Raw genomic sequence first — 144,179 nt, forward strand, 5'->3', positions numbered from 1 at the left:
TCACTGTATTTTCTTTAGTGAGTTGTCTCTTCAGGTTTTTGCCCATTTTTAAACTGGGTTATTTGATTTCTTATTATCTTGATGTAAGAGTTCTTTGTATATTTTTGGATTACAATCCATTTTCAGATATGTCTTTTAAAGATATTTTCCTCTGGCTTTGAAGATTTTTTCTTCATCATTGTTTTTCCGAAATTTGAATATAGTATGCCCAGGTATACTGAGTTTTTTACATTCATCCTGATTGGTTATCTCTGAACTTCTGGGATCTGTGGTTTGGGATCTGATATAATTTCTCATTGTCAACAAAAGAGTCTGAAATGCAGAACTTGGGTGTAATCTCAGAAATGACAGAATGATCTTAGTTTGTTTCCAAGGCAACCATTCAATATCACATTACTCAAGTCTATGCCCCAACCACTAATACCAAAGGAGCTGAAGTTGTATGGTTCTATAAAGACTTCCAAGTCCTTATAGAACTAACACCAAAAAAAAAAAAAAAGTCCTTTTCATCATAGGCGACTAGAATGCAAAAGTAGGAAGTCAAGAGATACCTGGAGTAACAAGCAAGTTCAGCCTTCGAGTACAAAATGAAGCAGGGCAAAGGCTAATAGAGTTTTGCCAAGAAAACCCACTGGTCGTAGCAAACACACTCGTCCAAAAACACAAGAGGTAACTCTACACATGGACATCACTAGATGGTCAACACTGAAATGAGATTGATTATATTCTTTGCTGCCAAAGATGGAGAAGCTCTATACGGTCAGCAAAAACAAGACAGGGAGCTGACAGTGGCTCAGATCATGAACTCATTGTTGCAAAATTCAGGCTTAAATAGAAGAAAGTAGGGAAAACCACTAGGCCATTCAGATATGACCTAAATCAAATCCTTTATGATTATACAGTGGTGGTGACAAATAGATTCAAGGGATTAGATGTGATAGTGTGCCAGGAGAACTATGGATGGAGGTTTGTAACATTGTACAGGAGGCATTGATCAAAACCACCCCCAAGAAAAAAGAAATGCAAAAGGGCAAAATGGTTGTCTGAGGAGGCCTTACAAATAGCTGAGAAAAGAAGAGAAGCTAAAGGCAAAGGAGAAAAGGAAAGATTTACCCATCTGAACGCAGAATTCCAGAGAATACCAAGAACAGATAAGAAAATCTTCTTAAGTGAACAAAGCAAAGAAATAAAGAAAAAGAATAGAATAGGAAAGACTAGAGACCTCTCCAAGAAAATTAGATCTAGCAAGGGAATATTTCATGCAAAGATGGGCACAATAAAGGACAGAAACCATATGGCTCAAGCAGAAGATATTAAGAAGAGGTGGCAAGAATACACAGAAGAGCTATACAAAAATTCATAATGACCCAGATAACCACGATAGCATGATCACTCACCTAAAGGCAGAAATCCTGGAGTGTGAAATAAAGTGGACCTTAGGAAGCATTACTGTAAACAAAGCTAGTGGAGGTGATAGAACTGCAACTGAGCTATTTCAAATCCTAAAAGATGATGTTGTGAAAGTGCTGCACTCAATATGCCAGCAAATTTGGAAAACTCAGCAGTGGCCACAGGACTGGAAAAAGTCAGTTTTCATTCCAATCCCAAAGAAGGGAAATGCCAAAGGATGTTCAAACTACTGCAAAATTGCACTTGTTTCACTTGCTAGCAAGGTGATGCTCAAAATCCTTCAAGCTAGGCTTCAACAGTAAGTGAACCAAGAACTTCCACATGTACAAGCTGGATTTAGAAAAGGCAGAGGAACCAGAGATCAAATTGCCAACATCTCTTGGATCACAGAAAAAGCAAGGAAATTCCAGAAAAATATCTACCTCTGCTTCATTGAATATACTAAAACTTTTGACTGTATAGACAAAACTGTGGAAAATTCTGAAAGAGATGGGAATACCAGACCACCTTACCTGCCTCCTGAGAAACCTGTATGCAGGAAAAGGAGCAATAGTTAGAACTACACATGAAACAACAGACTGGTTCAAAATTGGGGAAGGAGTACAGCAAGGCTATATATTCTCGCCCTTCTTATTTAACTTATAATCACAGAACATCATGTGAAATGCTGGGCTGGATGAAACACAAGCTGGAATCAAAATTGCTGAGAGAAATGTCAATAATTTCAGATATTCAGATGACACTACTCTAATGGCAGAAAGCAAAGAGTAACTAAAGAACCTCTCTATGAAGATGAAAAAGGAGAGTGAAAAAGCTGGCTTAAAACTCAACATTCAAAAAATGAAGATCATAGCGTCTGGGCCCATCACTTCATGTCAAATAGATGGGGAAAAAATGGGAACAGTGACAGACTTGAGCTCCAAAATCACTGTGACTGCAGCCATGAAATGAAAAAATGCTTGCTCCTTGGAAGGAAAGCTATGACGAACCTAGACAGTGTATTAAAAAGCAGAGACATGAATTTGCTGACAAAGGTCTGTATAGTCAAAGCTATGGTTTTTCCAGTAGTCATTTACAGATGTGAGAGTTGGACCGTAAAGAAGACTGAGCATCATAGAATTGATGATTTCCAACTGTGGTGCTGGATAAAACTCTTGAGAGTCCCTTGGACAGCATGGAGATCAAACCAGTCAAACCTAAAGAAAAGCAACCCTGAATATTCATTGGAAGGACTGGTGCTGAAGCTCCAAGACTTTGGCACTGATACCTGATGCAAAGAGCTGACTCATTGGAAAAGACCCAGATGCTGGGAAAGATTGAGGTCAGGAGAAGGGGATGACAGAGGATGAGACTGTTGGATGGCATCACCAACTCAACACACACGAGTTTGAGCAAACTCCAGGAGACAGTGAAGAACAGAATGCCTGACTGCTGCAGTTCATGGGGTTGCAAAGTCAGACACGACTGACTGAACAACAACAGCAATTAATTTGGGGAGATTCTGAGTCTTTAGGGCTTCCCTGGTGGCTCAGTTGGTAAAGAATCCACCTGCAATGCGGAAGACCTGGGTTCTGCCCCTGGGTTGGGAAGATCCCCTGGAGAAGGGCAAGGCTTACCCACTCCAGTATTCTGGCCTGGAGAACTCCAGGAACTGTATAGTCCATGGGGTCGCAGAGTCGGACATGACTGAGCGACTTTCATACACTTAGTCTTTATTGATTCAGTATCTATTTCTTTCTCTCTTCTTCTCATATCTCCATTATGCATATATTACACCTTGTATTGTTGTCCCAAAGTTCTTGGATATTCCATCACATTTTATTCGGTCTTTTTTCTCTTTGTTTTTCAGTTTTGTACATTTCCACTGTCATATTTTCACGTTCAGAGATTCTTTCCTTAACAATATCCTGTCTACCAGTAAGCCCATCAAAGGCATTCTTCATTTCTGCTACAGTGTTTTTGACCTCTAGCATTTCTTTTTGACTCTTTCTTAGAAATTCCATCTCTGTGCTTACATTGTGAATCTATTCTTGTCTGTTGCCTATTTTTTAAATTAAGTTCTTAGCTTATTAATCATAACTTTAAAATTTTTTCTCATCTAATAATTTCAATAGTCCTGATATGTCTGGTTCTGGTGCTTATTCAGTCTCTCCAAACTACGTCGGTGTGTTTGTTTGATTGTTGTCTTTTAGTATACCTTGTAATTTTTGTTGAGTGGTAGACTGGGTAAAAGGAGCTATGGAAAAGAACCTTTAGTAATATAATCATAAGGTGTAAGGATTGGGAAGTGTTATAGACTTATGACTAGGTCTCAGTCTTTTGGTGATCCCGTGCCCCTGGACTGTGAATTTTTAAGTGCTGCTTGCTACACACACACACACACACACACACACACACACACACCTCTTAAGTGGGATAGGATGGCTTGAGGGGGCTGGAGTTTACTTCCTACTGGTAAGCTCAGTTCAGTTCAGTCACTCAGTAGTGTCCGACTCTTTGCGACCCCATGAATCACAGCACGCCAGGCCTCCCTGTCCATTACCAACTCCCGGAGTTCACTCAGACTCATGTCCATTGAGTCAGTGATGCCATCCAGCCATCTCATCCTCTGTCGTCCCCTTCTCCTCCTGCCCCCAATCCCTCTCAGCATGAGTCTTTTCCAATGAGTCAACTTTTCACATGAGGTGACCAAAGTACTGGAGTTTCAGCTTCAGCATCATTCCTTCCAAAGAAATCCCAGGGCTGATCTCCTTCAGAATGGACTAGCTGGATCTCCCTGCAGTCCAAGGGACTCTCAAGAGTCTTCTCCAACACCACAGTTCAAAAGCATCAATTCTTCAGTGCTCAGCCTTCTTCACAGTCCAACTCTCACATCCACACATGACCACAGGAAAAACCATAGCCTTGACTAGACGGACCTTAGTCAGCAAAGTAATGTCTCTGATTTGAATATGCTATCTAGGTTGGTCATAACTTTTCTTCCAAGAAGTAAGCGTCTTTTAATTTCATGGCTGCAGTCACCATCTGCAGTGATTTTAGAGCCCCCAAAATAAAGTCTGACATTGTTTCCACTGTTTCCCATCTATTTCCCATGAAGTGATGGGACCGGATGCCATGATCTTCGTTTTCTGAATGTTGAGCTTTAAGCCAACTTTTTCACTCTCCTCTTTCACTTTCATCAAGAAGCTTTTTAGTTCCTCTTCACTTTCTGCCATAAGGGTGGTGTCATCTGCATAGCATCTGCTAAAATAGATTCCCCTGAGGGAGGGCCTGGTTAAGATGAACACAGTGCTCTGATATATTTCAACATGTTTCCTTTTCCTATCCCTGACTGGGTCTTTTAAAGGAACAGGTATATAAAGCCTGCTGCTCTAAGCACATGATAAAGCTTAATAATTTCAGAGAAAGATATAATACCTTAAAATTGTAATATTTACTATCGTCATGGTTCATCTTCACCTCAGATCCCCATTCATTGATCTTAATGCCATGTCTAAGTCACTGTGCTATGACTTTTCTTACCCTCTCTCTTGTGCGTTTCTCTCATTCATACTATTTCCATACCCCACATGTTAATTACATTTTAAGTATTATTTTTCAGATTTTCTTTATGGGGTTAGTTTTAGTAATTGGATTTCTGTTTGTAGCCTATAGATTTTATTAATCTAGGAGTAAAAATTTTTCACTGTGTAAAAAGCACCTGATAAAGTTGGAGTTAGTGGAGTTTTTTCTTTTTAAATTTTATTGACCTTGCCTTTAGGCAAAAACCGGCCAGATTGTTTTGCTGCAAAGGTAAATTTGGGCTATGATTGAAATATTAGAATAGCTACTCAAACAGATTGCTAGTAGCTATTAGAAGTGTATACACAATTACCAAAAGGTTCTTTATTTTCTCTTACTATAGCTGGTGGCCCATTTCAAACAGATCTTTTTAAAACTCACACCAAGGATAATTACATTTGCTCTCTCCCTGTCTTTTATGGACATGAGAATAATGAGACTGTCATATTCAGACAAACACACACACACACCATTTGAGGTCACTGAAAATGAATAACATTAATACTAGATTTTCTTAAGCTTGAATTTAAGAGCTATGGTAAGACCACCAATTGGTATAAATACTTGAGGCTGTTAGAAGTACTCTGTAGATTTACATTTAACAGTCTCTGTTCCTGCTAACTAATGGCTGTGCAACTACCCCAAACTTGTTGGCTTAAGATGATTACCTCATTTATTTGACTCTAAAATCTGCAGTTTGGGCAAGGCTCAGTAGAGACAGTTAACCTTTGCTCCACTTGGTGTGAGCTTCACAGGCCCTTAGGCTGGAAGCTGGAAGCATGTCATGGCTCACTCACAAGTCTGGTGGTTGATTCTGACCACTGACTGGGAGTCTTGGTTCCTTTCCATATGGGTTTCTCCATGTGATCTCTTAGTATGAGCTAGTTTGGACTCCCTCACAGCACACTGGCTTGTTTGAAAGTTGAGCATCCAAAGAAAGGGAAAGCCAGACAGAAGCAACATTTCCCTTTGTGACTGGGCATCAGAAGTCATGCAGTGACACTTCTGCCACACATTGTTGATCAAGTCAGTTACAAAAGTTCACTTATTTCTCAGTGGAGAAGTATCAATGGTCAGTGAGTCATTATAGGAAGACCAAGTGAAATGGGGAAAAAAAAAAATTGGAAAACACAATCTGCTGCAGGATCCATACGGAAAAGTTCTTCTGTATCCAAACTTAGGATGTGTGCATGTGAGGACACCACTTCACAGCTATTACATATCAAGCATGGAAGCAATTATTCTCTCAGATTTTGATTGCCAGTCATTTAGTTCCTTGCCTTTAGGAATCAAATGGATTTCAGGAAAGGATGATGCATTCACTTCCTGGGGATGATGTATTTACTTTTCTTTTCTGATCCTAGAATAGCTGACCTGCTCTAAGCTTGGAGGAAGAATTACTACCTCTGCTCCACCAACCCCTGCCCAACCCCATGCTCTTTCTCTTTATCATAAAGAGTAATTCCCAGGCAAAAAGAGTGTCATGATACAGCTACTTCCCAGGTTATACCCCAAGGTAGGTCTCTTCTGATGTTAACACCTCCATAAGTATTGAAGAACATTTCAGCTCAAGAAGAGTCTTTCTTGAATTTAATAAAGCAAAAGGAATATTTGTCCCAAATAGGGATTTAAATTGAATCTGCTTTTTGAAACTTATTTCTATTTTTCTTGTAAGTTTCTAGGCCAGGCTGGTGAACTAAGATTCTAAAAATTTCTGCGGTTCATACAGACTTTTAAGGAAGCTCTAATTTTCCAACAACATCGTTAGTTCCAAGAAGTTCATACTGCCATGTTTTCAAACTAGTGATTTAGCTTAGTCATTGATCCTTTCATGTGAGGTTTCCTGTAAAAGCAAATTCTTACTGAATCTAGCGGCCTAAACCTACACCTATTTCTGAGGACCCAGCTCCAAATTGGGTCCAGTTCCAATACTCAAATTCCAAATAACTGTTCAAATGTGCTATGGGTTCAAAACCAACTTAATGTCAAGAGATCTTATTTATTTAAGACAAAATGGGATTCTCTGTATCTGAGAAAATAAGACTGCAAATAATACTCCAATGGTTCTTATATTTAACATATAAAGTTAATTATACATTAAGCATAAATATATGTTCTACATTCCCATGGCCCCCAAGTACTTTAAAGTAAACAATAGCTTAAAAATTAAGGAATGAATGTAGGAGAACTTTTTGCTGAGGATGCTTAGAGGCAACAAGACCAAAAGCCTCCACAAAAGACTGATATCCAACCATCTATCAAAAAGAGGGATCATCTTACTCTATTCTGTTTTCCCTACTAAGTGTATCCTAATTGAAAACAAAAATGGCAATGAACTCTCTCTCCCTTTGTGCTCTCCAGACTTGTAAGTCTTCATCTTTTAAAAAAAGGAGAGATGATCTGTATCAAGGGCTTCCAGGTGGCACCAGAGGTAAAGAACCCTCCAGACAGCAGGAGACATAAGAGACATGGGTTCAACCCCTGGGTTGGGAAGATCCCTGGAAGAGGGCATGGCAACCCACTCTAGTATTCTTTCCTGGAGAATCCAATGGACAGAGAAGACTGGTGGGCTACAGTCCAAAGAGTCACACAGAATCGGACACAACTGAACTGACTTAGCATGCAAGCACGCATGTTCTCTCAAGGGACATCCAAGATTCTGCCTTTGCCACTGAAAGTGAAAGTGAAGTCGCTCAGTCGTGTCCAACTTTTTGTGGACCCCATGGACTGTAGCCCACCAGGCTCCTCCATCCATGGGATTCTCAAAGCAAGAATACTGCCACTAATCAATGCCAATTTTCAGTTAAGATATAAATGAACTAGGAAGAAAATTGTCCCTTCCCCAGAGCAGAGCTAAACTGGATGAACTGGAGATTGTATTCCATGTATGGTACAACATCATAGAGTGGGCACCCAGTGGTATTAATTCTACCTCTTGAGCCCTTTGGGGTGTCACAAGTTTTAAAATCTCTCACACTATTTCCCACACTATTGGAACACTACCTCATAATAAAGAATAAGACATAGGAACTCAATATTCCTGATATGAACAGTAGCTATTTATGCAACTCAGTTGAGTTGAAACACATATGTAGTCATTTCCCCTCTCTAGTTCCATAATTATTCAATTTATATACCTCTGCAGAGAGATGTTTTAATGTGATTAAATACTGTTCAAATATTTTATATTAGGTCCAGGCATCAATTAGGAATGGTATTTTGTTACTAGGAAAACAGAGTGATATAAAGTGGCTTAAATAATGTAGAGGTCAATTTCTCTTTTCTGTAAAGTAAGTCTAGAAATGGGAAGTTCAAGCTAATAAGCATGGTTTCACTTGAGACCCGAGCTCCAGTATCTTTAGCTCATGTCTTCTGTCTCCATAATCCAAGAGGCTTGCTTATATATATCACTCTTAGTAATTTCTAATTTTCCCAAGGAAAAGGATCATTTCTTATTTCCTTTTGTAGCCATAGCACTTACCATATATTGGCTCTACACAGCATTTGTAGGACGAATAAGTGAATACACAAGTCTAGGGAGGGTAGATTAAGTGTATAATTACTGCCAAAGCAGCAGTACATTTATTGCTCAGCACTTCATTAATGGAAGTATGTATTATATACACCAAAGAAAATCTTATGTGGAAAGTGATACTTAAACTGGACATTGAGTGATGGGCAGGATTTGAGAAGAAAATAAAGTTGTTCCTTGGTGCTAGGAACATAGAATTTGGAGTCAGAAGACTGGCTTGTAGCCTTACCATTCACCAGTGGTGTAATTTTTATTAAAGTAGGAAAACTCTCTAAGTCATATTTCTTCATCTATAAAATGGAGGTAATGCTAATAAACTATATGTGCCTGACAAGGCCAACAGGTGTCCAGATAACATGCTATTTCTCAGTATGTCTTTAAGGATGTTTGTGGGTGAGATGAGCATTTTAATCAGTAGACTCAGTGAAGTAGATTGCCCTTCCCAGTATGAGCAGGTATCCTATGCAGGAGGGCTTGAATAGAACAAAAGTCATGAAACAGGAGGATTTGTCTTCCACCTGCCTGCCTATTTAGCTGAGACACTGATCTTTTCCTGCCCTCAAACTGCAGTCTATACCTTTGGATCCCCTAGTTCTCAAGCATTTAGACTTGAATTATACCACTGGCTTTCCTGTATTTCCAGCTTGCAGACAACATAATCAGATTCCATAACCACACCATATATTTATATATATATTTGTTTTTCAATATCCTATTGCTTCTACATTATATATATATATATATATAATATGTGAATTGCATTGAATATTTGCTCTGTTTCTTTGAAGAACCCTAATACACTTCTCATAAAAAATTTAATTTTCTTATCACCAGTTATATCAAAACATCTTTTAGTTCCAAGGTACTGCTCAGTGTCTGTTAAGTATTTTACTTTTTCACCTGTTCATTCAGTTCATCTATTTATTTCCAGGTAGTGTTCCAGCCTCTGAGCATTCCATACTAAACAAGCAGGTGATGTGAAGCTTTCAGACAGGGGAGTTATGGAACCCTATCTGAGGAACTGGGCTTCCCTAGTGGCTCAGTGGTAAAGAATCCACCTTTTGTGCAGGAGATCCAGGAGACATGGACTCTATCCCTGTGTCAAGGAGATTCCCTAGAGGAAGGCATGGCAACTCACTCTAGTATTCTTGCTTGGAGAATCCAATGGACAGAGGAGCCTGGTGGGCTACAATCCATGGGGTTGCAAAAAGTCAGACTCTACTGAAGCAACTGAGCACACATCTGAGTAATTAATATTTGACCCAAAATGTGAAGAAGCCATGACGCAGCCACATGTATGGCTAGAATTAGACCTGGGGAATAAATACTTCAAGCAGAGGGAATAGCAAGTGAATGACTGAGAAAGAGAGAAAGTGTATTAGTTAAGGTAATGCTAGCTGTTATAATCATTTAACTCCAAAATCTCAGTGGCTTAATGGAGTAAACAATTATTTTCCATTTGATGACTGAGGTTTTTATCCACAGCAACATCTAGCTAACCTATGAAGAAAGAAAAGATTGTGTCTGGGGATTCTTCACGGTCCAGGCTTAAAGTGATAACCTGTTACCTCTGCTCCCATTTCACTGGCAGGTCTCAATTAATGGCCACACTTAAGAGCAAGTAGTGATGAGATACATCATCTTAAGGTCTCATTGTAGCTGAAACTCCAATACTTTGGCCACCGGATGCAAAGAACGGACATTGGAAAAACCCTGATGCTGGGAAAGATTGAAGGTGGAAGGAGAAGAGGACGACAGAGGATGAGATAGTTGGATGGCATCACCGACTCAATGGACATGAGTTTGAGCAAGCTCTGGGAGTTGGCGATGGACAGGGGGCCTGGCGTGCTGCAGTCCATGGGGTCGCAAAGAGTCAGACTGAGTGACTGAATTGAACTGAAGGTCTCATTGTAACTGAGACCTCAGAGCAGTGGTTTGCTGAGGAACTAGTCATTCTTTGACACAGGAAGACACTGTGGATAGAGGTTAATTGGTAAGGGGGCAGGAGAGGAGGAGGAGAAGAATAAGGAGGAGGAGAAGGAAAAGGAGGGGAAGAAAAACAGGGAGAGAAGGAGGATGACAAAAGGTAATTTGACACAGATTTAATCAAAAGCAAAATCAGGCAAGGATTTTTAGGACTTTGAAAGAAGTTCTAATTTTAATCAAAGAGCCACGGAAATCCACTGAGAAGTTTTAAGCATGAAAGTGACGTGATCAGTTTTACCTTTTTGTAAGATATCTCTTCTATGGGAAGAATTAATTTGAGAGGGCAAGAGTACAAGTTTAAATAGCTACTGGAAAAGTTTAGCTGGAGAATTATTGTGATTTGCTGAAGGGTCCTGACAGTAGAGATGGAGAAGAGTGGTTGCATTTGAGATAGACTTTTGGAGGAAGAGTAAAGTATGTGTAGATGATGGTGACAATTTTGTGAATGAATAAATGATGATGCCTAACACTCACTGAGCACATCCAATGTCAGACCCTGTGCTAAGAGTTTTTACATGGATCGTGACATTTAGCCCTTATAGCAATCTTATCAAGTTGGCACTATTGTTATATCCATTTTTCAGATAAGGAAATTGAGACTCAGGAGGCTTAAATCACTTGTTCATGGTTATACAAACCAGGATCAGAACACAGGTATTCTGACTACTGACCCTAAACAACCCATAATTCTCTCCTTAAGGTATTTAAATGACCCCAACTCCAAGCGCAGCATTCTTCTTAGCCCCAAACATACAGAAAATTTCCAAAAGGCACAGTCAAGTTCTACAGGTAAATTCAAAGATGTTGGAGGTATTTATGGTGCCCCATCTTTTGGGGAGTTCACATCTTGTTCCTGAAATCCCTGCCTTTGGTAACTCCTGTTCAAGCCAATTGTAATGTCCTTGTAAGATCAGTTGCTCAGAGGAGAGTCTGTTCTGAATTATACAATTGTTGTTCCTAAGGAGTCCCTAGAGGATGAGGAGTTGGGGGTTGGGGGCGGGAACTGCACATGGGTTCAGCATGGCAGGCTCCTATGCGATAATGAATGAGGAAACGTGGCCAGTAAGGCCCACAGAAAGAAAAACACTTAAGCCTCTTGATGAAAGGCCCGATGAGAAGGTAAGTGTTATAATTCAACTGAAAATAAAAGCCGGCGGCAGGTTATCCCTCCTTCCAGGCAGACAGTTCCCGGGACTGCTCTCCTGCAGCTGCAGTGGCAGTGATGGATTATCTGGGAAGGTGAAGCAGCTGAGCTGATCCGCCCCCTCCCCTTCCACCCGCACATACACCCCTCAGGCTACAGGGTTTCAGAGTAGCTTTAATCCCTCTTAGCCTCCCCTCTCCCACAGATCCCAAGACAAGCCCCCGGATTTGCTGGGCCTGGAGAGCATCCTCCCAAGCTGTTTCCTGAAATCCAAGCCTGAAAGACAGGAGTTGGCCTTCAGGTGCTTGCCAGAAGCCCCCATTCATTACCCTGCTGGGAAGGACTGTTTGAGGAGTGTGGAGCTGAGAAGGATTCTCTGAATCTGGCCTCAGAGGGAGTGTTGATGGTTCAAGAGTGGCTTGTTCAAGGTATGTCTGGAGTGAGCTCTTCATTTCAGCAGGCCCTCAGCGAGCCCTCCTGGATGAAGGTGATGGGGGTAAGGAAGGAGGATGGATCCTCCTTCCCCGTCACTTTCTTTCTCCACTCTTAAGACTTTGCTCTCTACTTCTGCCCCTAATCCTGGTTCCTATACAATCAGCTTCAGTTGCCAGCCCTTTTAAAGCCATGTATTGTATTTATAGTAGGCACTCTTTGGGTCTCTCCAAATATTTTAAGAACTGTATATATGTCTCTAGATTTGAAATTCTAAGGTTCTTGGAGAAATATTTTTGGATAAAGAGGCCATCTTGGAGTTTCTGAAGTCTCTGTATCATACTTCTTCTTCAAAGCCTGGCCAGAATCTCTAGACTTATAGCAAATAGAAAATTAAGAACAGCAGACCAGAGTCATATGTCTTTCTCTATGCTTTGCTTTATCCCCCTGAAGATCTTGTGTTCTATACTTGATACAAGTAAAACAAAAAGTGTGGAAGAAAGCAGATGGAGCAAACCCTGGGACCAGTTTGTACAGTGATGGTGAACCTGTTTCTAAAGATCATTCTCTACCAAGAACCAATCTATCTTTTGGTCCCAGTCACATTTACTTTGCAGGGAATCCCTCTCAGACTATTCCATGAAAATTTATTGTTTTATACCACATTGACTTTATATGACTTGTTATAAGAAACCGTAGCCACACAATTATAACTATTATATACTCTAAGGAGCATGTGAGTCTGATAAAAAAAATTATATGGGTTTTACTGTAGGACAAACCTGGGTTCAAATAGACCCATTACAAATAGGGTCTTAAGCAATTTTTTTTTTTTCAGTTATAAAGTGAAGCTAATCCCTGAAAAATTACTGTAGGAGTTAAATGAGATATGTAAATCCCCTGACAATAATGAAATCATGTCCTTTTTCTACAGAAGCAAATTTGAATTACATTAGAAATAAAATTGAGATTTTCCTTTTTTTCTATCGTCCTCTGCAGTATACTTCCTGGAGAGCAAAAAATAAAGATGGTTGTTTTTCTTCCTAGTTACAATAGTAATATGATCTTTTATATGTAAATAACATGTACTGCTTTCCAAAGAATATTCACATTCACTTTGTATCACATTCATCTTTGGAGCCAGTCTATGGATACATACCACTTCAACCCTAGCTCAATAGCAGGATAACTATACTTTTAAGAGCAAAGAAGCACAGGTTTTAGGAGTGGTTATTTAGAAGTGATCATTGAAAGTGAGGGGAAACAAAGAAAAGGGGGTACAAATTCTATTCCTGATGATTAAGATCTTGTATTCCAGTTTGGGAGAGATGGCTGATCCATACAAGGACCAAGAAACAATGCTTGCCAGGGCATGGTTAAGAGCAAAATGAGTGCAACAAGTGCCCCAGTGGTTCAGAGAAGGGTGAGAGCAGTGTGAACTGGGGTAGCCTGAGAAGGTCATGTGGCATGTAAGCTAGGCTTTACAAGAAGAATCCAGCGGGGGAAAATGAATAAGAACAATGCACTTGCGGCAACAGCCAAAGCCAGAGGTTCTCAACCTTGTCTGGCTATTAGAATCACCTGGGAGAGCTTTCAAATTCGATACCAGGTCTCCAGCTCCAGAAATTCTATTTTAACTGGGCTGGGATGGGGGCCAGGCATCAGAGTTCTGTAGTTTTCCCTAGTGATTCTAATGTGCAGCAAAGATACTTTACTGTACTGCAGCTTTATCCCCTTCCACAGAATCAGATGCATAAATCTCTCAGGGTAAAATAAAATACTGTTTTTGTAAAGAGTTAGTTTAGGCATTCAAGTTTTCTTGGGTTTTCTGTAATACTTTCTGAACAAAGATGTGAATTATTTGTTATAAATTCCTGAAAATGTATCATCTAATCTCAATTTAGTTAACCCTGCTACATCATGTTCTTGTTATTTAAACATTTTGATGAGTGTGCCTTGTCACACTATCCAGCTGTTTGGCTTTAGTGCAAAGTCTGGGCTTCAGTTTCTTCATCTATAATACAGAGGAGATAGACTGACTCAGAGGCCTTCAAACTGTGCTCCACAGAGGACTCTAGACTTCCTGGGAGAACTCCATGGTCTACTTTGAGGAACAAAGGCCACACACTAGGTTTCAACCAGAGAAGCTCCATTTCTATCTATCTGTATCTATGAAGCTCCATTTTTATCTATTATACATTAGGCTGTGAATAATAGTTCATTTGAAACAAACAAACAACAAAAAAAAGGAATGAGGCTAGATGTCAGTAAAATGGCAGAATAGGCAGATCCAAACACCTGCCCCAAAGAGTCCTATTCACAATAGTCAAAAATCAGAAGAAGCCCCAATGCCCACTGATGGGAGAATGGATAAACAAATTGTAGTGTGTGCAGAAAATGGAATGTTACTCACCCATAAAAAGGAAATACTGATATATGCTACCCTGTGGACGAACCTCCAAAACATGATACTAATTGAAAGAAACCAGACACAAAAGGCCACTTGTTACATCATTCCATTTGTTTACAAGATCCAGAATAGATAAATCCATAGAGAGGGAATACGTGTTGGTAGTTTCCACAGGCAGATGGAGGGAGGAATAGGGAGAAAGGGCTTAATGTGCACAGGGTTTTACTCTAGAGTGATCAGACTCTTCTGGAACTAGCTAAATAGAAATGGTGGTGGCACAAAACTATAAATGTACTAAATGCCATCAAAATGTTCATTTAAAATGAGTTATTTCACCTTAACAGAACATTATCATGGTTTTCTTGGCCGCCGCCCTTCGGGCATGGGGTCCTCCTGGCTTCTACCCCTGACCTTGGACGTGGGGTAGTTCCTCTTGTCCGCGATTAGTGCACCGGTCGCAGCGGCCCACGCTTAGTGTGCTGGTCGCAGCCCATGCCAGAAAGGCGGTGGCCAAGAGGAGCCACCCCACGTCTGAGGTAAGGGGCGGTGGCCGGGAGGAGCCACCCCACGCCTGAGGCCAGGGGCGGCCGGGAGGAGCAACCCCACGTCCAAGGAACAGTGGCTGTGTGGACGCAGGAGGGCCTAGAGGAGCTATCCCACGTTAAAGGTCAGGAAGGGTGGCAGTGAGGAGATACCCTTTGTCCAAGGTAAGGAACAGCAGCTGCGCTTTGCTGGAACAGCCGTGAAGAGATACCCCATGCCCAAGGTAAGAAAAACCCAAGTAAGATGGTAGGTGTTGCAAGAGGGCATCAGAGGGCAGACACACTGAGACCATACTCACAGAAAATTAGTCAGTCTAATCACACTAGGACCACAGCCTTGTCTAACTCAATGAAACTAAGCCGTGCCCACAGGGCAACCCCAGATGGGCAGGTCATGGTGGAGAGGTCTGACAGAATGTGGTCCACTGGAGAAGGGAATGGCAAACCACTTCAGTATTCTTGCCTTGAGAACCCCATGAACAGTATGAAAAGGCAAAATGATAGGATACTGAAAGAGGAACTCCCCAGGTCAGTAGGTGCCCAACACGCTACTGGAGATCAGTGGAGAAATAACTCCAGAAAAAAATGAAGGGATGGAGCCAAAGTGAAAACAATATCCAGCTGTGGATGTGACTGGTGATAGAAGCAAAGTCCGATGCTGTAAAGAGCAATATTGCATAGGAACCTGGAATGTCAGGTCCATGAATCAAGGCAAATTGGAAGTGGTCAAATGAGATGGCAAGAGTGAACGTCTAGATTCTAGGAATCAGCGAACTAAAATGGACTGGAATGAGTGAATTTAACTCAGATGACCATTATATTGCGGGCAGGAATCCCTCAAGAAATGGAGTAGCCATCGTGGTCAAAAAAAGAGTCCGAAATGCAGTACTTGGATGCAAGCTCAAAAACGACAGAATGATCTCTGTTCGTTTCCAAGGCAAACCATTCAATATCACAGTAATCCAAGTCTATGCCCCAACCAGTAACGCTGAAGAAGCTGAAGTTGAATGGTTCTATGAAGATCTGCTGCTGCTGCTGCTGCTGCTAAGTTGCTTCAGTCGTGTCCGACTCTGTGCGACCCCATAGATGGCAGCCCACCAGCCTCCGCCATCCCTGGGATTCTCCAGCCAAGAACACTGGAATGGGTTGCCATTTCCTTCTCCAGTGCATGAAAGTGAAAAGTGAAAGCAAAGTCGCTCAGTCATATTCGACCCTCAGCGACCCCATGGACTACAGCCTACCAGGCTCCTCTGTCCATGGGATTTTCCAGGCAAGAGTACTGGAGTGGGGTGCCATTGCCTTCTCCCTATGAAGATCTACAAGACCTTTTAGAACTAACACGCAAAAAAAAGTTGTCTTTTTCATTATAGGGGACTGGAATGCAAAAGTAGGAAGTCAAGAAACACCTGGAGTAACAGGCAAATTTGGCCTTGGAATGTGGAATGAAGCAAGGCAAAGACTAATAGAGTTTTGCCAAGAAAATGCACTGGTCATAGCAAACACCCTCTTCCAACAACACAAGAGAAGACTCTACACATGGACTTCACCAGATGGTCAACACCGAAATCAGACTGATTATATTCTTTGCAGCCAAAGATGGAGAAGTCAACAAAAACAAGACCAGGAGCTGTCTGAATTACCAAATTCAGACTTAAATTGAAGAAAGTAGGGAAAACCACTAGACCATTCAGGTATGACCTAAGTCAAATCCCTTATGATTATACAGTGGAAGTGAGAAACAGATTTAAGGGACTAGATCTGATAGACAGAGTGCCTGATGAACTATGGATGGAGGTTCGTGACATTGTACAGGAGACAGGGACAAGACTATCCCCATGGAAAAGAAATGCAAAAAAGCAAAATGGCTGTCTGAGGAGGCCTTACAAATAGCTGTGAAAAGAAGAGAAGCAAAAAGCAAAGGAGAAAAGGAAAGATATAAGTGTCTGAATGCAGAGTTCCAAAGAATAGCAAGAAGAGATAAGAAAGCCTTCTTCAGTGATGAATGCAAAGAAATAGAGGAAAAGAACAGAATGGGAAAGACTAGAGATCTCTTTAAGAAAATTAGAGATACCAAGGGAACATTTCATGCAAAGATGGGCTTCATAAAGGACAAAAATGGTCTGGACCTAACAGAAGCAGAAGATATTAAGAAGAGATGCTAAGAATACACAGAAGAACTGTACCAAAAAGATCTTCACGACCCAGAAAATCATGAAGGTGTGATCACTCATCTAGAGCCAGAGATCCTGGAATGTGAAGTCAAGTGGGCCTTAGAAAGCATCACTACGAACAAAGATAGTGAAGGTGATAGAATTCCATTGGAGCTATTTCAAATCCTGAAAGATGATGCTGTGAAAGTGCTGCACTCAATATGCCAGCAAATTTGGAAAACTCAGCAGTGGCCACAGGACTGGAAAAGGTCAGTTTTCATTCCAGTCCCAAAGAAAGGCAATACCAAAGAATGCTACCACACAATACCAAAGAAACTACTACACAATTGCATTCATCTCACATGCTAGTAAAGTAATGCTCTAAATTCTTCAAGACAGGCTTCAGCAATAGGTGAACCGTGAACTTCCTGATGTTCAAGCTGGTTTTAGAAAAGACAGAGGAACCAGAGATCAAATTGCCAACATCCGCTGGATCATGGAAAAAAACAAGAGAGTTCCAGAAAAACATCGATTTCTGCTTTATTGACTATGCCAAAGCCTTTGACTGTGTGGATCACAATCAACTGTGGAAAATTCTGAAAGAGATGGGAATACCAGACCACCTGACCTGCCTCTTGAGAAATCTGTATGTAGGTCAGGAAGCAACAGTTAGAACTGGACACGGAACAACAGACTGGTTCCAAATAGGAAAAGGAGTTCGTCAAGGCTGTATATTGTCACCCTGCTTATTTAACTTCTATGCAGAGTACATCATGAGAAACACTGGACTGGAAGAAACACAAGCTGGAATCAAGATTGCTGGGAGAAATATCAATAACCTCAGATATGCAGATGACACCACCCTTATGGCAGAAAGTGAAGAGGAACTCAAAAGCCTCTTGATGAAAGTGAAAGAGAGGAAAGCAAAATGTTGGTTTAAAGCTCAACATTCAGAAAACGAAGATCATGGCATCCGGTCCCATCACTTCATGGGAAATAGATGGGGAAACAGTGGAAACAGTGTCAGATTTTATCTTTTTGGGCTCCCAAATCACTGCAGATGGTGACTGCAGCCATGAAATTAAAAGACGCTTACTCCTTGGAAGAAAAGTTATGACCAACCTAGATAGCATATTCAAAATCAGAGACATTTCTTTGCCGACTAAGGTCTGTCTAGTCAAGGCTATGGTTTTTCCAGTAGTCATGTATGGATGTGAGAGTTGGACTATAAAGAAGGCTGAGCGCCGAAGAATTGATGCTTTTGAACTGCGGTGTTGGAGAAGACTCTTGAGAGTCCCTTGGACTGCAAGGAGTTCCAACCAGTCCATTCTAAAGGAGATCAGCCCTGGGTGTTCTTTGGAAAGAATGATACTAAAGCTGAAACTCCAGTACTTTGGCCACCTCATGCAAAGAGTTGACTCATTGGAAAAGACTCTGGGTTTTCTTTGGAAGGAATGATGCTAAAGCTGAAACTCCAGTACTTTGGCCACCTCATGGGATTTCTTTGGAAGGAATAATGCTAAAACTGAAACTCTAGTACTTTGGCCACCTCATGCAAAGAGTTGACTCATTGGAAAAGTCTCTGATGCTGGGAGGGATTGGGGGCAGGAGGAGAAGGGGACGACAGAGGATGAGATGGCTGGATGGCATCACTGACTCGATGGATGTGAGTCTGAGTGAACTCCGGGAGTTGGTGATTGACAGCGAGGCCTGGCGTGCTGCGATTCATGGGGTCGCAAAGAGTCGGACACGACTGAGCGACTGAACCGAACTGATTATGTTTTTTTAAAGGGAATGAGAACTGTTGGGTTAGATGATAGTTAAGGTCCATCTCAGGTCTAAAATGTACTTCTACATGTATATGAAATAAATATATTTCTGAAAATTATAACAAGAACTGAAGCAAACATAGAAAGGAAGTATTCTAATAAGAGTTCAATTGAAGAGTTACAGGCATGAGAAAAGCTTCATGAAGGAGGCATGAGAGCCAGGTTCTGAAGGAGATGGGGAATTATACATGGAGAGGACAGGAGGGCATCCATGCAAAGACATGGACATGAGAACTGTGGACAAGGAGTTGGTAGAAGTGGGTTTCTACAGGGGATAGGGGTCTAAGGCTAGAAATGTGGGTCTGAACCATAGGGAGGAAGACAGTCAATGCCAGGGTTAAAAAGTTTAAAGTTCATTTGGACTCAAATAAGTTTTCTTTAAAAGTTTTGCAGTAAACAAAGCTATGTTTTTTTCTAGTAGTCATGTACTGATATGAGAGTTGGACCATAAAGAAGGCTGAGCACCAGTGCTGATGCCTTCAAACTGTGGTGCTGGAGGAGACTCTTGAGAGTCCCTTGGACTGCAGGAAGATCAAACCAGTCAATCCTAAAGAAAATCAACAACCCTGAATATTCATTTGAAGGACTGATGCTGAAGCTGAAACTCCAATACTTTGGCCAACTGATGTGGTGAGCTGACTCACTGGAAAAGACCCTGATGCTCGGAAAGATTGAGGGCAAGAGGAGAAGAGGACAACAGAGGATGAGACGGTTGGATGGCATCACTGACTCAATGGACATGAATATTGAACAAACTCCAGGAGATAGTGAAGGACAGGGAAGCCTGGTGTGCTGCAGTCCATGGGATTTCAAAGAGTCAGACACAACTGAACAGCTAAACGATAACAAAGCTATGCAACTGGAGTTCTGTTTTACTCTGGTGGCCCTGCCCTCAGCGTATAAAGGGAAGGCTGTACAGAGGCAACACACAGCATGGTAAGAGTAAGGACTCTAAGCCAGACTGATTAAATGGGAATTTTCACTCTATCACACTTCAGCAAGGTGAACATGGGCAAGTTACTTAACCTCTCCATGCTTCAGTGTCATCATCCATAACATGGAAATAATGCCCCCCTCACAAAATTACTGTGAGGATTAAATAAATTAATACAAGTGAAGTGCTTAGAATAATGCATGGAGCAGAGTAACTGCTCAATAAATGTTAGCTGCTGTTGTTAGTAGAATAAAGGATATATGTGCTCAGGAAATTATGGGGTTATTAGTGAGAACCAGACCTGCATGGTTATTGTTCTGTGTTGTGAGTGAAGTACTTTGAGTGATTTCAATGATATACTATACTTGGAAGACTGCAGTGTTTTATGTAATGTTTAAGCAGAGTAAACACTGGAACAAAAGTTTTGGAAACTTACTGGGGCATGAATTACAGATTATTAACTGGGAATGGGTGAGAGATGGATATGAGGATGATGACTTTTTGGAACATATTTTCGGATGAACTTGTGGGTTTTCACAAACCCAAATTCCTCAGGAGACTATGGCAATAAATTTGGCTACAGGAAAGCCATTTCTTTGGAATGGATGCGTTGGTGAAAAAAAATTGGAGGAAAACCACATGGGGTAGATCAAGGTCTGGCAAGAGGAGTTTGCATTGGTTGAGGACACCTGTTTCTATCAGCAAGACTGACACAGCGTTTGAGGAAGAAAAGAGGCTGAAGTTGAGGTCAACTTTTGAATTCACAGGAGAGGCAACTCCCAGGGCCACATCAGAAGAGACACTAGCTGCTAATTTTGACAGCACAAGGATCTTCAACAAATTCACTCCCAACGCAGGTATTCAAACCTTTTGTATCAATCAGTCAACAAATCTACTGCACATCTATAATGTACAGGTGATGTGGTAGTTTCCAGGCATATTCTGATGGAAAAGATAATCCCTGACTTTGTTATAGTCTAGCAGAAGGGAAAGAATTAAGTCAGTGAACAAAACCAAATTTCAGAACATCCCTCTGGGCTCTTTTTAGGTTTCTTTCTGTAGTAAATTCTGTAAGGTAAAATTCATCCTTAATAACTCTTTCTCATATTCCTACATTCAGCTCATCATCATATCTTATACATTTTGCCTCTTAAATAGCTTTTAAATCCAGTCACTGTTTTCCATCGGCAAGATCCCAGTCTGTTTTAAGTCACCATCTTCTGCGGCATGGCAGAAGCTTCCCAGCTGGCATCTCACAGCCACTTTGTCCTCCCTCCAGTCCAGTTTTGACTTAGAGGGCTGTTCAAGATAAAGTGAAAAATCCTTCATATGGCCTACAGATCCTTTTATGATCCACTTACCATGTATATCTCCACCCTTATTACTTTCTTGCACGCCAGCCTATCATTTCCTCAAGCTTAACATGTGCCCTCCTGCCCCAGGCTTTATTTATGCTGTCCCCACTTGACCCTCTCAGCTCTTAGTTAACTCCTATTCATTCTTAGGGTCTTAGCTCACACATCACTTCCTTGGAGAAATCTTCCTTCATTCATTGATCAGATCTCCTAAATAACTCCTTAGCACTATGCATCCTGTCTTCATACCACATATATAATTGGTAACTATAAATTTATTTATGTGATTATTTATTTATGTCTCCCCCAGCAGACTGAGCTCCATGAGGGCAATTTACTATCTGGTTTTGCTTATAATTGTTTCTCCAGTATCAAGCACAGTGCCTAACTGTGTTTTTATTGAATGGTTCAATGAAAGAATGAGTGAATTACCGATAAATTATTGCAAGTGCTCTATGCTCTTACAACGATCTAAACTATTGGGGAAGACGTCCATAAATTTATGATAATCCAACAGATACTGAGAGAATGAGTAGCAATTTGATAGGCGAAGAGAACAGAGAAGCACACTCCAAGCAGAAGTGAGAACATTGAGATGAGGGTGAGCACAAAACAGTCATAGATTTAGCCATGTCCATTGGGGCTGTGGAGGAGAACAAAGGCATGCCAGTGCTTGGTGGTAGTGGAGAGAGTAACAGTAGCCAAAGAGACATATAGAGTATTTTTCCTACTGGACTTTATTTATAGGGGCAGCGAAACGCCTTCAAAAATTTTATAAGTTGAATGTCATGCTTGGTGTACAAAATTCTCAGATTACTGCATAAGATTACTCAGGCTTAAATAAGAAGAATGTAAGTAAACATGAGAAAGGGAAACTTGGAGGCCATGGCTGTGGCTTGGATAAAAGGCTGTCGTAGCCTGGATTAGGATAAAGTAGAGCTGGAGAGTAGTGGATGGAAGAACATTTAGAAGGTAGGATAATGGTTTTTGAATAAGACAATGGCAGCCCACTCCAGTACTCTTGCCTGGGAAATCCCATGGACGGAGGAGCCTGGTAGGCTGCAGTCCATGGGGTCGCTAAGAGTCAGACACGACTGAGTGACTTCACTTTCACTCTTCACTTTCATGTATTGGAGAAGGAAATGGCAACCCACTCCAGTGTTCTTGCCTGGAGAATCCCAGGGACGGGAGAGCCTGATGGGCTGCCGTCTGTGGGGTCGCACAGAGTTGGACAAGACTGAAGCGACTTAGCAGCAGCAGCAGCAGCATGATAGTATAGAGAGTGGGGAGGAACTGAAATAATTTTTTTCTAAACTGTTAATAATAATCATTAGGAGATGCAAAGACAGTACCAAGGAGTGGCTTCGAGAAATCCTGGCCCCTGCTCCATGAGGTCTTTCACCTCAAATAACAACGAGGTAAACACAGTATGCTACCTACAAATATAATAACCTCAAGATAAGTCTTGCAGCCATTCCTTTCACCCCTAAGTTCTTCCTATACAAACGTGGCCCCAAGAATGTCTTACTATTACTTTTAAACCAACATTTTAAAATATTACTGAGTATTTTCATATTTCACTTCATTTAATAACCTCAACTTTGAAATGAAGTATAATAAAGAAAAGAAAAAAAAAAAAACCTGCCCTAAATTATAACATTCAAAACAACTCAGCCAGGGTTCAAACCCAGATGGGTCTGATTGCAAAGCCCAGACTTCTCAGAATAAACTCCCCTAGGTCCTTTCCTCCACCATGTGGCAAACTGACATGCTGAACAGCTTCTCCTTAAAGTGGTTTGGAGGCCAGGCCTTCACTCTAATGGGGCATTAGCAATTCTCTTTGCATTCACTCTCAGACATCCTTTCAGCTTGGCTTATACTGACACCATATTTCCTATAGCGAAAGAAACGCTGTGGAATATGGGAGCTTTCAGATGTGGACTTGATTGAAATGGGTGAAGTTTGTTTTCTTTTATGTTCTGTTTCTCTCATGCCTTCATAAGCTAGTGGATCCAGATGGCTGGAATCACCAATTAAAAACAAAGAGAACACTAGGGAAGGAGCTAGGGAGAGAGAGATACCAAGTGGTAATTAGGGATGAGACAGCTGAAATAGCTTCATGATGGTAAAGATTCTTTCATACCAGAAGAATGTGTGTGCAAATTAGAGTCTTTTTCTCCTTCTGCACTGTAAAGACAATTTAACATTAATAAATTACCACCAGAATTCTTTATTTCTGTAAGAAAATGTGTACTCCTGGATGTTTCCACAGTAATCAGTGTATGTCATTTAAATTACAGATTAGCTGATGTAAAAAGGTTGAAAAGGCAAGAGCAACAGAGCCTTCCTACAGGCTTCCAAACTCTCCAAACCTTTGGTCAAGCAGCATTGTATGGTTGTCCAAAGGCTGTATCTTAGAGGACAGACACTTTCATGGTGTACTAGTCTTACCCAGAGAAATTCACAGAGGAAGGCTTAGCATTTAGAAACATTTTGTTTACCCAGGTGCTTATTTGGTAGTGCATATCTCAGTTATAAACTTTTCTCAACTTCTGGTTAGAAACAGAGGTGAGAGAGGCAGAAAGTGAGAGGAGGGAAAGTCGACACCAAGGGCGGGGGGGTAGGATGAGCAGGGGAGGCAGGTGAAAAAGCAAGAAGATGAAGAAAACAGAGGGGAATAAGGAGATGAGCAGAAAAAGAGAAAGGGATGGAGAGAGAAAGAGCTCAGGAGACAGGGGGAATAAAGAAGAGAGAAGGGAAAAGGAGAGAGAGGCCTTCTAAAGGAAAAAATACAGAGAGAATTACAGGCCACATCAGAAAGAAGTGTAATTATATTCTTTTTTAGACACTGAAATATTGAAAAATAGGTTGTATAATTGTTCCTAAGTATTACTTTGACTAGTAGCAAATTTAGGGATAGCTCTAAAATGATTTGTAATTAGCTTTACACTTGCTAATATCTAATAGAGAACTTTAAATATGTTTGAAAGAAGATTTACTCACATCTGTAGAATCAATTTGTTTGAAAAAAATTATTTCATAGATGAACTTAAACTTCAATTAAGCCACTCTCCAAGTAATTACAAATTCCAATAATAAACCTGAAATTATTGAGATCTGGCTGTATTCTTTATTCTCAAAGTAAGTTCATTTCCCCATGTGGTTTTACTGAATGAGGGTGAAACAAAAATGTTAAAGAGTGATAGAAAATGAGCATAGCCTCTCCTTCCTTCAGGCTTGTCCTACATGTAATCTTGGGCTTTCCCCTCAATATGTCTTCACCAGAATTTAGCTGCCAGATAATCACCCCAGACTACTAATGGCTTTTGAGCTCCAAAATCACTGAAGATGGTGACTGCAGCCATGAAATTAAAAGACACTTGCTCCTTGGAAGAAAAGCTATGACCCACCTCAGTTCAGTTCAGTTCAGTCGCTCAGTCGTGTCTGACTCTTTGTGACCCCATGAATCGCAGCACACCAGGCCTCCCTGTCCATCACCAACTCCCAGAATTCACTCCATCTTATGTGCATCGAGTCGGTGATGCCATCCAGCCATCTCATCCTCTGTCATCCCTTTCTCCTCCTGCCCCCAATCCCTCCCAGCATCAGAGTCTTTTCCAATGAGTCAACTCTTCGCACGAGGTAGCCAAAGTACTAGAGTTTCAGCTTTAGCATCATTCCTTCCAAAGAAATCCCAGGGTTGATCTCCTTCAGAATGGACTGGTTGGATCTCCTTGCAGTCCAAGGGACTCTCAAGAGTCTTCTCCAACACCACAGTTCAAAAGCATGACCCACCTAAACAGCATATTAAAAAGCAGAGACGTTACTTTGCCAACAAAGGTCTGTCTAGTCAAAGCTATGTTTTTTCTAGTAGTCATGTATGGATGTGAGAGTTGGACTATAAAGAAAGCTGAGCACCGAAGAACTGATGCTTTTGAAATACGGTATTGGAGAAGACACTTGAGAGTCCCTTAGACTGCAAGGAGATCCAACCAGTCCATCCTAAAGGAAATCAGTCCTGAGTATTCACTGATGCTGAAGCTGAAACTCCAATACTTTGGTCACCTGATGTGAAGAACTGACTCATTGGAAAAGACCCTGATGCTGGGAAAGATCGAAGGCAGGAGGAGAAGGAAATGACAGAGGATGAGATGGTTGGATGGCATCACTGACACAATGGACATGAATTTGAGTAGGCTTCGGGAATTGGTGATGGAAGGGAAGCCTGGCATGCTGCAGTCCATGGAGTCACAAAGAGGTGGACACGACTGAGTGACTAAACTGAACTGAACTGAAGTTGCTTATACTCTCTCCCCCAGAAAGTGAGCTCTTGAAGGCAAGGATTCTGCCTGTCTAGATCACCCCAGGCCTAGTACATCTCAGGGCATGACTGCTATTTGTTGACAGTCATAGTTGACCTATCTACATCGTAGACTGACTTTTACCACAGCAGCAAATAATAGTCACTGCACACTCTTAACATCTAGATTCCTTGGGGTTGACATCCTTAAACTGATCCTGGAATTAACCATACAATGACAACCCACTCCAGTACTCTTGCCTGGGAAATCCCATGGATGGAGGAGCCTGGTAGGCTGCAGTCCACGGGGTCGCTAAGAGTCGGACACGACTGAGTGACTTCACTTTCACTTTTCACTTTCCTGCATTGGAGAAGGAAATGGCAACCCACTCCAGTGTTCTTGCCTGGAGAATCCCAGGGACAGGGAAGCCTGGTGGGCTGCCGTCTATGGGGTCGCACAGAGTCAAACACGACTGAAGCTACTTAGCAGCAGCAGCAGCAGGACTATAGCTATACTTAACTTCTCTGTTCTAATCTGGTTTGTGTCCTGGCACCTGCTACTCACTACACCTGTCCTGGTTTTTGCTCTGTTTCATGAAGCCACAGTTGTACATCCATTCAAGGTGTTTCTAAGTTCTTGATGATTGGTCATGACACATCCTCTAGTTGAGCTACCAGAGAAGGGGCCAAATATTAGAGGCAACTGGATATTATATAAACAGACCAGAACTTCATTCCTGATCTAAACTGCTGGTTCTCTCTCACTGTACATAAGAATCTCTTGGGTATTATGAACAATTATATACCAACAAATTAGAGCATATAGAAGAAATGGATAAATTCCTAGCAATATATAACCAACAAGATTGAATCATGAAGAAATAGAAAATCTAAACATTACTAATAATGAAATTCAATTTGTGACCAAAAAGAAAAGTTCAGGACCAGATGACTTCATCTGGTAAATTGTAACAAATATTTGAAGAAAAATTAATAGAATCCTTGTCAAATTTTCTGCAAAATAGAAGAGGAGGGAACACTTCCAAACTAATTTTATGAGGCCAGCATTATCCTGATGCTAAACACAGACAAGGATACTATAAGAAAAGAAAGTTACAGGCCAGTATCCTTCCTCCATATAGATGTAAAAATTCTCAGCAAAATACTAGTTAACTGAATTCAATAGCACACAGAATGTGCCAGACACCACAATCAAATGGAATTTATTCCTGGGATGTAAGAATGGTTGAACAACCACAAATCAATAAATACACCCACATTAAAAAATTGAAGGTTAAAAATCATATGATCATCTCAATATATGCAGAAAAGTATTTGGCATTCTTTTTTTTTAGTTTATTTTACCTTACAATTCTGTATTGGTTTTGCCATACATCAACATGAATCCGCCACAGGTGTACATGAGTTCCCAATCCTGAACCCCCCTCCCAACTCCCTCCCTATACCATCTATCTGGATCATCCCAGTGCACCAGCCCCAAGCATCCTGTATCCTGCATCAAACCTAGACTGGCGATTAATTTCTTACATGATATTATACATGTTTCAATGCCATTCTCCCAAATCATCCCACCCTCTCCCTCTCCCACAGAGTCCAAAAGTCTGTTCTATACATCTGTGTCTCTTTTGCTGTCTCACATACAAGGTTATCGTTACCATCTTTCTAAATTCCATATATATGTGTTATTATACTATATTGGTGTTTTTCTTTCTGGCTTACCTCACTCTGTATAATTGGCTCCAGTTTCATCCACCTCATTAGAATGGATTCAAACGTATTCTTTTTAATGGCTGAGTAATACCCCATTGTGTATATGTACCACAGCTTTCTTATCCATTCATCTGCTGATGGACATCTAGGTTGCTTCCATGTCCTGGCTATTATAAACAGTGCTGCGATGAACATTGGGGTACATGTGGCTCTTTCACTTCTGGTTTCCTCAGTGTGTATGCCCAGCAGTGGGATTGCTGGGTCGTATGGCAGTTCTATTTCCAGTTTTTTAAGGAATCTCCACACTGTTCTCCGTAGTGGCTGTACTAGTTTGCATTCCCACCAACAGTGTAAGAGGGTTCCCTTTTCTCCACACCTTCTCCAGCAATTATTGCTTGTAGACTTTTGGATCGCAGCCATTCTGACTGGTGTGAAATGATACCTCATTGTGGTCTTGATTTGCATTTCTCTGATAATGAGTGATGTTGAGCATCTTTTCATGGGTTTGTTAGCCATCTGTATATCTTCTTTGGAGAAATGTCTATTTCTTTCATAATAAAATTCTTAACAAATTAGGTAGAAATGGAATGTACTTCAAGAAAACAAAGGCCATACATGAAAAGCTCATAGCTAACTTTATATTCAATGATGAAATTCTTAAACTTTTCCTCTACGATCAAGAACAATATCCTAGTCAGAATTAGGAAAAATTTTTAAGAAATGAAAGACGTCAAAATCTTTGAGGAAGAAGTAAAATTTTCACTATCTGAAGATTATATTATGTATAGAAAACCCTAAAGACTATCAAAAATCTGTTGAATAAATGAATCCAGTAAAGTTGGAGGATATAAAATCAATATAAAATATCAGTTTTTATACACTGACATCAAACTATCAGAAAGAGAAATGAAGAAATTGATCTTATTTGCAGTAACATCAAAAAGAATACTTAGGAATAAATTTAATTAAGGAAATGAAAAGTTTGTACACTGAAAATTATAAAATATTGATGAAAGAAATTGAAGAAGTCACATACACACACAAAAGGAAGATACTTCTCTTTCATAGGTTGGAAGAACTAATGTTAAAATGTCCATGCTACCCAAAATTATCTACAGATTCAACATAATCCATATTTATTAAAATTCCAATGGCATTTTTACAGAGATGGAAGATAATCCTAAAATTAGTATGAAACCACAAAAGATCCCAAATAGCCAAATTAATCCTGAGAAAGAAGAACAAAGCTGGAGGCATCACACTTTCTGATTTCAAGTTATATTACAAAGCTATAGTAAGCAAAAAACTATCATATAAGCATAAAAACAGCCACAAAGATCAATGGAACAGAGTAGAGAGCCCAGAGGTAAACCCGTGGTTAATATAATACATTAATTTACAACAGAGGACCCAGAAACATACAATAGGAAAGGACAGCCTTTTCAGTAGTGCCTGTGAGAAAACTAGATATTCACAGGCAGAAAAAAAAAAAATGAAACTAGACCCTGAACTTACATCACTCATAAAAATCAAATCAAATAGATTAAAGACTTGAATGTAAGACCTGAAACCATTAAACTCCTAGAAGAAAACAGGTGATAAGTTCCTTAGCATTGGTCTTGGCAATGATTTTTTTTGGACTTGAAACCAAAACCAAAGGCAAGAAGAGTAGAAATAGCTAAATTGGACAATAGGAAACTAAAAAGCTTCTGTACATCTCAAGTAACAATGAGCAAAATGAAAAGGCAACTTATGGAAGAAGAGAAAATATTTTCAAATCATCTAACCCAGTAAGTTTAATATCCAAAATATACAAGAAACCCATACAACTCAATAGCAAAAAAGAAAACAACCTGATTTTTCAATGGGCAAAGGAACTGCATAGACATACAAATAGCCAACAGATACATGAAAAGATGTTCAGCATCAACCATCAGAGAAATGCAAGCCAGAACCACATTGCTATATCACCTCACATCTGTTATTTAAAAAAAAAAAATGACTGTTATAAAAAAGACAGGATATAAATACTAGTGAGGATATTGAGAAAAGAAAACCTGTACAGTGCTGGTGGGAATGTAAAATGGTACAGCCACTATAAATAAACAGTATGGAAGTTATTCAAGAAATAAAAAATATAACTATCGCATGATTCAGCAATCCCACTTCTGGGTATATATCCAAAAGAAATGAAACCATTTTTATCTCAAAGAGATATCTGCACTATGTACATTACAACATTATTTGCAATTGCTGAGATATAGAAACAACCAAAGTGTCTATCAGTGGATGGTTGAATGAAGAAAATGTGAAAGTGAAACATGTATAATATCATATATGAAACAAATCACCAGTCCAGGTTTGATGCATGATACAGGATGCTTGGGGCTGGTGCACTGGGATGACCCAGAGGGATGGTACAGGGAGGGAGGTGGGAGGGGGGTTCAGGATGGGGAACATGTGTATACCCATGGCGGACTCATGTTGATGTATGGCAAAACCAATACAATGTTGTAAAGTAATTAGCCTCCAATTAAAATAAATAAATTTATATTAAAAAAGAAAATGTGAAAGTGAAGTGAAAGTCACTCAGTCCTGTCCCAACTCTTTGTGACCCCCGTGGACTATAGCCTTTCAGGCTCCTAGGTCCATGGAATTCTCTAGAGTGGGTAGCCTTTCCCTTCTCCAAAGGATCTTCCCAACCCAGGGATTAAACCCAGGTCTCCTGCACTGAAAGCTGATTCTTTATTGTTAGAGCCACCAGGGGAAGCCCAAGAACACTGGAGTGGGTAGCCTGTCCCTTCTCCCAGGGGATCTTCCTGACCCACGAATTGATGGGAGTCTCCTGCATTTCAGGCAGATTCTTTACCAGCTGAGCTACCAGGGAAGCTGAAGAAAATGTAGTGTAGTTACACACACACATAATGGAATATTCAACCTAAAAAAAAAGAGAAGGAAATCCTGCCATTTGCAACACCATGGATGAACCTAGCATTGTCTTCAGTGAAATAAGCCAGACAGAGAAAGGCAAATATTGCATGGTATCACTTATATATGAAATCTTTTGAAAACAATTGAGCTCATAGAAGCAGAAAGTAGAATGGATGATGGTTGTCAGGGGCTGGAGGATGGGGGAAATAGGGAGAGGTTAGTGAAAGGCTATGAACTCTCAGTTATAAGATAAATAAAGTCTTAAGATCCAAAATGTAAAACTGTTACCATAGTTGATAATATTGTTTTAGACGACTGAAATTGGCTAAAAGAGCAACTTGTGTTCTCACACACACACAAAAGAAAACAGGATATATATATATATATACACACACACACACACACACACATACACACACATAAAAATATGTGTGTGTGAATACATATGTATCTTTATAACTTTTAAAAATATATTACAATTTTATTTGTCAATCATACCTGAATAAAACTGAAAAAAAATAAAAAAGATTCATCTCAGGACTAAATTCCTTGACTTCACTAAATGGAGCAGGGAGAAGGCAGAATCTGAGAATTTGCATTTTTATAAATGATGCTTATCAGGTGGTCTTAAACCAACTCTGAGAACCACTCAGACTTGAATTTTATAGCGTTTAGCTTCATTCTCTTCATTTCACTCCTAATTTTCTGCAGAAAGTCTATTTAAGCTGTTTACTGCATAAATTCCTCTGGGTTTCATTTTATTTAACTCGTCACATAGTTTAGAGTTAGGTCTGGCTAAAGTTGAGTTAGGGTAGAAGCAGGAGAAACTTTTAACCAGAAAAAAATCAGAAAACACAAGGTTACTTTTACCAAGGTTCTTCTTTGTATAATTTTTTCGTGATAAAAATTATTTTAATTTGAATATATGAAACCAAGAAACAAAAGAGATTCTTAGGATCCGGTTACTTTTTAACCTCCATTCATTCATGTGTTTTGAATTGAGAATACTGGAACTATAATAGTGGTGTCAGCAAAGCCACTAGACTGTTTAGTCATTGTCTGGATTTTTCTGATTTCAGGAGTCCCAGCCCTGCTTTAAAAATCATATGCATTTTCAATCATCCCCAGAAATGTCATGACATTTTTAAAACCAATTTAATGTCAGCTTAGCTTCATTTAAATAGAGCAATTTCTATTCTGCAAAAATAATAGTTGACGCATATGTTCAAATTTGTATTTGTTTACTTAGAAAACATGTAAAAGGATATTCACCAAAATGTCAACCATGCTTCCCTGCAAATAATATCTAGGTGAATTCAAGTTTTTCCTTTTTCCTACCCAGTGTTTATTTTCTGAATTTTATGAATTAACATATAACAATAAACATGAAATAGGGAAAAGGAAATATTTTCCTGAAATTAGTTCTCAGTTACAAATCTAAAATAGTTGGAAATCACTTGTCAATTCTTAGTTCATAATCACTCCCTCCATTTTCAAAAACATCTTTTCTCTTAAGTAGTTTTTCCCTGGGATTATTCCTCCTCGGAGTATTATAAAACATTATATCTGGTCCAACGCCTCTCCCTTTTGCATTCTCTTTTCCTCTGGTCACCAATCATTGGACATCTTTCCCCAGGAGAATTTTCTCCCTATTCACTTCCTGCCAATAACACCACATTGTTTATATAGAATCCGTGATTGTACTATTTTTTTCTAAGTGTCTTCCATCTGATTTAACTAATGCATACTAATTTATAGATAATTTGGAAAAAAGTAAATCCACCCATAATTACATTGTCCAAAGACACACTAATATGCTAATATGTGCTATTATTTATCCTAATATATATATATATAAATTTATACATTATATATATATATATGGATGTGTATGTAGGCCTGGTTGATGCAATTTACTTGGCCCACTGGAAGAAAATACTTGATCAAGGGTCAGAACAGGACTAGCTCAGTGTAGATCAATAAATTAAAGCAGGAAGGAAACGGTTGATCTTTACATATAAAAATGTTATTTTTTTTACAGTTTCACTTTGTTCTTTCTTTTTTAATTAATTAATTAATTTTAATTGGAGGGTAATTACTTTACAATATTGTGGTAGGTTTTGCCATACATCAACATGATTGAGCCATGGATGTACATGTGTCTCCCCATCCTAAACCTCCCTCCCACCTCCCTCCCCACCCCATCCCTCTGGGTTGCCGCAGACACCAGCTTTGAGTGCCTTGCTTCATGCATCAAACTTGCACTGGTCATCTATTTTACATATGGTAATATACATATTCAATGCTATTCTCTCAAATCATCCTAACCTTGCCTTCTCCCACAGAGTCCAAAAGTCTGTTCTTTGCATCTGTGTCTCTTTCACTGTCTTACATATAGGATGGTTGTCACCATCTTTCTAAACTCCATATATATGCATTAATATACTGTGTTGTGTTTCTCTTTCTGACTTACTTCATTCTGTATAATAGGCTCCAGTTTCACCCACCTCATTAGAACTAACTCAAATGCATTCTTTTTGATAGCTGAGTAATATCCCATTGTGTATATGTACCACAACTTATTTTTTATTTATTTAAATCTCTCAAATCACATTAAAGGGCAAGTAATAAATTGGAGGAAATATCTGTAACATACAAAATAGTGTTAGTTCTCTTTAATGTTCTTTTTTATCTGGAGTATTTAGACTCTAAAAATCACTTAGAAAAACATTAGGCCATCTGATAGAAATTAGGTGAGTTCTAGTGGTGTGCTGCGATTCATGGGGTTGCAAAGAGTCAGACACAACTGAGCGACTGAACTGAACTGAATTGAGTCTGCTGATACAAAAATAAAAACAATATCGTGATTTCGGTAAGATAGACTTGTATTTCTCCCTCTTGTTATTACAAGAGAGTATCAGGTCAGCTCTGCTTAAGGTAACACTGAGGTTTCTGCCATCTTCTTGGCCAGTTTCCTTTGGGGTATTGTCATTGTTTTCATCTGCTTAGTTTTAAAATTTCTTACTCTTTGATTTAGTAAGTAATTCTACCATTAGGAATCTATTCTAATGAAATCATAGATGAAGTTACAGAAAATAATATACAGAGAAATATTCAATACTAACAATTATCAGATAATTCATGCAGCAGCCATATAGTAGGATATTATGCAGCCACTAGAATATTTTGAAACTCATGAGGAAATTCATGGTGCAATGTTAACAGGAAGAAAAGAATGATTCAAATTTCTGAATTTAGGATGACCTCAACTTTGTTTAGAATAAATACATTACTAAAAGTTAAAACACCACAATGTATGACAGGCTTTTATTTTCTTTGGCAGACTTTTACTTTGTTATTTGTTTTCTATGAATAATATATTTTCTATAATTAAATGTATTTTATAGTTTTATAAAATAGTAAATGCTATTTAGAAATTATCAAGCAAAACACAGGAATGCCATCTCCTGAGAAAAAGTCTCTGAAGACTGAAGTGTGAGATCTCAATAATTTCAGAATTTCCTTCTTTATAATTTTATCTCTGGCACACTGTAACTACTGTAATACCATCCTCTCTATTTATTCATTAGAAGACTTTTGGTTGCCAATATCAGAAACCAATCTAAGCACAACCAATTAAACCCATAAAGAAGGAAGAGCTGTCTTATGGCCATCTTTATTTAAGGATAGGAATGTTCGGGAGTCTTGGAAAGGTAATTGAACCAAGGTCTAGAAGGTTAGAAAGACTCTTTGCTTTTTTCTCCCCATATATCTGCTTTCTTTTTCTCTCTCTGTGTAGACTGGCCTTCTCTTTTTCTCTGGTCCATATCACAAACCACAGATGGTTGCTGATTCTCCTACATCCCGCACTACAGTTCTAGTCTCAAAAGATATATGAATCTCCTTCCTGGACCCAATTTTAAACTCCCAGGGAAAAGACCTAAAAAGGTCCAACTGCCCATTTCTAATCTTATTAACTGTGGGCAGTGTGGCAAGGTTATAAACAAGGCCCCAGGAGCTGACCACTGGGAATGGAGTTCACAGTGAAAGGGATCCATTCAAATATGGCTAACTGCATCCATCATCAAAAACTGGTAGAAATACATATAAACAATGGAATATTCAGTTCAGTTCAGTTCAGTCACTCAGTCGTGTCCGACTCTTTGCAACCCCATGAATCGCAGCACGCCAGGCCTCCCTGTCCATCACCAACTCCTGGAGTTCACTCAGACTCACATCCATCGAGTCAGTGATGCCATCCAGCCATCTCAACCTCTGTCGTCCCCTTCTCCTCCTGCCCCCAATCCCTCCCAGCATCAAAGTCTTTTCCAATGAGTCAACTCTTTGCATGAGGTGGCCAAAGTACTGGAGTTTCAGCTTTCACATCATTCCCTCCAAAGAAATCCCAGGGTTGATCTCCTTCAGAATGGACTGGTTGGATCTCCTTGCAGTCCAAGGGACTCTCAAGAGTCTTCTCCAATGGAATATTACTAAGCTATAAAAACGAATGCATTAGAGTCAGTGCTAATGAAGTGGATGAGGCTAGAGCCTACTAGACAGAGTGAAGTAAGTCAGAAAGTGAAAGTTAGAAAGTTATATCGCTCAGTTGTGTCCAGCTCTTTGCAACCCCATGGACTGTAGCCTACTGGGATCTTCCATCTATGGGATTTTCCAAGCAAGAGTACTGGAGTGGGTTGCCATTTCCTTCTCCAGAGGATCCTCCCAACCCAGGAATTGAACCCAGATTCCCGCATTGTAGGCAGACACTTTACCATCTGAGCCACCAAGGAAGTCCAAGTCAGAAAGAGAAAGACAAATACTGTATATTAATACATATATATGGAATCTAGAAGGATAGTACCTATGATCCTATGTGCAGGGCAGCGAAGGAGACACAGACATAAAGAACAGACTTTTGAACACAGTGGGAGGAGGAGAGGGTGGGATGATTTGAGAGAATAGCATTGAAACATATAAATTACCATATGTAAAAGAGATAGTCAGTGCGCGATTGATGTATAATGTGGGGAGCCAAAAGTCGTGCTCCGTGACAACCTAGTGGGAGGAGGTGGGGAGGGAGTTGGAAGGGGGCTCAAAGGAGGGAGGGGGTCACATATACGCCTGTGAGCGATGTGTGGCAGAGGCCATTACAATATCATAAAGTAATCATCCTTTAATTAAAATGAATAATTTTTAAAAAAAAAACTGGCAGAAGACCTAGTGGGTAGACACTTAACTCTGTAAAGGAAAACTCAGGCTCCAACCATCAAAGAGATAACATTTTACAGTAACGGTGCGGTGTCTTTATATTTAGAGAGTTGCCTTTTATTATGGACAACTATTCATTAACCCACAGCTTCACAAGTTTCCACTGAGATAAATTTTGTCCACTTTCTCTGGAAAGCTCAGTTCTGTTTTGAAATATGGATTTTAAAGTTATAGTTGGAGGTATCATTTCAAATGTATGGTTTTAAGTTAGATAGATGACAGACAGATGACAGGAGGAGGGAAGGAAGAAAGGAAGGGAAGGAGGGAGAGGGAGACAGGGAGGATGTCTACACTGAAAAATAGAAACATGGCCCGTGACATCCAGAAACTGGCTGGCACTCATAATTAGGCCTGACGTTTTCCTTTAGAATATAAATAATCTCACAGAGCACCAGCATCGGACAGAGTTACTCTGTGACTGTCTTATGGTATCCAAAGCTCACACACACACACACACTTCTGTTTAAGCTTTAGAGAACAATAACAAGCATGCATTGTGACAAACTGCAAATTCAGATAGTACATGTTAGAATGTCATTCTCCCAAATCATCGAGTCCTATGTTGTCTTGCATTCTTGAAATTCCATAGTGTTAGTATGTATTGGTATTTTCTTTCTGGCTTACTTCACTCTGTATAATCGGTTTCATCCATCTCATCAGAACTGATTCAAATGAATTCTTTTAACGGCTGAGTAATACTCCATTGTGTATATGTACCACAGCTTTCTTATCTTGACTGATTCTTGAATTATAGTTTTAACCATCCTCTAGACTTCTGTCTTCTTAGATAACATTTACCAAGATTCCCAGAGAATACCCTACTCACTGACAATATCCATTCGAGAACAAAGTCCCACTTCCTCAAATCCTTCCCCAAAACACCTGGCCTGAGTCTAAATATTATAATAAGCTCGTTCTAACATCCTCTTATTAAAATGACTCGTGATTCACCATAATATGCCACCTCCCTCATTGCAGTAAGCAATAACAACTTGTTCAATTATAGGTGTATTCCTGATATTTCCTAAATTTAGGTATTTACTTTAGTCCTAAATCTCTCTTCTGAGGGGGGCAATGACACTCTAGGAGCCATGAACATCCCTAACACCCAGAAAGCAAAAGCGTTACTTGCTCAGTCATGTCAAATTCTTTGTGACCCCATGGATTGTAGCCATCCGGACTCCTCTGTCCATGGGATTCTCCAGGCAAGAATACTGGAGTGGGTTGCTATGGCCCCCCTCCAGGAGATTTTCACAAGCCAGCATTGACCCAGAGTTCCTGCATTGCAGGTGGATTCTTTACCATCTGAGCTACCAGGGAAATCTAACACCCAGATACTAGATTCAAATATCATTCTCCAATAAAAGGCAACAGGACTCCTCAGAAGAAAAGCTGATTTAAAGGCTGGGGCAAGGAAAGAAAAACGTGAGCCTAGTCAGTTATATCTCAATAAAACTGGAAGTAAAAATATTTTAATACAAATTAATAAATAAATAAAAGATAAGCCTAGAGCATTTTATGACCAAGAAGTAAGGAAGTACTGAAAAAAATGGTGAGAACTTCAAAGGGACCCAAATAGATGGGGCTTCTGATTACCAAACTTAAAATAATTTGAAAAGAAAAATAATAAAATTAGTAACAGATTATAGTTGGCAGAATAAGGTAGGAATCTATCTGTCCATGGTGATATAATTGAATAAATAAACAAGGGAGGAGGAATTTCTCTTCCTTACATTAAAATTCCAACTAAGCATGTAGAAAGAAATGAAGTTAAGTAGAAAAATATCATTTAGCAAACAAATTGCTTTAGAGAAAAATCACCAATAGATTTTTAAAAGTTAGTGGGTAAAAGTATAATGAAAAACAGGATAGTTTCATAGTCTCAAAATATCTTACCACAAGATGTTTACTAATTGCAAAAGGAAAAACAGTAACTCTGGAGACAAGAAAATTGGCAAACATGACCTTAATCAAGTCACTTAATCGAGTTAACATCACTAGTAATGGGAAAAGTCTTATTCATGTGCATCTTGATGCCACACTGAGAAAAACACATCATAACTTCTGAGGTAATCAGTAAGAAATGTCTGACACACACAAATTGAGGGATATTCTACAAAAAAAAAAAACAAAACTGGCCAGAAGAGCACTAATGTAAAAGCAAAGAAGGATGGGAGGACTTATCTAGATTAAATGACACATGGAAAGTAAAAATAATGCACCAGCCCTAAGCATCCAGTATCATGCTTCGATGGTACAGGGAGGGAGGAGAGAGGGGGCTTCAGGATGGGGAACACATGTATACCTGTGGCAGATTCATGTTGAGGTATGGCAAAACCAACACAATATTGTAAAGTAATCAACCTCCAATTAAATAAATAAATTTATATTAAAAAAAAGAAAAGTAAAAATAATGTATGATCCTGTACCAGAAAAAGGACATTAATTGGTAAAATATGAATAAAGTCTATAGATAATAATATTGTTTCAATGTCAATGTTCAGATATTGATAGCTGTACTATAGTTATGTAAGATGTTAACATTTACAGAATCAAGATTACTGTTATTTGAGAACTTTTACTGCTGTTTTTGAGCATTTCCATAAGTCTGAAATTATTTTTAAATGAAAAGCTCTTTTCATTTAAAAAATTAAAAAATAGGCCTTACTGCTATGCTTTTATGCTTGTCTTGCCCATGTATTAAATTAGCAGACAGTTAAATTTTAAGCCTTACAAAGTTATTTGTCATAAATGCCTAAGGAAATAGTTGACACACATGTTAGATGGGGAAAATTATCAAGAAATATATACTGTCTAAATATTGAAGTTCACTCATGTTCAGTCTCAAAAAACACTAGTGTTCATATTATATGGGATTGGAAAAGTTGCCCAGGCAATTCATTATACTGAAGCTTTTTCCTCTTTTAATCTGCTTTCTAATTTTTCTGAATTCCTTACTAGTATTGTATTTTAAGATTCTGTTCTATTTATTTTTCTTTCTTAGATGATTTTATGACTTTTTATAGTTCTCAAAAAATGTTTTTAACAAAATTAATCAACACTACTACACACAAAAATAAAAAATAAAAAAAATAAGAGGAGAGGTACAGAAAGCTTATTTGAAGAAATAGTGACTGAGAACTTACCAAATTTGCAGAGATATGGGCATATCAAGTTCAAGAAGCTAACAGGTCACCCAAAATTTCAACCCAAAACAATCTTCTCCAAATCACATTATAATTAAACTGTCTAACATCAAAAACAAAGAAAATTTTGATTTATTTGTAATTAAAAGATAATTGCTTCATGGTATTGTGTTGGTTTCTACCAAACATATGAGCTGTAGGTTTACCCATGTTTCCTTCCACTTGAACATCCCTCCCACCAACAAACAGAATTTTAAAAGCAGGAAGAGAAGAAAGTCCTCACTTACAATGGAACTCCCATAAAGTTATTAGTGGATTTTTCAACAGAAACCACACAATCCAGGAAAGATTGTAATGATATATACAAAGTGCTGAAATTTTTGATGAAAAAAAGAACAAAAAACAAACCTGTCAACCGAGAATACTTTATCTGGCAAAGTACTCCTTCAAAATGGAGGAGAAATAAAGACTTTCCTCCCCCCAAAAAATGCTGAGGGAATTCATCACCACTAGACCTGTCTTACAAGAAATGATGGAGTTTTTTTTAACTGAAATAAAATTATTCTAATTAGTAACATGAAAATATTTGAAAGTATAAAGCACACTTACAATAATAAGTATATCATCAAATTAAGACTACTCAGAGTGTAATTTGGTGTTATGTTAAGCTCTCAACTCTAATATAAAAGTTAAAGGACAAAAGTATTAAAAATAACTATAGACATGATAATTTATTAATGGATATGCAATATTAATATTAAAAGATGTCAGCTGTGATAACAAAACGTAAAACTTGGAGGGTTGGGGGAGAATAAAAAGGTAGAGTCTTTATATGTGATTTTAGTTGTTATCTATGTAAAATAGACTATTATATCTAATATGTTTTATGTTTGTCTCATGGTAACCGCAAAGCAAAAACCTACAGTAAACACACAAAAGATAAAGGGAAGGAAATCAAACAAAGCATACCACTGTAGAAAATCATCAATTCACAAAAGAAGACAGCAAAAGAGGAGGAAAGAAACAAGGGGACTACAGAGCACCATAAAAACAGTAAGACAGTATTAAGTTCTTATCTAGCAATAATTACTTTACTGTAAATATATTAAACTCTACTGTCTAAAGGCATATAGAGCCTGATTGAATTAAAAAAAGAAAAGAAAAAAGACACACACATCCATGGAACAGAAGAAAGAGCCCAGAGAAAACCTACGCATACATGGTCAACTAATATTTGACAGAAGTGCCAATGGGGAAAGGAGAAACCTGAGCAAAGAAGGGAGAAAACTAACTCTGGTCTCTTCAGTAAATGTTGCTGGGAAAACTGGATAACACATGCAAAAAAATAAAAATAGACCCCTATCTTATACCACTCACAGAAATTAACTTGAAATGGACTGCAGGCTTAAATGTGAGACTTGAAACTGTAAAACTCTTAGAAGGAAACACAAGGAGTAAGCCACTCTACACTGGTCTTGGCAATGGAGTTTTTGGTTACGACACCAAAAGTTCAAGCAGCAAAAGCAAAAAATTATTAAGTAGGACCTGCATCAAACTAAAAAGCTCTGCACAGCAAAAGAACAATCAACAAAATGAAAAATCAACCTTCACTTTCTAACACCACACACAAAATAAACTCAAAATGGATTAAAGATCTAAATGTAAGATCAGAAACTATAAAACTCCTAGAGGAGAACATAGGCAAAACACTCTCAGACATAAATCACAGCAGGATCCTCTATGATCCACCTCCCAGAATTCTGGAAATAAAGCAAAAATAAACAAATGGGATCTAATTAAAATTAAAAGCTTCTGCACAACAAAGGAAAATATAAGCAAGGTGAAAAGACAGCCTTCTGAATGGGAGAAAATAATAGCAAATGAAGCAACTGACAAACAACTAATCTCAAAAATATACAAGCAACTTCTGCAGCTCAACTCCAGAAAATAAACGACCCAATCAAAAATGGGCCAAAGAACTAAATAGACATTTCTCCAAAGAAGACATACGGATGGCTAACAAACACATGAAAAGATGCTCAACATCACTCATTATTAGAGAAATGCAAATCAAAACCACAATGAGGTACCACTTCACACCAGTCAGAATGGCTGCGATCCAAAAATCTGCAAGCAATAAATGCTGGTGGAGAAAGGAACCCTCCTACACTGCTGGTGGGAATGCAAACTAGTACAGCCACTATGGAAAACAGTGTGAGATTCCTTAAAAATTGCAAATAGAACTACCTTATGACACATGTACCCCAATGTTCATCGCAGCACTGTTTATAATAGCCAGGACATGGAAACAACCTAGATGTCCATCAGCAGATGAATGGATAAGCACATATACACAATGGAGTATTACTCAGCCGTTAAAAGAATTCATTTGAATCAGTTCTGATGAGATGGATGAAACTGGAGTGAAGTAAGCCAGAAAGAAAAACACCAATACAGTATACTAACACATATATATGGAATTTAGGAAGATGGCAATGACGACCCTGTATGCAAGACAGGGAAAGAGACACAGATGTGTATAACGGACTTTTGGACTCAGAGGGAGAGGGAGAGGGTGGGATGATTTGGGAGAATGACATTCTAACATGTATACTATCATGTGAATTGAATCACCAGTCTATGTCTGACGCAGGATGCAGCATGCTTGGGGGCTGGTGCAAAAAAATCAACCTTCAGAATGGCATAAGATATTTGCAGACATTTAACTGATAAGAGGTTAATATTTAATATATATAAGAAATTAATACAGCCCAAAAGAAAAAAAGATTAAATAATCCAATTAAAAATGGGTGGTGGACCTGAATAGACATTTTCTCAAAGAAGACAAATGGCCAACAGTTACACATAAATTATACCCAAGCAAAAATGTCAAAGTGTCATATCTGAAGCAACAATGTTGAAATATTGACATCCATGAATTCTAGTATTAGAATCACAGATCTTTGATTGCACTTCCAAATTTATTTCTTCTTCCACCAAAACCAAAACATTAAAACTTCACCTACCATTTTTATAAAACAAAGGAAAAGAAGGAAATAAGCTAGCAACTCTTAATCCTTTTCTCTTTCTTTCTACATTTACTGTCTACTGAGCTGTCACCAGTGTTTTACAATAAAGAAGACCATTCCATTGTTTTGCTATATCCTGTCATTCAGTATCCAACTCCTGACTGTGTTGTCATTCTTGAGTGCAAGAGGCCTGCAAACACTAGAACAGCTTTTCACAATAACCCGCTGGCTGAGAAACCTGAGCAAACAAAGAAGGGAGAAAATTAACTCTGGTCTCTGGCCAAAATAATTTGCTTATGATAAACAAAATAGACAATTTCCAGTTCCCACCCCATAGCAGATTAAGACCACCTGTTGTTAATTCTCTTCAAATATTTGATAGTTCTTACTCCTGTTTCTCAGTTATGTCATTATTCTTCATTTTTATTTTAACCCGTGAAGCACTATTTGCTTTTCCTTGGCTTTCTACTTTTATTAATAGAATAGCCACTTCTAATTGATTTCTGGCTCTCTCAACCCAAGATTTATTATCATACTAAGTGAAGTCAGACAGAGAAAAATAAGTATCATGTATACAGAATTTTATATATACATACACACACACACACAGAATCTTAAAAAAAATATATACAGTGAATTTATTTACAAAATAGAAACAGACTCACAGACTTATATGGTTACCAGGAAGGAATGGGGGAGGGGAGGGATAGATTGGGAGTTTGGGGTCAACATGCACACACTGCTGTACTTAAAATAGATAATCAACAAGGACCTACTGTATATAGCACAGGGAATGCTGCTGAATATTGTATCATAACCTAAATGGGAAAAGAATTTGAAAATGAATAGATACAAGCATATGTATAAGTGAATCATTTTGTCGTACACATGAAGTAACCACATTGTTAATCAGCTTTGCACCAATATTTAAAAAAAATAAATAAATAGGAATCTAAAACTCTGATCTTGTCACTCCTTAGCAAATGTTGTCCAACTTAGTGTGAAGTCTTTCTCTGAAGTTTCCTGAAACAGCTTATTGACCACGTCTCCTGCATACGTCTGAAGTGGAGGATGCTGGTTCTCCCACACTTCACATACTTTCAGCCATTAAATAACGCATAACTCCTGAGTGCCTCTTGTATCACTGAGGGGAGCAGCAGGCAAAAGAATGAAATTGTATCGACTAAATGACATGGCTGCTTAGAAATGGCAGGTTATGGAGTGAAATAAGGAACCTTAAGAGATCCAGAGATTAGCAAAAATGGAAAGGCATTACCATCCCTAGGCCTAAGGGAAAGAACATTTTTACAGAACCTAGTGAGAGTATAAGGTGTGGAGCTTTACTTTTAGAAGGACTTGGCTACTACTGGAAGTATGCTGAAATAAAGGAGTGAGCAGGGGAAAAAAAGAGGGCAACCTGTCTCTTTCCTTGCCCTCCAATTTCCTGCGAATGTCTCACCTTGGCGAAATTCATTTACAAGCCAGTCTGATATTATGGGGGAAGGAACAAACAAAAAATGACCAGCACAACACCGAAGACATAAATGTTTCCACCTCCATATAAAAACCTTTCCTCCTGTAAAGCTCCTGGTATCTGACTATGCCATCCTGTACCAGTTCTCATTCGCTTGTGTCACTTTTCCACTGTAGCTCCTGTCATCACTGGCAGTCTCACAATATATGTGGATGCCCCTTCTGATAATCTGACCTCAAAGTTTGTATAGCTCATCAACAACATCTGCCTATGCCCTAGTCCATCAATTCATGGGTAGCTACTGATCACAGCCCTGTATCTCACACTGGGTGGTACAGGTTACTGATTAGATATGGAGTCCAGCAGCTTCCCATTCCCAAATTTATCTGCATTCATTCTTCCTTTTCCTTTAGTTTCAAAGAATAGTTTCTTTCTTTCTCCTGTTCAGACCAATTTATCTACCTGTGTTCTTTATCTGATCCCTTCTTGTCTCTTTCAGGACTTTGCTCCAACGGTTGCATTCTCTTCCTTTCTGTGATCACCCTCCTCAAACACCATATACAGTCTCAATTACCTCTCATTTAATAAAAAAAAATAAGGAAAAAGAAACTGAATACTATTATTAATCCAAATCTCCTTATAGTCACTGCCTTGGTTCTCTTCTTAGCATGTTCCTCCAAACAGCCTACATTTCTATCTACTTTCTCATGCTCTCTTGTACTAGTTAACACTTGGCAGTATGTCTTAGCTGCACTCACTCACTCAACCAAACCCATTTCATAGAACAACTATATTTTTTGAAATGCTAAATCCAGTAAGCACTTTTCAGTGCCTTTGTGTGGCCTCTGACATTGTTGCCTATTCCTAGTTCCATCCTTTAATTTTATAACTTCTGACAACAATACTCTCTCCTTAGCTTTTTCCTTTCTCTGGCTTTTCCTTATTGGTTTCATTGACTGAATCTACTAGTAGTTGTAGCTACTCCTTAAATGTTAGCGTTCCTGAAGAATCTGTTCTTGGCCCATGACAGTCAGTTGACTTGATATTTCTGGTCGGTGTTACTCTTCATTATCTCACAGCTTCAGCTACCACCCTGTGCCAATGGCTTTCAAATTCCTGCCTCCAGTCCAGATCTCGATTCCAATTTCTAGACCCCATATATTTATTCAACAAATGCTTAAACAGTACTTTCTATGTTCGAGACACTGCATTTTACAAATATTACTTAGTTTAATCCAGTAACAACCCAAAAGGTCTATAGATGAAGAAAACTCAGACATTGACAGGCTATATACATTGCCCAAGGTCACATAACTGGTACTTGACAAAGCAAGAAATTGAACTCAAACAGCCAAGCTCCAGTGTCTATGTTGTTAACCATTATGCTGTCTTATAGTTATACTACATAATTTCTTGGTGTCTTCATTTTTATATTCCTTGAGTATCTTTAACTTGTCATGTCCAAAATCATTTATCTCCTCTCTCTAAAAACTGGCTTTTCCAATTCTAACCAACATCAGACAGGCCAATATTCAAAGACTCCTTTAATGTGATATTTTAAAGTTATTTGTTCAATATTTAATGGGATATGATGGGAGAAAGTAACTTAATAAACACTATATACTCATATCTTTATGATAAAGAGACTTCCTATATTACCTGACAAAATAAAATATTTTTATATTTTTGAAATTGTCTTTTATTTTATAGTTTTCATCACTTCAAAATAAATTACCTGTTAGTAAGGATGAAGTTTCACTTCTTCGGATGTAGTCTTTTAAAAATATATTTTATGGGTTTTTTAATTTATAGGTGAGCAAATATTTTATGACCACTTTTTGAATAGTAACATTTCATACAAATAGTGTCAAATAAAAGAGATGCTATTTGAATGGGTGTTTCTAGATCCAATAGGTCAGACTCCCTCTTCACACATGTGATAGAGTTTTAAAGTAAACAAAAATTACTCTGGAAATAAACTTTATTAACATGTCAGTGAATATTTTATCCACATAAAATCTCTACAACATTGTAGGTAAATCCATCTTAATGAGCTATTCTAAATGCTTCTAAAACCACATGCCAGATTTACAAATAAAATTCCTTAGCACTTTTTCTGTAATATTTGAAACAGAGAATGAGGTATAATTAGAATTGTGAGGACAAATAAACTCACTGTTCATTTTTGTAAATATTTCCTGCAATATAATTTGGCTTCATATTGTGAAATTTAGTGCAACAGGCCACCTAGCAAGATTATAGTAATGTCAGTAAGTAGTCAAATATTATCTTGCTGTGCATGCTTGCAGTGTCAGTTCTACCAAAAAAAAAGAAAAAGTCTTGCAATCAATCAACTTTTAGTAACAAAATATTTAAAGTAATATTCTGATATAGCAGAGGTTGACTGTTGCTCTATTTTATTTCTCACTTATATTCAAGAAAATGTATATGAAAATAGGACAAACAAATACATTCACTAATTCACTTTCACTCATCAAAGCAGAGTACATCTTCTGAAATTTAAAAAAAAAACTTACTAAGTTTTTCTCTCTTTAAGTTATTTTCAATCAATTGACCTCTTAATGAACACATTAAGATGTTTAAGTTTTAGGTAGTAAAATAAACACATTAAACACATCACATGTTCTAGGTAAACAGCACCTTGCCATACTTTAGTCAAGTTCAGAATTGTAGTTGACAGAAGGTATTGGCCTCAGGTGACTCATATCTGCTTTCAGGCTTGGGGACAAGATACCTGGTAGCTACACCTTGCAACTTGAATGCATGCTTCCCATCATTCCTCAAAGGAAGGAGGGTGACATCAGTGAAGGGCTGCTTTTGTTCCTCTTCCACATGCTATATCATTTACCAACATTGGGAGCAATTTACCTGGAAAACACCAATTCAAGGGGTTGTATGTGAAAACTTGAGTTATTAACTGGCCCCATAGCTAAAATTTATGACAGTGGTATTTTAGTATCTTTCATAGATTGATGCCTTGGGCAGCTGCTTACAGGCCTGACTCAGCACCTAACTCTGCATTCTCCTCATTTGTGGACTGTAAAAAACATCTAACCAATGAGATCTAAGACAGAAATCAGAATCATCAAAATTCTTCTCTATCTCTCAATCCTCTTTCCAAATTCAGCATATTAATAGTACCAAGCTTTTGGGCTATCCTGGTCTGTCATATACCAATCTATACACCGTATTAGGAATAGTTAGCATCACTCTTTCTTCTCCACTTTCCTCATTCTAAGCCCCTTGAAGGTAGAAAAGTTGCCTTAGTCTTTATCCCTAGTCCCTAAGGCAATGCCTGACCTATAGCTCATGATTTTTAAATAATTATTGAAGGAATGAAACTAGTACCTGTGGCAATACCTGGCCTATAGCTCATGATTTTTAAATAATTACTGAAGGAATGAATCAATGAATCCACCTCTGAGCCAGCACTAGGAAAATTGTCCAGAAGATAATGTAAAGCATGGGAGAGCATTATATAATTATTTGATTATTTAGATATAGAACACAAAAAAATTCATAGCCCCTCTTGCAAAGATCAGGATACCAAAAGTAAGTGACAAGTAGCACTCTGGGGATGACTCACTAACAACATGCAGAAAACAACCACCTTTCTTTATACTATGCTTGGATTGTCCATAAAATTTTGTTCTTACAGTTGAGGAAGCAGCCATCTCTCTCAAGAGATGGTGTTGTTTATGGTACAAAGAGGTCAGCCTCTTTTCTGATATGTGGTGAAGCTTTAAAGTTAGCCAAGATTATGTAATAAACATTGTAACATATATGTTTTATCCACATAGATTTGATAATAAATTCATAAGAAATGAGATTCAATTTCACAAATTTGAGAACAGAAAGACTTGGGCCCAAATTAGGGCCTCTGCTCTGCTTTTAAAACTCTTTGATCCCTTTTAACTAAATTTCTGAATATTCCCATGCTTCACTGAATTGTATATGCACTGTTTTCCTTCAGAGCCAAAGCCTCATAATTTGTACTCCAGGACTCAAGAGTTTCATTGCCTCAAAATCACATTTAGCTTTATTCACAGGTCTATAGCTATTTTGAGGCTTAAAGTCTTACAACGACTTTTACCAATGATTTTTTTAAGTTTTCTGAAAGAACTCCGACTATGTGTATAAGAAAAACAGCAAGCTTTAGTGAATCCACCGCAGACATCAGATATTTCAAAAGTTCCTTGCTACATTGGACCTGACTTCCTTTACGTGTGGGATTTGAAATATTCAAAGGAGAAGGGTCGCTCTATAAGCAGAATCTCTCTATTCTCTTGAGAAAGTCTTTACCTTAGATCTGGATCCAACTTTTGAAACATAACATGATGATTTCTACTCTTCTTTTTCCTTTGTTTATTTCTTTACCCCAATGCATTTTGTATCAGACTCATAATCTCATTTCTTATCCCACATGGCATTTACTCTCCTTTTTTTTAACCAACTTTTTTGTAGCTTCAGGTCTATTTTCTTTGATAGACTTTACTTTTAAACAACTTAAAATGTTATTCTTTCTCAATTAAAACTCAGAAATAATATTACTCTAACCTAGATAGCATATTGAAAAACAGAGACATTACTTTGTCAACAAAGGTCTGTCTAGTCAAGGCTATGGTTTTTCCAGTGGTCATGTACGGATGTGAGAGTTGGACTGTGAAGAAAGCTGAGCGCCGAAGAATTGATGCTTTTGAACTGTGGTGTTGGAGAAGACTCTTGAGAGTCCCTTGGACTGCAAGGACATCCAACCAGTCCATTCTGAAGGAGATCAACCCTGGGATTTCTTTGGAAGGACTGATGCTGAAGCTGAAACTCCAGTACTTTGGCCACCTCATGAGAAGAGTTGACTCATTGGAAAAGACTCTGATGCTGGGAGGGATTGGGGGCAAGAGGAGAAGGGGACGACAGAGGATAAGATGGCTGGATGTCATCACTGACTCGATGGACATGACTCTGAGTGAACTCCAGGAGTTGGTGATGGACAGGGAGGCCTGGCATGCTGCAATTCATGGGGTCGCAAAGAGTTGGACACGACTGAGTGAGTGAACTGAACTGATGTCTTCTTAGGAGCTTCTTACTTACTGTTTCATGAACGCTGAAAATAGTAACAGTAAAGTATTTGATTTAGTAATAAATAAAAGAAAAACTATTACAGATATGAGTTTGTTTGCAACAAGAAGTCTAGAGATAATCATGGGGGTTCCAGACTATTACCAAGGAACTAGAATTCAGCTTTCTGCTTTGTCAACCTTTGAATATTAATTAGAGTATGCTAGGCTCTGCTGCTGTGACAAATAAGCAGCATGTCTTAGAAGTTTCAGTTAGTCAGATCAGTCGCTCAGTTGTGTCCAACTCTTTGCTACCACACTGACTGCAGCACACCAGGCTTCCCAGTCCATCACCAACTCCCAGAGCTTGCTCAAACTCATGTCTATCAAGTCCATGATGCCATCCAACCATCCATGCATTCTCTGTCATCCCCTTCTCCTTAGAAGTTTAACACACAAAAAAATGTGGCTAGTGGGGATGAGGTAGTTATTCAGAAAATAAGTTTCCTATCTTACCCTCAACATGTAGTCAAGGTCATTGTAGAGGGAAAAAGAGTGTGCAGAAGATCATGCATGGGTGGGTGGGTGCGGGGGTTGTGATGAGGGGAAGAAGCATGGTACAACACTTGAATTAATATTCCTTTAGCCAGAACCCAATCATGTGACCTTCTTGTATATCTCATTGGTTACATGATTACCTCTAGCTGCACAGGAGTCCAGAAAGCATTATTTCAGTAAGGAATAGTAGGGAAAAGATATGTGGTGGGTACCTAGCAATGTCTACCACAGGAATAGACTGTTGAACAATGTACAGGCTCAGCCTTTCATGTATTTATTTTATAATATGGGAGACAAGCTAGATCAAGAGTGCTACAGTAGAGATTTAAATGAAATAATCATAGGAACTCATAACACAAAGAAGCTAACTCCTTTTAGAGGACTTAAGAAAGACTTCACAGAGCATATAACATTTGAATTAGCTATTAATGAAAGATTGGAACTCTATTAAGTAAGAAGTACAGATGGAAGAGTGGATGATGTAATATTATAATTGGATTTATGTTCTTTGCAAAAAATTACTTAGTCATTGGAGTGATACCAGAAAATTTTCAACAGGGGAGTAATAGGACTGGCTTTAGCATTGAGTAATTGGTGCAAAGGTGCACTATGTAACCTTACAGCTTAAAAATTGCCAAGATCCAGGAGACTCACATATTTTTCAATTATGGGAAAGGAGTGATATAGGAAAAGGAAGAAAGGGTATAAGCCAGGGATCCTGAGCTCTATCTCACCTCTAAGGCCTCTGATAGTGAGACTCCATTCAGGTGACCCTCCAACCCCCAAAATGTGTTCTTTTAGCATAAAAATAAACAGTTCTTGAGATACAGCTTCCAATTTTCCCAAGAGGACCCACTGAATTCTGATCATTAAAGTCTAAGAATAATTCCTTTCCTATAAGCCAAAGTGGAACTCCCTGAAACTTTCATGCACTTGGTTTAATTTTTCAATGATTAAGGTAATGGTATTCTTTGGAAATATAAAGAATGGCTATGCAAATTTACCCCAGAAAAGTATATGTATATGCAAAACTCACAAAAAAACTAGATGAACTTTTTGGCCAACCCAATACTTTGTTGGGTTTGGAGGGCTACTTGAAATTTTTCCACACATGCCCAAATTAAGAACCCTTAACCTATAGCAACTCAAATAAAAGCCTACTTACACTTCTGTATTACAGTTTCTTGAATATTTGAAAACAGTTTCCATATTTTTCCTTTGCTTGTCAAACACTGATAAAGCCTTATTATGTTCAAATACTTTTCAAACATTTTATTATTATTTCATTTGATTCTCTAGCAACATTATATATTAGGCACTATTATTTTTCCCCCTTTTACAAATGAAGAAGCTGAAAGTACAGAAGAAGTAAATAACTTCCTCAAAGTCACAGGGCTACTAAGTAGAAGAATTAAGATTTGAAAATAGACAATCTGGCTTTTGAGTGTCCACTTAGTGCTGTGATACCTTATTGACGTTTAGTTCGGAAAAGAGAAGTCCAACTTCTTTGACTATGTTTATATTTCATAAATTTTAGGTCCCTCATTCTTTTCTAGACAACGTATTCTGACAATATCCCTTTAAAATGTGTTGCCCATTTCCAAGCACTGTAAATGCATTGGTACAGCCCCACACTGAATCAGCTTGTTTTGAAAGCCACTAAGGGGTCATTCATGCTGGGGAAGAACAGGATAAAGGAGGAGGCCTATGGGTCTTCTTCAGCTTCACACTGTTTTGGGTCCTCTGGGCTAGGGTTAGGAATAGCTCTGGGATGGATATATCTGCAAGACTTTGTTACGTAATGTAACAAAACCTTTTCCAGGCTGCAAAGTATCATCCCTAAGAGAATTAAGTGGTCTCTAATTAAGAACAATACTACTAAATCCTCACCTGAACCGCAAAATAACCACACTTGAGGAGTCCACAGTCCTAAATGGAGAAGGACTGTTAATCTATGTTGATACTTTTAGTTCAATTTTATTTTATTAGATGGATTTTATAGTGGTTATTATCTCCTGGTTTACATAATCCTACACTTCCCTTAAGGCAATGTGAATTGAGATTCATTGGACTTTGAATTTACAATCCAGTGCAGCTGGCAGTGCTGGGATTCAAATTCAATGCCACAGAACACCACACTAGTAGATACATGTTTGGAGTGTTGGGGGTTGGTGGGGAGTTGCTGGGATGTGATCCATCAAATTGTCTGAGGTGAGGTGTTTGGGAATTTGTACTACAAGCGAATCTAAACTTCAACTAATTTGACTTAAAGGTTCCATGACCTCTCTTAAGTGGGAGACTCCCTTGCTCCAGAGTACTTACCCTCCATCTTTGTCTGTTGCTAATAATTTAGCCAGCGACAAGGCATGCTTAAAGATCAGCTTTTTTCTGCAACAAACATGACTTCAGTCCAAGTATTTAAGCACCTGAACTCAAGTGAGGATAATAAATGTCAAAAGGATATTTATAGCTTGGTATATGGAGACTTTCCAGGTCCCTGTTCTGCAATAACACAGATCCATCTGCTAAGGGCATTAGAGTTGTGTGTTGTTGCCTTTTTTTTTTTTTTTTTTTGATGATAGGTTCTGAAAATAGAAAACCTGCAATATGCAAAGACTGACATTGATTTTAACCCTTTCCTACTCAAATAATTATTGACTTAGTAGTTAATTACTGAGGGTAAAGTTTCTCTACAATTCCTGGCCTTTGGATGCAAGCCCAGAAGAAACCTTAGCTCAGTCTTATATAAGCCCCTGTCATCATTGTGCTGATAGATCTACCTGAGGATTTACTGTATACTTGTCAGACTTTAGGGACCTGGGGTTAGTCCACTCCCTAATCTATCGTTGGAATTATGATTGCTTTTACTGCTACACCATAAACATGGTTACCACTTGTACTATTATAAACTAATGTATTTCTGTCCTAAAGTCTGAGAAAGAGTACCTTTAAACACCTACAAAAGAGTTTATATGTATTTGTACCAGGAGGTCATTTAATTCACTTCTATGATTGGCAAGGGGAGGAATAACCTCTCTGATTCCTTTCCATCTGTGTGCCCCAACCTAGAGAATTTCCATAGAGCGAAATTAAAGTCAGTTAGCTTCAAAATGAGAAATTTAATACATTTGTTGAAATTAACACGAAAGTACAAGTCTAAACAACACAAGATATGGAAGAAAAATGATGCCTCTTCTGTCACTAATAACTGCATATTCTCTGCAGCACAAAAGAAGACAATACTTTTAATATGAGGAGTATGTCTCATTTTACAACTGTGTTTGTTCTGAAATAGTATAAAAATTACATTTTGCACAACATATTTTCCCTTATAGCAGTGTCAAGAATATATCATTTCTAGGTCAACAATTGTCATTTTCTTCTCTTTTTAAATCTAATTTCAGTTTTACAAAGATCCCAATTGGTCTGCACAAAGTACACCTCTTGTTCTATTTAATAATTTGTTTCATTTTCACTCCCATTCTGTAGTGCCATACCTTGCTGTCACTCTAAATCAACTCCCCACATATGCTTGATTTTAAATCTTTTCTTGATCTGCATTTCTCTAATAATGAGTCATGTTGGACATCTTTTCCTGTGCCTCTTGGCCATCTGTATGTCTTCTTTGGAGAAGTGTCTATTTAGATCTTCTACCCATTTTTCTATTGGGCTGTTTGTTTTTCTGACATTGAGCAGTATGAAATACTTATATGTTTTGGAGATTAATCCTTTGTCAGTTGCTGCTTTTGCAATTATTTCTTCCCATTCTGAGGGTTGTCTTTTTAATGAAAAGTGGTTATGGTTTCCTCTGCTGTGCAAAAGCTTTTAAATTTAATTAGGTCCCATGTGTTTATTTTGTTTTTAATTTCCATTACTCTAGGAGGTGGATCAAAGAAGATCTTGCTGTGATTTATGTCAAAGAGTGTACGCCTATGTTTTCTTCTAAGAACTTTATAGTTTCTGGCCTTACGTTTAAGTTTTTAATCCATTTTGAGTTTATTTTTACAGATAGTGTTAGGAAGTATTCTAATTTCATTCTTTCACACATAGTTGTACAGTTTTCCCAGCACCGCGTATTGAAGAGGCAATCTTTTCTCCATTGTATATTCTTGCCTCTTTTGTCAAAGATTATCTCACCATTGGTGCATGGGTTTATCTTTGGGATTTCTAGCTCATTTCATTGGTCTATATTTCTGTCTTTGTGCCAGTACCATGCTGTCTTGATTACTGTAGCTTTGTTGTATTGTCTGAAGCCAGGGAGCTTGATTCCTCCAGTTCCATTCTTCTTTCTCAAGACTGCTTTAGCTATCCAGGGTATTTTTTGCTTTTGTACAAATTGTGAAATTTTTTGTTATAGTTCTGTGAAAAATGCCACTGGTAGTTTGATAGGGATTGCACTGAATTGGTAGGTTGCTTTGGGTAGTACAGTCATTTTTCACAATATTGACTCTTCCAATCTGAGAACATGATATATCTCTCCATCTGTTTGTGTTGTCTTTGATTTCCTTCATCAGTATCTTAGTTTTCTGCATATAAATCTTTTATCTCCTTAGGTAGATTTATTCCTAGGTATTTTATTATTTTTGTTACAATGGTGAGTGGGATTATTTCCTTGATTTCTCTTTCTGACTTTTCATTGTTACTGTATAGGAATACAAGGAATTATTTTGCATTAATTTTATATTCTTTGACTTAAATTCATTGATTAGCTCTAGTAATCTTCTGGTGACATGTTTAGGGTTTTCTATGTGTAGTTATATCATCTGCAAACAGTAATAGTTTTACTTCTTCTCTTCCAATCTAGAGTCCCCTTATTTCATTTTCTTCACTGATTTCCATAACCAGGACTTCCAAAACTATGCTGAATAATAGTGGCAAAAGTGGACATCCTTGTCTTTTTCCTGATCTCAGAGAAAACGCTTTCAGTTTTTTACCACTGAGAATGATGTTTGCTGTAGGCTTGTCATACACGGCCTTTATTATGCTGAGGTTTGTGAAAATATTTTTTTAATCTATTGAGATGATCATATGGTTTTTATTCTTCAATTTTTTGATGTGGTGTCTCACACTGATTGATTTGCAGATACTGAAAAATCCTTGCATCCCTGTAATAAACCCACTTGACCATGGTGTGTGATCCTTTTAATGTGTTGTTGGATTTAATTTGCTAGTATTGGGTTGGTCAAAAAATAAAAATAAAAGACATTTTTACCAAAAACTTTATTAAACAATGTATTCACTATTTCATTCCTCGATATTCTGCCATTTTTCAGGCAACTTCACAATTCCACCTTCCCAAAACTTTTTATCTTGTTGAACAAAGAACTGTTTGAGGTGCCTTTTACAAGCTTCCAGAGAATTGAGGGTTTTTTTCCACTAAGAGAATAAAGACCAAAATAAATGGACATCCAAATGTGTAGTGTCTGGTGAATATGGCAGATGAATCAGAATTTTCCAGCCAAGCTGAAAGAGTTTTTACCAGGTCATCAAAGAAGCTTGCTGTCTTGTATTATCCTGATGGAAAATTATAAATTTTCTGTTGACTAACTCTGGGAGCTTTTCATTGAGTGCTGCTTTCAGCTAATCTAATTGGAAGTAGTACTTGTTGGAATTAATCATTTGGTTTTCTGGAAGGAGCTCATAATAGAGAACTCCCTTCCAATCCTACCATATACACAACATCACATTTGGATGAAGACTGGCATTTGGTGTGGATGGTGGTCACTCATTTCTTTCACCCTAGGATCTCTTCTGTTCCACATTCTTGTACAGTATCCACTTTTCATTGTCATAATTTGTTTTAAAAATAGAAATTTAAGTTTCAGTAGAGAATCTCATGCAGAAACACAGTCAAGAAGGTTTGTTTATTTGTCTGTTTGTTTAACTTATGTGGAAACAAAATATCAAAGAGATTAACATTACCTAGCTGGTACAAAAGATTTCCAATGCTTGATATGGATATTTTGAGTATGACAGCTATCTCCTGTGTGATATAACATTGATTGTTCTTAGTTAATGTCTCAATATGATAACTATCAACTTCAACTGCTCTACCTGACCAGGGAGTATCATTCTGCTAGAAATCTCCAGCACAAAACTTCACAAACCACTTTTGACAAATTAGTCACAGCATCTTTTCCATACAGTAGATAAATCTTTTTTGCTGTGTTTTATCATTTTTGCTTATTGAACTATTAAAGTAAAATGTGCTGAAAATGTTGCTTTTTATTCCATCATTAATATTAAAATGGCTACACAAAAATAACCAATTTTGATAAGTTTTTTTATAAATGCATACTGATAGGCAAGCTGTCGAATTATATTGTAACAAAATTGTTTCAAATGAAGTTAAACACAAATAAACACTACTAGAGTTCTGCTTTATTGACTATGCCACAGCCTTTGACTATGTGGATCACAATAAACTGTGGAAAATTCTGAAAGAGATAGGAATACCAGACCACCTTACCTACCTCTGGAGAAACCTATGTGCAGGTCAGGAAGCAACAGTTAGAACTGGACATGGAACAACAGACTGGTTCCAAATAGGAAAAGGAGTACGTCAAGGCTGTATATTGTCACCCTGCTTATTTAACTTATATGCAGAGTACATCGTGAGAAACGCTGGGCTGGAAGAAACACAAGCTGGAATCAAGATTGCCGGGAGAAATATCAATAACCTCAGATATGCAGATGACACCACCCTTATGGCAGAAAGTGAAGAGGAACTCAAAAGCCTCTTGATGAAAGTGAAAGTGGAGAGTGGAAAAGTTGGCTTAAAGCTCAACATTCAGAAAACAAAGATCATGGCATCTGGTCCCATTACTTCATGGCAAATAGATGGGGAGACAGTGGAAACAGTGTCAGATTTTATTTTGGGGGGCTCCAAAATCACTGCAGATGGTGATTACAGCCACAAAATTAAAAGACGCTTACTCTTTGGAAGGAAAGTTATGACCAACCTAGATAGCATATTCAAAAGCAGAGACATTACTTTGCCAACAAAGGTCCGTCTAGTCAAGGCTATGGTTTTCCAGTGGTCATGTATGGATGTGAGAGTTGGACTGTGAAGAAAGCTGAGTGCTGAAGAATTGATGCTTTTGAACTGTGATGTTGGAGAAGACTCTTGAGAGTCCCTTGGACTGCAAGGAGATCCAACCAGTCCATTCTAAAGGAGATCAGTCCTGGGTGTTCTTTGGAAGAAATGATGCTAAGTCTGAAATTCCAGTACTTTGGCCACCTCATGTGAAAAGTTAACTCATTGGAAAAGACTCTGATGCTGGGAGGGATTGGGGGCAAGAGGAGAAGGAGATGATGGAGGATAAGATGGCTGGATGACATCACTGACTCGATGGACGTGAGTTTGAGTGAACTCTGGGAGTTGGTGATGGACAGGAAGACCTGGTGTGCTGCAATTCATGGCGTCACAAAGAGTCAGACACAACTGAGCAACTGAACTGAACTGAACTGAACTGAGAGCCATCTATGGAAAAAAAGCTGAGCATACCTTTTGGTCACTCCAATATTTTGTTGAGGATGAATATCTATGTTCATCAGTGATAGTTGCTGAAAAAAAAAGGAAATGAAAGGCCATCATCAGTGATGTTGGTTTGTAATTTTCTCTTATGTATCTCTTTGTTATCTAGTTTTGGTATCAGAGTGATGGTAAGCTCATAAAATACATGTGGATGTGTTCCCCCCTCTGCAAATTTTTGGAAGAGTTTCAGAAGGGTAGATGTTAACTCCCCCCTGAATGTTTGATAGAATTCACCTGTGAAGCCACCTGATCCACCTCACACCAGTCAGAAAGGCCAACATCAAAAAAATCTATAAACAAATGGTGCAGAGAGTGTGGAGAAAAGGGATTTCTCCTACACTGTTGGTAGGAATGTAAACTGGTATAGCCACTATGGAGGTGATGGAATTCCAGCTGAACTATTTCAAATCCTAAAAGATGATGCTATTAAAGTGCTATACTCAATATGCCAGCAAATTTGGAAAACTTAGCAGCGGCCACAGGATTGAAAAAGGTCAGTTTTCATTCCAATTCCAAAGAAGGGCAATGCCACAGAAGGTTCAGACTCTCACACAATTGTACTCATTTCACATACTTGCAAGAATATGCTCAAAATCCTTCAAGATAGGCTTCAACAGTACATGTACTGAGAACTTCCAGGTGTAAAAACTGGATTTAGAAACGCCAAAAGAATCACAGATCAAATTCCCAATATCTGTTGGATCATAGAAAAAGCAAGAGAATTCATCTACTTCTGCTTCAGTGACTATGCTAAAGCCTTTGACTGAGTGGATCACAACAAACTGTAGAAAATTCTTAAAGAGATGGGAATACCAAACCACCTTACCTCCTCCTGTGAAACATATATCCAGGTCAAGAAGCAACAGTTAGAGCCGGACATGGAACAACAACTAGTTAAAAGTTGGGAAAGAGTATATCAAGGCTGTATATTGTCACCCTGCTTATTTATCTTATATTCAGAATACATCATGTGAAATGCTGGTCTGGATGACCCAGAAGCTGGCATCAAGATTGCCGGGAGATGTAAAAGATGACCAGTGCAAGTTCAGTGTATTAAGCAGGGTACTCAAAGCCAATGCTCAGGGACAACCCAGAGTGATGGAGTGGGAAGGGAGGTGGGAGGGGGTTTCAGGGTGAGGGGACACATTTACACCCGTGGCTGAGTCATGTTGATGTGTCACAAAAACCACCACAATACTGTAAAATAATTCAGTTCAGTCACTGAGTCGTGTCAGACTCTTTGCAACCCATGGACTGCAGCACGCCAAGCTTCCCTGTCCATTGCCAACTCCTGGAGCCTAATCAAACTCATGTCCATCACGTCAGTAAAATAATTAGCCTCCAATTAAAATTAATTAATTTAAAAAAAAAGATTGCTGGGAGAAATATCAATAACCTCAGGCATGCAGATGACACCACCCTTATGACAGAAAGTGAAGAGGAACTCAAAAGCCTCTTGATGAAAGTGAAAGAGGAGAGTGAAAAAGTTGGCTTAAAACTCAACATTCAAAAAACCAAAATCATGGCATCCAGTTCCATCACTTCACAGCAAGTACTTAGAAAAGTGATAGAAACAGTGAGACTTTATTTTTGTGGGCTCCAAAATCACCACAGACAGTGACTGCAGTCATGAAATTAAAAGAGGCTTGCTTCTTGGAAGAAGAGCCATGACAAAGCTAGACAGCATATTAAAAAGCAGGGACATTACTTTGCCAACAAAGGTCCATATAGTCAAAGCTATGGCTTTTCCAGTAGTCATGTATGGATGTGAGAGTAGGACCAGAGAGAAGGTTGAGTGATGAAGAACTGATGCTTTTGAACTGTGGTGTTGAAGAAGACTCTTGAGAGTCCCTTGGACTGCAAGGAGTTCAAACCAGTCAATCCTATAGAAAATCAACCCTGAATATTCATTGGAAGGACTGATGCTAAAGCTGAAACTCCAATACTTTGGCCACCTGATGCAAAGTGCAAACTCATTAGAAAAGACCCTGATGCTGGGAAAGATTGAAGGCAGGAGGAGAAGGGGACATGACAGAAGATGATATGGTTGGGTGGCATCACTGACTTAATGGACCTGAGTTTGACTAAACTCCAGGAAATTGTGAAGGACAGGGAAGTGTGGTGTGCTGCATTCCATGGGGTTGCAAAGAGTTGGACACGACTAAGCAACTAAACAGCAAAAACAGCCACTATGGAGAGAGTATGGAGGGTACCTTATTTTTGACAAAGGAGGAAAGGCATACAGTAGGGCAAAGATAGCCTCTTCAATAAGTGATACTGGGAAAACTGGTCAGCTACTTGTGAAAGAGTGCAATTAGAACACTTACTAACACCATACACAAAGATAAGTCAAAATGGATAAAAAAAACCTAAATGTAAGACCAGAAACTATTAAGAAAAAAACAACAAACAAACAAACAAACAAACAAAAACCTCTTAGAGGAAAACAGAGGCAGAACACCGACGACATGGATCAGCAAGATCTTCTATGACTCACCTCCTAGAGTAATGTAAATAAAAACAAAAATAAATAAGTGGGGCATAATTAAACATAAAAGCTTTTGCACAGCAATGGAATCTACAAACAAGGTGAAAAGACAGCCCTCAAAACGGGAGAAAATAATAGCAAAAGAAATAACTGACAAAGAATTAATTTCCAAAATATACAAGCTGCTCATACAATTTAATATCAGAAAAGCAAACAACCCATTCAAAAAGTGAGAGAAAGACCTAAAAAGACATTTCTCCAAAGAAGACATACAGATGACTAACAAACACATGAAAAGATGCTCAACTTCTCTCATTATTCAGGTCATTGCCCATTCATATCCGACTCTTTGCAACCCCATGGACTGCAGCACATCAGGCTTCCCTGTCCATCACCTACCCCCAGAGCTTGCTCAAACTCCTGTCCATTGAGCTGGTGATGCCATCCAACCATCTCACCCTCTGTTGCCCCCTTCTCCTCCTACCTCCAATTTTCCCAGCATCAGGGTCCTTTCCAGTGAGTCAGTTCTTCACATCAGGTGGCCAAATTATTGGGGTTTCAGCTTCCATATCAGTCCTGCCAATGAATATTCAGGACTGATTTCCTTTAGGATGATCTGGTTTTATCTCCTTGCAGTTCAAGGGATGCTGAAGAGGCATCTCCAACACCATAGTTCAAAAGCATCAATTCTTCGGCACTCAGCTTTCTTTATAGTCCAACTCTCACATCCATATATGACTACTGGAAAAACCATAGCTTTGACTAGATGGACCTTTGTCAGCAAGGTAATGTCTCTGCTTTTTAATCTGCTGTCTACTTTGGTCATAGCTTTTCTTCCAGGGCACAATTGTTTTTTAATTTCATGGCCGCAGTCACCATCTGCTGTGATTTTGGAGCCCCTCAAAATAAAGTCTCTCACTGTTTCCATTGTTTCCCCATCTATTTGCCATGATGAAACTGGATGCCATGATCTTAGTTTTTTGAATATTGAGTTTTAAGCCAGCTTTCTCATTCTCCTCTTTCACTTACATCAAGAGGCTCTTTAGTTCCTCTTCACTTTCTGCCATAAGGGTGGAGTCATCTGTGCATCTGAGGTTATTGATATTTCTACTGACTATCTTGATTCCAGCTTGTGCTTCATCCAGCCTGGCATTTGTCATGATGTACTCTGCATATAAGTTAAATAATCAGGGAGACAATATATGGCCTTGAGGTATTCCTTTCCTGATTTGGAACCAGTCTGTTGTTCCATGTCCAGTTTTAAATGTTCTTTCTTGACCTGCACACAGATTTCCCAGGGGGCAGGTAAGGTGGTCTGGTATTCCCATCTCTTGAAGAATTTTCCACAGTTTGTTGTGATCTACACAGTCAAAGGCTTTGGGGTAATCAATTAAGCAGAAGTAGATGTTTTTCTGGAATTCTCTTGCTTTTTAAATGATCCATCAGATGTTGGCTATTTGATCTCTTGTTCCTCTGCCTTTTCTAAATCCAGCTTGAACATCTGAATGTTCACAGTTCACATACTGTTGAAGTCTTATTTTTAGAGAAATGCAAATCAAAACTTCAATGAAATACCACCTCACAGCAGTCAAAATGGCCATCACCAAAAAGTCTACAAACAATAAATGCTCAAGAGGATGTGGAGAAAAGGGAACCCTCTTTCATTACTGGTTGGAATATAAATTGATACAGCCACTATGGAAGACATTATGGAGATTCCTTTAAAAACTAGGAATAAAACCACCATATGATCCAGCAATCCCACTACTAGGCATACACCCTGAGGAAATAAAAACTGAAAAATTCACATGTACCCCAATGTTCATTGCAGCACTATTTACCATAGCTAGAACATGGAAGCAACCTAGATGTCCATTGAAGATGAATGGATAAAGAAGCTGTGGTACATATACACAATGGAGTAGTGCTCAGCCATAAACAAGAACACATTTGAGTCAGTTCTAATGAGGTAGACAAACCTAGAGCTTATTATACAGAGTGAAGTAAGTCAGAAAGAGAAATATAAATATCGTATACTGACGCATATATATGGAACCTTGAAAGATGGTACTGATGAATTTATTTTGGGGACAGCAATGGAGAAACAGACAGAAAACAGACCTAAGGACATGGAGGGTGGGGAGGGAGAGGGTGAAATGTATGGAGAGAGAAACATGGAAATTTACAATACCGTATATAAAATAGATAGCCAATGGGAATTTACTGTATGACTCAGGGAATTCAGACAGGGGCTCTGTGACAATCTAGGAGGGAAGGATGGGGAGGGCAATGGAAGGGAGGTTTAGAAGGGAGTGGACATGGGTGTACCTATGGCTAATTCATGTTGATGTATGACAGAAAACCACAAAATTCTTTAAAGCAAATATTCTTCAATTAAAAAAACAAAGTGAAAAAAAAAGTGGAAGGACTGAAAAAAAAGTAAAAATAGAGCTACCATATGGACCAGCAATCCCACTCCTAGACATATATTCCAAGAAAATGATAATTCAGAAAGAAACATCACCCTAGTGTTAGCTGCAGCACTATCTATAGTAGTCAAGACACAGAAGCAGCCTAAATGTACATTGACAGAGAAATGGATAAAGAAGTATGGAACATAAATACAATGGAATATTACTCAACCATAAAGATAAAATAATGCCATTTGCAGCAATATGGATGGACCAAGAGACTGTCATACTGAGTGAAGTAAGTTAGACAAAAACAAATAACATATGTGGAATTGGAAAAAAAGGAGGTACAAAGGAACATACCTACAGAACAGAAACAGTTACGTATGTAGAAAATAAATTTATCACTATGGCAGGGCAGAGATGAATTGGAAGATTGCTATTAATATGTATACACTACTGCATAAAATAGATAACTAATAAGGACCTACTCTATAATAAGCACCTATAGGGAACTCTATCAATACTCTGTAATGGCCTACATGGGAAAAGAATCTAAAAGAATGGTTATATGCATAACAGATTCACTTTGCTGTATACCTGAAACTAACAGCATTGTAAACCAATTATACACCAATAAAAGGTTTTGGGGGAAAAAGCTACCTTTTCTTTAAAATTTAAAAAAAAAAAAAAGGATGGCATTGAATATTAAAAAAAAAAATCTTTGGGAAATGGTAGTGGTTATTTGTGAGCATGTCATTTAATTTACACTACCGCTGCTGTGCTATAGACACCAGCTATCTTCCTTTTTTTCACTTAACAATATAGTTTTAAGATATAATCATTTTTATGCACATATTCACCTTGTGGCTTCTGGTTTCTGCTAAGTACTACATCATCTGCATCCACCTTATGTTAATACTCCCTCAGGGTCAGGACCCAGACTGCTATCATCTCCCTGCTACCATAAACAACACTATAATAATGAGTGCTTTGAGCTCCTATTTCTTCTCTATCCAATAATAAAAAGCCTTTAAGGAAATATTCAAGTGCATTGATAGATTCCCTAACTAAGAAAACATGCAGAATCTTACTGAAAATTAAGTCATAAGGCAATTTTACTTACTATGCAAATAATTATCCTTAATATGTTTGTGGTATAAGTTTCACGTTTGGACTTATATACATTTGACTTCCATAAAGATAAAACATCCATATGACACAATTTGGACATTCTTCCAGCTCAGTGGGCTTAGTACTTTGCTCTCTTTCATTTAAACTGTCTCAAGTAATCAGCTTTCTTCTTTGAGATACTGTATCCCAGGCCAGTAGATATGACTTCTTGGAAGTCCTAACATTTGGCTTACATTTACCTTTTCTTAAATTGATCTCAAAAGAGTGATCTCTTCAGGCCAAATTCCTCCCTAAAGAAATTAGCAGTGTGTAAGGTTAGCTAAAATCACAGATTCATAATAAGAACTCTGTAACTATTTGGGTTCAAGAATAGACAATAGTAGATGAAGGTAAGACAGTTTTGCAGATGTCCCTACATCTATAACCAGGGGCTGATATTTTATGGTCGGTCCTTAGGAAAAAGTAATGTTGAGTCTATTCGTTTTTTTGTGCTAAAGATAATTGAAGTCTGGTAAGTAGACCAATTCAATTACCATGTGTTGGGGGAATATAATACCTTAATTAATCAATGTTTACTGAATATTTATTATATTTGAGGCATTATGATAAGCAATGGGATAGAAGAATGTGGAATGCAAACATTAATAAAATATTTATGCTTGTAAGATTATTAGTAGAGAGGAGGTTCTTGACATATGAATAACTAATAGAGGAAGGTAAGACTACAGAAACCCAATTCAACAAATATTGAGTTCCAACCAAATAGGGCTGTTGTTTTAAGTTCTCATCAACACAAATGACTTTGATCTCCCCCCTCACAATCTGCAAGAGGTGGAAAACAAGAAAATAAATGTGATTAAGTCTTATGGAAACTATGATGGAAAGAATGCAGAAGGAGACAAAAAAGTCAGGAGAGTGTATGATCCATAAAAAGAAAGTATGTGGAATTATATATAAGCTGGCCACCTAATGGAGCCCTGTGAAACATCAATACTTGGAGAAAGGCAAAGGAAAAATAGGAAGAAAAGTAAACTGAACAAGGAAAAGACACAAATGCAAATATTAATAATGCATACCCTTGGATATTTCAAAAGCCAAAGTAGGTAGCTTAAGGAAACTGGTGAAGAAGGATACATGGGAAGACATGGAATCCAGCAGTTTGAGACTGCTCCAAGGATGTGAATGAAAGTATCCATCAGGAGGGAGGGGCTAGCCTGGGAAGGAACACAAACAATTCTTGAATACTTATTATCCATTTTAAGAAATAAATGAAACCCATGGATCCAAAGACACTTTGAAAGCCCTCTTATTCCATTCTTCCAGAAAGGGAACCACTCTTTACCATTTTGTACTGATCGTTCCCCTACTCTTCTTTAAATCTTCATTGCTTGTGTATTTATACATAAATAATATGTTGTTTTATATATTTTTGAACTTTTTTGTATTCTGTCACTTCTTTTTTCTACTCAACATCTGCTTTGGGTTTTACCCATATTAAAATTAGCCATTTGTGCCTTAACATTTTTTCTTCCTGTTTTGCCAGAGATGTATGTATGTATTTCACATACATAATTATGTTATTGAGAAACTGTATTCTCAAATGTGCAGGAAAAGGTCCTATGTCTATTCCTTATATCAGAATTATTGTCTTTTTCAGATCTCCTAAATCATAGTTGTTTGCTGCCGGGAGCCAGCGTGAGGAACTCCACCTGTGGCAAGGGTCATGAGGAGGGAGGCTTCGGCATATGCAAAGGAGGGACTGAGCCTCAGGAAAACCCCTGTTCCCAAGCATCTACCCCCAAAACCAGAGTCTACCTACTTTACTGTTTCATGCTCTCACCTACAACCTCTGACTTTATGGGGGGCTGTTCCCCACCGGTTCTCTCGGAGGAGGAGTAAACATGCAGCTCCAGTCAATAAAAATTCCTGGGCGTGACAAGGTTGTCTCACGTCAAACCTCTCTGCTGGCAGACTAGCCTGTGTGACAGGATTATCCACACTCCTGCCACTATGCACATGATTGTTTACTACCTCTCAACCATAAACAGCACAGAGAGCTTGGAGTATTTTGAAAATATTGATTAGCATAGAGCTTTTCTCATTGTTGAGTCCATATCCTTAGGCACCTGGGAATATATTAATGTATTTGGAATATAGAAAAGGAAATATAGTAGTTTTTGATGTTAGCAATACTAGACTTTTCGAGTTAATGAATTTTCTCTTTTGTTATAGATCACTGTACTTTGTTATAAATCACTGTGTCCTTACTACTAAATAGATCTTAAGGGGAACATTGGTGAATGGTTTTCATTTGTTGGGCTGATGTTTGCTGCTAAATCTCCATATTCCCTGCCCTTGTAATGAATATAACTAGCATATAGGAGAAATAAGTATTAACCTTTAGGATTAATCATGTTAACCTTAGGTTAAATAAATTCCTTTCTTAGTTGTAAACCACTACACCCTCACCCTATAGGAATGCAACTTTATCTGGTACCTTCAGAGGGTGGCGCCTGGTTTAAGAAAAAACACCCTTGGAAAAAATAAGTTTTCTGGTTAACTGACTGTTACCAAAAAGAAAGGGTCGTAAAATGTCAGCAGGCCTCATGGCCAGAAGATGATGTAAAACCCCTAAGACCTTTTTTTTTATACATTTATGTGAAGCACCTGATTTTGATAAAGGTCAGGACTGCTGACCCCTGCGTGACTTTAAAATTTCCATTTGTCTCTATGTGTAACAAAGGGTATATAAGCAAACCTAAAAAATAAAGAAATGGGATCAGTTTCTGGAAAGACTGATTCCCCCGTGCCATTTCTTTCTCCTTGTTTTTCTGGCTGAATTCCCATCTGGAGCGTGGGTGCTCACCACATCTACTTACTTGCCCTGGTTTCTAAGATCCGTGAGAGAGGGAACCCAAGGTGGGGCACCCTCCGATATTCAAATGGGCGCTGGTGGCCCAACATAGATGGTGCAAATTCCTTGTCTTGGAATTTTATTGGTATCCCATGTAAACCAAGTTACTCAGCCTCTTTTTCTCCACCAATATTTCCTACTATGCTATTTCTTTCTAATCTCCCTCTATATCTTTAATTAAGCAATTAATTCCTAGGATGCTGACTCCATCCCCCCTTCAAATTACCCTGGATCCACCGGGGCTGGACCCCGGCAGTTTGCCTTTTTGTTGTTGTTGTCACTGAGAGGTGGAATGGATTTGCCCGTTACTCCTTTTCTTTCTTTTCCTATATTGATCTATTTTCAAGTTATGTATTTATATTTACCCAACGTTAGAATGAAAGTGAAAGTCGCTCAGTTGTGTCCAACTCTCTGTGACCCCATGGAATATACAGTCCATGGAATTCTCCAGGTCAGAATACTGGAGTGGGTAGCCTTTCCTTTCTCCAGGGGATCTTCCCAACCCAGGGGTCGAACACAGGTCTCCTGCACTGTAGGTGGATTCTTTACCAGCTGAGCTGCCAGGGAAGCCGAAGAATATTGGAGTGGGTAGCTTGTCCCTTCTCCAGAAGATCTTCCCAACCGAGGAACTGAACCAGGGACTCCTGCATTGCAGGGAGATTCTTTACCAGCTGAGCTACCAGGAAAGCCAAGTTTAGAATGGTTGTATCTATTTTAAAGTAAAAATATAATCAAAAATAAAGAGGGCCATTTCAAGATGATAAAATAGATACAAGTTTAGAGTGATTGATTTTATCATTTTGAAGTGACCCTCTTTATTCTTGATTATATTTTTGCTTTTAATATGTTTATTATTAATATAACTGTGATAGCTTATTTAACTTAGTATATATATTGTAGTTTTTATCTCATTTTCAACATCTTTTTGGTCCTTACACTTTACTGTTTATCTCTCTCTTAAAAAATATGTTTTAAACTTTGTGATTGAACTATAGTTGATATAAAATGTTGTGTCAGTTTCATATGCACAGCAAAATGATTTAATTTAATTTAATTTTTTTTTTTTTTTACTTTACAATACTGTATTGGTTTTGCCACACATCAACATGAATCTGCCACGGATGCACACGTGTTCCCAATCCTGAACCCCCCTCCCAACTCCCTCCCCATACCATCCCTCTGGGTCATCCCAGTGCACCAGCCCCAAGCATCCTGTATCCTGCATCAAACCTAGACTGGCGATTCATTTCTTATATGATATAATACATGTTTCAATGCCATTCTCCCAAATCATCCTACCCTCGCCCTCTCCCACAGAGTCCAAAAGTCCGTTCTATACATCTGTGTCTCTTCTGCTGTCTCGTATACAGGGTTATAATTACCATCTTTCTAAATTCCATTTATATGCATTAGTATACTGTATTGGTGATTTTCTTTTTGGCTTACTTCACTCTGTATAATCGGCTCCAGTTTCATCCATCTCATTAGAACTGATTCAAATGTATTCTTTTTAATGGCTGAGTAATACTCCATTGTTTATATGTACCAAAGCTTTCTTATCCATTCATCTGCTGATGGACATCTAGGTTGATTCCACGTCCTAAAACAGTGCTGCAATGAACATTGGGGTACACATATCTCTTTTACTTCTGGTTTCCTTGGTGTGTATGCTCAGCAGTGGGATTACTGGGTCATAAGGCAGTTCTATTTCCAGTTTTTAAAGGAATGTCCACACTGTTCTCCATAGTGGCTGTACTAGTTTGCAGTCCCACCAACAGTGTAGGAGGGTTCCCTTTTCTCCACACCCTCTCCAGCATTTATTGCTTGTAGACTCTTGGTCACAGCCATTCTGACTGGCATGAAATGGTACCTCACTGTGGTTTTGATTTGCATTTCTCTGATAATGAGTGATGTTGAGCATCTTTTCATGTGTTTGTTAGCCATCTGTATGTCTTCTTTGGAGAAATGTCTATTTAGTTCTTTGGCCCATTTTTTGATTGGGTCGTTTATTTTTCTGGAATTGAGCTGCAGGAGTTGCTTGTATATTTTTGAGATTAGTTGTTTGCCAGTTGCTCCATTTGCTATTATTTTCTCCCGTTCTGAAAGCTGTCTTTCACTTTGCTTATAGTTTCCTTTGTTGTGCAGAAGCTTTTAATTTTAATTAGGTCCCATTTGTTTATTTTTGCTTTTATTTCCAATATTCTTGGAGATGGGTCATAGAGGATCTGCTGTGATTTATGTTGGAGAGTGTTTTGCCTCTGTTCTCCTCTAGGAGTTTTATACTTTCTGGTCTTACATTTAGATCTTTAATCTATTTTGAGTTTATTTTTGTGTATGGTGTTAGAAATTGTTCTAGTTTCATTCTTTTACAAGTGGTTGACCAGTTTTCCCAGCACCACTTATTAAAGAGATTGTCTTTAATCCATTGTATATTCTTGCCTTCTTTGTCAAAGATAAGATGTCCATAGGTGCATGGGTTTATCTCTGAGCTCTCCAGAAAGCAGGAATAGAAGGAACATACCTCAACATAATAAAAGCTATATATGATAAACCCACAGCAAACATTATCCTCAATGGTAAAAAATTGAAAGCATTTCCCCTAAAGTCAGGAATAAGACAAGGGTGCCCACTTTAACCACTACTATTCAACATAGTTCTGGAAGTTTTGGCCACAGCAATCAGAGCAGAAAAAGAAATAAAAGGAATCCAAACTGGAAAAGAAGTAAAACTCTCACTGTTTGCAGATGGCATGATCCTCTACACAGAAAACCCTAAAGACTCCACCAGAAAATTACTAGAGCTAATCAATGAATACAGTAAAGTTGCAGGATATAAAATCAACACACAGAAATCCCTTGCAGATCAAATATGGAACAAAATAGAAAGCCCAGTGATTTAATATTTTTGAAGATTATATGTCATTATAGGTTACAACAAGATAGCAGATATAATTCCTTATTCTACACAGTATATCTTTTTTGCTTATCTATTTTATGTATAGTAGTTTGTATCAGTTAATCCATACTCCTAATTTGTCTTTCCCCCCTTCCATCTCCCTTTTTGTAACCACAAGTTGTTGTTTTCTATATCTGTGTATCTTTTTCTATTTTGCACATATATTCATTTGTATTAGTTTTTGGAGTGAAAGTGTTAGTCTCTCAGTCAGGTCCAACTCCTTGTGACCCCATGTACCATAGCCCACCAGGCTCCACTCTCCACAGAATTCTCCAGGCAAAAATACTGGACTGGGTTGCCATTATCTTCTCCAGCAGATCTTGCCAACCCAGGAATCGAACACAGGTCTCCTGCATTGCAGGCAAATATATTCATTTGTATTAGTTTTAGATTCCATAGATAAGTGACATCATATAGTATTTATCTTTCTCACTAAACATCATATTCTCTAGGCCCATCTGTGTTGCTGCAAATGGCAGTATTTCATTATTTTTTATTACTGAGTAATTTACCATTTTGTATGTGTGTATATATGTGTATACCATATCTTCTTAATCCAATCATTTATTGATGGACATTTGGGTTGTCTCCATGTCTAGTGTTTCTCTCTTAAATAGCATATAGATGGATTTTTGTTATTTTTATTTTAAATGAGTATGTTGATAACTAACCTTTATTGTGATATATTTGAAATATTTTACCAACTTATTCTGTATTTTACTTTTTTGGTTTTACATTTTTACTTCTTTCATGTATTCTTTTGAATTGATTGAGATTTCATTTGTTTCTTTATTCTAGCTTTCTACTCTTTTGGTTTGGACATTACTTTTTCTACTTTGTTAGAGGTTATCCTTGAAATTTTAACATATGGATTACACATGACAAAGTGAAGAATTAATTAATATGCTTATCCCCTCTCTAACCAATCTAAGCAGCCATAGCATACTTCAGGCACTGCCTGCTGTGTTAGCTTATCAATCCTTTCTTCTTCTTTTAGTTCTTAATATTATACTTTTAGTCCTTCACAGTTTTGTTCTTTACCTATATTTATGTATGTTAAGCAATTCCGTTTGTCATAGTTTATTTCTATAGCTCAGACATTCCTTGGAGATCATCATTGTTCTTCATGAATAACTTCTTTTAAAACTTTCATCAGCACACAGTGATCTCAGTTATTTTTTGTTTGAAATGGCTTTATTATGTGCTAGTTCTTCTGTAAAACTTTAAAAATGTTTGGCTGTGTGGGGTCTTAGCTATGGCACACAGGATCTTCACCTTTATTGTGCCATTCAGGATGTTTAGTTGTAGTATGTGAATTCTTAGTTGTGGCATGTAGGATCTAGTTCCCTGGCCAGGGACTGAACCCAGCCTCCTTGCATTAGGAGCATGGATTCTTAGCCACTGGACCACCAGGGAAGTCCCTATGTGCTAATTTTTGAAGGATGGTTCACTGTAAATAAAATTAGTATTCACCTGAACTGAACTGAAAATATTTCAGCATTTTCTGGATATTGCTCCACAGTGTCTTTGATTTCACTGTTCCTCTTGGGAAGTCAGTTGTTGAGCTCTCTGTCATTCCATTGTAAGAAATCTGTTTTTCTATCTGGTACTTTTAAGATTATCAGTTGACGTTGGTAACCGACTTCATCACTGTGATATGTCTAGGAATGAATACATTTGATTTATTTTGTTGTTTAGGATATGTTGTATTCTTTGATACTAAAGAGCCATTCAGTTCAGTTCAGATCAGTTCAGTCGCTCAGTCATGTCCGACTCTTTGTGACCCCATGAATCGCAGCATGCCAGGCCTCCCTGTCCATCACCAACTCCCAGAGTTTATTTAAACTCATGTCCATCAAGTCGGTGATGCCATCCAGCCATCTCATCCTCTGTCGTCCCCTTCTCCTCCTGCCGTCAATCCCTCCAAGCATCAAGGTCTGTTCCAATGAGTCAACTCTTCACATCAGGTGGCCAAAGTATTGGAGTTTCAGCTTCAGAATCCGTCCTTCCAAAGAACACCCAGGGCTGATCTCCTTTAGAATGGACTGGTTGGATCTCCTTGCAGTCTAAGGGACTCTCAAGAGTCTTCTCCAACACCACAATTCAAATGCATCAATTCTTCAGTGCTCAGCTTTCTTCACAGTCCAACTCTCACATCCATATATGACCACTGGAAAACCATAGCCTTGGCTAGATGGACTTTTGTTGGCAAAGTAATGTCTCTGCTTTTGAATATACTATCTAGGTTGGTCATAACTTTTCTTCCAAGGAGTAAGCGTCTTTTAATTTCATGGCTGCAGTCACCATCTGCAGTAATTTTGGAGACCAAAAAAATAATGTCTGACACTGTTTCCACTGTTCCCCCATCTATTTCCCATGAAGTGATGGGACCGGATGCCATGATCTTCGTTTTCTGAATGTTGAGCTTTCAGCCAACTTTTTCACTCTCCTCTTTCACCTTCATCAACAGGCTTTTTAGTTCCTCTTCACTCTCTGACATAAGGGTGGTGTCATCTGCATATCTGAGGTTATTGATATTTCTCCCGGCAATCTTGATTTCAGCTTGTGCTTCCTCCAGCCCAGCATTTCTCATGATGTACTCTGCATAGAAGTTAAATAAGTAGGGTGACAATATACAGCCTTGATGTACTCCTTTTCCTATTTGGAACCAGTTTGTTGTTCCATGTCCAGTTCTAACTGTTGCTTCCTGATCTGCATATAGGTTTCTCAAGAGGCAGGTCAGGTGGTCTGTATTCTCATCTCTTTCAGAATATTCCACAGTTTATTGTGATCCACACAGTCAAAGGTTTGGCATGGTCAGTAAAGCAGAAATAGATGTTTTTCTGAAACTCTCTTGCTTTTTCCATGATCCACAGGTTATTGGCAATTTGATCTCTCGTTCCTCTGCCTTTTCTAAAACCAGCTTCAACAACTGGAAGTTCACAGTTCATATTGCTGAAGCCTGGCTTGGAGAAATTTGAGCATTACTTTACTAGCATGTGAGATGAGTGCAATTGTGTAGTAGTTTGAGTATTGTTTGGCATTGCCTTTCTTTGGGATTGGAATGAAAACTGACCTTTTCCAGACATGTAGCCACTGCTGAGTTTTCCAAATTTGTTGGCATATTCATTGCAGCACTTTCACAGCATCATCTTCAGGATTTGAAATAGCTCAACTAGAATTCCATCACCTCCACTAGCTTTGTTCATAGTGATGCTTTCTAAGGCCCACTTGACTTCACATTCCAGGATGTCTGGCTCTAGGTGAGTGATCACACCATCATGATTATCTGGGTCATGAAGATCTTTTTAACAACAATCAATTCTGAAAAATTAGATTTTAATCCATAACTATGGTATGTTCTTCAATTAAGTCTCCTTTAATTCCTCTCAATGATGTATTACACTTTTCTGTGGTCTTTCACATCTTTCATTAAATATAGTCCATGTTTTAAGTATTTAACATTTCTGTTTTTTTCTAACTGCTTTTTATTCATACATGGAAATATACATTGATTTTTATATATTTTGCACTCAATAACCTTGTTGAATTCATTTATTCTAATAACTTATATATAGATTCTTCTGCATTTTGTAAATATAGAGGTAAACTATTTACAATTACTATTAGCATGACTTCTACCTTGTCAGTGCAGATGCCTACAGAAGCCCATGTGTTGTAAATAAATTGCTAGAATCTTTTCTTCCTCTATATAAGAGTATGAATAACACTTCTTTTATAGATTCAGGTAGCCTGATCTGTAGTTCATGAGTCACAAGATCAATTAGAATCAGCACTGTTTTTCAGATTGCTAACTTTTCTTCACCAACATTTAGTCCAATAGCTCATTGAACTTTGCTCAGAATTTTTGAAATTCCCATGGGGTTTGATCTGTGTAAAATTTCAACCTGAAAAGGATTTGTCTCGAAATTCAGAAATTTTAATATAAAATATTCCCCTCACATGAAAATATAAAGATTTTACTGGCAACACTAACATATAAACATACCTGGATCCCTCTAAACCATATGCTATACTATATAGTATACAGTACTAGAGCATGATCTTCATTCGGCATTCTCATCACGAAGTTCATTACTGAAAAAGAAAAAGGAATGAGATGGTGGATGATTTAAAACAAACATTCATGTTGAATTTGGGCCAACCTAAAAGTTTATAAATTTAGTTTCATCAGTTTTATTTTTGTAAAGCTTAACTGAGATAAAATTTCCTAATTTAACTCATGTCCTAGCAGAAAAAAATTTAGGCTAGGGACAAAGCAGAGGAGAGGAACTAAACACAGATGAGAGGATGCATGCATTTACGTGCTGGCATTCCCTTTAGGAAGAGAAACTAGGCCTGAATAAGGGGGTGGAAAACAACTTTAGAAAGTGTGCATGAGTTTTCCTCTGCTTGAAAAAATGTTTCCCCTCCCCCAATCTTCCCCTGAACAATTCTCCTTACCAGTCGAGTCTCAGTTTAAGTGTAAGTTTTATTAGACTCAGTTTATTAAGCTCTTTTAAACCAATGTGTCTCAATCTAAATTTGCCTTCCCCATGTCATTCTGTTATACTTAAGTTCTTTATCATAAATTTTAATTTCATATTTGTACATTTACTAGTGGTTCTCAAACTACAGCATGTTTAAGCAGCACTTGGGTAGCCCATTTAAAACATAGATTCCTGCATGTAACTTTAGAAAGTTACACTCCGTAAATTTTAGTTGGGACCCAGAAATCTGCAGTTTAAACAAATTCTCCCAAATAATCCTGATGAAGGTGTCCCTAAGAAAAGACTTCTGGAACTTCTCCATGAGGGCAGCAACTCTACTTCTGCCTCTCTATCATCTAGAAGAGGGGTTAATAAATATTAGCTGCATTACAAATGTTAGGACCCAAAATATACAAACACTTTGGCAAGTGAGCCAGTGGACTAATACTGCTTTAGGGTCAGGGCTCCCTTCAGACCCAGAAAAAACTTTCTAAACGGTGGGTGGAAGAGATTTTACAAGGAGAGATGGAAGAGTTTAGAAGAAAAGAAAAGGAAAAAAATATATATATCATGTGTTGGAGTTTAGGCCAGAAGTCAAAGTTGATAAGCTGTCATCAGCCAGTCTTTATCGTGATGAGTCAAAGACTGTATACCAAACTCCTACAGGGTATCCAGTGCAGAATTTCAGCTGGATAAGGGCACTATCTTCCTTTCATCGCAGTGCTGCTTTCAACACATCGGGAAACACCATGTCACTCCTTGACAGAGGCTGGCAATTTGAACTAGGGAGATAATTTGATGGCTTTAAAGCTGGCTGATATTTTCATTTGTGATTCTTCATGGCAGCACTGCCCCCCTTTTTCTGCTTTGTCCCCTGTTGTGAGGTTTGGCAGCTAGAATAATGTTTTCAGGCAGGGCTGGTGGTAGGGTGCTACCATGCAACTGTAATGCCAGCATTTCTGGTATCTGATACCAGCACTTTAAGGGACAAGGATGTAAAGAGAAATGGCTCTTGGGGGCTAAAACACAAAAGACTAAAAAAAAACCAAGAGGGACTTTAGAGCTAAGACCTGAGCTTAATCTCTTGGAGCTATAGATAAGCAAGAGCAGACCTTGTTTGCTGTTTTAAAGTGTAAAAGAAGATTATTCAGGGTCCACCTTTCAACTTTGTCTTCCAATCATAGGTGAAGGTTGGGTATGTTGACTTTAAGGGTAAGTGGAAATCTCAACAAATCAAAATAAGTTACTGAGAAAAATTAATATGGAATGGTAAAGATAGGGTTGGAAAGGAAATATTGTGTGGCACTCATCATAGCTGTATGAATTCCATCTGTCTCTTTAAGAAAAAAAAATTTTTTCTGATGCCTTCTTACCTGCCACTCTGGTTTTTGTTTTTTGAGTTTTTTTTTTTTTTTCTGTTTTTAGATGTTACTTTTTACAGAGTTGGCATGTAGACAGTCTCTGACAAGGCAAAATATCTTTAATGGGTTCTCTCTGAGTTAAGATCTTTGGCTTCTTCCAATCTTTCATCTCCTTTGAGCAGTAAATCCCTTCGCTCTTTCAGACAGCTCTTGAGACCAGGTTGACATAAACAGTAATACCTGCCAGGAAACATGGCAGCACTGCTTAGAAGAATCTGGAGTGACTGGGGAATACTTGGCTGCAAGTTTTTGTGGTGAGAAATGTGGCACCAGAGATCACAGGGGATACATGGTTGTCTGGCTTTAAGTTTGCACTCAAGGGCTGTGCTTTAAGTGACCAGAGGCCAAAGCTAGAACAAAGCCTCCTTAATCTGCACATCTACCAGTATCTTCCCCATCTGGCAGGAAGATGCTCCTCTTCTGTTTTCAGTTACTCCCAGTTAATATTTCAAACAGCATTTTTATTTCTGTGGTTCCAGATTCTAATCAGACCCATGCCAATCTCTAAAAGGCTTGTGTGTCTCCTACCACTGGCTTGTTTTATTGACTTTATCTGAATTACTCAAGTTATGGTCTTGCTGACATTTACCTTCCAAGCTGACTTTAATTACAATAAATATAAAGTTCAGATGGTATTGCTTTCCTTATCCTAACTTTATCCCAGAGTGACATTAATGACCTACATCAAAATTACCATTGAAGGCAGAGGACTACTGCATTAAAACTCTTGGGTCTCTGTACAAACATATTTAATCAGAGTCTTTGTAGATAAGACCTGATAATTTGCATTTGTTCAGCTTTTGTGAAAACAGGGGCTTCCACTTCCAGTAATGACAGAAGAACTGGTATCAGACAAGCCCTCCACTATAGATAGTCATAAAAATGCACAAAATACATGAAACAATTTTGAGCTACTAAAAAACATGAAAACATGCAGTGCAGCATTGTATCTCTGAAAGTGATGTGAGCCTGAATTCACACAAACGTTTTGCCCACAGTCACTTTCCAGGAGATGTCCCAGGAAATTGGACAGAGAAGAGAATTTAGTGCTGTTAGCACAGATGAAATTTGCAGGGCAGATGATTAGAAGAAGGAAACATGCAGAAAAGGAGCACCAGAAATCTGTATAGAGGTCCCCTGGAGCCTTGGTTCAATACTTAGCTGCACAGGATTCTGCAAGTCCTGGCAGAAATTAACTACCAGGGATCTCTGAATTCAGTGGATATTCCAGAGATCACAGAAGGCTGGAAGAGGAAGCTATAACCATCCAGAATGGAGTGATATTAGAATCAGGCCCATAGAAATAGTCTCAGGAATGACAGAGGTGTCAGAATTAGCCAGAGAACTTTAAAAGAGCTATTACAGTTCCACTTCCTTATCCAACCTGTGCAGATAAGAGTGATAAACTCAGGACAAATACAGAAAAATACAAGGAACTGAAAGCACTTCGGAGTAAAAATAGCAGACAAATTCTGGACAGGAGCTGACACTTGGAAGGAAGAAATTTCATGATTGAATTACCCAGTTCTATGGCTTTCAGCCTTAGTTTTAGGCCATAGTGTCAAGCAGCCGAGCAGCTAGAACTGATAGAAGACTCAATCTTTCTGGGCTGAGCAACCAGGATAGGGCTATAAGTGAACCAAAGCCATTAGAAGCTGAAGGTGGTATCCCATACAGTAGAGAGCCAGAAAGAGGGAGCCCAAAATTTACTGTCAACCACTCTGACCCTGAAGGAAGCAAGTGCAGAACTGAATCCAAACAACTCAACTTATTGAAGAACCAAACTGGAATTTAAGCTGCCAGTCAAAATGCAGAATTTAAAAATCTGAGTCCAATCAAGCTAATTTCATGATAAAGCAAAAAATTTAAAACACGGTTTTTAGAAGGGAGCCCAGACTGAATCCCACGCAAAACCTTTATTCCTGAAAGAAGGAAATGTTTGTATGACCTGCAGGCATAACTTTGACAACCATACCAAACTATACACATGACGCACTATTGGAAAGAAACAGTTTGTTTTTATCTATCACTGAGTTACAAGCACATCAGAGATCCTCAATAAATACATATTAAATAAAAAACCCACAAATTTCAAGAGGAAATATAACAAACTTCAGAATCTCCAGAACATAATATTTATGATGTTTAAGGTGCAATCCAGAAATATATGTGAATAAAATGTGAGGCATTCTCAAGATAAAAGATAACTGATTGAGAGTGACCCAGAGGTAACCCATTACTTCAAATTAGCATAAAATCAAAAAAATTAGCATAAAATCATTTTACAGGCATTATTAGAACTATAATATACTTGCAATAAATCAAATATTTATTTAATTAATACTTGCAATAAATTAAATATACTTACAATAAATTTAAAAAATAAAATGAAAGTATCTCAGTAAGGAAATAGAAATTATAAAAATATTCAAATAGAAAGTTTAGAACTGTAAAACACAGTACCTAAAATTTTAAAAATTCACTGGATGGGCTTAAAAACAAATTGGAGCTGCCTAAGGAGTCAATTAATTGCAGACAGATCAAAATAAACTATAAAATGTAAAAGACATAGGAAAGAAAATTGGGGGAAAAAAAAAGATGAAACTTGGCTCAGCCACCTGTGACATATCACGTGTGTGATAGTAGTCCAAGAAGCCAAAGAGAAAGAATGGGGTAGAAAAACAATGACTGAAAATGTCCCCAGTTCGGTGGAAGATATAATTTTACAGATGCAAGAAGCTCAACAACTCCAAGCAATGTCAAACTGGTAAACATCAAAGATAAAGAGAAAACCTTGAAAGTGATGAGAATAAAATGACTTACTACATATAAGGGGAAATGATAGGTAATTTCTCACCAAAAACTATACAAAATAGAATACAGTGAAACAACATCTTTTAAATGCTTGGGAAAGATACTTGGCCAAAAATTCTATAACCAGTGAAAATACTGAATAAAAATGAAATAAAGATATTTTCAGATTAAATGAAATAGATTGTTCATTGCTAGTAGACCTTCAGGATAAGAAATGCTAAGGGATGCCTTACAGGCTGAAGGAAATAAGATCAGTAACTTGGATGTTCAGGAGAGAAAGAACATCATCAGATATGGCAAATATCTGGATAAATGTAAAAGCTTATTTTTGCTTTTACTTTCTTTAAAACAAAAATTAGAACATTTTCTTTTAGCACTCATAAAGTATTTCAGTGGGAAATACACAACAATGTTAGCATAAGGGATTTGGGAAGGAGTAAATGAAGCCATATTTTTACAAAATTTTACATGCAGGGTAGTACATTAATATCAATACAAATAAGTAAACTTAATGTGAACTAAAATCCTTAGAGCAATACAAATGAATACATATGGTTTAATTAAAAAGGCAACAGTAAAATGGAAAAGCAAAGTAAAATGGAATTCTAAAACACTAGTCAAATAACTTGAAAGCAGGTAGAAAAGAAGGAAAAGAAGAACCAAATTGAGGAGAAAGTGAAACACAAATAGTAAAATAGTGGACCTAAATACAATTATATCAACAGTTAAAAGGGAGAGATTGTCAGAAGAAAGAATTAAGACCCAGCTGTATGCTGTCTGTAAGAGATGCACTGCAAATATAAAAACATTGATAAGATGAAAGTAAACAGATAAACCTAGGACTTCCATTTAGCTCTGATCTGTAAAGAGCTTAGAAGCCATCACTTCCATCCTTTCAACAAGAAAAAGCTTGAAAAACTGAATAACAACTTTTCTTGGGCCTATCAAAGAAATGAGGTTGCAGAGTAAACCACCACCACCAAATCTGGAGAGCTAGGCAGATCCAGAGAAACACAGACAAGCTATGACTACATGGAGCACAAGCTGCTGAAGTCATCAACTGGTAGAAACTCTTAACTAGGAATTTTGACAAACTGCTGGAAGACAAATGTGAACTGGTCAAAGAGCGAGAAACTCCTTAAAGCTACACATTTGCATGGGTTTTTAATCTCCAGGAATGCCCCTATGTTCTCACATGATCCAAGGAGCCCCTCCTGGCACTGGCCGGGGTACAGGGGAAATAATCATTGTGAAATATACCCATGGCATACTTTATAATGAAGGCGTACTCCCCAGGAAAAATATCTTTGCCAGAGCCATATCTAAGGAGAAGAGCATTTCTCACATTCCAGTTACCCCTAGACTCCTATCTCACCTAACATAAACATCACTAAAAGCATCAACAGAGTTCGGGGGTTCAAGGAAATAGAGTGGGAACACAACAGTCAGAAAAGGGAACACGAGTGGGACTGGGGGAGTTGTATCACAAAATAAACACTTTTGAATATCACAGCCCTAAGCCTCAGGCTTACTAAAAGACTGAGATTCACTTACATAATTATGACACTCTCTTCCTCCCCCCATACCTTACCACCACATTAGTAAGGTATTAGGGCAAAACAGAAGAAGCTTCCCTGGTGGCTCAGTGGTAAAGAAGCCGCCTGCCAATGCAGGAGATGCAGGTTTGATCCCTAAGTCAGGAAGATCCCCTGGAGGAGGATAGGGCAGCCCACTCCAGTATTCTTGCCTGAGAAATCCCATGGACAGGGGAGCCTGGTGGGCTGCAGTCCATGGGGTCATAGAAGAGTTGGACGTGACTTAGTGACTAAACAACACCAAAAAAAAAAGTTTACAGATAAAAGAGTTGTAAGAGGTAGACTGTCTCTGAGGAGTACTTAGAGAAGCTCAGAATCAAGAGGGGAGACAAATACTAGGACGCAAGAAAAATTTGAAGCCTGTGATACCTATGTCTACAGTAAACATTATAAACACCCCAGCTTTTAGACAGGTTACCATAAATCCTCACACTAAAGGCCTATTTCCCTTAGTTCTTATTATCTAAAACAACCTGTCCAGCTTTCAGTAAAAATTTTACAAAGCCAGAACACAAGAAGAGCCTGATGAAACAAGACAGTCATCAGAATCAGATATCACACAGATGTTGGTGTTATCAAATAAGGAATCTTAAACTATGTTAAGGACCGTAATGGAAAAAAATAGTCAATATGCAATAACAGATGGGTAGTGTTAACAGAAAGATGGAAACTCTAAGCATCTAAAATAGATGGGGGGAAAAAGACCATGCAAATAGTAAGCAGAAACAGAATGGAGTCAATATCAGCTAAAATAGACATCAACATAGAGTGTTATCAGAAACATTTTTTTTTTTTTTAGTGTATGCATGGTATTTGGTTATTTTTTTCTTTTTTTTTTTTAATTTTAAAATCTTTAATTCTTACGTGCATTCCAAACATTTTGTAAAGATAAAAGGGTGAATTCAACTATATAACACTCATAAATGTGTACACAGCTAATGATAAGGTTTCAAAAATCCTTATCCTGTGAAAAAATCCACAGGGCTGAAGGGAAAAAAAGATAATTTCACAATTGTAGTGACTAATATTAACACCCCACTTTCAACAATTTACAGATTAACAGACAAATTTAATAAAGAAACAGATGATCTGAACATTACCAGCCATCTTGACCTAATTGATATTTGTTTTAAAAAAACAGCTCCCAACAACTACAAAGAAAATATCCTTTTTAATTGTACATAGAATTTTTACTAAGACAGATCTTGTACTGTGATCTAAAATAAGTTTAAAAGGATTTAAATAATAAAAAATATATTTTCTGGTTACAATAATATTTAATTAGAAAGCAATTAACAATAAGCTATCTAGTGAATTACCCAATATTGGGAAATAATTTATCTTTAAATATTGTATAGAAAAACAAGAAAGGTATAAACCAATGATCTAAGTTTCCATTCAATGATCAAGCTTCTCACTTTTTTTCTAAAAAGAGAAGTTAAAATTAGAAAATGGAAGAGAATAGTAAACGGCAAAAATCAACAAAATTGAAAACAAATATTAAAATTGACAAAGACAAAATTTAGTTCTTTCAAATGATCAGTAAGATTGAAAATCCTTAGCTAGACTAATCAAGAAAAAAATATTTGAGAGAAAATCAAAATTACCTAAATGAGGACTAAAAGAGGGACTATCACTAAAAACTCTACACACATTGAGAATATAATAAAAGAATATTATCAACAACTGTATCAACAAAATAATTTTATATTTAAGGAATAGATATTACCAATCTTATAAAGACCCTTCGAATTGACAATGTTGTTTGCAAAAATATAAAAAGTTCTAAGGAATATTGATGTAAAGCAAATTAACTAATATAGACTAACATGAATTACTAGTGTTAATTACAAGTGTTACAAGAAATACAAGATTTTACAAGTGTTACAAGAAATACAAGATTTTAAAATCAATCAGTAAGTCACCATATTAGCAGAATTTAAAAAATACCAGTTCTTAAAGGATGCAGAAAAAGTGCTCGAAATAATTCAATATCCACTCACAATTTTAAAAGCAAAACAAACACATCTCAGCAAACTACACACAGAAGTCAAATTCCTTAAGATAATGAAGACTATCTTCTAAAAGTTACAGCTTCCATCATAATTAGTGGGGAACTGTGAACACTTTAAGGTTGAGAAAAATATCTAGGACACTCAATCTCACCACATCAATTCAACATGATACTGGAGATCCCAATACTGCAATAAGATGAAAAATTTAAAAAACAAAAGACATAAATACCAGAAATGAAAAAGTCCAACTATCTCCATTTATCTGTATGATTTCTTACATAGAAAATCCTAAAGAATTTTAAAAACTACTACCAGAATAGATAAGTAAATTAAGCAAAGTTACAGGATACAAGATTAATTTTTAAAAATCGACTGTATTTTTATATACCAGCAATAAACAATATCCTACATTAAAATTTTAGTATCAAAAGAAATACTAAGAAATAAATTTTAAAAAAGATAATAAGATCTTTACATAGAAAACTAAAAAAAAAAAAAAAGATTACTAAAATATAATAAGAAATTAAGGAAGATCTAAATAAATGGAGAGATAAACCATGTGAATAAGTTGTCTGTTATCTTTTAATTTATATATGTATCCAGTGTGATCACAATCAAAATTTGAAAAATATGATAAACTGATTTTAAAATTCATATGAGAAAGCAAAGAAGCTATCCAAAACACCCTTGCCAAAGAAAAACAAGGTTGAAGGATCTATGCTACTTACCTTAAAGAGTGTTGGAGTGATGTCTGCAAAATGACAAACATAGGAATTTCTAGTGCTTGTCCTCCCCTAGAAACATCAGTTTGAACAATTATCTGAGCTTGAACCTTCACAAGAGCCAAGAATTCTAAGTAAGCTGTTATAGTACCTGGGTGAACCACGAAAAATTGAAAAGATGCCTTGAGGAGGGTAAGAAAGATAGATTCACACTGCACACATCACCACTCCCTCAAGCTTGGCCAGCCCAGCGCCACAAAGACACCCTTCCCATGGACGAAGAATAAAATGAGCTCCTGAATTCACTGTGGACCTGAGTCAGCTGGTCCCAGCACCTTGCCAACTTCTCCAGCCCTGTGTTTCCTGTGGGCTACTAGGACCCCAGCCATTATAGCACCCACTGCCGCAGGCAGTTCCTGGGGCCCCAGGCTCCCAGCCCACCCTACATCCACCAGCTCCTGTGGGAACAAGCTCCTAACAGCTGCTAGGTCCAAGCTCCTGGCTCACCTCAGCATGAGCTGGCTCCTACAATGCCAGTGGCTCAAGAAACAAGAAGCTCCTGGCAGGCTCCCTCTAACCCAGGCTCCAGGATCCTCACACATCCTGTGATCCTCTTGTTACCAATCAAGGTCCTCAGACTCTGTAATTAACAGAAATTGAGGCCATTTGAGAAATTCAAGCAAAGCTTTATTGGGATGGACTGTAGCATGAGGAAGTGAAAACAAGTAACAAGTGTCCTTACTCACTGAGAGGGGGCTAGCTGGTCCCTTAAATGGAATGAGAGTAGGGGCAGATCTGTGTTGCAGGGCTTAGGTATTTGCTGACCTTGTGAGTGAGACTATGTGCAGGGATCATGCTCAGTCCCCTGCTTCTGCTCCTAGCGCCTCAGAGGTGGCAGTTGGTTTTCAACTTATTTGTATCTTATTGTTCATAATTTGCTCCAACTCTGCATGCATGCGGTTTTTTTCTTTTAGTCCCTTATAGTTTCTTCGTATTATGTTACTCCAGGAGACTTTTGGTCACATGTAAGTGCAGTGTTAGTCACTCAGTCATGTCTGACTCTTTGCAACCCCATGGACTATAGCCAGCCAGGCTCCTCAGTCTATGGGGTTCTCCACGCCAAGAATACTAGAATGGGTTGCTACTTACTTCTCCAGGAGTTCTTCGCAACCCAGGGATCAAACCAATGTGTCTCCTGCATAGCAGGCTGATTCTTTACTGTCTGAGCCACTAGGGAAGCCCCAAGAGTCCCAGGTCAGAATCTATCTCATTGTTCAAGCACTCTAGGAGAGGATCCCAGGTCCCAGCCCCTCTCACTTTGAGGCTCCTGTAGCCCAGATTCCTATCAGCCCCTGTGAACCTGGGCTCCTGGCCAGGCCCAGAGCCAGGCAGATTAAAGTGAACCCAGGCTTTGGGCCTATCCCAGAAACAGGCAGTCTCCCACGACCCCTGGGCCCTGTCTCCACTCAGGAGCAGACAAGCCCCACAGACCCAATCGGGTAAGTGTTTGCTTTTCTTTGTTGGTCCTATTGGACTCAACAGACTCAGATTTGCCCATCTGAGTGGAGTGAACATTTGTCCACTGCCCCAAGAGGCTGGAAAAGCTGGTCACTCAACCTACTCTTCCTTTTCTGGTAACTGAAACTCTTTCCAGCTGGGAGATTCCTCCTGGCACTGACATGGCCCCCATGATGGCCCTGGAGGATGGAATGAAACAGGCAAAATGAAGGTGTTTTCCTTCTCTTCTTGCGTAATTATTCTCAGTCTTTTTGTTTCATAGTGTTACCCAAATTTCCTAATTAGACTCCTGAATTCTCCCAGAGCTTTTTCACTGAGGATAGCTGGGTAATCATTGATTTTGGTGGAGAGGGGCAGGGGATATACAGGGAAGCTGTGTTCTCCTATCTCACCATTTTCTCCTCTCTTTAAGACAGCAGTATGTAATGATAAATGCCTATATTAAAAAAGGAAGGCCCAGAATAATCAGTTTAACCTTACACACTTTACAGAACCAGGAAAAGGACAAATTAAATCCAAAGTGAGAAGGAAGAATAAAGATTAGAGCAGAAACAGAGAAAAGGAAAACACTGGAAAAAATCAATGAAACTAAGAGTTTGGTTTTTTAAAAGATCAAAAAAATTTGAAAAATCCATAGCTAGACTAAAAAAATAAAGACAAACACTCAAATAAAATTATAAATGAAAGATAAGACATTACAACTAATGCCACAGAAATAAAAAACATCAAAATAGACTACTATGAAAAATTGTATGCAAATAAACTAGTTAGCCTAACAGAAATTAATAAATTCTTAGAAACATGCAACATATCCAAATTAGTCATGAAACTGAAATTCTTAACATACCTATAGCAGTAAAAAGATTGAATCAGTAATCAAAAATGAGTCAACAAAGGAAAGTCAAGGACCAAATCACTTAGATGAATTCTGCTGCTGCTAAGTCGCTTCAGTCATGTCCGACTTTGTGTGACCCCATAGACGGCAGCCCACCAGGCTCCCCTGTCCCTGGGATTCTCCAGGCAAGAACACTGGAGTGGGTTGCCATTTCCTTCTCCAATGCATGAAAGTGAAAAGTGAAAGTGAAGTTGCTCAGTCATGTCCTACTCTTCGCAACTCCACGGATTGCAGCCAGCCAGGCTCCTCCATCCATGGGATTTTCCAGGCAAGAGTACTGGAGTGGGCTGCCATCGCCTTCTACCAAATGTTTAAAGAATTAACATCAATCCTTCCCAAACTCTTCCAAAAATCTGAAGTGGAGAGAACGTTTCCAAATGTATTTTATGAGGCCAATATTACCCTGATATCAAAGTCAGATAAATGCACTTCAAGAAAAAACCTTATAGGCCAATATCCCTGATGAATGTAGAAGCAAAAATCCTTAACAAAATACCAGCCAACCAAATTCAACAGTTCATGAAAATAACTCATACACCATCACCAAGTAGGCTTTATTCCAGGGATAATATAAAAACATATGCAAGTCAAATAATGTGATATCACGTTAACAAAATGAATAATAAAAATCACATGAACACCTTAATAGATGCATAAGAAGGATTTGATAAAATTAAGCATTCATTTTTCAACAAAGTAGGAATACAGGAACATTTCTCAACATAATAAAGGGAATATGTCAAATACCCAAAGCTAACATCATCCTCAGTGGTGAAAAACTGAAAGCTTTCCTCTAAGATCAGAAACAAGGGAATGATGCTCACTCTTGTGACTTAACATAAAGGAAGTCCTAACCAGAAAAATTAGGTTGGAAAGATAAATAAAAGACATATAAATAAAAGACTATTGAAAATACCTAAATAAAATAATCTCTGTCTGCAGGCAACATGATCTTACAACATGATCTTCTTAGAAAATATTAAGGACTACACACACACACACACACACACACACACACACACACCTGTTAGAATTCAGTTGCAGGATACAAAATCAACATACAAAAACACACTAACAACAAACTATCATGCTAAGTCACTTGAGTCGTGTCCGACTCTTTGCGACCCTATGGACTATAGCCCACCAGGCTCCTCTATCCATGAAGTTCTCCAGGCAAGAATACTGGAGTGGGTTGCCATGCCCTCCTGCAGGGCATCTTCCCCACCCAGGGATCAAACCTGTGTCTTTTATGTCTCCTGCGTTGGCAGGTGAGTTCTTAACCACTAGTGCCACTATTGGAAAAGGAAATAAGAAAACAATCTTATATACGATAGCATCAAAAAGGACAAAATATTTAGGAATAAATCCAGCCAAGGAGATAAAAGACTTCTGCACTGAAGACTGCAAGATACTACTGAAGGGAATTAAAGACATAAATAAATAGAAAGGCATCCTTGTTCATGGATTGGAAGATTTACTTTTGTTAAAATGTCCATACTAACCAAAGTGATCAGCAGATTCAATGCTATCCTCTTCAAAATCCCAATGGCATTTTTTACGAGACAGAAAAAAAGAAAATACTAAAATTCAAATGGAATCATAAAAGATTCAGAATAACCAAAGTGATCATGAGAAAGAATAACAAAGCTGGAAGCATCGTGTTTCCTAATTTCAAAATACATTACAAAGCAACAATAATTAAATCAGTATGAATACTAACATAAATACAAACATACAGACCAATGAAACATGTTAGAAAGCCCAGAAATAAGTCTGCACATACATGATTGACTAATCTTTGATGAGGGTGCCTGGAATACAAAATGGGGAAAGAATACTCTCTACAGTATATGGTGCTGGGAAAACTGGATATCCATATGCAAAGAATGAAATTGTGCTATTACCATATACCATCCATAAAAATCAACCAAAAGTGAATTAAAACTTAAGTGTGGACCTGAAACTGCAAATATCCTAGAAGAAAAGAGGGGAAATTTATTGGCATTGGTCTTGGTGATGGTTCTGTAGATATAACACTCAAAGAACAAATCAAAAAAGCAAGAATAGACAAATGGACTACATCAAATTAAAAAAAAACTTCTGCATAGTTAGGGAGTTTGGAATGAACAAACACACACTGCTGTATTTAAAATGCATAACCAACAAGGACTTACTGTACAGCACATGGAACTGTGCTCAGTGTGATGTGACAGCCTGGATGGGAGGGAAATTTGAGGGAGAATGGATATATGTATATGTATGGCTGAGTCCCTTTGCTGTTCACCAGAAACTATTACAACATTGTTAATCAGCTATCGGTTCAGTTCAGTTCAGTCGCTCAGTCATGTCCAACTCTTCGCAACCGCATGAACAGCAACATGCCAGGCTTCCCTGTCCATCACCAACTCCTGGAGCCTACTCAAACTACTCCAATACAAAATTTAAAAAATTTTAAAAACTGACAAATCTGACTATTTTAACCTCATTGTGGTTTTGATTTGCATTTCTCTGATAATGAGTGAGCCAGGACAGGGAAACAACCTAGATGTCCATCAGCGGATGAAAGGATAAGAAAGCTGTGGTACATATACACAATGGAGTATTACTCAGCCATTAAAAAGAATACATTTAAATCAGTTCTGATGAGATGGATGAAACTGGAGCTGATTATACAGAGTGAAGTAAGCCAGAAAGAAAAACACCAATACAGTATACTAACACATATATATGGAATTTAGAAAGATGGTAATGATAATCCTGTATGTGAGACAGCAAAAGAGACACAGATGTATAGAACGGACTTTTGGACTCTGAGGGAGAGGGGGAGGGTGGAATGATTTGGGAGAATGGCACTGAAACATGTATACTATCATGTAAGAAATGAATCGCCAGTCTAGGTTCAATGCAGGATACAGGATGCTTGGGGCTGGTGCATGGGGATGACCCAGATGATATGGGGTGGAAAGTGGGAGGGGAGTTCAGGATTGGGAACTCATGTACACCCATGGCGGATTCATGTCAATGTATGGCAAAACCAATACAGTATTGTAAAGTAAAATAAAGTAAAAATTAAAATTTAAAAAAAATCTAAAAAAAAAATCCCTGACAAATCATTTGAATAAAGAAGGTCAGGGTTTAAACCTGAGTAGATAAATATCTCTATACTATAAACTGGTGATGTTACTATTTGATTACATCAGGTGAAGCTAAATAAAATCCTTATCTAACATGAGATCAGAATGGGTGCCAATCAATTCACTGAATGTTTATGATTTCTGTATTCACCAAGGTAAAAAGAAGACAAGTCTGATGTTCTATTCCATTGAAAAACAATGAGCAACAAGGTCCAAGATCGTTTCTAGACAGTTTGTTTAACAAAACTGACACTGATATACTGAGTATGTGGTTAAAATTACTGTGAGCTCTAAAGAGATCCTAAAACACTGTAAATTTTAGACACCAATAAAGCATGGTTTGCAAATGAGAAAAAAAAAAAACACTTCTGCACAACAAAAGAAACAATCAACAGAATGAAAAGGCAAGTGAAATGGGAGGAAATATTTGCAAGACATGAATATGAGGGCTGCTTAGTCACTTCAGTCATGTCTGACTCTGTGCAACCCCATGGACTATAGCCAGCCAGGATCCCCCGCCACGGGGATTCTCCAGACAAGAATACTGGAGTGAACTGCCATGCCCCTCTCCAGTATATGAGGGACTGAAATCCAAAATATATAAGGAACTTCTTTAACTCATAGCAAAAGTTGAATAACCCAAATCAAAATTTGACAAAGGACTTGAAAAGACATTTCTCCAAAGAAAACGCACAAATAGGCAATAGCATTTGAATATGTTCTTAACATCACAACTTTTCAGATAAATGCAAATCAAAACCACCATAAGATATCATCTCACAGTCTTTAGGATGAATATTTTCAAAAAACTTAAAGATAACAAGTCTTGGGGAGGATGTTGGAATCAGAACCCTTGCGCAGTATTGTTGGTAATGTATAATGGTGACAATTCTATGGAAAGTAGTGTGGAGTTTTCTCAAAAAATTAAAAATGAAACTATCATGTGAATCAGCATTCCCACTTTTGGATATATATCCAAAAGAATTGAAATCAGGATCTTAAAGATATATCTATACTCTCATTTTCATTGAAACAAGAGTTTTATATTTCTAGAATGAAATATCATTCAGCATTAAGAAAGAAGGAATTCCTGCCATTTGTGACAACATGGATGACCTTGGAGGACATTACGCTAAATGAAAGAAACCAACTATAAAGGAACAAATACTGATCATTCCACTCTTATCAGGTACCTAAAATGGTCAAACTCAGAAGCTGAAAATAGAATGGTAGTTGCCAGGCCTAGGGGGTGGTGGAATGGGGAGTTTTTGTTGAGTGGATGTAAAATGTCAGTTTTTCACATAAATAGGTTCTACAGATCTGCTATGCAACATGTCGCCTACACTTAACAGTACTATATAATAGGACTTTGTATAAATTGCTTTAAGTGGGTTGCTCTCACATTAAGTGTTCTTATCAGAAACAAAAACAAAAAGGGCATGGGAACTTTTGGAGGTGACAGATGTGACTATTACTTTGATTGTGGTGATGGTTTCTCATTTGTATGCGTATTTCCAAATTCACCAAATTGTATACACAAAATAAGTTCAGTTTCTTGTATATCACTATACCTCAATGAAATGTTTTTAAATGACATAAAAATATTTAGAAATTTTGATGGTAAAAAGTACGTGGAAAAAAATAAGAGAGAAGAGGCATGTGGTATTCTTGATAGTGGAGAGAGGGATACTATTTTAAATAGGATGACTAGGGACAGTCTCATTGAGAAGTTCATGCTGGGTTAAATTTTGTAGCTCCTTCTGGCTTGAATAACGTCTTGCTTTCCCTCCTCTATCATGGTTTCCCTAGTGTCTTTCATATTCTCCTTCCTTAGTTTCCTTTGCAAGATCCCATTCTCCTATCTTTAAAAGTCAGTATTCATCTAATTCTGTCTTTAGCTCTTTTCTTTTTTCATTCTGTATGCCCTTTCTGGGTAATATCTGATATCTGTATGGTTTCAAATATATATGTATATTTCCTAAACCAGTATAATTCCATGATCCCCTGGCTCATTTTCCACAAACTATTGGACATTCCCATTTCTGTGACCTACAAACTCTTCAAAATCTATACACTATTGTAAAGTAATTAGCCTCCAATTAAAATAAATAAATTTAAATTTTTTAAAAAATGAATGAAAACATGAAGAGAGAAATGCCAATAGTGGGCAAAATAAAGACCCTGGAATTATTTCAACTTAAAAAAAAAGAATAAAATTATTTTTTAAAAAAAGCCTATTTAACCTATCATATAATTTAGATGCAGAACCTTTGCAATAAAACCTGTAGTAAATAAAAAAATAAATATATGAAATAATTTGAACAGTTTTCCATATAAGCCTTGTCCATATTCTGTACTGACTTTCTCATAATTGCCAAATGCCTAGAAGTCAGTCAAACTGTCCTCTGATTCATTTCCAAAAATGAACTGGAGGCAGGGAGACTAGATAACTGATTATATAACAAACAACAAAAGTAAAGAGATGGTAAGAACCTGACTTGGAACAGCAGTGGTGGGGATGAAGGAAAAGGGATAGGTTTGAAAAATATTCTTAGGGTATAATGATACAGGATTTGGGACAGACTGGCTTTGAGAGAATTTGAGCTTCAGAATTTAATGAGTAGAATATTGAGCACAGTAGAGAACAGCAGATTGAAAGAAGATAATAAAGCTATTTTGGATAAATTATTCTTAAGATATCTGTCAGAGAAATAGCCAGGTTAAAAAGTCATGTCGTTTTCTAGGTGCCTAACTTATAAGCTTATAAATACACTTGGAGACAAGAATTCAAAGGCAAGTGGTGTATTTTGGAAGTGGTCCTGGAAAATACCAATAGGTTGGTGGGAAAGTGAGAGGAAAGGGAAGGAAGCCTATAAAATGTGCTTTGTCCAGGCAGTTATAACTACTGTTGGTGGGGAAATTTAAAGTTTGGCACCATTGGTCCAACTCTAGAAGATGGTATAGAAGATGCCTTAGAGTTAACCTCAAGGTTGGAGGCTGGGGTTGTCATCTATCAAATCTCTACCTGCATTCTTTGAGAGCTCTTTCTGGAGTCATTAACTTTTCCAGATCTGCTCACTTGACACATGCATACGAAGAACATTCTCTTGCAGTCAGAAAGTTTCCTGGAAGTAGCCTTCAGCATATAGAAGATAAATGCCAAAGAGATATGAGTGAGGCAGCAATAGCATTTGCTACACTAAGTATAATATAAACATGAAGTTCAGGGAAACCTCTGGCTTAGTGAACTAGATTTGGAAATCTTTGGTATAGAGTTGGTCAAATTTATACCTCCAAATCCATGACTATACTGTGGGCTGGTCAAATAACATCCCCAAATGTCAACTGAAAAGAGAGAAAAGACAATATGAGCCAGTTAAACCAGAGGTCTGGAGGGAAAAGCAATGTCTCTTGGAATATAGAAATCTGTCTTTATGGGACAGGATCTAAAGAGATTATGAAGTCTGTTTTGGAGGTAGGCAACAAGCGACAAACGACAAAGAATAGAACTGGCTTAAATCTAGAGGAAAAAGGGAAATCTCCTTGGTGAGCTTGAGATGTTTAGGACTAATTGTTTGCCCTCATAACAGAGAATGTACATTGCTTGGGGAAAAGTATAGGATTCATCCTTGGGTGGAGATCTAAGAAAAATAAATATACAGAGCTGGCATCATCAGAGATTCTAACAGAAGCCCTCACAGCAGAATTTCATCAAAAGGGATGAAGTATGAAAGCAAGTATAAACCAATGATCTAATTGATCCCAGAAATATAAGAATTTATCCTCCAGTGATGGTAGCTGAGGAGAGAGATAACATTACCTATGGATCACTAGCAGCTGGAGAATTTACAGACACTTGAGACTTGCTTGTGTTTATTGCATATCTCATGATATCAGCCAAGTTTTTTTGTTTGTTTTCCTTCAAATCAATTTCTTTTTACAGCACCATTCAGTGTTCTTTGATAGCCTATACCAGTAGGATGCATTTTTCAGGTTTCAGAGTAGGAGCTTGGGTCAAAACATATTTGAGCTAGCTCTAAATAAGATCCAGATCCCAGATTCCAAAGCTATCTTTGGTGAAAATGTCCCATTAGCAAGCATTTGCTCTACCTACAGTTAGACATGGGAAGCCAGTGGAAAAGAAAAGTGTTTAATATTGGTTTTTGTTATGGGGTTCTCTTAAGAGATCCCTGATACCTCTTCACACATTCAAATATTTCACACCAAGTTAGACATTGTCCCAACACAAAAACAAGCTCCCACTCATTTGAAATACTACAAGTCCCAGAAGTGTACAAAAAAGGTATGGTAAGAAAAAAAAAAAAAAAAGCCAGCCACTAACTATGGTAGTGAGAGTTATACACTCAGGAATGAATTTTATCTTTATCCCATTTAAGTTTAAATGTCTTAAGCTTCAATCTTTGCAACTTTTACTCCTTCCATCCAGTTCTCTTTAAAAAAAAAAAAAGTCTCTCTAAGATTGGTGTCAATTGGAAAGTATTTGTATGTTCTGGCCGTTAAGATGGAAAGTGTGAATTTACAGAAACTCTAATATGTAGAGAGATGGTGGCAAGTTTAGTAGAGTGATGGAGGGGCAGTAGATGAGAGTAGGGTGCCTGTGGGACAGAGCCAAGAAAATGAGACTTACAGACTGAGAGTCAATTATGCTCAGATTTCAGTCTCCCCAACTATGTGCCAAAGGCAACGTGCTGGATGCTGGGTAAAGTCTTAGCCAAGAAAAGAGAGCCTAGTAATGTGTTGCTCTGTTTTGTAATGAGGCCGGTAAGCATTTGGCTTTTACTCAGTTTTGCTGGCACATTCAGGTAACACTAAACTAAAACATATTTCTAAGGTTAAATAATATTTTGTTGATTTTTCTCAATCACTTTGTAAGGAGGATGTCAATAGAAAAAGACAACAAAAATATAAACTTCTTGCCCCAGATCCCCATCCTTACTTTCCACAAGTATGATCCATTAACCTAGGAAGAGTGGAGATGAAGAAATGAAGTCAGCCTTTCGGTCTTGTCCTTAGATTGAAATTTGGGGACAGAATTCACAAGCAAGTATCTAGTGAGCCACATTTTAAAGTTTTCTTTTTCTACCTCATCTTGCATTTTTTTTTTTAGAAATACTATTGTATGTCTTTAAGAGTTGGGAAAGAGCAGCAGTTAATTAGAGCTACAGGGAACTGCTTGAGGTGGAAGCCAACTGGCTCAAACTGACCTGTTTGTAACTGGAAAGTTAGTTTGGCTTCTTTGTGTTTTGGGTACTTTTATAGACTTTGTTTTTCATTCAGCATGATTTCATAAGCTCCAGCAAGTCAGCGCTGCTGGAAAAAGTCGTGCACTTATTTACTGCCTCTGCTTTTCTAGAAGTGAGCGTTCCTCCCCATGTTGGCCACAGGACTCCAGCCACAGGCTTATAGTCTATATCTCCATTGTTACCCCACCCCTGCTCCAGAGCCACCTGCTCGCCAATTCTGTGAGCTCACCTCTGGGTTCTCACGTTGAGGTCTTGCCCTGAGCTTTGCCAAGTTTGGAATAGTCAGCGCTGCTTTGGGGAGCTACTTCACTGGGGTCACTGCATTTCTAAAAATCAAAGTCTGTAATGAAATATGATGAGAGGTTAAGAAATAATATCCTAGAGTCCCAAAATACATACCAGTGCCATTACACAACACTTATTTATGAAGCCCCTTTTGAACAATTATGGGATGGAGCCAAGGCAGGAGCTGTTGGAGAGAGCAAGCTGAGAACAAATGTTGGCAGTTTTATTTAAAGCCACAAAACTATCTGAAGCAACAACAGCTCATTCAGTCATAGAGTATAGTCTGTAAAGATACTGCTCTTTTTTTCCCTCATTTTTAGTTTTAAATAATGGTATGCTCCTTCTCACTCAGTCTAGCTGTATTACTACACAATCATGTTGATTCTAAAAAATATTTTAGCATGTCTGAAACCTTAGAAGACCACAAAAATCCCTAATAGCTTGCTGCAGGGGTATTCCTTTAACATAAACGAAAGTGAAAGTCCCTCAGTCAAGTCCGACTCTTTGTGACCCCATGGACTGTTCTCCAGGCCAGAATACTGGCCTTTCTTTCCCTTCTCGATTTAACACAAAATTAACAACAAAAAAAGGAGCTATCTGCAAAGTAACCATATATGGATGATTGAGGACCTTTTTAAGAAATCCATATTGTTGTTCAGTCGCTAAGTAATGTCTGACTCTTTATGACCCCACGGACTGCAGCATGCCAGCCTTCCCTGTCCTTCACTATCACCTGGGGTTTGCTCAAATTCTTGTTCATTGAATCAGTGATGCAGTCTAACCATCTCATCCTCTGCTGCCTCCTTCTCCTTTTGCCTTCAATTTTCCCAGCATCAGAGTCTTTTCCAATGAGTCAGCTCTTCAAATCACATGGCCAGTGTATTGCAGCTTCAGTTTCACCATCAGTCCTTCCAATAAATATTCAGGGTTGATTTCATGTAGGATTGACTGGTTTGATCTCCTTTCTGTCCATGGGACACTCAAGAGTCTTTTCCAGCACCACAATACAAAAGCATAAATTCTTTGGCACTCAGTCTTCTTTATTGTCCAGCTCTCACATCCATACATGGCTACTGGAATTACAATTAAAGTAATGAGCGTCTAACCTCAGGAGAGGATCTGTGTTATCATGTCTACACCATAGCTTCATCATCTCTGTCATGAAAAATAGAGGTGTTAACATCCAGGAGTTGGTCAGCAAGGATGTGAGCAAAAGGGGGTTAATGAGTAAGGTTTTATTCTGTGTATTTCCAGCTCTGTCCAGAAAAGAAATGGCCTGGTCAAAGGACCCAAACACAATTCCTTTTGGTAAGTCTTCTTTATAGTGCTTAGAGTAATGGCTCTAGCCATTAAGAGCTTCCAAAGAACTCACTTTATAAATTCCATGCTTCCCAAACACCTCCTTTTGCAGGGAGGAAGGGGGAGATATGAGATAGACACTGAGTGGTTTCACTGTGGAGGGAATTGTCAGAAATGCTGGAAACAAGAGAAAGCCACAAGTCAAATACTTCAGATCAAGCAGAGGAGCAAGGTTTATAAGCCAGAGAAGGGACTCTAAACTAGTTTCTAAAATATAATAGGAAGGCCATAAATAGAGACCATGTCCAATCACAGAGCCAAAGACATGGAGCCCTGGGTAAGACATGGGGGAAAAAATGGAGCAAGTAAGTAGGGAGAAAGACATGGGAAAATATTACTTCTGATGATGTCTAAGCTGGCTTTCTAAAAACTCTTTTTAGCTGGATATAAGGGAGACACACAGGAATATGATTATATTATACAGAGTGGAGTAAATCAGAAAGAGAAAGACGATACTGTATATTAATGCATGTATATAGAATCTAGAAAAATGATACTGACAATCCTACATATAAGGCAACAAAGGAGATACAGACATAAAGAACGAAGTTTTGGAGTCAGTGGGAGAAGACAGTGGGATGATTGGAGAGAATAGCATTGAAACATATACATTACCATATGTAAAATAGATAACCAGTGCAAGTTCAATGCATGGAACAGGGCACCCAAAGCCTGTGCTCTGGGACAACCCGGAGGGATGGAGTGGGGAAGAGAGGTGGGATGGGGGCTCAGGATGGAGGGAACACATGGAAGCCCCTTTCTCTCTAAAAATGTGAAGAGACTGAAAGACAGCTCTCCTTTCCCAAAAGTGGTCAGCTTCAGTAAGTAACAATTTTACTTTAGCAGTGAAATAATAACTGGCAAAAACTAAATACTTGTCTAGGAATACTGAGTTATGTCTAAGCAGGGAGTTGTAAAATATCTAATGAAACCTGGACTATTTATAATGAAGTTAAAAAAAATAACAGGAAAGATGGGATAAACTCAACTAGATTTTTAAGTGCAATGAAAATATTTTAAGTCTCTGTTCCATTCACATGTTTTCATAAATCACCAGAAAATATACTTTCTGATGAAATATTTATTTTGGAAAATGAGAAATTTGGGAAAATAATTTACAACCATTTAATCTTTTTATGATGTGGACATACTACTTTAGATTTTACTGTGTAAAAAGTAGATGATCCTTGCAAATAAAAGGATCGTATATGCACACACACACACGTAATTATCTAAATAATTCAGGCTCCAAATTACTTTTTACATTAAAAATATTTAGATAATTTAGTAGTCATGATTATAATTATTGAAGTTTTCCAGTTGACCTTATAAAAATGATTCTATGATAAATTATTTTCTCCTTAGGCAAGATCTTTTATGTGTTGCCACTGAAACAACTATATCCCACATTTTTATAACTTGTAGCACATGTTTATAAAAGTGACTAGAAAGAGGAACCCAGGTGATGGTACTAAAACAGCATTTTCCTCAGCTGCTGTCTCATTAAAGGAATCACACTGGACTGAATGAGGATTCAGACCTTAGACTCATTAACACCATACTTTAACCTAGTAACACCATATTTTAACCAATTGGAAAGAATTCATAACAGAACTTTGTCAGTAATGGGACAACTTTCCCTAGATTCTGCTTAATGCCTTCATGATCACAGTAAATAAACAGATCAAATGTTCTGGTTTCATCCTGTTCAATTTACTCAAATTGATCTGGTCATAACTTGAACATGATTAATTCTTGATGATCAAAATGAGCCTCATTATTTAAGACTAATGTCTGTGTACTGTCAACTCCCAAACATGCATCTCCAACCTCGACCTTTCTCCTGAACTCCAGACTCACATATATAAGGACCTGCTCAACATATCTTATTGAATGACTAATAGATACTACAAACTCAACACATCTTCTCCCCAGACATGTTCTGCCTTTAGCCATACCCAAACTGTTCATAGAACATTGCCCTCCCACTGACTGGAACCAAAACACAAGAAGTTGTCTTTGTCTGTTTTTTTTTTTTTTCTTTTATATCCTACTTTCAACCAATCAAGTCCTGTTGGTTCTACCTTCATAATATATCCAGAATCTGACTACTTATGTTCACTATCATTGCTTCCTTAGTCTAAGCTGCTGCTGCTGCTGCTGCTGCTAAGTCACTTCAGTTGTGTCCAACTCTGTGCGACCCCAGAGACGGCAGCCCACCAGACTCCCCCATTCCTGGGATTCTCCAGGCAAGAACACTGGAGTGGGTTGCCATATCCTTCTCCAATGCATGAAAGTGAAAAGTGAAAGGGAAGTCACTCAGTCATGTCCAACTCTTCACAACCCCATGGACTGCAGCCCACCAGGTTCCTCCATCCATGGGATTTTCCAGGCAAGAGTACTGGAGCGGGGTGCCATCACCTTCTCCGTTAGTCTAAGCTACTATAATCTTTTCCCAGCCCTTCACTTTCAGTCTGTATGTGTCCCCTATTATAAAGACTGAATTAAGCCAAAATGAAAAACACCAATACAGTATACTAACACATATATATGGAATTTAGAAAGATGGTAATGATAACCCTGTATGCGAGACACCAAAAGAGACACAGATGTATAGAACAGTCATTTGGACTCTGTGGAAGAGGGAGAGGGTGGGATGATTTGGGAGAATGGCATTGAAACATGTATAATATCATATATGAAACAAATCGTCAGTCCAGGTTTGATGCATGATACTGGATGCTTGGGGCTGGTGCACTGAGACGACCTAGAGGGATGGTATGGGGAGCGAGGAGGGAGCGGGGTTCAGGATGGGGAACACGTGTATACCCGTGGCGGATTCATGTTGATGTATGGCAAAACCAGTACAATATTGTAAAGTAGTTAACCTCCAATTAAAATAAAAAATTTATATTAAAAAAATAAGCTACTATAATCTGTTGCCTGAATTACTGCAATAGCCTTTTACGTGGCCTTCCTTCAGGTCACAATTTTCATTACAGGTCACAAATTTCTTCATTAGCTCCTGATAAATGCAGAATAAAATCCAAAGTCCTTCAAATAGCCCAAAAGGCTTTAGACTGTCTGACTCCTTGTTACTGTTCTGGGCTACTCTCAAACTACTCTTTCTTTCACTCATTTCACCCTAGCCAAATTGGCAGCATTGCTGTTCCTCTAACACATATGTACATATTCCAGTCGTATTCCTGCCTAAGGGCTTTTGCCCTGGATGGACCCCATGCCTAGAATGATTTTCCCTTAGACATCCTACTTAGCCAGCTCTCACCTCTTTCAAGATTTTGTTCAGATATTACCTTTTCAATGATGATCCTATTTAAAAGTGCAAGCTACCTTCAGCATTCTCCTCCCCTTACCTGTTCTATATTTTCTTTACTTTTTTGATAGTCCTTATCACCTTGGGCTTTCCTGGTGGCTCAAATGGTAAAGAATCACTTGCAATTGGGAGACCTGGGTTTGATCCCTGGCTTGGAAAGATCCCCTGGAGAAGGAAATGACAACACATTCCAGTATTCTTGCCTGGGAATCCCCATGGACAGGGGAGCCTGGCTGGCTACAGCCCATAAGGTCGCAAATGTCAGACATGACTGAGCGGCTAAGCACAGCACATCACCTTCTAATATGCCATATCATTTGTTTGTTTGTTTATATTCATTATCTGTCCCTCGTCTCTATATTGTAAGTTGCAGAAGATCAGGGATCTTTGGGTCACTGGTGTGTCCCAACCACCAAGAACAGTTTCTGGAACATAGTGAACACTCAATAATTATTTACCATATCAACTGCAAGGTCTGGCAATGATTATAAATGTATCATTGTGCTTAATTGACAGGTAAATTGTTTCACTATTTTCTACTGACTAAAATAGCTAAAATACTATCACCTTTATGTTTGGTACCTGACAAAGCTCTCCGTCCCATCAGCATTATGCGCATTTTCACAAACTCATGGTCAAAGTAAAGGAAAGTTGGTGGGCAAGAAGAAAGCCTTTTTTCCCCTCATTCTGAGTGCTGAAGAATTGGTGCTTTTGTACTGTGGTGTTGGAAAAGACTCTTGAGAGTCTCTTGGACTGCAAGGAGATCCCACCAGTCAATCCTAAAGGAAATCAGTCCTGAATATTCATTGGAAGGACTGATGCTGAAGCTGAAACTCCAACACTTTGGCCACCTGATGTGAAGAGCTGACTCTTTGGAAAAGACTCTGATGCTGGGAAAGATTGAAGGCAGGAGGAGAAGGGGATGACAGAGGATGAGATGGTTGGATGCCATCACACACTCAAAGGATGTGAGTTTGAGTAAGCTCCAGGAGTTAGTGATGGACTCGGAAGCCTGACATGCTGTAGACCATGGGGTCGCAAAAAGTCAGACACAGCTGAACAACTGAACTGAAATGAACTGAAGCCTTCACGAAGCATTCTGTGCATATGCCTATTATTGTACTTTACAGATCAAACTACACTTTTATTTGTGTATCATCCTCACTAATGTGACAATTCCTCAAAGGTAGAGCCCATTTTCTTTATCTTTTTTATCTCCAGTATCTGACACATTATATAACAATAGTTGCTGTTGTTGCTCGTATACTAAGTCACGTCCAACTCTTGTAACCCTTGGAATGCAGTAGTAATAATCAATAAAAGCTTGCTAAATAAGGGATAAAGTAATAAATGGTTTACTGGAGGCATAGTGAGAAAGAGTATAATATTGGAAGTTCAAGTTCCAGTTATATTAACAATATAAACATGGCCAAATAAATATATTATGCTATGTCCCTACTCAAGAGGAAGCACTCTAATTTAGATTTGACACCAAAGGCAAAGGCAACAAAAGCAAATTAAATAAGGGGAGTATATTAAACTAAAAAGCTTCTGCACAGAAAAAAAAAAGTCAGCAAAATTAAAAACTACAGAATGGAAGAAAATATTTGCAAACCACATATCTGATAAGGGTTAATATCCAAAATACATGCATAACTCATACAACTCAATAGGAAGAAAAAAATCCCCAAATAACTCAAATTAAAAAATAGGCAAAGGACCTGAAAAGATGTTTTTCCAAAGACATACAAATGTAAACAGGTACATGAAAAGATGATTAACATCACTAGTGATCAGAGAAATGAAAGCCAAACAAAGTCATTATCCTGACTAGATATTAGTACTCCTCTTCTACTGCAACATTACTCATAATAACCAAGGTATAGAAACAATCTAAATGTTCATCGATGGATGGATGGATAATTAAAATGTTGTGTTATATATTGTTCAGTGTTTTAAAAAGAAGGAAATCCTGTCATTTGTGAAAACATAGATGAGCTTTGGAGGACATTATGCTAAATAAAACAAGTCAGACAGAAAAAGACAAATACTGCACGGTGTCACTTATATGTGGGAATCTAAAAAAGGTTAAACTCAAAAACAGAGAGTAGAAAGTGGTGTCAGGGCTGGGAAATAGGGGAAATAGAATGAGGTTAATAAAAAGGTACAACATGTCAGTTATAAGATTAGCAAGGTCTTCAGATCTAATGTCTAATATGGTAACTATCATCAATATCTCTGTTGTATAAATAAAATTTGCTAACAAAGTAGAACCTAAATGTTCTCACCAAGAAAAAATATTAAAGTAAAATATGTGAGCTGATGGAATTTAACTCAATTGTGGGAATTCTTTCACAATGTATGCATATATCAAATCATCATGTCATACACCTAATATCTTACATTTTTGTCAGCTATGCCTCAATAAAGCTGAAAAAAGTATGTTTAAGTCAAAGAGAAAAATTATAACATTGATCTAGTTTACTGATATGGAATGGTATCTATAGTATGCATCATAAAATCAAGTTGCAGAACAAACTAAACTATTCTGTATACAGAATTTCCATATTTTTATAAAATGTTATTTTATATATACTTTTTCATATACTTTTTGAAATTTTTCACACAAAAATATATGTATTTGCAGTTTAAACATCATTAAATCTTTTAATGAAAGGAATATAAATTCTATTAGAATATATGCAAATAAGACAAGCTAGATTTTCATAGTTGCTTTATATGTTACCAACTAGTTTATAATCTGTGATATCAGAGATATAGTTTCTACTGTTTCCATGTCATATACTTATATTGTATTGTCTGTGGTAAAGATGGTCAAAAAATGCTGAAGAAAAAATAATCCAGTATTTGTGAAAACTGAAAATAGATAGAGTTAACTGGTATGTTTTGTTACCCTTTCACATGATTAAAGAATGAAATATTATATACAGTGGATAATATAGAGGATTATAATTTAGTTAACATTATTAAATTATCAGATAGAGTTGAGAGAATTCCTGGAATAGGGAAATCAGAAATCATTAAATTTGGTTAAAATCATTTTTCAGAACAGAGTCATGTGGGGAATGAGTGTATATGAAATTAAAATTAGTTGATGGAAAACTTTAAACAACAGAGTAATAGCAGTCCCTTTAAGGATGTGGTACTATCAAAGATTCCAGTATGAAAAATATAATTCTTACGGTCACCATCAGTTAAGAGTAAATATACATCTGGTATATAAACAGTTCATATTACTCAATATCAAAAAAATAAACAACTCAATAAAAATTTGGGCAGAAGACCTAAATAAACATTTTTCTACAGGGTACATAAAGATGGCCAACAGGCACATGGAAAGATGCTCAATATTACTAATTATTAGAGAAATAACACTTCGAAATATCACTTATTAGAGAAATATCAAAACATCACTTCACACTTCTTACAATGGCTATCATCAAAAAGTCTACAAATGACCAATGTTGGTGAGCATGGAGAAAAGGGAACCCATATACACTATTGGTGGGAATGTAAATTAGTGCAGCCACTATAAAAAAAATGGTATGGAGTTTCATCAAAAAATAAAAACTAAAAATTAAGCTTCCATATAATCCAGAAACTCTACTTCTGAGCATATATCTAGAAAAAACAAAAACAGTAATCTGAAAAGATACATGCACCCCAATGTTCATAGCAGCATTATTTACAATAACCAAGGTGTAGAAGCAATACAAATGCACATCAAGAGAAGAACGAATAAACAAAGCATGCTACACACACACACACACACACACACACACACACACACACACAATGGAATACTACCCAGCCTGAAAAGAATGAAATTCTGCTATTGGCAGCAGCATGAATGGACCTAGAGTATATTATGATTAGTGAAATAAATCAGGCAGAGAAAGACAAATACTATATGACATCACTTGTATATAGAATCTAAAAATTAATGCAAATGAATATATATGCAAAAAAGAAACAGACTAAGGTATAGAAAACAAACTAGTGGTTACCAAAAGGGAGAGGGAAAGGGAGGGGCAAATTAGGGGTAAGAGGTTAAGAGATACAAACTGCTATGTATAACATAGATAAGGCGAGACTTGCTGGCAAGATGGCAGAATAGGACATGAACTCACCCTTTCTTACAAAAACAACGAAGTCTCAACTTACTGCTCAACAACTGTTAACCAAAAAACAGCTAGAATCGACCAAAAAAGATACCTTACATCGAAAGACAAAGAATAAGCCACAATAAGATGGTAGGAAGGGCACAATCATGATACAATCAAATCACATACCCACCAGGCAGGTGACCCATAAACTGGAAAATAATTATGCTATAGAAGTGAAATTCCTGAGCCCCATGGCAGGCTTTCTAGCCACAGGATCTGGCAACAGGAGGAGGAGCTCTCAGAGAATCTGACTTTGAAGCCCAGCAGGGTCTGACCACAGGAATTCTGCAGGACTAGGGGAAATAGAAACTCCACTCTTGGAAGGTGCACACAAAGTCTAGTGCACATTAGGACTCAGGGAAAAAAAGCAGTGAACTCTTAAGAGACTGGGCCTTATCTACCTGCTAGTGTTGGAGGGTTTCCTGTGAAGGTGGAAAAAAGAGAACCTCCCTACACTGTTGATGGGAATGTAAATTGGTGTAAGCCACTATTAACAACAATACGGAAGTTCCTTAAGAAACTAAAAATGGAGCTACCGTATGACCCACTCCTGGGCACATATCCAGGGAGTAACAGGATTTGAAAGGATACACGCACCCAGTGTTCACTGAAGTGCTGTTTACAATAACTGAGTCATGGAAGCAACCTAAATATCCACTGACAGATGAATGGATAAAGATGTGGTACATATATGTGTGGAATTTTACTCAGCCAATAAAAAGAATGAAGTAATGCCATTTGGAGCAACATGGATGAACCTGGAGATTATTATACTAAGTGAAGTCAGTCAGACAGAGAAAGGAAATATAATATGATATTGCTTATCATATGATGCAGAATCTGAAAAATGATAAAAACTTATTTACAAGACAAAAACAGACTCACAGGCTTTGAGAATCGACTTATGGTTAGTGGGGGTGGGGGTGGGAGGACAGATAGATTTGACATGTCTATTCTATATTTAAAATAGATAACCAATAAGCACCTACTGTATAGCACAGGGAACTCTGCTGAATATTCTCTAACAACAAATGGAAAAGAATTTGAAAAAGAATAGATACATGTACATGTATGCCTGATCTACTTTACCTACACCCAAAACACAATACTGTTAATCAGTTCAGTTCAGTCACTCAGTCGTGTCCAACTCTTTGAGACCCCATGAATTGCAGCACACCAGGCCTCCCTGTCCATCACCAACTCTCGGAGTTCACCCAAATTCATGTCCATCGAGTTGGTGATGCCATCCAGCCATCTCATCCTCTGTCGTCCCCTTCTCCTCCTGCCCCCAATCCCTCCCAGCATCAGTCTTTTCCAATGAGTCAATTCTTCGCATGAGGTGGATGCTCCAATATAAAATAAAAATTAAAAAAATAGATAAGCAACAAGGATGTACTATATAACACAAGGAATTGTAGCCATTATCTCATAGTAACTTTTCAGTTCAGTTCAGTTCAGTCAATCAGTCGTGTCCGACTCTTTGCGACCCCATGAATTGCAGCACGCCAGGCCTCCCTGTCCATCACCAACTCCCGGAGTTCACTCAGACTCACATCCATCGAGTCAGTGATGCCATCCAGCCATCTCATCCTCTGTCGTCCCCTTCTTCTCCTGCCCCCAATCCCTCCCAGCATCAGAATCTTTTCCAATGAGTCAACTCTTCACATGAGGTGGCCAAAGTACTGGAGTTTCAGCTTTAGCATCATTCCTTCCAAAGAAACCCCAGGGCTGATCTCCTTCAGAATGGACTGGTTGGATCTCCTTGCAGTCCAAGGGACTCTCAAGAGTCTTCTCCAACACCACAGTTCAAAAGCATCAATTCTTCGTGGAGTGTAATTTGTAAAAATACTGAATCACTGTACTGTACACCTGAAAATAATATTGTAAATCAATTACACTTCAATTGTTAAAAAGTTAATACCCATCTGGGAAAATTGACAGAATGTCCCTAAGGCTCCAGTTATATGAAACCTTTATGGGGGACCTAAACCTCTAAAGAAAGGTTGAATATTAATTGAAGGCCAATGTGATTTTAGAAAACTAAACCTAGCAGTACCACACACAGTCTGTGATCCTAAATTCTACATCTAGATACTGCTATCTGTGGACTAACAAATTGGCTTCCAAAATAAACAATTTTTAAGAGATAACCTATAAGAGCCATTTACAGTCTCTAAGCTATTGAGCTTGTTTTCTAAAGGTCTGATTTGAAAAACTCTAGAGGAAAAAAATGTCTTCCAGAATTTTCTGACTGGAGATCTTCCAACCTTCAAAGGAAAGACACAATGGGAGTAGTGATAAGTAAAGGGGTTATTTTTTTTTAATCACAAGAATAATGGACTTGGAGTCACAGGCATGCACTTCCCTAACAAATCCTCAGTTGAGCAATATGTATCAACAACTTGTTAGAACAAAACATTAAGTCATTTCCCAGGAGGAGCATGAAGCGAAACTCAGAGTCTAGACCTTTGCCAGGGAGACTATATTAACACTGAAACTAGAAATAGATGTGAGAAATAATGGAAAGAAAATGAGCAAAAACAAAGAGAACAAATGAGATAAAACAGTATACAAATTACAAAGTAAAACAAGAATATTAAGAAGTCAAAATAGAGAAAGTAGGAAAGAACAGGGAGCTAAAAAGAAATCACAAAACTAAGCAATGAAATATTATTTTGGTGTAAATACGTCAGCAGCTTTGAATTTACAAGTTATGTTATGGCAGAATAGATAAAACAGAAGAGAGCCAGTCCTTAAACTAATGTAAATACTACTTACTGAGGATCTTTTCTTCATTAAGTAGTAAATTAGACATAGGGAGATTAACAACAGCAAAAATTAGAAGATAGCTTCTACTTTGCTATTTTACTATTTGTAAATAACTCATATAAGCAAACAAGAAATTGAGCAAATACAAGAGATGATCATGGATACCTAAGAACTCTAATGTTTCGTCATTCTTACATAATTAGCTACAAAGGAGCCCCAGTAAATATAAGTAAGAAAGTACTGATGTACAATATATTGAATGTATGTGCATGGAAACATGAAAAGATATATGTAAACAGTTTATTTGTCATGTAAAGCTGGTCACCTTGAGTAGAGTAATGACCTGCATTAAAAGAGCCAGCCTAGGATGACTTCACATGAAATAAAATAGGGAATAAATATTCTTTTTTTAATATAAATTTATTTTAATTGGAGGCTAATTACTTTACAATATTTATTCTGTTTGCCATACATTGACATGAATCCGCCATGGGTGTACATGTGTTCCCCATCCTGAAACTCCCTCCCACCTCCCTTCCCATCCCATCCCTCTGGGTCATCCCAGTGCACCAGCCCCGGAGCACCCTGTATCAGGCATGGAACCTGGTCTGGCAATTCATTTCACATACGATAATATATTTATTTGTATGCCATTCTCCCAAACCATCCCACCCTCGCCCTCTCCTACAGAGTCCAAAAGACTGTTGTATACATCTGTGTCTCTTTTGCTGTCTTGCATACAGGGTTTTCGTTACCATCTTTCTAAATTCCATTTATATGTGTTAGTATACTGTATTGGTGTTTTTCTTTCTGGCTTACTTCACTCTGTGTATTAGGCTCTAGCTTCATCCACCTCATTAGAACTGATTCAAATGTACTCTTTTAATGGCTGAGTAATATTCCATTGTGTATATGTACCAAAGCTTTCTTATCCATTCGTCTGCTGATGGACATCTAGGTTGCTTCCATGTCCTGGCTATTATAAACAGTGCTGCGATGAACATCGGGGTACACATGTGTCTCTTTCAATTCTGGTTTCCTCGGTGTGTATGCCCAGCAGTGGGACTGCTGGGTCATAAGGCAGTTCTATTTCCAGTTTTTTAAGGAATCTCCACACTGTTCTCCATAGTAGCTGTACTAGTTTGCATTCCCACCAACAGTGTAAGAAGGTTCCTTTTCTCCACACCCTCTCCAGCATTTATTGCTTGTAAACTTTTGGATTGCAGCCATTCTGACTGGTGTGAAATGGTACCTCATTGTGGTCTTGATTTGCATTTCTCTGATAATGAGTGATGTTGAGCATCTTTTCATGTGTTTGTTAGCCATCTGTATGTTTTCTTTGGAGAAATGTCTGTTTAGTTCTTTGGCCCATTTTTTGATTGGTTTGTTCATTTTTCTGGAATTGAGCTTCAGGATTGCTTATATATTTTTGAGATTAATTCTATGTCAGTTGTTTCATTTGCTATTATTTTCTCCATTCCGAAGCCTGTCTTTTCACCTTGCTTACAGTTTCCTTTCTTGTGCAAAAGCTTTTAATTTTAATTAGGTCCCATTTGTTTATTTTTGCTTTTATTTCCAATATTCTTGGAGATGGGTCATAGAGGATCCTGCTGTGATTTATGTCAGAGAGTGTTTTGCCTATGTTTTTCTCTAGGAGTTTTATAGTTTCTGGTCTTACATTTATATCTTTAATCCATTTTGAGTTTATTTTTGTGTATGGTGTTAGAAAGTGTCCTAGTTTCATTCTTTTACAAGTGGTTGACCAGTTTTCCCAGCACCACTTGTAAAAGAGATTGTCTTTACTCCATTGTATATTCTTGCCTCCTTTGTCAAAGATAAGGTGACCATATGTGTGTGGATTTATCTCTGGGCTTTCTATTTTGTTCCATTGATCTATATTTCTGTCTTTGTGCCAGTACCATACTGTCTTGATGACTGTGGCTTTGTAGTAGAGCCTGAAGTCAGATAGGATGATTGCTCCAGTTCCATTCTTCTTTCTCAAGATTGCTTTGGCTATTCGAGGTTTTTGTATTTCCATAGAAACTGTGAAATTATTTGTTCTAGTTCTGTGAAAAATACTGTTGGTAGCTTGATAGGGATGGCATTGAATCTATAGATTGCTTTGGGTAGTATACTCATTTTCACTATATTCATTCTTCTGACCCATGAACACGGTATATTTCTCCATCTATTTGTGTCCTCTTTGATTTCTTTCACCAATGTTTTATAGTTTTCTGTATATCTGTCTTTTGTTTCTTTAGGTAGATATATTCCTAAGTATTTTATTCTTTTCGTTGCAATGGTGAATGGAATTGTTTCCTTAATTTCTGTTTTCTCATTGTTTGTGTATAAGACTGCAAGGGATTTCTGTGTGTTGATTTTATATCCTGCAACTTTACTATATTCATTGATTAGCTCTAGTAATTTTCTGGTGGAGTCTTTAGGGTTTTCTATGTAAAGGATCAAGTCATCTGCAAACAATGAGAGTTTTACTTCTTCGTTTCCAATCTGGATTCCTTTTATTTCTTCTTCTGCTCTGATTGCCGTGGCCAAAACTTGAAGAACTATGTTGAATAGTAGTGGTGAAAGTGGGCACCCTTGTCTTGTTCCTGACTTTAGGGGAAATGCTTTCAGTTTTTCACCATTGAGGATAATGTTTGCTGTGGGTTTGTCATATATAGCTTTTATTATGTTGAGGTATGTTCCTTCTATTCCTGCTTTCTGGAGGGTTTTTATCATGAATGGATGTTGAATTTTGTCAAAGGCTTTCTCTGCATCTATTAAGATAATCATATGGTTTTTATTTTTCAATTACTCTAATTGATTCTCTTTCCTCTCCCTGATCTGTTGGCAACTGGAAACCAGTGGGCAAGGCAGACCATACTTGTAAACTCCAGGCTCCTGGGCACAGAGCAAAGTGGAGAAGCATGGAAAGGGAATCTGGAGGTGGAAACAGTGGATAGCTGGCACACCAACTTTACTGAAAATACTTCCAAAGTTTCTTTGTTAAGAAAATATTTGCTTTCATTTGGAGTACTTTTAAAAATCAGACTAGTTATCATCATAAATAAGTTGACATTTTTAATCCTTTTTTCCCTGTGTATATTGAGATAGTTAAATGGTTTCCTCCTTTAATCTGGTAAAAGATTGCTCTAAATTGGTATGTTTCCTAATATGGAAACATCTTTGCATTTCACAGACACTATGCGATACCAATATATTATTTGTATGAAGTGAAGTGAAGTGAAGTCGCTCAGTCGTGTCTGACTCTTTTGTGACCCCATGGACTGTAGCCCACCAGGCTTCTCCATCCTTGGGATTCTCCAGGCAAGAATACTGGAGTGGGTTGCCATTTCCTTCTCCAGGGGATCTTCCCCACCCAGGGATCAAACCCAGGTCTCCCACATTGCAGGCAGATGCTTTAATTTGCTGACATTAGCTGAAATTTTCTCTAGAAGTTTTGAATACTCATGTTTATGTCACAATGTGCTATACTTTTATTTTCTTGAACTTTTCTTGATGTATTTTCTTTCATGAGTTTTCATTTTCACTTCCTGAAACAAGTTATATAGATAGAAATTGTAAATGTCCTAAAGGCTTGGTAAAATGTGCTTATAAGGTCTCTGAATATAATACTTGATTTCAGAAAGAGGATTTTATTAATTAAAATTAATTCAATTTGTCTTTAATGACAGCCCCATCATTAGGGTTTTATCATTCTTAGAGAATTAATTTTATTTAATTTTATTTTATATAAATTGGTTTTATCCACATTTTCAAAATTATTAGCATATAGTTTTTGTGGCATTATATATTTTTAAAATTATTATTTTATGTATGGTCATGTTACCATACTTATTCATAATACTGGCTTTGTTTGTTCATTTGGCCTCACCATGCAGCTTGTGGGATTTTAGTTCCTCAACCAGGGATGGAACTTGGGCCCTTGGCAGTGAGAGTGCCCATTCCTAACCATTGGACCACCAGGGAATTCTCCTAATTTTGGTTTGTCCTTGAGGCTTGTTTTTATTTTGAGGCTTTTCTCTTCCATTTGTTTAAAATATCAGGCTTTACTTTTCTGGATCACCTTTACTGTTTATTTGTTGTCTGTCACTTTACTAATATTTTCCTTTTATTCTCTTTATTTCCTCTTTTCTACTGCCTTATTTTAATTTTGTAATTCTTTTCCTCACCTTCATTAGTTAAGCATTTTATTAATTTTCGGTGTTTTATTTTTGTTTGTTTTCTAATACATACTTTTAGGGCCATAAATTCTCCAAATACTATTTTAAATCTTTCCCACATGTTCTGGGAAATAATGCTTTCATTGTCACTTAGCTTCCAGATATGATTTCCTGTTCTTAGTATATGAATTATTTAAAAGCATGATTCCTTTAAGTTTTACTTGTGATTTTTTAAACACATCACTGTTTGGTATCTTCTTGTTATCAATTTCTAATTTTATTACATGCTGGTCAAAGAATATGTGAAACAGCAAGAAACGTCCTTTCTGGACGTTTACCACAAACTATGTGGTAAAGTTTCATAAATATTTAATGTTACTTTGAAGGGAATGTGTAGTCACAATTCACTGGGTACAGAATTGACATATGTTCAGCTTGCAAGTTGTGTTGTTAAAAGCTGATTAATTAGAAAATCACATGATTTCATTCTGTTAATTTTATCATTTCTGTAATTTAATCAGTTCTCACTTTATGTATGTTGATGCTTTTTTTAGATGCACATAGGCTTATAATAATTAATTTTAGTTGCTAATGTTTCATTTTACCATTGTGCAATATCCCCTGTTATCTCTATTAGTGATTTTTGTCTCAAATTCTTTTGGTTCTGATTTTAATAAAACTAACATTGATCAGTCTCATCTTGGTGGATGGAGAATAAATGTGGAATAATTTTATCTTTTCTAATTCCCCCATTATCAGTCTTATAGTTACATATAGGGCAAAACTCAGAGCTTTCTAATCACATTCATTCATTAAAAATTCTATCCAACCTGGCGACTTCTCTGCTGGTCCAGGGGCTAAGACTCCACGCTCCCAATGCAGAGGCCCAGGTTCAATCCCTGGTTGGGGAACTAGATCCCACATGTTGCAACTAAGAGTTCATGTGCCACAGTTAAAGATCCCACATGCCTCAACTAAGGATCACACACAACACAACAAAGATCAGAGATCCCATGTGCCACATCCAACACCCTCCACAGCCAAATAAATAAACAGTATTTTAAAAAACATTAGCTCCAGTCTAGTCCAAAACTCCAATCTCAAATGTAATTTAAATCTCATCTCATCCCTATCTCCTAGTTGTGTACCATCTTCCATTCCAGGTTTCCCATCCACAAGCCTAACAGTTTCTTCATCTCACCAGCTTCTCATTCAAATCAGTGCTGATTTGAATGATTTATTTTAAATAAAAGAATCAGGGACTTCCCTGGCAGTCCAGTAGTTAAGACTCCTTGCTCCCACTTCAGGAAACACAGGTGTGATCCCTGATCAGGGAACTAAGATCTCACATTCCTTGTGGCATGGCCAAGAAAATAAAGTTGAAATAAATATTAAAGTACCATATCTTTGTACAGAAAGATATAACAAAATGGAAGCGAGGGAAAATAAGAATAGTTTGTTAAAATTACTATTAATTCCAACTCTCAAACAATTTTGCCTAGAATATCTAGAAATAGGAATCCCAGAAGGAGAGGAAAGAGAAATATTCAAAGAAAAAATGGCTGAGATTTTGTTTTAATTTAAGACAGACACCAAACCACAGATACAGGATGCTAAGAGAACTACAAGCAGGATAAATACCAAGAAACCTATAACTTGGCATGTCATATTCAAGTAGCAGAAAATAAAAGACAAAAAAAAATCTTGAAATCTTAAAAGCTAGAGATGTAGAGAAAAGGGAAACCTCTTACACTGTTGGTGAGATTGTAAGCAGATACATCTATTATGGAGAACAGTATGGAAATTCCTTAAATACTAGGAATAAATCTACGACATGACCCTTAGAAAGCTACAATTCTAAAAGACACATGTACCCCAATAGTCACTGCAGCACTGTTTACAACAGCCAGGGCATGGAAGCAACCTAGATGCCCATCAACAGATGAATGGATAAAGAAGATGTGGTCCATATATACAATAGACTATTACTTAGACATAAAAAAAGAATGAATTTGAGTTAGTTCTGGTGAGGTGGATGAACCTAGAGCCTGTTATACAGAGTGAAGTAAATCAGAAAGAGAAAATCAAGCATCATATATTAACACATATATATGGAATCTAGAAAAAATGGTTTTGATGAATCTATTGGAAGGGAAGGAATGGAGACACAGACATTGTATGGACACAGTTGGGGGAGGATAGAGAGGACACAGCAGGGGAAGGAGAGAGTGGGATGAATTGAGAAAGTAGCATCAATATATATACACTGTCGTGTGTAAAATAGACAGCTGGTGAGAAGTTGCTATATAACACAGGAAGCCCAGCCTGGTAGTCTGTGATGACCTAGAGGTTTGGGATGGGGGTAGGGGAGTGAGGCTTAAGAGAAAGGGGACATATGTATAGTTATAGCTGATTAGAGTTGTTGCATGCCAGAAACTAACATGACATTGTAAAGCAATTTTCCTCCAATTAAAAAATACAATTAAAAAAAAAAAGAAGTCAGAGAAAGAAAACACCTTACCTATAGAGGAATAAGATTAACAATTATACTGAAAATCACTTCAGGAAATATGCAAGCAAGAGAAGAGTGGAGTGAAATAAGTATTGAAAGAAAAAAAGAACTGTAAAACCAGAATTTGGTATCTGATGAAGTTGTGAAAGAGAAATAAAAACCTTCTCAGACAAACATTGGGGGAATTTATCACCAACAGAATATTGCAAGAAATGTTCAAAGTTCTTCAGGAAAAATGAATTATGACATTCTTAAAAAGGCAAAAGTGTGGAGATGCTAGGGCTTCCCTGGTGGCTCAAATGGTTAAGAATCTGCCTGCAATGCAGGAGACCCAGGTTGACCCCTGAGTCAAGAAGATTCCCCTGGAGAAGGGAATGGCAGCCCACTCCAGTATTCTTGCCTGGAGAACTCCATGGACAGAGGAGCCTGGTGGGCCACAGTCCATGGGGTCACAAACAGTTGGACACAACTTAGTGACTGAAAACTAGCAATAACAACATGGAGATGCTAAAAGATCAGTTTTGCTTTTTGCAAGGTTCAGGTAGAGGGAGTAGGATTGGACAGGTAGAGCACAGAGGACTTTCAGGGCAGTATGTTTGATTTTCTGTATAATTCCATAATGATGGTTATATGACATACATTTGTCAAAAAACATAGAACTATATGACACAAAGTAAATGTAATGTAAACTTATTGTAAGCTACGTATGTTTAATGTAAACTACGGATGATAGCCAATAATAATGTTTGAACATTGATTCATCAATTATAGTAAATGTACCACAGTAATACATGGTGTTAATAATAGGTGAAACTGTGCACAAGGACACCCACTCCAGTGTTCTTGCCTGGAGAATCCCAGGGATGGGGGAGCCTGGTGGGCTGCCGTCTGTGGGGTCACACAGAGTCGGACACTACTGAAGCGACTTAGCAGCAGCAGCAGCAGCAATGCACAAGGACAGGAGAGAATATAGGAACTCTCTGTACTTCCTGCTCAGCTTTTCTCTTCTGATATAAACTGAAAGCCCTTCTTTAAAAAACTATTAATTAAAAAATTAAAATATTAAATTAAATATAAATATATTGTGTATATGTGTGTATATATATGTATATATATATATATAGGTCTATAGAGAAATATATTTTTAAGGCATATTAGGAATAGGAGTATAGTATTATGTGGATAATATGTTTAATACCCCACTTCAGCTTCTACCAGAAACCAATAAGTTGTTTAAAAGATTTTTCAAAATTATAGTTCTTTTTCTTACCATGTCTTAGCTTCAACACCTGGGTGAAGTCAGGATGTGTTGGGAATTTTACAGTGGAACACTGGGTTCCCTTATAGACGATGCAATGGAAAAATAGCACAGAAACAAGAGAAATGGTTTGACTTTGCTATTGTAAGGAGAATTTTTGGTTGACCATATAATATGCTAGAAATTAGACCATGCATCCCAGGACCCTACAGCTGTCCTTCTGCCATCTAAATTTTCTCTGTCAGGATGTTAGACTACCTTTGTAGAATACCTTTAAGACATTTTTTAAAGCAACATTCATGTGTGAATCTCTGTATTTGGGAGTCCCTTTCTGTGCTATGATTGAGAAGAGCAAATGCAGAACAAGTGACTGAACTGAAGGGCTCGGACTCAGCAAAATGAGTAAGTGGTTTCCATGTCCCTATTTCGTCACCTTGCCTTATCCTTCCACAACCTGGATATTATTTATATCATGATCTCTGATTACAGAGCAGTAAGAAGTGATACAGCGTTTTAATTGGAATGGGTGTTTTAGAGAGAGAGATCATATTTATATTTTAATAAATCATTCTGATGAAAAAGGTCTAAAAGAGACAAAAATGAATTTACCTATTAGAGGGCACTTAACAATCTTCTAGATGAAAGATGTTTCCTGCCTTCTAAGAACGTTTGCATTTTAACAGTCAATGGCTCAAGCGGTAAAGAATCTGCCTGTGATACAGGAGACTTGAGTTTGATCCCTGGGTCAGGATGATCCCCTGGAGAAGGAAATGACAACCCACACCAGTATTCTTGCCTGGGAAATCCGAGGGACAGAAGAGCCTGGCGGACTATAGTCCATGGGGTCGTAAAAAGGCAAAAATGACTGAACAAATGAGAACACATGCAATCTCTCTCTTGCAATCCCTTCAATCAAAGAGAGTGAAATTTCAGATAGTCTTAAATTATGTAGAAAGAAAGACATTAGTAGTCTCAGGGTCCCTTAAATTACTCTAATTATCTTTTAATACTCCTATACTTTTGGAAATTTTTTAAAAATGATGCAATCAAGGTTAATATCTCTTGCTCAGTTTGCCAGTGTATTTGGGCTATAAGGCCATATCTCATACCCTGATTGCTAGAATAAATTCAGACCTAATGGAGTCATTTGAAAGTTTGATTTTAGCCTCATTAAAATTATAGGATTTCTCTATTTTCAAAATATTTAGAGTTTGTTGGCAAATGAATGAGTAAATACTGCTGGATTTTTTTTAAGCTAAGGCAGCCTTTAAAAAAAAGTATTGTTGGCTGTGCTGGGTCTTTGTTGCTGCACGTGGGCTTTCTCTAGTTGTGGCAAGTGAGGGCTACTCTTTGTTGCTGTGCACGGGCTTCTCATTGCTGTGGTTTCTCTTATTGCAGATAATGGGCTCTAGATGTGCGCATTTCAGTAGTTGTGGCATATGGGATTAGCTGCTCCACAGCATATGGAATCTTCCCAGAACAGAGATTGAACCACGTCCTCTGCAATATACACTGTACCACCAGGGAAGTCCAATACTGCTGAATATTACACAAAATGCATGGCTAAATCAATGGGTGCAGTAAGGATCAGTTACTCAGGCACTAAAGTATATATTTAAACAGCTACTGAGTCCCTAAAACTGTCCTTGGCACTGTAGAAAATATAAAAATTCATAAGATGTGTTATCTAGCCTTGAAGGAACATATAGAAGTGGTAAGACATGTACACAAATAAACATAAAACTAAGGAGAGTAGGGCCTGGAAGACTGCAGTCCATGGTGTCGCTGAGGGTCGGACATGACTGAGGGTCTTCACTTTCACTTTTCACTTTCATGCATTGGAGAAGGAAACAGCAACCCACTTCAGTGTTCTTGCCTGGACAATCCCAGGGATGGGGGAACCTAGTGGACTGCTGTCTATGGGGCCACACAGAGTCGGACACGACTGAAGTGACTTAGCAGCTTAGCAGGAAGGAGAATAGACCTGTTGTTAAAATCTATAAAGATAGTTGTGTACTATCCAGAGGAGGAAGCGATCTAAGAGAAACTTCTAGAATAATACCTTATAACATTAGAATAATACCTTATAGAGTAAGTGAATAGAAGCAGAGGACCTTCCAGCTGGGGACACAGCAGGAACAGAAGAAACTCACATTCACAGAATGGTGAGCTCCCCAATTAGAATGGAGCATTCTAATCACAAAGAAAGGCAATGGCAAAGAATGTTCAAACTACTGTACAGCTGCGCTTATTTTACATGCTAGCAAAGTAAGGCTCAAAATCTTTCAAGCTAAGTTTCCAAAATACATGAACCGAGAACTTTCAGAAGTACAAGCTGGATTTAGAAAAGATACAGGAGTTCAGTTCAGTTGCTCAGTCGTGTCCAACTTTTTGTGACCCCATGAACTGCAGCACGCCTGTCCATCACTAACTCCCAAAGCTTGCTCAAAACTCATGTCCATCGAGTCTGTGATGCCATCCAACCATCTCATCCTCTATTGTCCCCTTCTCCTCCTGCCTTCAATCTTTTCCAGCATCAGTCTTTTACAGTTAGTTAGTTCTTCTCATCAGGTGGCCAATGTATTGGAGTTTCAGCTTCAGCAAAGCCAGAGGAACCAGAGATCAAATTGCTAACATCCGTTGGATCATCAAAAAAGCAAGAGAATTCCAGGAAACATCTATTTCTGTTTCATTGACTACACTAATGTCTTTGATTGTGTGGATCACAACAAACTGTGGAAAGTTCTTAAAGAGATGGGAATACCAGATCACCTTACCTGTCACCTGAGAAGCCTGTACGCAGGTCAAGAAGCAACAGTTGGAACCTGACATGGAACAACAGACTAGTTCAAAACTGGGAAAGGAGTATGTCAAGGCTATATATTGTTGCCCTGCTTATTTAACTTATATGCAGAGTACAGCATGAGAAATGCTGGGCTGGATGACTCACAAACTGGAATCAGGATTGCTTGGAGAAATATCAAGAACCTCAGATATGCAGATGACACCACTCTAGTGGCAGAAAGCAAAGAGGAACTAAAGAGACCCTTGATGAAGGTGAGAAGAGGAGAGTGAAAAAGCTGGCTTAAAACTCAATATTCAAAAAATCTAAGATCATGACATCTAATCCTATTACTTCATGGCAAATACATGGTGGAAAAATGGAAAACAGTGGCAGACTTTCTTTTCTTGGGCTTCAAAATCACTGCAGATGGTGACAGCAGCCATGAAATTAAAAGACTCTTGCTCCTTGGAAGAAAAGCTATGACACACCTAGACAGCGTATTAAAAAGCAGAGACATCACTTTGCTGATGAAAATCTATATAGTCAAAGCTGTGGCTTTTCCAGTAGTCATGGGGATGTGAGAGATGGACCATAAAGAAGGCTAAGTGCCAAAGAATTGATGCTTTTGAACTGTGGTGTTGGAGAAGACTCTTGAGAGTCCCTTGGACTGCAAGGAGATCAAACCAGTCAATCCTAAAGGAAATCAACCCTGGATATTCATTGGAAGGACTGATGCTAAGGCTGAAACTCCAGTACTTTGGCCGCCTGATGTGAAGAGCTGACTCAACAGAAAAGACCTTGATGATAGGAAAGACTGCAGGCAGGAGGAGAAGGGGAAGACAGGATGAGATGGTTGGATGGCCTCACCAACTCAATGGACATGAGTTTGAGAGAACTCTGAGAGATAATAAAGGACAGGGAAGTCTGGCATGTTGAGTCCATGGGGTCAGAAATAGTTGGACATGACTTAGCAACTGAAAAACAACACCATGCATGTGTGCTAAGTCACTTCAATCATGTTTGACTCTTTCCGACCCTATGGATTGTAGACTGTCAGGCTTCTTTGTCCAAGGAGTTCTCCAGGAAGGAATACCAGAGTGGGTTGCCATTTTTTCTACAGGCGATCTTCCCAACCCTGGGATCGAACCCATGTCTCTTACATCTCCTGCACTGGCAGGAGGTTCTTTACTATAAGCGCCACCTGGGAAGCCCCAACACAGGGTACCTAAAAGAGTGAAAGGTTTGAGACTGAACTGCAGTGTGGAGCCAGATTGTGAACAGTCATGAGAATCAGGTTAAGGATCTCAAGCTCATGCTTTATCAGTCATGGAAAAGCTAAAGGAGGTTTTAAAATGAGAAACACAGAGAACAGTGCTATATGAAATTATAGAAATTTTTTGAAGATGGTGTTTCTCAAAAAATGCCCATGGTTGTACCTTACCTCCGGAGATCTTGAATTTATTGGTCTGATCATCTGGTTTTCAGAAGTTCCCTGGTGATTCCAATATACTAGCCAGTGTTGGGAAAAAAAACCACTACTTTAGGGTGTATCTGCGAAGTTCCCAATGATCCTTTCCAGGACCTCCTACGTAATTTGCCAGTCCCAGGGCGAAATGAAAATGCAGGGCTGGTCCTTGTTCAAAAACTATTAAGACTTTCAAGATCATAGCAGCATTAAACCAAGGGTGGGGCCCCTATGAGCCTGCGACCCTGTGTGACTACACAAGTCACACGGCCCAGAAGCTGAACTTGCCCCTGCTCCTTGTTTTTCTGTGAAACTGCAGGACTTTCAGCAGCCATGTTTGAATTTTCTTGACTCCGTTCCCTCAGCCATAGCCGACTGGTGCAGCCCACACTGTGTAGTATACCCTATTCCATGATACAATGTACTAATTGAGACTGACGGAAGGCACTTTACTTGCCTAAGTTAATACAGTTACACAGTAGCAGATCTGAGATATAAAGCTTGACTCTGAACCAGAGCTTTGCCGCCCAGTGTGCTTTTAGTCTGATAGTTGTGTGTTCTCAAAGTTTATGACAAAACTGATTTAAGACTCAGTTCCTTCCAACCAATATAATAAATGAGATTGGATTTTATTTGTAATATTTTAATATGTGCTAGCTATAAAACACTTTCTTAAATGACTATTTAAATAACAGCTTGGTTGGTATTTAGCAACCTTCAATAATTTTTTTTTAAACGGTGCGGTGGGGGAAACTGGCTTCAGAATAGTGCACACATAACTTAGTTATATTTTGTTTGAAACAGCAGTTCTTTTCTTCCATTTCCATTGCCATCTTTTTAATCTAGGACTTTATTACTCATACCAAGACTATTCTAACAGTCTCTAAATTCTACCTCTAAATTCTCACTAAGGGCTTCCCAAGTGACTCAGTGGTAAAGAATCCGCCTGCCAAGCAGGAGATGCAGGCCCGATCCCTGGATTGCGAAGATCCCCTGGAGGAGATGGCAACCCACTCCAATATTCTTACCTGGGAAATCCCATGGACAGAGGAGCCTGGCAGGCTACAGTCCATGAGGTTGCAAAGAGTTAGACACAAACTAAACCATGACAACAACAAAATTCTCACTATTTCTCAATGCCCTAGCTCCTTCTCCTTAAAACACTGCTATAATTTCCACACACAACACCTCCTCCAACCCCCACATACTGGTCTTTGCTAGCAGAATCCCTGGATTTAGTCCATCAGGAGTTTCAATGGAACTTGGCTTTCTTCAGCAGTTCAGTTCCTGAGGCAGGAAATTTACCAGTATTCCCCACCCCTGTTTCTCGGTAAGCTTTAATATTTAGTCATCACCTCTGATCCAAATACCTATCACAGCTGCAGCATCTTCACTGAACCTGTACTCCCAAAAATGACCCAGGGGTGGCTGTATCCTATGAGTATTCTTTCGTACCCTGTGCTCTCCCCTACCCCACATTCCTGCCCCCTCTGCTCAGGATATAAGATTAGGTCCCTGCTTGGATGTTCTTGTTGCTTTTCAGTTGCTAAGTCATGTCCCCATGGACTACATCATGCCAGGCTCCCCTGTGCCTGGATTCTTAGTTTCACTTATTTCTCTCTCTAGGTCAATAAGCCCCTACAGAACTGGAATCCTTTCCTCTGTTAAATGCAAGCAAGATTCTGTACTTGGATGGATGAAGAGAAGAGAAGTGAAGTGAAAATTGTTCAGTTATGTCCGACTCTTTGTGACCCCATGGACTATACAGTCCATGGAATTCTCCAGGCCAAAACACTGGAGTGGGTAGCCTTTCCCTTCTCCAGCTGAGACAAAAAAGATATGGTCTCTCCCTTTAAGATACTTAAATTAATGCATGCGTTAGATTTTAAATAGATAGCTATAAACTAGTTATTCCTAGTGGCTCAGACACTAAAGAATCTGTCTGCAATGCAGGAGAATTGGGTTCAATCCCTGGGTTTGAAGATCGGGAAGATCCCTCTGGAGAAGGGAATGGCAACCCACTCCAGTATTCTCACCTGGGGAATTCCACAGACAGAGGAACCTGGTGGGCTCCAGTCCTTGGAGCCACAAAGAGTCAGACACAACTGAACAATTAACACTTTCACATAAACTAAGGTATATTTAAATGCATATTACAGTAAAAGGATAAGCAAACTTTTGGGGAATTTAAAGGAGAAAAGCTCTTAATTCTGGCTTTGAGGACGGAAAAAACTAAGCATGGGAGTGGTATTAATATTTGAGCTGACTGTTGGAGGATAAGCAAGAGTTTGATGGCTATAAACCATACTATCCTCATGTTACAAAGCTAAATAACCATGTCAGTAAAAATCACACTACAATTATAAATTAATAGTCAAAATTAAAACCAGTCGGAGTTAACAACTCTTGCATTGGAAAATTTATAAATAATTTAACAGTAAGTATGGTAAAATTAAAAGAACCTTAGAGGCATGATCCATGCCAATTTACACATTTGTGTTTAAGATCTTATGTTTTAAATTGGATCACTAGAGTGAATGTAGTATATTAGTATAGTTGTTGAACTATACATTTTTAGTGAAATGGCATTAATGTTATAATATTCTATCTATTTGTGTCCCCCACTTGACTGGGAATTCCTTGAAGGCAGGGACTTTGCTTTATCATCATGTATCCCTAGCGCTTGACACATGGTAAGTATATCTTGAATATTTATCAACGGAATGAATGAATAAATTAATGAACTGTTACCTATGTACCTTATTTCCAGAAAACATTAATTTCTGCAATCAGTAATTTAATAGATCTATCTAAAGAATAAAATACACTCCAGTACCTTCCCTTTCTTGATCAGAATTCAAATACAGCTTTCCCAACATCCAAAAGTAGAGCATTCCTATGAAGCTTTTTGTAAGCCAAAATGGCAGAAAGCAAAGAAGTAATTACCTTAGGACACATCTTGCTAGCAGATGCACAAAATAAATCAGGATAAAGCACAGATGCTCACAGTTACAGTTCAAAGCTATAGTGGCTTGATGCTTGAGATGCTGACTGTAGTTTCCTGGGAAGAAGCTTGGTGCTGCCACCCTCACTGCAGAAATCCTCTTTGGATTTCTTTTGGTTAGCCAAGATAGGTACTAATATAGGTCTTTCATGAAAGCAAAGTGATGCAAAGTGAACTTTGGAAAAGTGTGGGATACCTGTCATTATGTTTTTCAATTAATGGTGATTCTTAATACAGTCTATCTTCAGTATCTGTGGGGGAATTGGTTTCAAGAACCCCTATGGATACCAAAATCCATGGATGTTCAAGTTCCTCATATAAAATGGCATAGTATTTGCAAGTTACCTATACTCATCCTCCCATATACCTTAAACCAGGGGTCCCCAACCTCTGGGATCTAATGCCTGATAGTCTGAGGTAGAGCTCATGTAATAATAATAATAAAGTGCACAGTAAATGTAAATGTACTTGAATTATCCTGAAACCATCCCTCACCTCAATCTGCGGAAAAACCCTCTTCCATGAAACCTGTCCCTGGTGCCAAAAAGGTTGGGGGTGACTTATGATAAATTTTCATTAGGTGGCTTAAATCATCTCTAGATGATTTATAATATCTGACACAGTGTAAATGCTAGGTAAATTTTTTGCCATTGCAACAAATTCAAGTTTTGGTGTTTGGAACTTTCTGGATTTTTTTAAAAAATATTTTTGATCCCTGGTTGGTTGCAGAAACTGCAGATACTACTCCATTTTTAAAAGAAAGGGATACATTTCTAAGACAATCTCCTGTACCGTCTATATCAACAACTACAGAGTGTGAAGTTAAAAATAATGAACCTAAGCAGAAAAAAAAACAAAACCAGTCACAATACTTAATGATTATTTAGTGCTTTCTATACAGATTGCCTAGGAGAAGGCAATGGCAACCCACTCTAGTACTCTTGCCTGGAAAATCCCATGGACAGAGGAGTCTGGTAGGTTGCAGTCCATGGGGTCGCTAGAAGTCAGACACGACAGAGCAACTTCACTTTCACTTTTCACTTTCATGCAGTGGAGAAGGAAATGGCAACCCAATCCACTATTTTTGCCTGGAGGATCCCAGGGATGGGGGAGCCTGGTGGGCAGCCGTCTCTGGGGTCACACAGAGTCAGACACGACTAAAGCGACTTAGCAGCAGCAGCAGCATAGAGATTGCTTGGCATGTATCAATTTATTTGACCTACAGGCCTGAGAGGTAAGAATTACTAAAATTATCATTTAGAAATGAAGAAAGTTATGAAGTCATAAATTGCTCAGGATCACGTGGTTATGAGCTGTCAAGCTAAGTTTTGAACACTAAATTATCTTAATATACTTACTGGAATAGAAAACACACTAATATTTCAGAAACATGAACCATATCAATTTACAAATTAATCAGAAAAATCCTGTTCATCAGAAACCATATTTTCAAGCAATGTAATAGTACATTCTTTTTCTGCCTTGTATGTGACCCCCCTTTTTGTTTGAGGAATTTTCTACCATATGAGTTTTAATGATGATCAGAACTGCCTCCCACTTATGGAGGCTAAAAAGGCCAAATACTTAATTTCCAGCCTTTGCTTTAGCATGGATATAGGCACTTGACCTGTATTTGGTGGTGACCAGAGGCTTCTGCCGTAAACTTTGGATCTGGGCATTGTTGCTACAGAGAAGCAGAGACAATGGGCACCTTCCAAGCACTCTTTGCCATGGCATTGGCTGCCTAACCTCCCTCATCCGGTCTATTTGCCAACTCTAGCTCTCTGGCTCTTCAGGGATCCTAACAGGTTTGCAGTAAATCATGTTTCTACTGATTCAGCTGGAATGTGCTTATTTGCTTGCAATAATGCACCTTAAATGACAGATATAATGATATCCCTCATTAATAGCTAGATGGTACAGGCCCAGTTGTGTAAGGAAGTGTTGGGCTTTTTTCACACCAGACTGGGCTACAATGGGCTATTTAGAACACTGGAATTGTGGAATGAAAAAAGTTCAGTAACCAACAGAGTAGATCGACTCATTCATTGCTGTTTTCATGTTCTCAGTATTTTGTATACCCTTGATATTCCAGACTTGCCAGTGCTCTGTGCTCTGACCTGCAAGTTGCGCTCTCTGTTGCTCACATTTTTCTCACTTGCTAGTCTTCCGTGGCCACCCTCTCCCCGCTCCCGAAAGTACAGGATATTCAACATAGCTTAGTGGTTCCCAAGCAGGGGTGCTCACTGGAATCCCCTATGGTATTTTTAAAAATGTAGAGTTACCCCCATATCTGTTAAATTACAATGTCCAGAAGTGGGACTAGTGCAGGCACACACACTGTTCTGATGACTCCACAGCATACTTGTGGTTAAGAACCACTAGATTTTCCACTAATTCTACTTGAAATTTTAATATGTTTCCTTTAGAGGAATCCCACTAGGGTGGTCTATTAATACAAGAAATAAAATCTAAGGAAAAATTACTAAGTTAGTTTTACCTATCAACACCACCATTTTCTTCCTGATTTCTTTAGGAAACTTTCTCAAATATTAACACATTGAATCATGTAATTTTCCTAAAATTCAGAGTCCCTATGATTTATATCAAAGTTTTGCATCTACAAGATACTAAAATAACTAGATTTTTTCAAGGATTTTGAATAATCATGGCAACGAGAGAAATTGAGTTATTTTTAAATCAAGGTGATTAAAGTCCTATTATATTATCATCACTGATGAGTGAAAATGCTAGCAGGAGAATGATGTCATCAGCACTGTGTGAGGTCAGGAAATTAATCATGACTTTCACAGCTCTGTACATCATCAAGTAAACAGATTGTCCAAGACTTCAACACCTTCTATTTCTAAATTAAGACATCTAATGGGTTCTCGGTATTTTCTCTTACATGTATTTAAAGAATCTTCACATTCCTTTTTATACTCCATCCCCAGGTTCAATCAGCTTGAAATGGATTCATTCACCAAAGTGACAAAGGCAACTTTGTCCTGTGAGTAAACTTCATGATGTCCAGTGTGATAGATGCTACTGCTTTTAACAGTTGGATGTAAACACTCTCTCCTGACTTTTACAATTTTTATTCAGGTCTCATGCCATCTTAAGTCTGTATTAAATCTCTCAAGGGAAAGAAAGTTTCCTTACAAAAGTTGAAGCTGATGACCAGGTGTTTGTTTTTATGGCTTTTTCCTGAGGATGAAGTACTACAATCCCATGTGCTAAATGCTGTGAAAGATAATGTGAGAAGTATCTTTATCTTTCTGATCCTAGTTGGATTATGGTGTATTAAAAAATATAATAAGATTTATCTTGGGTGGCATATATTTCTGATGGGGTAAAAATCTATCACTTTATTTTGTAACAATGAGTATAACACAAGCAGAGAAGGGATTAAGGGGGCTTGCACATAGATTTGCAAGGATAATACTTAAATTATACTCAATACATGGTATTCTACTCAAACCTTATTTAGGACAACAGCTAAAACTGAGAGACCTACATTCAGGAACACTGACTGTAGCAGTGAACAAGGAGAAAGAGGGTAGAATATTTGAGAAATATTTGAGAAAAGGTCAAAAAAGAAACAGGAGACCGTCATATCCCAGAAGCCATATAGGAGATGAGTTTTGAGAAAGAAAGAATGAGAGGATGGAAGTCAATGGAACTTTGGGAGGGAGGTGAGAATGAGTCTTAAGCCTGCTTATGGGCTAAATGGAAGAATCTGAATAAAGGCATTACAGATGCAAGAGCAACCAAAGCAGGCTTTCAGAGGTGGGGGTGTAGAGAAGGAAAGGGCAGCCAATGGAGTGGCCACCACCTCTCCAGTGCTCAGCAGTGATCTCATCCCCTGCTGCACAGGGACACGCACCCCTCCCGACACACTGAGAAATACAGCTTTGTCTGCACCTCTCTTCCTCCTTCCTTTCCATCTGTATGGAATATGTGTCTTTTCTCATGAACAGGCTCAGTCTCTGTATATGGTAAATGAAAGTGTGATTGATGTTTGCCACATATATAATTATACAACCCAGAGAACACAAAAGGTATGAAGTGATCTACAGTGTGTTTAAATCTATGCAATAAGCATTGATCTTATTACTGTCTCAATCAAGCAATTATAGTATGATAGATATAAAAATGAATCATTCTGCTGTATTTAAAGTCGTACAGCACAAGGAACTCTGCTTAATACTCTGTAATAGCCTAAATATGAAAAGATTTTTTAAAAGAATAGATACATCTATTTGTATAACTGAATCACTTTGCTGTATACCTGAAACTAAACACTGTTAATCACCTATGCGCCAATAGAAAATAATTTTCTTAAATGGATCATACTTTCATTCAAATGAAATTGGAACAGTCATTAATATAACCATTGATAAGATCCTTTATTTAGGACATCATGACCAAATACTGAACAATCAATCTGGGTTAGCTATATAGTCCATCTGTTTGGCTAATTAGACACATTCTTTTTGCTATTATATCACAAAGATAGTCTTTAGCTTTTATGAACATAAAAAATGATATAGCCAAAATTCAACTCAAAAGCATGAAAACAATGAGAAGAAAGAACTCTCCCATCTGTAATATTAAATACACTTTCACCCAAGCCCTGAATGCTTAGCAGTCAAACATTAGCCTTTTACTACTTTTGGCAAAAAAAAAAAAAAAAAAAAAAAAATTGCTAGATAAAAAATTACAGATAGAGCTTTCCATTACTGATGCCAAAATCATGAGAATGACTATACTAAAACTATCACTTAACAATCCATATTCACTTCTTCATGTATTCTGCAAGTGCTTCTTTCATGCCCATTATCTGACAGATGCTGTGCTGAGGAATAGGAGATACAAAACATAAAATACTGATTCTGCCTTTGAGGAACTTTCAGTCTCCTAGGAATGAAAGACATGTTCAGAATTATTTATTTTGCAAACATGTAATGTTATGAGAGAAGTATGAAGAGGCTGCAAGTAAGTACTAAAATTTACATCTTTTGATCAAAAATTTTACCTCTGGAAATCCACCTGAAGAGGATAATCGGAAACAGAGAGAGGAAAGCGCAATGCAACAGAAAATCATCATACGTAACTTACAGTGGCAAGAAATATTTAGAACAATTACCAAAAATATCCACATGCATACTCATCAGGACAGACTAATAGTAAAAACTATAGTAAAAATAACCCTAAACTTTCAGCAGCTTAACGAAACAAATGGTACAATCCAATGGGAGTTAGAGGCCTCTCCTTTTCAGCTTTTCTCCAAGCAGTGACTCAGGAATCCAGACCCCTTCTATCACGAATTAACAGATATGATTTTTGGAATATGTGGCTTTCCAGGGAAAAGAAGAGAAGGCTGAAGGATCATGCAGGATATCCTTAAGGATAAGGCCTAGCAGAGGTTTGCATCACTTTGCCCACATTCTAGTGCTTCCCCGGTGGTGCAGTGATAAAGAATCTTCCTGCTGATACAGAAGACACAAGAGATGCGAGTTCCATTCCTAGGTCAGGCAGATACCCTGGAAAAGAAAATGGCAACCTGATCTAGTATTCTTGCCTGGGAAATGTCGTGGACAGAGGAACCTGGTGGGCTACCCCTCATGAGATCGCAAAGAGTCAGACACAATTGAGCACACATCCATGCACATCCACGTTTCATTGACTGTAACTCAGTCACGGGAGCCCTCAGCTAACTGTAATCTTATTATTTGCCAGGAAGACAAAACAGTACGGGAACACATAGCCTCATCTCTAGCATGAAGTCAATAAATCAGGCAATATATGGATGCTTTTATTAAGAGTTTATAAAATACAAAAAATGTTTGTTAGAGTTTAGTAAAAAATTTAGCATGCAAATATTTATCATGACGAAGTAAGTAAGTGAAAGTTGCTCAGTAGTTGTACAGTCCCCTGGACTGTACAGTCCATGGAATTCTCCAGGCCAGAACACTGGAATGGGTAGCCTTTCCCTTCTCCAGGGTATCTTCCCAACCCAGGGATAGAACCCAGGTCTCCCACACTGCAGGCAGATTCTTCACCAGCTGAGCCACAAGGGAAGTCCAAGAATAATGGACTGGGTAGCCTATCCCTTCTCCAGTGGATCTTCCCGACCCAAGAATCGAACCGCGGTCTCCTGCTGCTGCTGCTAAGACATTTCAGTCGTGTCCAACTCTGTGTGACCCCATAGACGGCAGCCCACCAGGCTCCCCTGTCCCTGGGATTCTCCAGGCAAGAACACTGGAGTGGGTTGCCATTTCCTTCTCCAGTGTATGAAAGTGAAAAGTGAAAGGAAAGTCGCTCAGTCGTGTACGACTCTTCACAACCCCATGGACCGCAGCCTACCAGGCTCCTCTGTCCATGGGATTTTCCAGGCAAGAGTACTGGAGTGGGGTGCCATCACCTTCTCCAGGGGTCTCCTGCATTGCAAACGAATTATTTACCAACTGAGCTACCAAGGAAGCCCCAGTTGAAGAAAAAGTGATTAATACAGAAAGGAAATATACTAAAATATTAACATCTTATGGGATGAAAGAATGACATGGAAAAAAATCTTCCATTTGAATTTCTTCAATTTCTGTAAAAAGTGTATTATGATGGAAAAAGTTAAGATAATTTTCTTTGAGGCTGTGTGATAGCAATTACCATATTATTAAGGAAAAACTGGAAATCAGATACTCTGGGGGATAGCAAAGAGGGAAAAGATGGTAGTAAATTAGGGGTAAATAGCTTTTGAAGATAAAAGGAACAGACTATGGGCATTTCAGTCTAGGAAGCACATGTGAACCTTGAGCATCACTCATGCAAGGAGCCTGGGGCCCTGAGAACACTAAAACATTTGTGAAAGGCCTTTGTGCAAGATCGGAGGGCAGGTTAAATGTGATACTGGTGTGAGGTCCTCATAGATGAAGCTAAGGGTGCATAACCCATGTATGAGGGAAATATAGAGATCACTTGATCTTGTGAGGGTTGTATTGAATAGAAGAAGGAGGCATTTCTGGAAAGATGTCCAAGTCATACAGTACCTAAGGAGCCACAGAAAATGGCAATGTGTATACCCAGATACTGGATTTCAGGTTTACTGCACTGTGAGCTGTGTCCTGTGTACCCATAAAGCATGTGCAATTCAACTCCTGCACAGAGAACTATGGAATCGGTTGATTCACTGTCTAAAGTCATCATAAACCATCAATGATACTGATGCAGCCTTTGGGCAAATGAAGGTAAAAAACTCCTTCACTGACATTTAACTACACTGAAGGTTTCCAGTGTCGTTATAGGTTCCATCCACCTATTATTCTTCTGCTTTCTTCTTCAGGAGTTAAACATCTACTATTTGTTGTGTTAGGGTTATTTTTCAGTGCCAGTTGGAAAGTGGAGTAAGGCTTATACACTTAGCTTCTCTGCTCAGCTTCAACCAGGCTCAAGTCTTAGCATCTTGCTGTCTTCCTCGGGGCCTGACACAGCGTTTAGTACCTAGTTTCTCTTTAAAATAGTTATCTGTTGAATAAATGAATCCTTACAGCTCACATTTGTCATATATTTAACTATGTATTCTAAGCTAATTTTCACTTTGAAACAAACACTGAAAATCCCTTCAGATGTAATTTTTCCAAAGCAAACTGCCCTGTGTTTTGCAGGCCTTTTTCAAATGATGCATCAGCTTGTGTAACTGCCCTGCAGGAGCTTGTGGTATGCCATCTAGTGACCAAAGTCACCAATATATGAACTGCACTAAGGATATTTGTTATTTTAAATATATGCATTAAAGTTTTATCAGTATTTCAGTGGAAAATAACTTTTCCAAATAATTACATGCATATTAATATCTCCAGATGGCGCAGCGGTAAAGAATCCACCTATCAATGCTGGAGACACAGGAGACACAAGTTCAAACCATGGGTTGGAAGATCCCCTGGAGGAGGAAATGGCAACTCACTCCAGTATTCTTGCCTGGAAAATTCCATGGACAAAGAAGCCTAGTGGGCTACAGTCCATGGGGTGCAAAGAGTTGGACATGACTGAACACACACAATATTACTGAGAAAAAAAGGAAAAGAAATTTTGGCTGATGTTGACTTACTACTATTAAATATTTGTACACAGTGTACTAAATTGCTAACCATTATTGTGGTCTTTGTTGTCGCCAATGGTTACCCAACATACACCTACAATGTGCAAAGTACTATGAAAATACAGGGGAAAAAAACTCAATGATACAGTGCCTTCTGTCTGGGCATGATATGCACACATATGTTGTTCATGGCAAGTGACAGATATTTGATGTACACTACTGCAAACAAGCAATAAATAGGCTACCAGGGTGGAAAAAGCAAAAGGTGAAACGAATGTCTTAAAAAGGAGAAAATATAAGCAATATTTATAAAGAAGTAATACAAGGGGCCTTGGCACCATGCTAAGACATTCACACTTTGTCTTGTAACCTATATGTTATAAGCACCCCTGAAGAGCTTTAAGGAAGAGAGCAACATGATTTAAATAGCTTTTGAGCAGGCATGTAATGTAGTTAGATGATGAGCACAAGTGATTTTTGAGAGAAGATATAAGGTACAGATTAGAATTATTTAATGCTATCAACACAACCACTTGCATGGTGTAGTCTATCCAGAAGATATCTGATATTTATTATTATATAGATGATCATGAAATAATATTGGGAATGTCATATTCTTAATTTTTTACAATAGTTTGCAGACCTATTGCCCTTGCTAGATGAGCAGAGTGAAGTATGGACTTAGTTTTCATATAGTTGTATGTATCTTTCATATAGTTGTGTGTGTGTGTGTGTGGTTCTTTCATAGAAACTCATAATTCTAGGGGAGAATTTAAGATGTTTACTAGATCTCAACCCTGACGGTGAGGCTAAAAGATCCTGCCCGATGACTGATGGGTTCATGTGGGGCAACTTTCACACCAGCAACACAACTCTGGTTGCTAGATAAACACAGGCAGAGGGATACCACTTCGGTGATTTCCAGCAGTGACGGATTGCAAAGGCATTTACGATTCTCCTTTCACCAAGCAGGACACATCAAAATGACTTGGCAAGATGGTGAAAAAGTATTAGATTCAAATGACAATTACCTGACACCACCCAGGTTTCCTTTGGAAGGGTTATTATGAGGTTGCAAATAGCTAGCATGTCTATGACTTCAAGTTTGATAACTTATTAGGAAAAGTGGAAAGAAGATATCATCTCCTCAGTGAGCATTCAGAAGGCTTCATCTCCTCCTAATGTATGCTATCATTCCTTTCTTCCAGCTCGTCTCTAACATTGATCATACTGGAAAACACACGTCAAATTTATGGCTAAGAGTTATCTTACAGTACTTTATTTGATACAGGAATATTTGTCTTTACAACAGTGTATCTGCTTAAATCCAATCATAGCCACATAAAAGATGGTCAAGCGGTTTGACATGCCTTAATCCTCAATAAAAAATTTTCCTTTTAATTTTGTCAGGGTTCATAGAAACATTGTCTCAGATTCATATTTTAAGTCTGAATATTTAGATTCCATTCCATGTTATATAAAACAACTAAGAAATATTCTTAATTATGATAGAATAAAAAGAGGAAGCAAGAAGAATGAAGGCAGCAAAGAAGATATTTCAACAAATCTCCTGAAAGTGACAAAACAATTGTGTGTATCAAGTAGACAGGGCTTTCCCAGGTGGCGCTAGAGCTAGTGGTAAAGAATCCGGCTGCTAATGCAGGAGACTCAAGAGAAGCAAGTTCCATCCCTAGCTTGGGAAGAGCCCCTGGAGTAGGAAATGGCACCCCACTCCAGTATTTGTGCTTGGAAAATTCCAGGGGCAGAGGAGCCTGGCAGGCTACAGTCTATGGGGCCACAAAGAGTTGGACGTGACTGAGCACACACTCATGCACGCATACACACACGTACATCAAGTAGACCAACTTCTTACCAATTAGCAACAAGGTGTTTTCTGCTCTCTAGCTGCCTTTCAGCTCCTCTTCTCTAGCCCCAGGGCCTTTGCACTTGCTATGTCCCTGGCCTGGAGACCTTCCTTTCTAGTTCCTACTGCTCTCTGCCTATTCTGTACACACCCTTCAGAGCTCACCTCCAGCATTATCTCCTTAGTCAAGAAGAATATTGGGGTGCTGGAAGGATGCATAGCAGGGGGCATTTGATATGGCGAGGAGAGTTGGATGGTAATTAGGGAGGAGGCAGACCCTAATTGGCATCCAACTATCCTCGCCATATCAAATGCCCCCTGCTATGCATCCTTCCAGCACCCCAAGATTCTTCTTGACTATAGTAAAGAAATAACTAAGTGGTTATTCTCTTACTCCTCTGGCAGAATATGAGCTCCAGAGAAGTGGGCTTTTGTGTTTCTCAGCTACATCTTCAGGGAGTAAAGTCAACTGAAATCTAGGACATGTCCAACCCACCGCAGACCCTGCCAAAGAATACCCCTCCCACAGCGGCTCCTGTAAAGGGGTGGAGCCTGCCCAGCCACCCACCCAGATGCTCTAGCTCCACCAACCTGGGCATGGGCTTACCCAATGGAAGGCCACTCTACATATGAGCAGCATGCCAAGGCTGCTACCGCCTGGGTTTTGTGGCAGGTATTTTGAAGTCCTTGGGTGATTTCTGCAACTGCTTTGAAGACTTGGGGACAGTCTCCCACATCAGTCAGCTTTTGACCTAAGAAGTGGCTCCATTTATAATGATGCTTGTGGTTTAACTAACAAGGATGTAGACAGCTAGAATTTTTGAAGAAGTTTTTTGAATGAAGAAATTAAGGACCCAACTCTTGATCTGAAGAACACAGTCATTCTAAAAAGTACTTGGAGCTGAGGGTAGTAATGAACAATTAAGTACAAATACAGATTGCAATGAATGTTGAAAGAAACATTGATTATTCCTAACTTTTTAGGTACTTTATGTGAGACACAAAATGCTGTTATTAACATTGGCTGCTATGGAAATATAGACAGAATCAAATCCAGTGTTGATACAAATGAATTAAGGACTTTTCACAGTATTCCATGACTGGCAAGTAAAACTCATTCTCTGAGGTTCATTATGACTGTGCACACTTTTGCATATCATGTTTATGATGATTCGTTGGAATTAGCCAATATGGACTCTGTCCATAGAAAGAGAAATCATTTTTTTTAAGTCGTGGAGGCTGTTTTTGTTACTCCTGGAATAGGTCATTCCTTGGTATGAGCTTTGATAAGCAATACTATACATGTAATCCAGAGATGTTGTAATGACTATTTTAATTGTACATTCAGCGGTCCTGTTTCAATAACATAATAACAATGGCCACTTCCTGGACAGTGCTGTACAAGAACAAGGAAGTAACAAGTTGGTGGGGAAAATGGAGGAATGGCTTAGTGGCACAGCAAAAGAAAGTGAAAAGGATGCTGCTGTCAGTTAGATCATAAGAAAGCCAGATGTACTGTAGTTTAGGTCTCTGCTCTAAAAAGTGAAGTTTTTCCCTGCTAAATACATTGTTAGAAAGAAATATGATCTAGAGGAGTTTTGTACAAGAATCTCCGAAGAGTACCCAGTAGGTGTATATTGTACAAGAGGGAAGCCGTGTGTAATGATTCCCGCTGCTAACATGGTACTTGCAATTCTCACCTTCAGGAGGACAGAAACACTTTTGTTCAGGAAGCAAAGAGTAGTCCAATTAAGGGTTACATGATAAAGGAGACAGATTTTTTCACCTAGGGTATTTCAGGCATTGATTACAAAAAGGTGTTCATTGAGTGACACATTGTGACAAAGAATATAATGTGTCAGTGCTAAAGGCTTTCCCATTATGACAGAGCATATTTCCCTAATTTAGTCTAAAATGAAAAGTAACAATGTCACATGCTGGGGAGTTGTTGTCATTATTGTTTAGTTGCTAAGTTGTGTCCAACTCTGCGACCCCATGGACAGTAGCCCTCTAGGCTCTCTGTCCCTGGAATTTTCCTGACAAGAATACTGGAGTGGACTGCCGTTCCTTCTCCAGGCAATCTTCCTGACCCAGGGATCAAACCCACATCTGCTGCTTGGCAGGCAGATTATTGACCACTGAGCAACCTGGGAAGCCCCATGCTAGGGAATAAGATACCATTTAGCAATGAGGCCATCAGGCCCACATGATTCTAGAGGAATGAAAGACCACACATCATGTGGCAAGAATGCAATATGTATTAATAGAACCTGTCAGTAGATTAACACTTCATGTGTGTCTTCAGGAAAAGTACAACCAATAGGGATGTGCATAAATGAGAAACATCACAACTTGTGATGGCCTTGTCCTTCTGTGAATATCCTAGAAATAGAGGAAGCTTTAGCATCAATGGCCTGGGAACCCCATGATCTCTTTTCTCATCAGGGCAGCCGCTGTAGTCACCTTTCACAAAATAACTTCTACAAGATATAGATAAAAAGACACATGTCACATGTGTGGGATACAACTATAAAGGAAAATGTTTTGGCTTTGCTTTTTCAATTTAGCTGCAGAATCTCATTACCTAACAATCACATTTCTTGACAAACAAAAAATATATAATTAGATATATACATATACACATTACATATATATCTTAAACAGAAGTTAAGACTTAATTAGAAATTCTTTAATGTATTCTTGCAAATGTCACAGAAAATTAGAACCATTAGTTGACTAGGAATTAATACCATTTTTAATAGACTTGGCTTCTTTAGATAAAACAATAAAATGCCACTCTGTATTAGAGCCAAGTGGAATCTGTTTTTCTATGCCTAATGTTGATGATAAGGAGATTCTGTCCTGTAATGCACCTAGTCATAAAACCATGTTTGGTTTTATGGATGCTAGATGACTATGGATGCCATCCGACTGCTTGCATCAAAATTACCCATGGAGCTTCTCTAAAATATATAAACAAACATTGACAATGTGCTCAGAAAGAAATGTACCTGCCCATAATTTAATTTTCCAAGATAATCCTAACACTGTCTATGGTATGTAGCAATCATAAAATGTCTATAGTCTACCTTTCTAGCACTAGTTTGACATGTAGACAGTGAAACATCCAATCAAATTATTAGTTTTAAAGAAAACTAATGGATGAACCTGAGTTAATATTTAACCACAGCCATGGTAACACTGCCATCTGATCAGTTTTCACTATTTAAGAGCTTTGTACCTCCAGTTATTTCATTATGCATAACCAATCAGCATCTTGCAAAGTTTTCAGTTATCCATTAGAAACTGACTTAGAAAGTACATCAATAACATCTTGATAGGAGATTCTGTCAAATGTATCTATCTCCCCAAATTCTGGCCAATTAATTTTAAAAAAAAGAAGTTTGAAGAAGAGATAGCACATTACTGACCCTCCCTAAGCCTCCCTTTCTTTATCTGCAAGGTTACAGAAGGGATAAAACAATACCACATTGCTGTTATTGGCACTACTGTTCAATAGTTGATAACTAAAGTAATAGCTATTGAACATTTCTCCAAAGAGTTGTACAAATGGCCAAGAATGTGAAAAGGTGCTCAAAATCATTAAACATCAGGGGAATGCAGATCAAAGCCACAGTAAAATATAAACTTAGACATATTAAGACACACAAGAGTTAACAGATGCTGGCGAGGATTTAGAGAAAAGAGCCCTGTTGGTTAGAATGTAAACTGATGCAGCAACTGGGAAAAAATAGTATGGCATGCCTCAAAAAATTAGAAGTTAGAATTACCACATGACTCAGTAACCATGCTTTTCAGTATATCCAAAGGAAATAAAAACAGAATCTTGAAGAGCTATCTGTATTCTTATGCACAATAGCCAAGACATGGTAACATGAGTAAAGAAGATGTGGTATATGTATATATGAAGGAATACTATTCAGTCATTAAAAAGTAGGGAGTGCTGCCTGACTTGAAATAAGACAGAAAAAGACAAATACTGTATGATCTCACTTCTGTGGAATTTAAAAGCAACGAACTCATAAAAACAAAGTAGAATGTTGATTGCCAAGGGCTAATAGTTGGAGGAAATGGAGTCAACAAAAATAAGACTGGAAGCTGACTATGGCACAGATCATGAACTCCTTATTGCCAAACTTCAGACTTAATTGAAAAAAGTAGGGAAAACCACTAGATCATTCAGGTATAACCTAAATCAAATCCCTTATGATTATACTGTGGAAGTGACAACTAGATTCAAGGGATTAGAGCTGATAGATAGCATGCCTGAAAAACTATGGACGGAGGTTCGTGACACTGTATAGGAGAGAGGGATCAAGATCATCCCCAAGAAAAAGAAATGCAAAAAGGCAAAATGGTTGTTTGAGGAGGCCTTACAAATAGCTGTGGATAGAAGAGAAGTGAAAGGTAAAGGAAAGATATACCCATTTGAATGCAGAGTTCCAAAGAATAGCAAGGAGAGATAAGAAAGCCTTCCTCAGAGATCAATGCAAAGAAATAGAGGAAAACAACAGAATGGGAAAGACTAGAGATCTCTTTAAGAAAATTAGAGATACCAAGGGAACATTTCATGCAAAGATGGGCACAATAAAGGACAGAAATGGTATGAACCTAACAGAAGCAGAAGATATTAAGAAGAGGTGGCAAGAATACACAGAAGAACTGTACAAAAAAGATCATCTTCGCAACCCAGATAATCATGATGGTGTGATCACTCGCCTAGAGCCAGAAATCCTGGAATGTGAAGTCAAGTGGTCCCTAGGCAGCATCACTCTGAAAAAAGCTAGTGGAAGTGATGGAATTCCAATTGAACTATTTCAAATCCTAAAAGATGATGCTGTGAAAGTGTTGCACTCAATATGCCAGCAAATTTGGAAAACTCATCAGTGCCGCAGGAATGGAAAAGGTGAGTTTTAATTCCAATCCCAAAGAAAAGCAATGTCAAAGAATGCTCAGACTACCACACAATTGCACTAATCTCACATGCTAGTAAAGTAATACTCAAAATCCTCCAAGCCAAGCTTCAACAGTACATGAACTGTGAACTTCCAGATGTTCAAGCTGGATTTAGAAAAGGCAGAGGAACCAGAGATCAAATTGCCAACATCCATTGGATCACTGAAAAAGTAACAGAGTTCCAGAAAAACATCTTCTTTATTGACTATGCAAAAGCCTTTGACTGTGTGGACCACAACAAACTGGAAAATTCTGAAAGAGATGGAATACCAGACCACCTGACCTGCCCTCCTGAGAAATCTGTATGCAGGTCAGGAAGCAACAGTTAGAACTGGACATAGAACAACAGACTTGGTTTCAAATAGAGAAAGGAGTATGTCTAGGCTGTATATTGTCACTCTGTTTATACGCATCATGCAAAATGTCAGGCTGGATGAAACACAAGCTGGAATCAAGATTTCAGGGAGAAATATCAATAACCTCAGATATGCAGATGACACCACCCTTACAACAGAAAGCAAAGAACTAAAGAGCCTCTTGATATGGTGACTGCAGCCATGAAATTAAAAGATGCTTGCTCCTTGGAAGAAAAGTTATGACCCAACTAGACAGTACATTAAAAAGCAGAGACATTACTTTGCCAATAACGCTCCATCTAGTCAAAGCTATAGTTTCTCCAGTAGTCATGTATGGATGTGAGAGTTGTACTATAAAGAAAGTTGAGCACTGACAAATTGATGCTTTTGAACTGTGAGGTTGGATAAGATTCTTGAGAGTCCCTTGGACTGCAAAGAGATCCAACCAGTCCATCCTAAAGGAAATCAGTCCTGAATATTCACTGGAAAGACTGATGTTGAAGCTGAAACTCCAATATTTTGGCCACCTGATGTGAAGAGCTGAGTCATTTGAAAAGACACTGATGCTGGGAAAGATTGAGGGCAGGAGGAGCAGGGGACGATAGAGGATGAGATGGTTGGATTGCATCACCGACTTGATGGACATGAGTTTGAGTAAACGGGAGTTGGTGATGGACAGGGAGGCCTGGCGTGCTCCAGTCCCTGGGGTTGCAAAGAGTTGGACACAACTGAGTGACTGAACTGAACTGGTCAAATGGTACAAACTTTCAGTTATAAGATAAATAAGTTCTGGGGAATCCAAAGTACAGCATGATAGCTACAGTTAACAATATAGTATTATATAATGAAAAGTTCCTATGAAAGTGAAGCTTTAATTTTATCACCATAACAACAAAACAATAAGTATATAAGGTAAAGGATGTGTTAATTAACTTTATTGTGGTAAACATTTCACAATCTATTTGTATATAGAATCATCAAACTGTACTCCTTACAAGTGTTAAGACAAGTGTAACCCAATGTTATATGTCAATTATAGCTCAATAAAGCGGGAAGTATTTAAAACAAACTGAAAACCTATAGTAATGAAAGAAATTGAATCTGTAAATGGTAGATGGGGTTATTTGTTCAAAATATTATACTTGCCATACATGAATGGACATAGAGATTATTATACGAAAGGAAGTAAATCACACAAAGACAAATATCAGATGATATCACTTACACATGAAATCTAAAAAAAAAATGATACAAATGAACTTATTTATAAAACAGAAATAGATCCACAGACATAGAAAAAAAGAAGTATAGTTACCAAAGGGGAGGGGTAAATTAGAAGTTTGGGACTAGCATATTTATGCTACTATATATTAAATATATAACCGAAAATTATCTACTGTAGAGCACAGGGAACTCTACTCAATACTCTATAGTAACCTATAAGGGAAAAGAGTCTGGAAAATAACATCTATATGTATAACTAAATTACTTTGCTGTACGCTTGAAACTGGTACAACACTGAAAATCAACTATACTTCAATAAAACAAAACAGAAAAAAAAAACTTGTTGCATCTCTTTACTGAGCCATCTTGGTAGGAGAAGCATATTTCCCATATCATTGCTGACGTGCTCTGTCTTATGACATGTCTAGCCAACGAATATGAGCAGAAGTAACATATACTATGTCTGAGAAGCAGCTTTCTTTCAGCTCTGCATGCTTTCATATTTTTTCCCACATTTGACATATATCATTTAAGTGAGTTCAGTGTTCATAAGTGAATAATATTCTGACTTCCTGTCCAAGTGTCTTTAGTGTAATCCTCTAAGAGCACTTTGAGATGTCTCAAATATAGATCTCTTTTCCTTAGAACACTCTAGTTTTCCTGTCTCACTGGAAGCTATTGTTATAACCACTGTAATCATCACTGGATGGGTAGTCCCATGGTGAAAAATAGCTATGTATCAAAGAAATAGTGCCAAGTCTTGGTTTCGTAGTAAAAAATCCACCTGCCGTACAGGAGATGTGGGTTCAATCTCTGGGTCAGGAAGATCCTTGAGAGTAGGAAACGGCAACCCACTCCAGTATTATTGCCTGGAGAATCCCATGGACAGAGGCTCCTGGTGGACTACAGTCGCAAAGAGCTGGACACAACTGGGGTCACACACATGTACATCAAAGAAAGCCACTGACTCTCAGGCAAATGCTGAAGTATTTCTCTCCTCCTCTTTCATCCTCCCCACCAGTGTTACCAGCTCAAAGCACTATTACTCTGCTTCTCCTCTTACAATAGTTAATTCCCTAGCAATTCACATATAGCTTTCTTCTTGTCAGTTGGGCAGCTGTGTGCCACACCCTACCATTAATTTTTACGAGTCATGGATGTTGGATTTCCATTTGCTCTTACACATGGTTTTGTAATGCTGACACTAGTTTTCTCGTACTGGTGAGTTTATTTTCCCTATTTGTTAGAAGCAAGTTTAAAATCATTAAGGGGAAAATAATTGGACTGTAATTTCAGTTTGAGTCACACACAAGTGAAAAGAGAAATTAAAAGTCAAGGGCACACACTCCAGCTTTCTTCAGAATTTGCTTCCCAAATCGAAGTCAGAGAACTCCAATCAGTAGGATTCTACCCATCTCTAATGAAGGAGGAAAATCTCCCAATGAAGCCAGAGCAGAGCCAGAATGCATCTATGGTTTCAAATAGAAAGAAACTTAGGCTGGCAAACGTCAGCTGGTGCCAAGCATCTGTTATTACTGTAAAAGGGCAAATGAAGGCTTCTGCCAGTCCCTCAGCAAGCCAGAAACCTGGGCTTCTTGGAGTCCACAAGGAGCAGTGCTGCAGGGTCTCTGCAGAAGTCCTTACGGCAGTTATCGCACCACAAACGCATAGACTGATTCAGCAGCTTCTGCTCTCATTAACTTTTGGGTCAACATTTTATCTGGTTAGAGATGAAGAGACTGTATTTTTAACAATCTTACACTTTTGGTCTTGAATGGAAAAAAAATTGAATCCCCAGAACTAAAGATTCCACATGTTTTAAAGCCAGTTTCCTAGAAGAGCCTTCTGCTGCAGGGAAACCATGAAACTTGTGTCTTTCTATCACCTTCATGAAGATTTCCTTCATAGCTTTATTCTTAAAATAGCTACCTTTCCATTGCTATGAGCCAATTGGAAATACCCAGCTTGGAAACACTGATAGTGCTATTCAGACCCTATCAGCAACTCATCTGAGACTGGAATTGTCTCACTAAGGGAAGAGTTGATACAGAGTATCCACAAGGGTGCTCAGCCATATATGACTCACAAAAGAAACCCCAAAGCTTAGAGCTGTGGTCCCCAACCTCTGAACCATGGACCATTACCTCCTACATTGGCAGATGGATTCTTTGCCACTAGGTTCCAAATAAGAAAAGGAGTACGTCCAGGCTGTATATTGTCACCCTGCTTATTTAACTTATATGCAGAGTACATCATGAGAAACGCTGGGCTGGAAGAAGCACAAGCTAGAATCAAGATTTCCGGGAGAAATATCAATAACCTCAGATATGCAGATGACACCACCCTTATGGCAGAAAGTGAAAAGGACCTCAAAAGCCTCTTGATGAAAGTGAAAGAGGAGAGTGAAAAAGTAGGCTTAAAGCTCAACATTCAGAAAACGAAGATCATGGCATCTGGTCCCCTCACTTCATGGGAAATAGATGGGAAACAGTGGAAACAGTGTCAGATTTTATTTTTCTGGGCTCCAAAATCACTGCAGATGGTGACTCCAGCCATGAAATTAAAAGACGCTTACTCCTTGGAAGAAAAGTTATGAGCAACCTAGATAGCATATTGAAAAGCAGAGACATCACTTTGCCAACAAAGGTCCATCTGGTCAAGGCTCTGATTTTTCCTGTGGTCATGTATGGATGTGAGAGTTGGACTGTGAAGAAGGCTGAGCACCGAAGAATTGATGCTTTTGAACTGTGGTGTTGGAGAAGACTCTTGAGAGTCCCTTTGATTGCAAGGAGATGCAACCAGTCCATTCTAAAGGAGATCAGCCCTGGGTGTTCTTTGGAAGGACAGATTCTGAAGCTGAAACTCCAGTACTTTGGCCACCTCATGTGAAGAGTTGACTCACTGGAAAAGACTCTGATGCTAGGAGGGATTGGGGGCAGGAGGAAAGGGGATGACAGAGGATGAAATGGCTGGATGGCATCACCGACTCGATGGACGTGAGTTTGAGTGAACTCTGGGAGATGGTGATGGACAGGGAGGCCTGGCGTGCTGCAATTCATGGGGTCGCAAAGAATTGGACACGACTGAGCGACTGAACTGAACTGAATTGAAGCCAAGACTGGATACTATTTCTTTGATACATAGATATTTTTCGCCATGGAAATACCTGTCCATTGATGATTGCACTGGTTATAATAATAGCTTCCAGGGAGATAGGAAAGCTAAAGTGTTCCAAGGAAAAGAGATGATAAATAAAATACACAATAAAAGTAATGCTTCTGAATCATTTTGAAACTACCACCCTCCCACCCTGCATCTGTGGAAAAATTGTTTTCCCTGAACCTGGTCCCTGGTGCCAAAAAGTTGGAGGATCTCTGATTTAGAGAAGGAAGGTGACTTAAAATCTGCTAGTCCCCTCAGTTTGCATATTAGCCAGACAATGCTATCATGGGTGTCTGTTGTGTTTGCCTGTTCTACATCCTCTTCTAGTTCTTCTGGTGACAGAGGACAGAATCCTCTTTCCTAGGGATTGAATCATGGCACCTCACCACTGCTCTGCCCTCATTACTGGATGCGTACATTAAATAAATTAACCCAATCAAGTGCTTTCCCCGTGGAGTCTAAATCGGGAGCTAGGTTCCCTCTTGGATAGTGTGCCCAGGGTTAGTCGCTTAGTTGTGTCTGACTCTTTGCAACCCCATGAACTATAGCTCTCCAGGCTCCTCTGTCCATAGAATTCTACAGGCAAGAATTTTGGAGCTGGTTGCCATTCCCTTCTCCAGGGGATCTTCTTAACCCAGGGATCAAACCCAGGTCTCCCACACTGCAGGCAGATTCTTTACCATCTGAGCCACCAGGGAAGCCCACAGGTTATCAGCTCCTGCCTCAAAGATCCCTGGAGCCACTTCCACAGCAGATGGCTCACTTTCTTCTTGGATTCTGTGAAAACTCAACTGTCTTTCTAAGAAATTCTCCCTACCGTTCCCCCGACTTCTTAATTTATGCGTAAGTTAGCCAGAGCTGCTTTTGGTTCTTGTAATCAAAGAACCTGATACAGAGACTCTGTCAAAGGTGGAGGAGAAAAATCTCACGTGTTCACCTCTGACCATGCTGTGTGCTGCACAAAGCTAGTTTCATAAGCAGGCAGCACAGGTGGCCAGCTATGAAGTATAAATGACACCCTTATTCAGACAAAAATTATGCTTTAACTAAGTAACCTTACCTGAAACACCACCAATTTCAATTTAAGCTTTTCTGAAAATGAGTCTATTGCTTTATTCATCATTCAATAAGAAACTGATTGCTGGCTCCAGTATTTAACAAAAGTAGGTTTTTCTCGATAGAAACATGAGTGCAAAATGGGAAGAGATGGGCAGAATTGAGGGTGGACACTATGGTGAACAGTCTGGGACAACCAGAGGTATCAGAAGAACACCTGGGAAAGGAGGAGCGTCACCCGTGGCCCCATGGCCAGGCAGTTACTACCACCGTGTCTGAGGATCTCATCAGATCTTCTGAGATGCACGCAGGCCCTCCTGACGGGGCCTCCTGTCAGCAGTCCCACCTCTCCTCCTCAAACTCACCTCCCTCACAGAGGCCCACGATCTAGTTGGAATCCAAGTTTGGTCATCACTCATTTATGTTATCAGTGATTCACTGCCTCCACCACAAGGTAAAACCTAAATTCCTCAGCATGGCTTGGATGGCCTTTCATGATCCTGGGTTTCAATCTCTTTCTCGTTGCTGCCCCGTATTCACTGACATTCTACGTGTCTTTACTTACAACAGTTCCACCTGCCCTGCCTTCAAGCCTTCATACATGCTTTCCCTCCATCTGGAAGTCACTTCCCTCACATCTCACTAGACTCACACTCTTCCCAGTGTAAACTCAGGTATCACCTTTACCAGAAAGACTCGCAGGACCCCACAGTTAGAACTAGGTATCTTTTTTCTGTTCTCCTAAAGTATCCTGGAACTCACATTTTAACTAAAATATATAGAAGAGGCTTTAGCTGTCTATTTATAGCTGTAGACTCAGAGCACCTACAGAGTTTAGGACTGCATCATTTATCTCCATATCCTTGGCTCCCAGAGTACAGTGGATTCTCAATAAATGTTATAAAATTCAGTGTTTGCAATTGAATTTAATTTCCCTTTAAAAAAGCACTCTTCACCATTATTCTTTATAAATAATATTATCCATCCCATCAACCACGTTGAGAATTTTCTCGTATTTAACTCCTCCCTGTCTCTCTGCCTTTAAGCATTCTGCACACTCAGTGGACCAAACACCCCAACAAAAGAGTTACAAATGTTTATATGCTGTAAGCTGAGACTCTTCTTTTCTTCACCATTTCATACAAGGTTACCAGAGACCATGAGTCTGCACTACCCCAGCAATGCCCTTGTCATTAGAGCTTTCTGACTTGAACTTTGGTTTATTAAAAATAGTATTAAGTTATTATGGTGTCCATTTGCTGAGGGAACAGAATCCTCTGGGTTTAGTGATAAAAGCTTTAAATGGCACCACATATCTCAAAGATAGGAACATCCGCGGCAATAAAATTATCACCTCAGCCCAGGAAGAAGGGACAAGATCTGAACTGGAGCTGCTGGGGATTAACATGGAAGGGGAAGCAGGAGCAGCTGGTGGACATTCTACCTTAGGCACATAGTATTCGGAGTTCAGCTCAGCATGTCAGAGACCTTCCTTAAAACCACACGCTCCTTTCACTCTTTTCAACAGCTGAGGCTTCCAGCTGAGAGATGGAATACTTGCCTATCTTAGAATATTTTCCTGCTCGGTGATTGATACATTCCCCACTGCTGTTCGGTGTGGGGGAAAAGGCCCTCCTACACACCAGAAGAAACGTGAATTGCTACAGTCTTTCTTGGACAGCAATCTGGCAATTTCTTTTAAAATTAGAAATACACATACCCTTTGACCCAACAATCCAACTCCTAGGAATCTCTCCCACAGAAATAAAGGCACAAGTATGCGGGGAAATAACAGGGCCAATATTCAGTGAGCACACACCCGTACAATGTAGCAGCCAGCATCTGCTCTGATTGGTCGGTACCTGTGCCATACCGGTTGTTAAATATTTTTAATGCCACCTCTGAATATACAAATAAAATTTTACATAAGTGAGATTTTTAAAATTATTAACACTTTTTTCCTTGCAAACTGTGTATGGATACATGCGCCTGGCTTCCTTTCACTTCCTCTGTATCCCCATCTCTCCAGGTAATCAAGGTTCTTTAGTGTTTTTTTGGTTTTTGCTCATAGAATTTATATATAAATATATATCCTTATGCACATAAAATTTGGGGAGGCTCATAATTTATAAATGAGGACACCATATTATAGACACTCCTCTATATCTTGCTTTGCTCTGTACATATAGGAATCCCTCCAGTTAAACTTGAAATTCTAATCCACTGTGTTTAATTTTCATGTAATATTCACAGTCTAGATGTGTCACAAGATAGTCAACCGTTTTCAGATTAAGAAGCATTTGTTTTAAGGGCTTCCCTGGAGGCTCAGATGGTAAAGAATCAGCCCACAATGTGGGAGACCCTGGTGTGATCCCTGAGTCAGGAGAATTCCCTGGAGAAGGGAACAGCAACCCATTCCAGTATTCTTGTCTGGAGAATTCCATGGGCAGAGGAGCCTGGCAGGCTACATACAGTCCATGGGATTTCAAAGAGTTGGACACAACTAAGCAACTAACAGAGAACTGTACAAAAAAGATCAGCACGACCCGGATAATCATGATGGTGTGATCAGTCACCTAGAGCCAGACATCCTGGAATGTGAAGTCAAGTAGGCCTTAGAAAGCATCACTACAAACAAAGCTAGTGGAGGTGATGGAATTCCAGTTGAGCTATTTCAAATCCTGAAAGATGATGCTGTGAAAGTGCTGCACTTAATATGCCAACAAATTTGGAAAACTCAGCAGTGGCCACAGAACTGGAAAAGGTCAGTTTTATTCCAATCCCAAAGAAAGGCACTGCCAAAGAATGCTCAAACTACCACACAATTGCACTCATCTCACACGCTAGTAAAGTAATGCTCAAAATTCTCCAAGCTAGGCTTCAGCAATACGTGAACCGTGAACTTCCTGATGTTCAAGCTGGTTTTAAAAAAGGCAGAGGAACCAGAGATCAAATTGCCAACATCCGCTGGATAATTGAAAAAGCAAGAGAATTCCAGAAAAACATCTATTTCTGCTTTATTGACTATGCCAAAGCCTTTGACTGTGTGGATCACAATCAACTGTGGAAAATTCTGAGAGAGATGGGAATACCAGACCACCTGACCTGCCTCTTGAGAAATCTGTATGCAGGCCAGGAAGCAACAGTTAGAACTGGACATGGAACAACAGACTGCTTCCAAATAGGAAAAGGAGTCCATCGAGGCTGTATATTGTCACCCTGCTTATTTAACTTCTATGCAGAGTACATCATGAGAAACACTGGGATGTTAGAAGCACAAGCTAGAATCAAGATTGCCAGGAGAAATATCAATAACCTCAGATATGCAGATGACACCACCCTTATGTCAGAGAGTGAAGAGGAACTAAAAAGCCTGTTGATGAAGGTGAAAGAGGAGAGTGAAAAAGTTGGCTTAAAGCTCAACAGTCAGAAAATGAAAATCATGGCATCCAGTCCCATCACTTCATGGGAAATAGATGGGGAAACAGTGGAAACAGTGTCAGACTTTATTTTGGGGGGCTCAAAAATCACTGCAGATGGTGACTGCAGCCATGAAATTAAAAGATGCTTACTCCTTGGAAGAAAAGTTATGAGCAACCTAGATAGTATATTCAAAAGCAGAGACATTACTTTGCTGACTAAGGTCTGTCTAGTCAAGTCTATGGTTTTTCCAGTGATCATATATGGATGTGAGAGTTGGCCTGTGAAGAAGGCTGAGCGCCAAAGAATTGATGCTTTTGAACTGTGGTGGTGGAGAAGACTCTTGAGAGTCCCTTGGACTGCAAGGAGATCCAACCAGTCCATTCTGAAGGAGGTCAACCCTCGGATTTCTTTGGAAGGAATGATGCTGAAGCTGAAACTCCAGTACTTTGGCCACCTCATGCGAAGAGTTGACTTATTGGAAAAGACTTTGATGCTGGGAGGGATTGGGGGCAGGAGAAGAAGGGAACGACAGAGGATGAGATGGCTGGATAGCATCACTGACTCAATGGATGCAAGTATGAGTGAACTCCGGGAGTTGGTGATGGACAGGGAGGCCTGGTGTGCTGCGATTCATGGGGTCGCAAAGAGTCAGACATGACTGAGCGACTGAACTGAACTGAACTGAAGCAACTAGCAGTTTCACTTTCAAGAACTTGTTCTGTTTCTATTTTGTCCTCTAAGACAAAGATTCCTGAGATATACATCCTTGTTAC

The sequence above is a fragment of the Ovis aries genome, chromosome 1 (genome assembly GCF_016772045.2).
Source record: "Ovis aries strain OAR_USU_Benz2616 breed Rambouillet chromosome 1, ARS-UI_Ramb_v3.0, whole genome shotgun sequence".
Lineage (NCBI taxonomy): Eukaryota > Metazoa > Chordata > Mammalia > Artiodactyla > Bovidae > Ovis > Ovis aries.